This window comes from Rhododendron vialii, chromosome 3a, assembly GCF_030253575.1.
Source record: "Rhododendron vialii isolate Sample 1 chromosome 3a, ASM3025357v1".
Taxonomy (NCBI): Eukaryota; Viridiplantae; Streptophyta; class Magnoliopsida; order Ericales; family Ericaceae; genus Rhododendron; species Rhododendron vialii.
Genome location: NC_080559.1, coordinates 31605670 through 31708009, shown reverse-complemented (window position 1 = coordinate 31708009; position 102340 = coordinate 31605670). Strand labels below are relative to the sequence as shown.

The 102340-nt window shown below is 39.4% G+C and overlaps 9 protein-coding genes, 1 long non-coding RNA gene and 3 pseudogenes across 17 annotated transcripts; 9 read left to right on the top strand and 4 right to left on the bottom strand.

The window, feature by feature from the left end:
* The first annotated feature begins 5256 nt into the window (after positions 1–5256).
* LOC131319989 (cytochrome P450 89A2-like) lies at positions 5257–8383 on the top strand. Its single transcript, XM_058350497.1, has 2 exons — positions 5257–6016; positions 7239–8383. The coding sequence occupies exons 1-2, from the start codon at positions 5314–5316 to the stop codon at positions 8147–8149; spliced, it is 1614 nt and encodes a 537-aa protein (XP_058206480.1). The 5' UTR covers positions 5257–5313; the 3' UTR covers positions 8150–8383.
* A 1692-nt stretch (positions 8384–10075) lies between these two features.
* Positions 10076–13263, top strand: LOC131319990 (cytochrome P450 89A2-like). Its single transcript, XM_058350498.1, has 2 exons — positions 10076–10859; positions 12076–13263. The coding sequence occupies exons 1-2, from the start codon at positions 10157–10159 to the stop codon at positions 12984–12986; spliced, it is 1614 nt and encodes a 537-aa protein (XP_058206481.1). The 5' UTR covers positions 10076–10156; the 3' UTR covers positions 12987–13263.
* A 1985-nt stretch (positions 13264–15248) lies between these two features.
* Positions 15249–18854, top strand: LOC131319991 (cytochrome P450 89A2-like). The gene is made up of 2 exons (XM_058350499.1): positions 15249–16068; positions 17741–18854. The coding sequence occupies exons 1-2, from the start codon at positions 15378–15380 to the stop codon at positions 18649–18651; spliced, it is 1602 nt and encodes a 533-aa protein (XP_058206482.1). The 5' UTR covers positions 15249–15377; the 3' UTR covers positions 18652–18854.
* Positions 18475–19866, bottom strand: LOC131319992 (uncharacterized). The gene is made up of 2 exons (XR_009198087.1): positions 18957–19866; positions 18475–18908 (listed from the first exon to the last, which is right to left on the bottom strand). It is a non-coding gene; the product is annotated as an uncharacterized LOC131319992 (long non-coding RNA).
* Positions 19867–19918: 52 nt separating this feature from the next.
* Positions 19919–22717, top strand: LOC131321345 (cytochrome P450 89A2-like; annotated as a pseudogene).
* Positions 22718–24724: 2007 nt separating this feature from the next.
* On the top strand, positions 24725–27761 carry LOC131321344 (cytochrome P450 89A2-like; annotated as a pseudogene).
* Positions 27762–29741: 1980 nt separating this feature from the next.
* LOC131319988 (cytochrome P450 89A2-like) lies at positions 29742–32584 on the top strand (annotated as a pseudogene).
* Positions 32585–33472: 888 nt separating this feature from the next.
* Positions 33473–36897, top strand: LOC131319987 (SWI/SNF chromatin-remodeling complex subunit SNF5). Its single transcript, XM_058350496.1, has 2 exons — positions 33473–34100; positions 36121–36897. The coding sequence occupies exons 1-2, from the start codon at positions 33568–33570 to the stop codon at positions 36743–36745; spliced, it is 1158 nt and encodes a 385-aa protein (XP_058206479.1). The 5' UTR covers positions 33473–33567; the 3' UTR covers positions 36746–36897.
* A 1193-nt stretch (positions 36898–38090) lies between these two features.
* Positions 38091–55197, bottom strand: LOC131319985 (alanine--tRNA ligase). Its single transcript, XM_058350492.1, has 23 exons — positions 54815–55197; positions 53443–53681; positions 52719–52859; positions 51745–51891; positions 51403–51555; positions 50321–50450; positions 49625–49721; positions 49317–49437; positions 48705–48764; positions 48219–48269; positions 48044–48139; positions 43558–43659; positions 42643–42765; positions 41551–41694; positions 41381–41452; positions 41212–41287; positions 41002–41144; positions 40772–40880; positions 40506–40693; positions 39412–39501; positions 39129–39311; positions 38849–39019; positions 38091–38384 (listed from the first exon to the last, which is right to left on the bottom strand). The coding sequence occupies exons 1-23, from the start codon at positions 55122–55124 to the stop codon at positions 38301–38303; spliced, it is 3030 nt and encodes a 1009-aa protein (XP_058206475.1). The 5' UTR covers positions 55125–55197; the 3' UTR covers positions 38091–38300.
* A 4414-nt stretch (positions 55198–59611) lies between these two features.
* LOC131319986 (origin of replication complex subunit 3) lies at positions 59612–71927 on the bottom strand. Of its 2 annotated transcripts, none has more exons than XM_058350493.1 (17): positions 71663–71927; positions 71344–71583; positions 70090–70264; positions 69720–69889; positions 69500–69630; positions 68594–68867; positions 68387–68461; positions 67769–67845; positions 67565–67655; positions 66489–66691; positions 65427–65496; positions 64299–64384; positions 62855–62974; positions 62570–62645; positions 61931–62058; positions 60627–60803; positions 59612–60020 (listed from the first exon to the last, which is right to left on the bottom strand). In XM_058350493.1, the coding sequence occupies exons 1-17, from the start codon at positions 71723–71725 to the stop codon at positions 59915–59917; spliced, it is 2262 nt and encodes a 753-aa protein (XP_058206476.1). In that variant the 5' UTR covers positions 71726–71927; the 3' UTR covers positions 59612–59914. The 2 variants fall into 2 exon arrangements, with proteins under 2 accessions (XP_058206476.1, XP_058206477.1); XM_058350494.1 differs by having other exon boundaries at positions 62855–62944; positions 71663–71926.
* Positions 71928–73770: 1843 nt separating this feature from the next.
* On the top strand, positions 73771–89341 carry LOC131319982 (GPCR-type G protein 1). 3 transcript variants are annotated; one of them, XM_058350489.1, is made up of 15 exons: positions 73773–74095; positions 75381–75481; positions 75570–75677; positions 76059–76179; positions 81979–82108; positions 83379–83457; positions 84762–84850; positions 85411–85503; positions 86059–86085; positions 86246–86332; positions 86664–86735; positions 87762–87892; positions 88410–88587; positions 88675–88835; positions 88932–89341. In XM_058350489.1, the coding sequence occupies exons 1-13, from the start codon at positions 73881–73883 to the stop codon at positions 88561–88563; spliced, it is 1407 nt and encodes a 468-aa protein (XP_058206472.1). In that variant the 5' UTR covers positions 73773–73880; the 3' UTR covers positions 88564–88587; positions 88675–88835; positions 88932–89341. The 3 variants fall into 3 exon arrangements, with proteins under 3 accessions (XP_058206473.1, XP_058206472.1, XP_058206471.1); XM_058350488.1 differs by having other exon boundaries at positions 73774–74095; positions 88793–88835; XM_058350490.1 differs by having other exon boundaries at positions 73771–74095; positions 86835–88587; positions 88793–88835.
* Positions 78278–80280, bottom strand: LOC131319984 (uncharacterized). Its single transcript, XM_058350491.1, has 2 exons — positions 78911–80280; positions 78278–78596 (listed from the first exon to the last, which is right to left on the bottom strand). Exon 1 carries the CDS (start codon positions 80028–80030, stop codon positions 79188–79190), a length of 843 nt encoding a protein of 280 aa, XP_058206474.1. The 5' UTR covers positions 80031–80280; the 3' UTR covers positions 78278–78596; positions 78911–79187.
* Positions 89342–91595: 2254 nt separating the features above from the next.
* On the top strand, positions 91596–100794 carry LOC131319981 (uncharacterized). 5 transcript variants are annotated; one of them, XM_058350484.1, is made up of 11 exons: positions 91596–92121; positions 92558–92635; positions 93975–94730; positions 94891–94976; positions 95091–95596; positions 95733–96248; positions 96374–97148; positions 97276–97506; positions 97652–97776; positions 98566–98981; positions 99738–100794. In XM_058350484.1, the coding sequence occupies exons 1-11, from the start codon at positions 92101–92103 to the stop codon at positions 100686–100688; spliced, it is 4461 nt and encodes a 1486-aa protein (XP_058206467.1). In that variant the 5' UTR covers positions 91596–92100; the 3' UTR covers positions 100689–100794. The 5 variants fall into 5 exon arrangements, with proteins under 5 accessions (XP_058206467.1, XP_058206466.1, XP_058206468.1 ...); XM_058350483.1 differs by having other exon boundaries at positions 91596–92175; XM_058350485.1 differs by having other exon boundaries at positions 91596–92179.
* The last annotated feature ends 1546 nt before the right edge of the window (positions 100795–102340 follow it).

Sequence of the window (102340 nt, the reverse complement as noted above, 5' to 3'; positions counted from 1 at the left end):
AATTTAAAAAGTAAAATTTCTGATCGGATTGATAACGGATTTAATCTGATCCGAATCCGTATTTTGGATTACCGGATTCAGATTATCGAATGGACGTTATCGGATTCAGATTATCCGATGTATGTTATCGGATTCAGATTATCCGATGAATGTTATCGGATTCAAATTAACGGATTTAATCCCAATTATATACTATATACGTGTGGGTTGGGCTTGGGTTATTAATTGATTGGTGGACATGGATGAGTTATTGAGTTTGGGTTCTGTTTGCCACCTCTACTTATCAGCCTTACTAGTGTCCGCCACCGCCCTTCTACTCCCCAACACAACTGACGAATCGATCACCCTATTACAATCCTAAAGTCTCACATCGTCTAAGCATGAACTTGGCCTATTGTATATAAGCTCTTGGACATCCTTCCTTATAAGTCGATTTTCAAGAATAAGTTTTATTCATGAGTTTGTATCATACTCTTGCCTCACCCTTGTCTGCCACCCTCTTCCTTTCGGATTGACGTCATTTGCATTGACGGAGTCAGAAAATTCCGACGAGAGAGAGGGCCAAATTCAGAAAGAGAATTTTTCTTAAGACAATTTTTGAAAATTAAATTTGGCTCTTTTCATGATTAAGAGTAAATTTGTCCTATATATTTTAACTATGCATGATGTTCTCTATATTTTCTTCTAAGAATGTCACAAAATAATTAAAAATGCTATGTATGTTTTTGGTGGAACCGGGCCCTCCTCCGATCTCAGAATAATATCAAAATCATTTATTTTCTTTTCTCTTGAAATCACTCTATCTAAAGGAGTTGTTGCTGCCACCCTCTTTCTCTCTACCACAACCGATAATCACCCCGCCTCGCCCTTGTTTGCCACCCTCTTTCTCTCGTTCTGACGCCCCGCGCGACCTGTGTACAAGGCGAGATAACACGAGCATCTTATAATTCTTAAGCCTTTCCTCCACTCTCCTCTATCAATTCACCGGCCGCTAGTCCCATACGCCGCCTGTGGCATACTTCATGCATGCATGTTAATCCGTATTGGACTTGTTTTTTTTTTAATCCGCCGTGTTGGACTTGTTAACCAACGATTAAGGTTACCAAAGTAGAGTTTCAATCTTCAATTGGCCTTGCATTCAAGTCTCATTGGCCATGTTCGTTTCCAAATTTTACTTTGTTTTCCAATCATTACTCTATATATTTCTTCAATCATTATCTCTTGTATCTTGATAAGAAGTGAAAAATGAAAAAAAAACCAATTGTTCCCACGCACAGGTGTTCGATCGGGCTATTGTTGTCTAATGAATTATAGAGGGAAAAAAACATTTAAAAAAAATAGAGGGAAAAAAACTGAAGGGAGGGCGGTAGAAAGTAAAGGATATTTTTGTCTCATTAAACAAGTTTTTCACTTTGCCCAATATTACAATTACTGTCACTATTTTCTATACTAGTGGGATTAGTTGGCTTCATTTATAAAGCCCTAACAAGTGCCTTAACATGTGCCTTAGGGGCACATATTAACAAAACTCTTTCTTCAATTATTAATTTCATTTCTCTCTCTATCTCTCTCCACTCATTACCCATCTCTCCAATTATTATCCCATTTCTCTCTCCATCTACTACCAAAACTAAAACACCTAAAGTTACCAAACAAACATGGCCAATTGTCTTTATTAGTAGTTCCTCATTTCCAATTCTTTTCTGTATCATTATTTACTTCCCTATGTACAAGATATGTTTTGGGTTGTCGCAGTGCTTAATTGACTTACCTCGGCGGGACTTATAACGACTCCAAGGTCGCAGAGTTGATTCCCTGTGACAACGGTTTGGCCTTGGGCCACCTCACCTAGCTCGATCACACAAACGTGTGGAAAGGGTTGGAGATTAGTCTAGTTCATAGGAAGTCGGGACACTAAGAGTTTGCTTCCATCTAATGTCTCAAGTTTGAAACTTCCAAAGTGTTATCAACTCCGTTGGAGCCAGTTCGTACAGAGTTTTGCAGTAAAATTGAGTTCTCAGAATTAGTTGAGGTGCGCTGGCCCAGATAGCCTGAATTGTAAAAAAAAAATGGAGGCGTTCCGCACCATTTAAGCCTAAACTTGTTCATGTGTATATGTGCTCTTAGATGGATAGATTTTTTACTTAGTGTTGAAGAGCTCACGAAGTCGTCCATCTAAAGCTGCGTTCTCTTGAACTTAACATAAACTTAATTTAAATTTAAGAGTTTTGTCTTTATTTAAATTTTTTTCGCATTTGTAGTTTTGCGCCAAACTTTTGTGGGTTATTGATTCGAGGAGAGGAGAGGAGTCGGAAAAGTAAAAAAAAAAAATTACTTTTACACAAATATTTTGAGAAATAATCACTTTTTAGTTTAAAATGTCACCTTTTTTTTTTGTTGCTAAAATGTGGTTATTTATCAAAATAGTTGAGTAAAAGTAAATTTTTTTTTTTCAAATCCTTTCATCGAGACGAATTAATAACCTCCAAAAAAAATTGGCGCAAAAGTAACAAAAGGAAAAAAAATTCAAATAAGGACACAACTTTCAAATTTAAGTTAAATTTACGTTAAATTCAAGAGGACGCAGCCTAAGTTTTGAGAAAAGTCAAAGCACGGTTTAATTTGTTAATCACCTTATGGACTTTCTTTTAAAGTAGGGGGAATATTTCGTAAGCCCTGACATGATCAAGTTCAAGGCAAGATTGACCCAACAAAAAATAGTGAGTAATTGGATGGATCAAGAAATTCATTAATAGTGTTTATGTTCCATGGCCTATGATTCGTTTTCTTAAATTTTTTTTTTTTAGAAACAACAAGAAACTCAAGAGATATCGGTCAGAAGGTTAGTAAGTTAATAGACGTCAAGTTTCAAACTCGAGATCTTGGTAAACCGCGAACAAACACCTACCAAATGGCTCAGCAAGCTTGCAAGTTCTTTCGTTCTATTATTTATTTTGGGAAACTTTTCATGGTGATTTAGTGATTATTTTAATTTTATGCATGATCCTTCAGAAGAAAGATAGATGGTTGTGTCCTCTATAAACAAAGATGTGTTATTAGCTAGGAGCTTATTTGACAGCCTTGGTTTTAGGGCATATATCCACATCGGCCTCAACAAATTTTGGGTTATACTATCCCTCAAAAGTCATCTTTTTTTTCTTTTTTTGCTTTTTTTAAACTTTAGCTACTTATTTTTCTACTCTCACTATACCAGACTCTCTATTGCTTTAGAGTACTGCTATCAATACCAATAGCTTTGAAGGTGTATACATGGAAAATATGGTGTTTAGATCAAGCACCTTATACACATTAGATGCCGTTGATTCCTGCGTCGGCCCCCTCGGTTTTTTTTTATAGAATTTTTGGACGGCTCGGATCGGCCCGTCCGGTGGCTGGAGACGGTCCGGTGCGGCCGGTCGGTACGTTTTCCCTAAAAAGCTGTCGGTACCTATATCATTTTCGATTGCTTTAATTTAGAAATATTTCATTTTCTTGTTTCTATCTCTTTTCTCCCTCTTCTGAATCTTCTTCTTGGCGGTGGGTGAATTCTTCAGCGCATGCAGGCTAGCCCGCCGGTGGATGTTTTTGCAAGCTGGCTAATTCCCTCTTGTGAATTCTTGATGGTGATTTAAGGCCTTTATCCTGAATATATTATTATAATTTCTTGGGGGCTAGCTAGGTTTTGAAGACTTGATATTCACTTCAGTAATCCAGAAAAATCAGAAAGGATTGAATGGAAAAGATCGATTTAAGGCTTCTTTTATCCAGATTTTTCTAGGCTTTTGTATAGTTTAATTGACGTATATTTTGCTAGCTGGACCTACTCTCGGCTAGAATCTCTCTTTCATGTGGGCCCCGCTGTATGTTCCTTTTTCATTTTGAGGTTTCTTGTTGCATTCTTTTACCCAAAATAATTCACCTTCTACCATTATTTATAGCTGCAACGTCACAGCACACCTTATCGACAAATTGCTTGATATTTAATTCATTTCACGACTCTACATATGTAGGAGGTCAAATGTAAAATGAATGGTCGGAATTTACCAAAATGGGTCTGGCAAGGGCTCTTTCGGAGTGAATAATTTTGGTGAATAGTCTTATAAATACCACAATCTATCTATATTATAAAATAGAGCAGTTTCTGTCTACTCATATAAACCCAACACCATCAACAACTGTCGAATCATATTTTGAATAGTTTATATCCGTCCGTTCGAGAGTATACTTTTTAATATAAACCTCCTAATCTTATGACTGGTAAATTCTCTCAATTGATTAGTTTTAAGTTTTTTCCTTAAAAATCTTTTATAGTTTAACTCAAATCAATTATTGATTTTCCTCTAAAGTTGATTTCTGTATATTCAATTCAATATTTTTTAGCTACATGTGAAAATCAACCTAAAAGAAAACAATTTAAAAGCAAATATTGAATTGAATATAAGGAAATCAACTTTAGAGGGAAATCAATTAATAAGTTGATTTAAATTCAAAAAGATAATCAAGCCTTTTGAGGAAAAAACTTAAAAGCAATCAATTGAAAGAATTTATCAGTCATAAAGTTAGGAGATTTATATGATGAATATTATAAAATAGAGTAGTTTTTGTCTACTCATATAAATCCAACCCCATCAACAACTGTCGTATCAAATTTTGAATAGTTTATATCCGTCCGTTCGAGAGTATACTTCCTAATATAAACCTTCTAATCTTATGACTAGTAAATTCTCTCAATTGATTAGTTTAAAGTTTTTTCCTTAAAAGGCTTGATTATCTTTTATAGTTTAACTCAAATCAATTATTGATTTTCCTCTAAAGTTGATTTTCGTACATTCAATTCATTATTTTTTAGCTACATGTGGAAATCAACCTAAAAGAAAACAATTTAAAAGCAAATATTGAATTGAATATAAGGAAATCAACTTTAGAGGGAAATCAATTAATGAGTTGATTCAAATTCAAAAAGATAATCAAGCCTTTTGAGGAAAAAACTTAAAAGTAATCAATTGAAAGAATTTATCAGTCATAAGGTTAGGAGATTTATATTATGAAGTATATTCTCGAATGGATAGATATAATCCCTTGAAAATTCGATCCAACGGTTGTAGAGGGTGTTGGGTTTCTAAATTAGAAAATAGCGATGAGAGATCAAAAACAAAAAAAAATTGAGATCAAAAACTTTTTGTGTTCAAAACGCATTGTTTCGTGTCTTTAAATACGGGCAATCCTTGGTAATATAAAAGGATAAAAGAGTTTTGTATGTAACCCACTAATTAACCATATCTATTTGCCTCAGAGAGAGAGAGAGAGAGAGATATGGAGACCTGGTTCATCATCATCATCTCCCTGTGCATCTCAGCTCTCATCAAACCCATCTTCAACCTAGTCTTCCCTCCTCCCACTTCCAACCACAAGGTCAAGAAGAAGAACCTCCCCCCCGGACCCACCACCATCCCACTTATCGGCAACTTCATATTCCTCCGGAGAAATTTTTCCGAATTCGAATCCGCCATCCGTTCCTTCCGCGCCAAACACGGCCCCATCATCACCCTCCGGGTTGGTTCCCGCCCGGCCATCTTCATCGGAACCCCTGCCATGGCCCACCAAGCCCTCGTCCAGAACGGCGCCGTCTTCTCCGACCGGCCCGAGGCCCTCGCCACGGTAAAAGTCATCAGCAGCAACCAGCACAGCATCAACTCGGCCGGGTACGGCCCCACGTGGCGTCTCCTCCGCCGCAACCTGACGTCGGAGATCCTCCACCCCTCCCGCGTCAAGTCCTACTCCGCCGCCCGCCAGTGGGTTTTGGAAATCTTGTTCGAACGCCTCGTCGGGTCGCAGTCGGCGGCTGAGGGGTTTCGGCTGGTGGATCATTTCCAGTACGCCATGTTTTGCCTTTTGGTGTTGATGTGTTTTGGGGACAAGTTGGATGAGAAGCAAATCAGGGACGTTGAGAGGGTTCAGCGCCAGATGCTAGTGAATTCTAGTCGGTTCGACATTCTCAACGTTTGGCCCATGCTAGGTACGTATGTCGTATGTGTACGTATGTCCTATGTGTTCTCTAAACGAACCGAATATTCTCTACTCTCTAGCAATTATCCTGGACAGTCATCGGACTTATCTCTCTACTCTCTAGTAATTATCTATCCCGGACAGTCATCGGACCTATCTCTCTACTCTCTAGTAATTATCCCGGACAGTTGCCTAACTTCTTATTAGTGTGCTTTACATAAAATTTCATTATCAGTACAAGTCACCCTTCTCTAGATATTAGAGCTGAGTTAACACCCCAATGGCTTTAAAATCAGTCAGACAAGGCCCTAAATTGCCTTTTTATTTGTGAAGTTCACTGCCCTTCAATGTCCTTCTATTGCACGTTGGTTGATTATTGCACGTTGGTTGATTATGCATGGCACGCTTCGAGAATAACATTGCATCCGAATGAACACGATTGGGTTGTCATTATGTGGGATATATTCGTCCAGAAAAAAACGTGCTTACATGCATGCGTAAATAGTTTACCTCTGTCCATCGCGTTGGGATTCCGAAAAATTGGACCATGAAAATGGGAATAAATGCCCCATTTACCTCTGAATCGCAATTCCCCCAAACTCCTTAAATGCTCATAATTAACCTTGGTCTCTTGAGGACCACAATTAAGGTCTCGTTCGGTTAAATAAGCTAATTGACTTATTTTTTTGTTCCTATTCAATTTTTTTTTCATATTTGTTAATTTTTTAGAAATTATTGCATCGTCATAATGAGAGGAATCTAAAAAGTAAAAAATTACAATCGAAATTCAATTTTTTTTGAATAAAGATGAAAAAATTAACTTATTTTCAAAAAAATATAGGTTTCAATCGTAATTTTGCTCCAAAATGATTGTACTGCATTGACCTGGCAAGACTATCTAGTAAAAACAGTAAAGATGAGATCAGCCATGCTAGGGGTTCCAATTATTTTCCACTACCCCAGATTGTGATATCTATGGGGTCCAATTCAAAGGATCGTTACTGTAAAAGACTCTCTTTGAAGAAAATAGATACACTCGTGAATTGGCCACATATCTGGTTTTTTTTTTGGGTGTTTTGCTTTTGGAAGCGAGGATAGAGAAGGAAAGTAAAAACATTTAATCAGCCATGTTAAACTATAGGGTGTTAATACACATTTCATAGTATAGAAGACCTTATTGTTTTACTATATATGTCAACACACTATTTGGGCTGCTGCTTTTTTTTTTCCAGGTAAGATAGTGTTTCACAATCGTTGGAAGGAACTCTTACAGCTACGTCAAAGTCAAGAAGATGTCTTAATCCCTCTTATCAGATCCCGAAGGGAAGTTGTTAAACGACGACAACAGGGGAAAACGGAATCTGACAAAGAGAGTGTGGTGGCATATGTGGACACCTTGTTGGATCTGGAGCTTCCGGACGAAAAGAGAAAGCTCGACGAGAAGGAGATGGTGACCCTTTGCAGTGAGTTCCTCGACGCAGGCACCGATACAACCTTCACCGCATTGCAATGGATCATGGCCAATTTGGTCAAGTACCCTCATGTTCAAACCAAGGTGTACGAAGAAATCCATGGCATTGTGGGCCCATCGCCCCAACTCGGAGAGAAGAACAAGAACATGGTAATGATTAAGGAGGAGGATTTACAGAGAATGCCGTACTTAAAATCTGTGGTTTTGGAAGGTCTTAGGCGTCACCCACCCGGGCACCTAGTCTTGCCCCACGCGGTGACCAAGGACGTAGAATTTGAGGGCTACTTGGTGCCCAAGGGTGCCATCGTCAACTTCATGGTGGCGGACATCGGATGGGACCCAAATGTGTGGGATGAACCTATGGAGTTCAAGCCTGAGAGGTTCTTTACTAATACTATTAGCGGCGGCAATGGGGTACCGGATTTGTTCGATATAACAGGAAGCAAGGAGATCAAAATGATGCCGTTTGGTGTAGGAAGGAGAATTTGTCCAGCAGCTGGGATGGCTATACTTCACTTGGAGTTTTTCATTGCGAATTTGGTTTGGTATTTTGAATGGACCGCTGTGGAAGGTGACACTGTTGATCTATCGGAGAAGCAGGAGTTTACTATCGTGATGAAATATCCACTGCGGGCCCACATCTCCCCTAGAGGGTTGTCCGCGACTCAGTAAAAATGTGTTATTAACAAATGGCTCAGCTTGCAAGTCTTCTTTAGTTTTCTTATTTATTTTGGGAAACTATTCATGGTGATTATTTTAATTTTATGCATTGATCCTTCGGAAGAAAGATAGATGGTCGTGTCCTCTATAAACAAAGATGTGTTATTAGCTAGGGAGCTTGTTAGCCTTGGTTTTAGAGCATTCGCATCAGCCTCAATAAATTTTTGGTTAAATTATCCCTCAAAAGTCATCTCTCTTTTTTTTTCCTTTTTTTTTTTTTTTTTTATAACTTTAGCTACTTATTTTTCTACTCTCACTATACCAGACTCTCTATTGCTTTAATATAGAAATATTTCATTTTCTTGTTTCTATCTCTTTTCTCCCTCTTATGAATCTTCTTCTTCGCGGTGGGTGAATTCTTCAGCGCAGGCTGGCCCGCCAGTGGATGTTTTTGCAAGCTAATTCCCTCTTGTGAATTCTTGATGGTGATTTAAGGCTTTTATCCTGAATATACTGTATATTATAATTTCTTGGGCTAGGTTTTGAAGACTTGTTCACTTCAGTAAGCCAGAAAAATCAGATACGATGAATGGACAAGACCGATTTAAGGCTTTTATCAAGATTTTTCTAGGCTTTTGTATGGTTTCGTTTTTCAAATAATTGATGTATATTTTGCTAGCTGGACCTACTCTCAGCTAGAATCTCTCTTTCACGTGGGCCTCGTTGTACGTTTCCTGGATGACTATCAAAACAAACAAATCCAATGGGATCGTTTCCTTTTCATTTGTGTTTGGAAAGGTCCATAGGCGCGACCGTTGACCGTCTGACTATTCAATGGGCATGCGACACATATACTCAATTTTGCGGGGTTGACGGTTTGATCGACGAACCCTAGCTCACTACGTGGCGCCTCAGTATCGCGACACGTGGCCCCTTGCATAGATCCACGCGCTACCCATCGCTCCGCAGCACCCATATGAAGGTCGCGAGCCCAAATTTCTCCTTTAAGGGGAGAACTATATTTATTCAGGTGGATGTTTGGCGCGGTTCTAATCTAAAGGAAACAATAACGCGGTTTAACCAAGATGCACAAAGAACTTGCCTAGACTCATATGTCTGCTCCGGCCTTTAGGCAGGACCCGAGGGGCCCCTTGAGACTTGGCAGCAGTATTGGCGCGACCGAATAGGTCACGATATTGCTCTACGGGAATGAAGGGAATCTAGTGGCTTGGTGGCTATAAAAGAAGAAGAGGATCTCCACGAATAAGAGAATACGCTTACCGTCATACTCGCGATCATCACGAGAGTAGCGACACCTCGGCGGTCAGGGGATACAGAAGGGACACGTATCATTTTATCAGCGCGTCACTTGGTGCCCGAGCATTAGCTTGTGTGATCTATAAATATGAAAGTATCTTCATTGAATCCCAGAGAGATTGAGCACATTGTGAACATTCCCTAGAGAGAGAAAGTTGGTGAGCACTGATTTTAAAAGAGGTCTTATCCTTTGTCAGGAGCTCTATTATCTTTCCTCCTTAGAATTTCTCGGTTAGAGTCTCCACTGCCTAATCCCTCTTTATTCACCCGTGCTCTCTTCATCACCCTTCTAGATCATTCCTTTCATCCTTTTCCATTGACTATTCCAACCTCTCCGAAACATCTATTCTCTAAGGGTATTTGTCCTTTCAAAAATCGGACCTATCATACAATTTGGAGTTTTCTTATTGCATTCTTTTATCCCAAAATAATTCACTTTCTACCATTAATTATAGCCGGTCACGTCTCATTACGCCTTATTGACAAATTGCTTGATATTTAATTCATTCGCGACTCTACATATGTAAAATGAACGGTCGAAATTTATCAAAATGGGTCTGGCAAGGGCCCTTTCGGAGTGAATAATTTTGGTGAATAGTCTTTATAAATACCACAATGATTAAAACATAACAGGATATACTTTAAAAAGAGTTTTGTATGTAACCCACCAACCATATCTATTTGCCAGAGAGAAAGAGAGATATGGAGACCTGGTTCATCATCATCATCTCCCTGTGCATCTCAGCTCTCATCAAACCCATCTTCAACTTAGTCTTCCCTCCTCCCACTTCCAACCACAAGGTCAAGAAGAAGAACCTCCCTCCTGGACCCACCACCATCCCACTTATCGGAAACTTCATATTCCTCCGGAGAAATTTCTCCGAATTCGAATCCGCCATCCGTTCCTTCCGGGCCAAACACGGCCCCATCATCACCCTCCGTGTCGGTTCCCGCCCGGCCATCTTCATCGGCACCCCTGCCCTGGCCCACCAAGCCCTCGTCCAGAACGGCGCCGTCTTCTCCGACCGGCCCAGGGCCCTCGCCACGGGAAAAGTCATCAGCAGCAACCAGCACAGCATCAGCTCGGCCGGGTACGGCCCCACGTGGCGTCTCCTCCGCCGCAACCTGATGTCGGAGATTCTCCACCCCTCCCGCGTCAAGTCCTACTCCGCCGCCCGCCAGTGGGTTTTGGAAATCTTGTTCGAACGCCTCGTCGGGTCGCGGTCGGCGGCGGAGGGGGTTCAGCTGGTGGATCATTTCCAGTACGCCATGTTTTGCCTTTTGGTGTTGATGTGTTTTGGGGACAAGTTGGGTGAGAAGCAAATCAGGGACGTTGAGAGGGTTCAGCGCCAGATGCTAGTGAATTTTAGTCGGTTCGACATTCTCAACATTTGGCCCATGCTAGGTACTCTCTAGTAATTATCCCGACAGCAGCGAGCTAAGATTATGACCATCGAAGCCGGCTTAACAGGCATATTTTTTATCAGAACATATATAACATATATATACTTATCATATCATAAGAGTTTTATGTTTTTCAGTATATCATATTTCTACATTTAAATGACTCTAGCCTATTGACGTTAAAGTATACTAATTATTATATTTTTTCTTTAAGCTATTTCATCCGTTATGTGCTCAGGAGTCGGGGCACATAGCTCCGCCCTTGCCGGACAATTACCGGACTTATCTCTCTCCTTTCCCGTAACTATACCGGACAGTTGCCGGACTTCTCACTAGCGTGCTTTACATAAAAATTCATTATCAGTACGAGTCACCCTTCTCTAAATATTAATTAGAGCTGAAGTTAACACCGCAATGGCTTTAAAATCAGTCAGACAAAGCCCTAAATTGCTTTTTTATTTGTGAAGTTCACTGTCCTTCAATGTTCTTCTAATGCACAATATTGCACAGGGTGATCATTATATATGGCACGCTTTGACAATTACATTGCACCCAAATGAGGATGACTGGATTGTCATAATGAGGGGTATATTTGTCCGCAAAACATGTTCTTACATGTATGCGTAAATAATTTTCAATTCCTCCGTCCATCACATTAGGATTAATCCGAAAAATTGGAACATGAAAATGGGAGTAAATGCCCCATTTACCACTGAATCGCAATTCCCCCAAGAAAATACTGCTTAAATGCTCATAACCTTGGTCTCTTGAGGACCACAATTAACCTGGTAAGACTCTCTCGTAAGAAAATGTAGGGTTGGCCTGATCTGTTGCCTTCCTAACTAGGCCTAGCTAATTTCCTCTAGAATGATTGTACTGCAATTGACCTGGTAAGACTCACTAGTAAAAACAGTAGAGATCGATAGATCAGCCATGCTAGGGGTTCCAATTATTTTCCACTACCCCAAATTGTGATATCTATGTGGTCCAATTCAAAGGATCCTTAGTGTAAAAGAAGACTAGTCTCTTCGAAGAAATTAAGTAGATACTCGTGAATTGGCCACATATTTGGATTTTTTTGTGTTTTGTAGATCAGCCATGTTAGTACTATAGAGTGTCGATACACATTAATTTCATACAGTATTTCAGTACGTTTGGACTTGATGGTTTTAATTTACATATGTCAACACACTATTCAAGCTACTGCTTTTTTTCAGGTAAGATAGTGTTTCATAATCGTTGGAAGGAACTCTTACAGCTACGTCAGAGTCAAGAAGATGTCTTAATCCCTCTTATCAGATCCCGAAGGGAAGTTGTTAAACGACGACAACAGGAGAAAACGGAATCTTACAAAGAGAGTGTGGTGGCATATGTGGACACCTTGTTGGATCTGGAGCTTCCGGATGAAAAGAGAAAGCTCAACGAGAAGGAGATGGTGAGCCTTTGTGGCGAGTTCCTCGATGGAGGCACCGATACAACCTCCACCGCATTGCAATGGATCATGGCCAATTTGGTCAAGTACCCTCATGTTCAAACCAAGGTGTACGAAGAAATCCATGGCATTGTGGGCCCATCGCCGCAACTCAGAGAGAAGAATGAGAACATGGTAATGATTAAGGAGGAGGATTTACAGAGAATGCCGTACTTAAAATCTGTGGTTTTGGAAGGTCTTAGGCGCCACCCACCGGGGCACTTTGTCTTGCCCCACACGGTGACCAATGACGTAGAATTGGATGGTTACCTGGTGCCCAAGGGTGCGATGATCAACTTCATGGTGGCGGACATCGGGTTGGACCCAAAGGTGTGGGATGAACCTATGGAGTTCAAGCCTGAGAGGTTCTTTACTAATACTATTAGCGGTGGCGATGGGGCACCAGATTTGTTCGATATAACAGGAAGAAGGGAGATCAAAATGATGCCGTTTGGGGCAGGAAGGAGAATTTGTCCAGCAGCTGGGATGGCTATGCTTCACTTGGAGTTTTTTCTAGCGAATTTGGTTTGGTATTTTGAATGGACCGCTGTGGAAAGAGATACCGTTGATCTATCGGAGAAGCAGGAGTTCACTGTCATGATGAAATATCCACTGCGGGCCCACATCTCCCCTAGATGGTTGTCTCAAACTCTGTAAAAATGATTATTGGGTATCTAACTATAATAGTGTGCAAATAGATCATTAATGTACGTTGAAATTGGAATGTTGCTAGATATGTTTGAATTGAAGGCAAAGTCAAGCATTCAGGATTGGGCATTTTAGCAGTACTAGATTGCGGACGCTCTGTTATCCTGCTATTTTGTCTTGACGATCCAGTGTATCCATGTATGTGTATATGCTTTCATGTGTAATATTGTCAGAAGGTGATACTGTTGATCTATCGGAGAAGCAGGAATTTATTATCGTGATGAAATATCCACTGCAGGCCTACATCCTCGCTCTTTTTTCCAGAAGTGTTTATTTTTTCTGCATTGCTTCCATTGAGCTTGTGCCTTTCCCTGTTCTATGCTGGTTTTGCGCCTCTACTTCATATTTTGAATTACCCGAGATTGGCTATATCACTTGTAAGTCGTCTCCTGACGTGATCTTATCGCTAGCAGCACGGAATAAAATCTTAGGACACTAAAAAAATAAATTAAACAAACAAAATGAGACGAAAAGAATCGGTTATAAGCTTGGTCAGTCTACAAATAATAGAATTAACAATACCACATGAAGACATGAAGCGCCATGTAAAAAAATGAATAACGTACTAAAGCTCTGTTCACACTTCATGTATTCATTTGATAAAAAATTTATGACAAAGTTGAAACTAATAATTTAACCTGTCTACTATTCGTATTTGATCCGTTCATATTCAACTCATAACTTATTTTAACCTGTTCAAACCCGCCCATTTGCCACCTTATATATAAGTAATACAAAATATCTGCAAAATATATCTTTTGGGGAAAAAACTACTGTACTACTACTAGATACTCCTTCCGTTCCGATTTATTTGTTCATTTTCACTATTTGGGACTTCCTACAAAATTGTATATATACTTCAATTTATAATATTTTTTACATGTAATATAGATCTTGGTTGATATAGTATCTTAATTAGATCTAATATAAGATGTTTTCGAAATTATGTAAATAAAACATTACAAATTATGAGATATAAACAATTTTTTAAAAGACGCGTACGTCAAAATTGGACAAACAAATTGAGATGGAAGGAGTTCTAGAAGTTTTTTTTTTTTTTTTTTTGACAAGTAGGGAGTACTAGAAGTTTAAGACACGACTTTCTTGCATATTGTTATTCCTTTCACGACAACTGGAAATTGTCTCAGGTGGGGCATCAGTTTAGAAAAAAATGTTTTTTTTTGTTTTTTTGTTTCGGTTCTTAAAAATCGATTAGCGGGTCAGATATTAGTGCTAAAATGACGGCCCAGGACGTGTTTTGATAATTAATACCGGCCAAGGATAAGCTAAGAACATTTGTCAATACTGAAAATGTCCTTGTCGGGTATTAATTATCAAAACACGTCCTTGGCCGTCATTTTCCCAAAAGAAAAGGGGGTTCGATCCCCACCATCCTGAAAATTTTTGTGTCTCTGTACTGAGAGATTTTCAGACCGTTGAATTGTAAGGAGTATAATTTTTTTTATATTTCAAAATCAACGGCCGAAAAATCTCTCAGCATATAGCCACATGAATTTTCGCCCGTGAAGATCCCGCTTTAAAAGAAAAAGAGGCAGATAGAACTTGAACCTCACCCAAAGTACTGAGAGCCCAGAACCGCCTCTCTCGGCTTGCACTCGATTTTGACTGAGAAAAAAAAAAATGAGGCGAAGTATAAAAATAATGAAAGAAACAATCACCCCGTTTACTAAAATTATAGGAGCAGGTTTCAAGATTATCGGCATAAAAAATTAAAATAAGTTACAAAACTATTTATAAATTGTTTAAAAAGTACACCCTACTTGTTTGAATAAGCTGTAAATAATAACTTTTTATAAACTTACTGTTTTTGAAACTTGAGTAAAACTAAATTGTCCTGTTTCGCTAAAATTTTTATTTTTTAAGTATGTTTATTTTTTTGCTTTACGAGACAAGTCATTCTCTCACAATAAATCACTTTTAATTCAAAAAATATTTATTTTTCTTAGCGGAACGGAAATTATTCACTTTAAAACTTTTTTATCCATTGATGTTTTAACAACTTAAAATAAGAAAAAATAGCTTCAAATGTGAAATTAAAAAATTCAACATTTTTAGGTCAAATAAGCTACAGAAAAAAAACTTAATACTAATTGATTATTCATAATTGTTACTCTATTTAGCTTATTTTAAGCAAATAAATTATTAGATTATAAGTGATAGGATTTGTCAATTGATTTGTTTGGATATACTACTAGGATTTGTCAATTGTCATTCGCACTTTCCTCTACACTTTCTGCTCTTTTCTTTTCCCTCAAGTTCCAGATTTCCGAGACCCATCATATATACCCCCAGGTCTTTCAGAGAGAGAGAGAGAGAGAAATGGAGACCTGGTTCATCATCGTCATCTCCCTGTGCATCGCAGCTCTCATCAAACCCGTCCTCAGCCTAATCCACTCTCCTCCCCACCACAGAAACAAACTCCCCCCTGGACCCACCACCATCCCACTGATCACCAACCTCCTCTTCCTCCGCAAATCATTCACCGAATTCGAATCCGCCCTCCGCTCCTACCGGGAGAAGTACGGCCCCATCATCACCATCAGCCTCGGGTTCCGCCCCGGCATCCTCATCTCCAGCCCCGCCCTGGCCCACCAGGCCCTCGTCCAGAACGGCGCCGTCTTCTCCGACCGCCCCGCGCCCCCCGCCACGCTCAAGATCATCAGCAGCAACCAGCACAACATCAGCTCCGCCGGGTACGGCCCCACGTGGCGCCTCCTCCGCCGCAACCTGACGTCGGAGATCCTCCACCCCTCCCGCGTCAAGTCCTACTCCGGCGCCCGCCGGTGGGTTCTGGCGATTCTGTTCGAACGCCTCGCCGGGGAGTCACGGTCCGCGGCGGAGGGGGTTCGGTTGGTGGATCACTTCCAGTACGCCATGTTTTGCCTCTTGGTGTTGATGTGTTTTGGGGACAGGTTAGATGAGAAGCAAATCAGGGCCGTTGAGAGGGTTCAGCGCGAATTGCTTGTGAGTTCTAGGCGGTTCCAGATTCTCAACGTTTGGCCCATGCTAGGTATGTGTTCTTTACAGAGTCTAATCTTCTGTACGAAGAAGTGTCTGTACCTTCCTTCCTTTCCGGTCTCTTCTCGGAAAAGTCTTTTGTGCAATCTTGCGGTTGACATTACACTATCTTATTAGTACGATAAACTCATTATCAGAACGAGGTCTATTGAGAATTTGTTTTTTAGTACGAGTCTCTTGAGAAATTATTAGTTGTCCTAAACATTCATTGAGGGTGATCCCTTCTCTAACTTTTGCGGTAACTGTTAATAGAAAAAGGCTGTTGATAGGTGTTCCCAATATTGTTGGAGCTGAAGTTAAATTGTTGTTGAAACAGAAAGTCTACAGTTACCGATCGGGAAATCCCGATCGGAATCCCTACGTCCTGCGGGCACTCTCCGGCCACCAGATGGCCGATCCGATCCATCCAATAATTCTAAAAAAAAAAAATCGAGTGGGCACTTGCGAGAATAAATGGCATCCGACGTGTGTAAGTGGTCGATCCATGCACTCCTTTTTTGGCCGATCCAAACACAAAAATGGAGTGCTTGGATCGGCCACTTACACACGTCGGATGCCGTTTATTCTCAAGCGTGCCCATTCGGTTTTTTTTTATAGAATTATTGGACGGATCGGATCGGCCGTCCGGTGGCTGGAGTATGCCCAGCGGGGCGTCGAGATTCCGATCACGATTTCCCGATCGGTAACTGTAGACTTACTCTCATATTGAAATCTGTTCTAGTTGGCTCAACTTTAATTGTCACCTAATGCGCGTGACGATCTCGAAAGGCGATTTATAATTATTGGTGCCCAACATGGAGAGAGAACAGTTATCCATGCCCAATATGGAGCCGTCCATTGTGTTTTTGGACGGCTCGAATTTGGAGAGAAAAATGAGAGAGAAAGTGTTGGGATGAAGGAGAGAGAGGGTTTCAATCCGAGCCATCCAAAAGTGTATTGGACGGCCTAATTGTGCCGAACGGATACCACGTGAGATATACCCATCCGACACCGAAAAATTTCTCCTGCAATTGGGGATGCTCAAGGTCAGAGGTTGAACGATTAAATAAATATTCAGTCCGTGATAGAAAGGGCTGGCTTTGAGTCTGTCAAACCTTTGTGGCTTTAATGGCCCATTTAAATGCCAATTGTCCCCGGAAATTCAAATGCCCAAATTGATTTTAAATCAATCAGACTAGGCTCTAAATTGCTTTTTATAATATTTTTTAGGTCGAATTCACTGCCCTTAAAGTTCCTTTTGCGGCACAAACGAAATATAGCTTAAATGCTCATAAAATTGGTCTCTTAAGGACCACCATTAAGTTCCTGCAACTTGATTGAAACCCCCCCTAAAAAATGTAGGGTTGGCCTGATCTGTTGCGTTCCTGGGCCTAACTTCCTCTAGAATGCTCATTCTGCAGTGGCCTGGCAAGAAGTGTTCCAATTGTTTTCCACTACCCCGATTGTGATATCCATTTTCTTCTCTTTGAGAAAATAGGTACTCGTAACTTTGTCGCATAAGATCAGCCCTATGGACAGGACAATAGTTAAGAAGTAATGAATGCCAGAATGTTTACGGTTTTAATGCATATATCATACAATATTTCAGTACATTTTGGCATCTCAGCACACTATTTGGGCTTCAATCAGGGTCTTATTGGCTTTGGCTGCTGTTTTTTTTCCAGGTAAGATAGTGTTTCGCAATCGTTGGAGGGAATTCTTACAGCTGCGTAAGAGTCAAGAAGATGTATTGGTCCCTCTTATCAGATCCCGAGTAGAAGTTGTTAAACAGCGAAAAGAGGGAAAAGTGGAACCCGACAAAGAGAGTGTGGTGGCATACGTGGACACCTTGGTGGATTTGGAGCTTCCCGACGAGAAGAGAAAGCTCAATGAGGGGGAGATGGTGGGCCTCTGCAGTGAGTTTCTCAACGCAGGCACCGATACGACCTCCACTGCATTGCAATGGATCATGGCCAATTTGGTCAAGTACCCTCATGTTCAAACCAAGCTGTACGAAGAGCTATATGGCACTATGGGCCCATCACCCCAACTCGGAGAGGAGAACGAGAACATGGTAATGATTAAGGAGGATGATTTACAAAGAATGTTGTACTTAAAATCCGTGGTTTTGGAAGGTCTTAGGCGTCACCCACCCGGGCACCTAGTCTTGCCCCACACGGTGACCAAGGACGTAGAATTTGAGGGCTACTTGGTGCCCAAGGGTGCCATGATCAACTTCATGGTGGCGGATATCGGGTGGGACCCAAATGTGTGGGATGAACCTATGGAGTTCAAGCCTGAGAGGTTCTTTACTAATACAACTGACGGCGGCAGTGGAGCGCCAGATTTGTTTGATGTAACGGGAAGTAGGGAGATCAAAATGATGCCGTTTGGTGCAGGAAGGAGAATTTGTCCAGCAGCTGGGATGGCTATGCTTCACTTGGAGTTTTTCGTTGCGAATTTGGTTTGGTATTTTGAATGGACAGCTGTTGAAGGGGATACCGTTGATCTATCGGAGAAGCAGGAGTTCACTACCGTGATGAAATATCCACTGCGGGCCCGCATCTCCCCAAGAGGACTTTCTCAAAATCAATAAACAAGATTAGTGGGAATCTACCTACAATATTCACGAACAGAACATTATATGTTGTAATTGGAATGTTGCAAGGATTTAGCATTTTAGTTGTCGTATACTAGATTGTGGTTGCGCATTTTTCCTGTTTATTTTGACTTGAGGATGTTTTGTGTCCATGTATATGTTTATATGCTTTCGTGTTACAAGTGTTTATTTTGCTTGCCTCTCTGCTTCGGTTGAGTTGCTGCTTCCATTTCCTATGCTGTTCGCATTTCCTGCTTCGGTTGAGTTTCCACTTCCAATTACTATGCTGTTTGCGCCTCCACTTCATACTAATTCGTACGACCCGAGACTGGCTATATCACTCGTAAGTCGTCTCCTGACATTGTCAGTAACAGTAGGACGGCAAGATCAACGGTGCTCGAAAGTGCTGCCGTTTTAGGCTTAAATAATGCACACCATTTTTTGGCTTGTATTCGTTGTTTGGTTGGCCCTGCTACGCCAAAACCCTCGTTATTTAGTGCAAGCAGTTAGTTTTATTGCAAGCAGTTAGTTACTAGCTCTCTCCACCACAACACCTCTACTTTTGGCCTTTTGCTTCTTTTTCTATTTGAATTTGCTGGAGTGTTCTTATATATCAGGTCAAAATTTTATCACCGATAAGTTAAAAACAGATTCACGAAAAACGAAAATGATTCTTGTATGCCTAGTTTTGTCTTTCCAAAAAGCTAAATTTACAAATTGAGATACTCATTTCGTCCCAAAAGATTGTAAGTCATCTCTCAAAGTTTTTAAATGACAAAACCCCAAGGATGGTCCGGAGGTCAAGACCTGAGATTTAGGATTTACTATCTCCCAAGATATCAGGTTCAAAATTCATCAAGTGCTATCAATTCATTTGGTCATGCTTATTGGTTTCCAAATGGGGCTCAAACAGTGGGGCCTTGGGGATCTCTTTTAACTCCCAAAACGGCAGAGCATTCTGAAGCACCGTTGATCCTGCCGTCCCTAGGTCGCTAACGGCACCGGCTAAGCATCTTTATTTTAAAAGAATTCAACTTTGGCAGTCCATCGTTGTATGGCTGATAAACAGAAACAGTATGTTTTTGGAGGATATCAAATAGATTTTCCAACAATGCTAGTAGTATTTCATTTAAGGTATGACGTTTGAACAATCAAATGTTTGTACAATATCATGATTGTTGACTTTGAAGATTGATGTGGTAAAATATTTGCATGATACTATATTCTAGGAGAGAGAGAAAGAGAGATCATGAGAGAGAGAGAGATGGAAACCTGGTTCATCATAATCCTCATCTCCCTGTGCATCTCAGCTGTAATCAAAACCATCGTCTTCAACATTTCCCACCAAAAGAAACTCCCCCCCGGACCCATGACCGTTCCGGTAATCGGCAACTTATCTTTTTTTGGGTAAAACCGGCAACTTATTTTGGCTCCTCCGCACACCATTCTCCGAATACCCTTCCGCCTTCCGTTCCCTCCGGGCGAAACACGGCCCCATCTTCACCCTCTGTGTCGGGTCCCGCCCGGCCATCTTCATCGGCACCCCCACCCTGGCCCACCAAGCCCTCGTCCAAAACAAAGCCGTCTTCGCCGACCGACCCAAGGCCCTCGCCCGCCGGCAAGATCACCACCAGCAACCAGCACAGTATCGGCTCCGCCCCCTACGGACCCACCTGGCGCCTCCTCCGCTGCAACCTGACCTCGGAGATCCTCCACCCCTCCCGCGTCAAATCCTACTCCGCGGCCCGCCAGTGGGTTCTAACAATCCTGTTCAACCGCCTCCTCGGGGAGTCCCGGTCCGCCGCCGAGGGGGTCAGGGTGGTGGATCATTTCCAGTACGCCATGTTCTGCCTTTTGGTATTGATGTGCTTTGGGGACAAGTTAGAAGAGAAGCAAATCAGGGAAGTTGAGAGGGTTCGGCGCCAAATGCAAGGGAGCGCTAGACGGTTCGACGTACTCGATTTTTTTCCCATGCTAGGTAAGTGGTCCGCTTCTTTTCTAAAAGAAGCGAATCTTATCGCATAATTGTTTGAACAGTTGTTGTTAGGAGTGAGAAAAAATTCGTTAAACCTCTAAACCAATCGAGTACATCAAACCGCGAACAGTTGTTTTAGTAATATGATTTGGTCATAGTTTAAAAAAATCTAGAAACCGCGTTATATGGTTTAGTTTGTGAATTCACATTCATGATTATGGTTCCAAATTGATTCGAACCGTATAATACACACATATGCAAATTTTTACACACAGTATTCAAGGTTTGAGTACTTGCACCTAATTGGTTGTGTCTAAGCATTTTTTTTCCAGGTAAAACATTGTTTCGCAATCGTTGGCAGGAGCTTATACAACTGAACCAGAGTAAAGAAGATGTCATGATCCCTCTCATCAGATCCCGCAGGGACAACGTTAAACGACGACAGCAAAAAACCGAACCTAGAAAGGAGCGTGTGGTGGCATACATGGACATGCTTAGGAGTGGCAACGGGGCGGGGTGGGGCGGGTTTTTGCATACCCCGACCTTGACTTGAAAATCATTACCCACCCCCGGCCCCGCCCCGACCCCGACCGGGTTTTTTGGGGTACCTCCGTCCCCGCCCCAATCGGGGAACGGGTTTACCCGCCCCGCCCCGTCCCATAAAAATTAAAAAAATTAAAATATAAGTAAAAAATTAAAAAAATGCAAAATAAAAATAAAAAATTTGAAATTATTTATGTTTCTTTTGGTATCGCGATTTTATCTAAACTTTTAATTGCAATCAGTATTTTAGAAACTTCATTCCATTTCTTTATGTGTAGGATTTATTATAAATATTTGAAGAAAACTTTTAAAAAAATCCACTAAACACCAATACATATCAATTTTTATTTCTTTTTTAAATTTGATTAGACTATTTGACAGTAAAGAGATATTGTTTTTTGGATTAATGCTAAAAAAATTAAAGGACATGTATATAAGTATATATACATATACAAATAAATACATATACATATATATATACATATACATATATAAATACATATACATATATATATACATATACATATATATATACATATACATATATATATACATATACATATATATATATATATATATATATATATACATATAATAGACACACACCCGCGCGAGCTCGCCGGGTCGGGTAGTTTCGGGTGGGTAGTTTCGGGGCGGGTTCGGGGCGGGATACTTTCACCCGAACCCGGGTGGGTTTGGGAAATTTTACCTCAACCCCGACCCGACACCGGAAAATGGAGTGAAAACCCCGCCCTGTTCGGGGCGGGGCGGGTACGTTTGCCATTCCTATCACACGCTGGTGGATCTGGAGCTTCCGAAAGAGAAGAGAAATTAAGCTCAACGAGAAAGAGATGGTGAGCCTTTGCAGTGAGTTTCTCAACGGAGGAACCGATACGACCTCCATTGCATTGCAATGGATCATGGCCAATTTGGTCAAGTACCCTCATGTTCAAACCAAGCTGTACGAAGAGATCAATGGCATTGTGAGCCCATTGCCCCAACTCAGAGAGAAGAACGAGAAAGAAATGGTAATTTTAAAAGAGGAGGATTTACAAAGGATGCCGTACTTAAAATCTGTGGTTTTAGAAGGCCTTAGGCGCCACCCACCTTCGCACTTCGTTCTGCCCCACACAGTGACCAAGGACGTCGAATTGGGGGGTTACCTAGTTCCCAAGGATGCTCTAGTCAATTTCTTGGTGGCGGACATTGGGTGCGACCCAAAGGTGTGGGACGAACCTTTGGTGTTCAAACCTGAGAGGTTCTTTATTAATACTAGTAGCGGCAACGGTGAGGCAATAGATTTATTTGATATAACGGGAAGTAGGGAGATCAAAATGATGCCGTTTGGGGCAGGAAGGAGGATTTGTACGGCAACTGGCTGGGCTTTGCTTCACTTGGAGCTTTTCGTGGCAAATTTGGTTTGGTATTTTGAATGGAAGATCGTAGGAGGGAAAATACTATTGATCTATCGGAGAAGCAGGAGTTTATTACCGTCATAAAATATTTCGGGCCCACATCTCCCCTAGAAGGCTTCTTGAAAAATAATATTCTCCTCTTTTATGTAGTTCCCAAAGGTGGAACTTGGATTTTGTTGAAAGAGGTGCCGAATTTTAAAATTAAACATGTGAGAAATACTAAAAGAGTGTCCCCGGAAGATAATAAACAGTATTACTATTCAAGGTTTGCATTGCAAATGTATAAATATGAATGACATAGTAACTTTCGTTAAAAGAAATGACATAGTAACTGTATTTAATATTTAATATATATATATATATATATATATATATATATATATATCGGGACAGTTCCGGAGACCCTTAAAAAAACTCCCCAAGTTTCCGATCGAATTTTGATGATCCGAGCCGCTCAATGTAATCAGAACATGATTTTAAGAGTGCTTATTAGAAATCAGTCAAAAAAATGACCGGAAAGGGTTTCATCCGAATAGTTTTTTATTGAACTTTATTGAACGGTTTAATAAAAAATTGCTCAAATCAAGCCCTTTCCGGTTAGTTTTTGCTAGTTTCTTGAGGACACCTTTAAAATCACGTTCTGAACACATTGAGCGGCTCGGATCATCAAAATTTGATCAGAAACTATAAGATTAAAATTTGGAAGATTTTTTTAAGGGTCTCCGGAACCGCTATATATATATATATATATATATATATATATATATATATATATATATATATATATATATATATATATATATATATATATATATATATATATATATATATATATATATGCTAACACTATTAAGGGATATTTTCGCTAAGCTAAAAATTAGGCCCCGTTGCAGAACACGTTCTTAAAAAATAAGTACTTATTTCATATTTTCAAACTAAAATATAATGTAAATAAAAAATAATTTTTTTATTTTTTTTGCACCGTATAAAAGATCTTGATAAGATCTATCAAACAAAATTCATATTGTTAGAAAAATTATTTGCCTAAACACATTATTTTTGAACTTGAAATTGCCTTCTTAAAAAATAAATACTTATTTTTAGTTTCGGAACGGAGCCTTAGTGTAAACTACTTCATGTAATATTTTATAGTCAAACTGTTTTCACTAAAGTCTAACTTTAACAATGATATAGTCTTCTCCACTTATAATAACCAAACTAATTGCCCTCCTTTAGTTACAATATACACTCTAATTTCCCAATTTGTTTATCTATATGTGCGATTTTAAATTATTTGGAGGACCAATGACTACTACAATTTTGACTTTTCAAGAATAGGTCTCTCTTTTCTTTTTCAGATTGAAGGAGAGAGCTCAATCCCCCACCTTTCCTCCATTCGGAATCCCCAGTTCTTCTTCGGTTGATTGACATGACTTCAGTTTAGGCATTTTAGGCCAATCAATAAGCCAACCCCGAATCTCATTCGTTCAGCTAGTCCTTTTCATTACCTCAACGCTCTGGTCCGCCGATGTTGTTGATTTGGTGACCTATAGCCGTCCTATATTCTTTTAGTACAGAAAAGAAAATGATTGGAAACTTAAATTAATATATAAGCCAACTTCAAATTGAATAAATATTTTAGGATATGTAAAAATCAAAAGCTAAGCAAACCAATTGAAACAGATGGAGTTCGATTCAAAAAAATTAATATATAAGTTAATTTTTTCTTTTTTATTTAAAAAATATATAATTTCGATAGCAATTCTTTACTTTTTAGATTCCTGTCGTTATGACGAAGCAATAATTTTAAAAAAAAAATCGACGAAAAACTAACGAATGACCAAAAAATTGAATAAAGAAAAAAAAATGCCAAACTAGACACTATTTTCAATACTTGAGTTTTCCTTTGCTAAACAAAAAAGTCAAAGTACGTTTAGTTAGTTAAAATCAAGTGTTATCTTGTGAGCTCAGCTAGTAGTAATATTTTGTTTAGAAGTCACTATCCTCTTTCGTAAAACAATGACATGCATGATCTATCTATGAACCACCGAAACATCCTAAGCAAATGCAAAGAAACGAAGTTGAGAGAAGCATACCTACGTGCCACAGAGAATTAAGCAGAGAGAGAGAGAGAGAGATGGAAACCTGGTTGATCATCATAGTCCTCATCTCCCTGTGCATCTCAGCTATGATCAAAACCATGTTCAACATAATCCTCCCTCTCTCCACTTCTGGCCACCAAAAGAAACTCCCGCCGGGACCCCCCACCGTTCCAATTATCGGCAACTTACTATGGCTCCGCACACCATTCTCCGAATTCCCATCAACCCTTCGTTCCCTCCGGACCAAATACGGCCCCATCTTCACTCTCTGGGTCGGGTCTCGTCCGGCCATCTTCATCGGGAACCCCACCTTGGCCTACCGAGCCCTCGTCCAGAACGGCGCCATCTTCGCGGACCGACCCGAGGCCCTCGCCGCTGGAAAAATCATCAGCAACCACCGGCACAACATCAGCTGGACCGGATACGGCCCCACGTGGCGCCTCCTCCGCCGGAACCTGACAGCTGAGATCCTCCACCCCTCCCGCGCCAGATCCTACTCCCCCGCCCGCCAGTGGGCCCTGGCAATCCTCTTTAACCGCCTTGTTTCGGAGCCCCACTCGGCCTCGGAGGGGGTTAGGGTGGTGGATCATTTTCAGCACGCTGTGTTTTGCCTTTTGGTATATATGTGTTTCGGGGACAACTTAGATGAGGAGCAAATCAGGGAAGTTGAGAGGGTTCAGCGCCAATTGCTAGTGAGCGTAAGACGGTTCGACGTGCTCAACTTTTTTCCCATGCTTGGTAAGTGTTTCGCTTCTTCTCTAAAAGAAACGGATCTTATCACGTAACTGCTGAATAGTTGTTGCAGGCGCCGTCGCCTGCCCCCTTCCGTCCCCCTCTCCCCCTTTCTTTTTTCCCTCCCCCTCTCCCTTTCTGTCTTTGAGTCTATCTTCCCTTACCTTTCTTGCTCCATCTCCGGTCCGGCTTCTCGTTCACCTGCTTTGTCTTTTTTCCGTCGGGTTCTCTCTTGGGTGGATCCGGTTTTAATTTGGGCTTAACGGCAAGGTGGATCTCGGCGACTGGCATGGCAGGACACGGAATTGTTTCCACTATCTCAGATTGTCATATCAAAGGAGAGATCAGGTGGGGAAGCGGGGGGCTGCTGTTCCCATTTATGGGCTCACTCCGGTCTCGTTCTGATGATCGGAATCGTTCACTTTGTAGAGCTTGTCGAGTAGAACAATTATGCAAAAAATCAGCTTAATTGGATATCATTAAGTGCCTGATCGAAACCTTTTTATTTTAAAAAGAATGGATCCGAAACACTGGATCAAATCCACGGTAACCCATGGACCGAGAGTTATATAAGCTCTGATCAGGCATTTAATGATATCCAATTAAGCTAATTTTTTGCATAATAGTTCTACTTGATGAGCTCTACAAAGTGAACGATTTCGATTATCAGAGCGAGACTGGAGTGGCCCCATAAATGGGCACAACAGCCCTCCGCGTCCGATCAGGTGGGGGTTTCAAGTCTTGAAATTGGAACTCAAAGGCTTGTTAGTTGAAGAAAGAGAATAAATTCTTTACATCGTCGGTGTAAACATTTATTTTTTTCAAATTAATTATATTGCGCCACGTCGTCATATTTTTATTAATTAGGACCACTGTTTTGACACGGATCGTAATGCAATTAATTTAAAAGAAATAAATATTTACACCGACAGTGTAAAAAATTTATTCTATTGAAGAAAACAGAGGAGAGAGAAAGTATTATTCTCATACTATTTGGAACGGATTCTTCTGTTTTGCTTTTGGAAGTGAGGATAGAGAAGCCATCAGGCTAATAATAGACTGGACAACAGTAACAAACCACATGATGCCGAAGTATTTACATTTCGTATAAGAGATTGACTTAGGGCGGCTACGTGGATAGGATATTCACAGAGTCGCACAATCACATCCGTTCGTTTTGACAATTAATGATTGAGATTAAACTATTACCGGTAATAAATATCTTTTAACGGTAATAATTTATTTTTAATATAAACCGTCCAAAACACATTTAGACGCACGAAATTTAGCTCATTAAATCTTATTTATAAAGACTCCGTAAATAAGATTTTCCGTCATAACATTTTCACATACTTCTGTATACATTTTACTTACGCACAGTGTTTAAGTTTTTAACTAGGATCTTATTGGTTGTGGATGCATTTTTTTTAGGTAAAATATTGTTTCGCGATCGTTGGCAGGAGCTCATGCAACTGCAACAGAGTAAAGAAGATGTATTGATCCCTCTTATCAGATCACGAATGGAAGTCGTTAAACAACGAAGGGAGGAAATCGAACTTGGAAGAGAGTATGTGGTGGCATACGCGGACACATTGGTGAATCTGAAGCTGCCGGAAGGCGAGAGAAAGCTCAACGAGAAGGAGATGGTGAGCCTTTGCAGCGAGTTCCTCGGCGCAGGCACCGATACGACCACCACTGCTTTGCAATGGATCATGGCCAATTTGGTCAAGTACCCTCGTGTTCAAACCAAGTTATATGAAGAAATCCATGGCATTGTGGGCCCATCGCCCCAACTCGAAGGGAAGAACGAGAAAGAAGTCATGGTAATGATAAAGGAGGAGGATTTAGGAAGGATGTACTACTTAAAATCTGTGGTCTTAGAAGGCCTTAGGCGCCACCCACCTTCACACGTATTGTTGAACCACGCGGTGACCAAGGACGTCGAATTGGAGGCCCAAGGGTGCTATGGTCAATTTCTTGGTGGCGGACATTGGATGCGACCCAAATGTGTGGGACGAACCTATGGAGTTCAAGCCTGAGAGATTCTTTATTAATAGTACTACTAATAGTGGCGATAGTGCGACAGAAGATTTGTTTGATATAACAGGAAGAAGGGAGATCAAAATGATGCCTTTTGGGACAGGGAGGAGGATTTGTCCAGCAGCTCGCTTGGGGTTGCTTCACTTGGAGTTTTTCGTGGCAAATTTGGTTTGGTATTTTGAATGGAGTGCTGTAAAAGGGGATACGGTTGATCTATTGGGGATCAAACACGAGTTTATTACTGTTATGAAGCATCCATTGCGAGCCCACGTATCCCCTGGAGGGCTTCGTCAAAACTAGTCAACTCTAATTCTAAGATGGAACGAATTTAATCACAATGCTCATTTTCCTTATTATTTTTTTTGTAGGGTACGGCAAGTGGGCTTGTGTTTATTTTTACTAATTCTTGATGGTGTATTTGTATTAGGGCTGTTACTCGAAACCGGAAAATCGATCAAAATCGGAAAAACTGGATCGGATCGAATTTTTTAAACCGGTTGAATAATTTCGATCCGGTTCCGGTTTATAAAATAAACCGAAAAAATAATTTCGATCCGGTTTATGTGTTTTAAAAACCGGTTGAAACCGGACCGGTTATATATATGTATAAATATACATATATATATATATATATCACAAATTATCAAGTGAGGGATCCCTCACTTTGTTAAAATGCGGGACTTTCATTTCCCGATCAAATTTTGAAAATCCGAACCGTTCAATGTGTGCAGAACGTGATTTTAAGAGTCCCCGCAAGAAATCAGCAAAAAAAATGACCGGGAAGGGCTTCATCCGAGCAGTTTTTTTTGAACCGTTCAATGAAAACTACTCGGATGAAGCCCTTCCCGGTCATTTTTTTTGCTGATTTCTCGCGGGGACCCTTAAAATCACGTTCTGATCACTTTGAGCGGCTCGGATCATCGAAATTCAATCGGGAAGGAAAGCCCCGCATTTAAAAAAAATAAGGGATCCCTCACCGGAACCTGACTGATATATATATATATATATATAAACATAGGGGAGGGGTTGAATTATGGGTTTTTGGTTGATATTTTGTGGTGTATATTGGTCTAATAAATATATTTATTATATAAAAACTATTTTTATGGTCTTAATTATGTTTTTACGGGTTTTTTTTTTATGTATTGAGCTCAAAATTGATCATTTTTGTTGGGTCCAAAAAAAAGGGTTGAATTATAGATTTTTAGTTGATATTTTATGGGTTGAATTGTGAATTTTTTGATGTGTTGGGCCAAAAATATGGCTCATGAATGAAAACCGGATAAACCGGTCGAAACCGGACCGGTTTATCTCAACCGGTTCCGGTTTCTAAAAATCTCAAACCGGATAACCGGTTTCGACCGAAAAATACACCCAAACCGGTCGAAACCGGACCGGTATCACCCCTAATTTGTATATTCGCGTATAATTTATACGTACACTAAGAACTCATGTAGATATACTGTTACGGTTTATTATCTTTTTTGGTCTTTTTCGTTGTTTTATATGATTTTTTTTATTTTATACTTTGGGTCTAAGATTTTATAATTTCCGGATTCTTCTCATGTAGATAAGAAATATGATTTGAAGTTTATACCCCAATCTCGTAAGAATCAAGAGGAAACAATCAAAAACGCCAGCGCGAAAAAATTCGTAATAAAATTGTCCAAACTCGTTGTTAATGATAATAATAAAATGTACAGGATGACTCTGTGATCATTGAGCGAAATATTAAAGTAGTACTCCTAGTATTTGTTTTTTGATCTCTGGTTATACTCATTATCAGTGTAATAAACTCATTCTTCAACTTCTTCTTTTTTGTAATGCAAGATATTCCGGGTCAGCTAGGGCGCACCTCGAACTAATCCCTACAGTCTCTCCCACGGCGTTTCATTCGCTTACGCGTGGGGATGAGGTGACCCCAAAAGTTGTTGACAAGAAAAACCGAACCGACCTTAAGATGAAGTAAACACTTAAGTTCCAAACCAAAACCACTTTGTTCGAAGGAGAAAACAAAAACAACATTAGTATAGTAACCTGGTTTGTGGATCCCTCTGTCTCTTTGGCCTATACACTCCTTTATTTTGCCTTTTTTTCTACAAGGCTAGCACCTACTACTAAAGCATCATCCGATTATTTTATCGTTAAGATACAATTCGGGAACATCATGTCGTGTCATGTCTTGTTCGTGTCGTGTCGTGTCGTGTCATGATTTCATGTCTTATAAATACCAGTCACTTATACTTTACCAGAGGTAAACACACACATGCATACATACAAATGGAGACTTCGTTCATTGTACTCATCTCCCTGTGCATCTCAGCTCTCGTAAAACTCATCTTCAACCTTGTCTTCTCTCCTCCCACTTCCCACCGCAAGAAGAACCTCCCACCGGGACCCACCAACGTTCCAGTAATCGGCGACTTACTATGGCTCTTAAAATCGTACTCCGAATTCGAATCCGTCCTTCGTTCCCTCCGCCCCAAATACGGCCCCATCATCACCCTCCGGATCGGGTCTCGCCCGGTCATCATCATCGGGTCACACTCCCTCGCCCACAAAGCACTCGTCCTAAACGGCGACTTCTTCTCCGACCGACCCAGGTCCTTCGCTGCCAGCGAGACCGAGACGAACAACCAGCAAAAAATCAGCTCCGCCTCCTACGGCCCCAGGTGGCGGTAGAACTATGTTTCAAATGAGAATAAATTTTACACGGACCCTCCGTGTATACGGGAGGGTCCGCCGAACCAATTACATGAAGACAGCTCAGCTTTTGCAGCTTTTAGTAAAGACAAACGGCAATTTTTTTTTTATTTAGAATCATATGGAACAGAAATTTGAGTCATAAAGACAAAATTTAACTATGACACTTTAAAATAATATGATCAGAATAACAAAATTTTTGCACCGGTTCAAACGGATTGAAAATTGAAACATTTAACTTTTTAACCATATTTTTAAATAAATAAATAATCTAAAAAATTATACACTCTAATTTTTAATCCGTTTGAATTGGTACGAAAATCTTATTATAAGAGCCCTAAAGATAAAATTAATTATGTTTCTTTAGAATAATATGATCAAATTTTCACACCAATTCAAACGGATTAAAAATTAGAGTGCATAATTTTTTAGATTATTTATTTATTTAAAAATATGGTTAAAAAGTTAAGTGTTTCAATTTTCAATCCGTTTGAACCGGTGCAAAGATCTTGTTATTCTGATCATATTATTCTAAAGTGTCATAGTTAAATTTTGTCTTTATGACTCTTATAATCAAGTTTCTGTTCAATAGGATCCTAAATGAAAAAAAAATTGCCGTTTGTCTTTACTCAAAGCTGCAAAAGCTGAGCTGTCTTCATGTAATTGGTTCGGCGGACCCTCCCGTATACACGGAGGGTCCGTGTAAAATTTATTCTCGTTTCAAATATACTTACGTTTTAGCACAACAATTTTTTTTCCAAGTCTCATAATACGTAGATCATATTGAAATGATCATTTTATTTTAGTTAAAATGTTCTGACAGGTGGCGCCTCCTCCGCCGCAACCTCACATCGGAGATCCTCCACCCCTCCCGCGTCAAAACTTACTCCGCCGCCCGCCAGTGAATCCTCGGAATCCTAATCGACCGCCTCATTGGGTAGTCCTGGTCCGCGGCGGAGGAGGGGGTTAGGGCGGTGGATCATTTTCACTACGCTATGTTTAGCCTCTTGGTGTTCATATGTTTTGGAGAGAGGTTGGATGAAAAGCAAATCAAGGAAGTTGAGAGGGTTCAGCGCCAAGTGCTACGGAGATTGAGTCGGCTTATTTTTCTCAACTTCTGGCCTATGCTTAAGTAAAGTGTTTGGCATGTTCAAAACTCGGAATGGAAGTGGCTGCAGTGCACTCGCCGTACTATACCGTGTAGTGTAGTGAGGGGTGCACTACAGCACCCTCAGGTCCTCAAAACTCACCTCAACCTCAAAACCTTTTTCTGAACTCTCTTTTTTTTTTTTTTTGTATCGATGTTTTGGTATTTTTGGACCATCGAAACGACGTAGAAATAAGATTTTAACATAGTTGAATGGCCAGCCAGATAATTATGGTTGTGGCTGGCAATTTTTCAGATAAGATTGTGTTTCGCAATCACAATAAGGAGCTCATACAACTGCGCCAGAAGCAAAAGGATTTATTGATCCCCTTCATAAGATCCCGGGTGGAAGCTATTAAAAGACGACGACGACAAGGCAGAAGGGAAGAAAAAGAAGAGAGTGTCGTGGCATACGTGGACAGTTTGTTGGACCTGGAGCTTCCGGATGAGAAGAGAAAATTGAACGAGAATGGGATAGTGAGCCTCTGCAGCGAGTTTCTCAATACAGGCACAGATACGACCGCCACCGCTCTGGAATGGATTATGGCCAATTTGGTCAAGTACCCTCATGTTCAAACCAAGCTATATGAAGAGATTAATGGGGTTGTGGGGCGACCGCCCCGGCCCCAACTTACAGAGAATAATGAGAAAGCATACATGATAGTAATTAAGGAGAAGGATTTACAATCAATGTCCTACTTAAAATCTGTGGTTTTGGAAGGTCTTAGGTGCCACCCGCCAACGCACTTCTTAATGCCTCACTCGGTGACCGAGGACGTGGAATTGGAGATAACCCTAGTGCCCAAGGATATACTATGGTCAATGTCATGGTGGCGGACATTGGGTGGGACCCAAAGGCGTGGGACGAACCCATGAAGTTCAAGCCTGAGAGATTCTTTACTAAAACAATCGGCGGCGGCGGCAATGGTGGTGAGGCGGCTGCTATGTTTGATATAACAGGAAGTAGAGAGATCAAAATGATGTCATTCGGGGTAGGGAGGAGGATTTGTCCGGCACTGGGGTTGGCTTTGCTTCACTTGGAGTTTTTCGTTGTGAATTTGGTTTGGTATTTTGAATGGACGAGTGTGGAAGGAGATATCGTTGATTTATCGGAGAAGAAGGAGTTTAATACTGTAATGAAGTATCCATTGCGGGCCAGCATATCTCCTAGAGAGCTTCCTCAAAACATGTAGACGACCAAACATCAACAAATTTGTGGAATTTTTACGAGTTCTTTATCTCATATTACAAGCTGGGGTTTGTGGGGGTGTTTAGGAGCTGATGTATGTTGTATATGATCAGAATAGTTATGATTATGTTGAAATGTTTGGGCATATGTGCATAATTGATTTTCTAACAAACAAAATACTACTAGTATTTTGCTTATTCTTCAAATGTAGTAGTTTGGTTTTTATTTTACTACCTTCCTGGAAGGTGCTCTTGTTGCTCTGTGCAATTTGGTAAGGAGTCGTGTAATTTAATCCTCGTGTCCAAGGAAAAACACGGTAGAGGGATTATGAATTTTATACGAGAGTTTTGTGACTAAAGAATAACTACTTCAGTTCTAAGGATTGTTTGGTATGCAAAACGAGAACTTAGATATAATAATTCTTGTAAATAAAAGTTCAAGTTTTTTCTGTTAAATTGTCGAATATCAATGTACGATGAGTTCTTTCAATCTATAGAAAAAAAGAAGTCCGGAATTTTTAATAAAATTACATTATTATTAAGTTTTCAATTTTGTGAATCGGACAATTTTTTTGAAATAGGCAGTGTAACACACAAATCTGAACATACGAAACTCGATTCGACTCGTTTAACACACTAGGCCAGGCCTAATAAGCTCCCCGCGAAGCCGTGACTTTACGAGCTCCACAAGAAGACAACTTTGGCCCCGTTTTCACTAACAAAAAACACCAAAAACTTAACGTATTTTACTACGGAGTATCTCGATTTCACTTACAAAAAAGTTTCAGCATTTTACCATCTCATTTTTACTAACAAAAACTGTTTTTATTATAGTAGTTCTACTTAAAAACCTATCAACAATTTATTCATTAGTAGAAACAATTTGACATTTCTCAATAATTTATTCCCTAATGAAAACATCTCATAACTTCTCAACTATAAATAAAAATTTACAAATTTTTCACGACACACATTTGTTGTCTCACGTTCACAGTAACATTTCGCAATTCGCATACATGTAGAGGAGAGAGAGAGAGAGAGGGAGAGACATTTCAAGGGGGGAGAGAGATGGAAGAAGCCAAAGCCGCACAACAGCAACTCATGCTGCAACAACAGCAACAGCAGCGTCAACAACAACAGCAGCAGCAGCAGCAGCAGCGTCAACAACAGCACCAGCAGCAGCTCCTCTTTCAACAATTCCAACAACAACAGCAGAAACAGCAGCAGCAGCAGCAGCATCTTCAACAGCAGCAATCGGCAATCACTCGCTTCCCTTCCAACATCGACGCCCACCTCAGGCCTCCCGGCCTTCAGCACCGCTCGCTCAACCCCCAACAACAACAATCCCCCAATCTGAACCCTAACCCTAGCCCTAATTCTATTCAGCAGAATCAAAACCCTAACTCGAATCCACATCAGCAGCAGTCGCAGCAGCAGCAGCAGCTAGGGAAGGAAATTCGGCCACAGCCCACATCAGCGAATCGAGCCGCGGCAGCAGCGGCGAATGGGTACGGGCCCCAGATGGCGTACAAGGATGCGTACCAGGTCTGTCATCCAGATTTCAAACGCCCTTTCTCTTCCCTTGAAGACGCCTGCGAAAGGTTTCCCCCCTCTCTTCACGTCATCTAATTTCTCATTTTGTTTAACGCTTCTTCCGATATTTTGTGAAGTTTTGTACATGTGAGCATGTGTAGAAGTAACAACCGCTTTGATTGTGAGAAAGGGTGTGAGAAGAAAGGGGAGCCCTTTCTCACCAAAGCTTGCCATTTTGGTGAGAATGGGGAGGAACCAATCAAAATTATTACTTTTTACCCAATCCAAATGAGTGATTTTGCAAGAAACTCTAATCCTTTATTTTCTTTTCATTTCAAATTCCTCAATCCAAAGGGGCTGTAAGCATGTGTGCGCTTGTGAAATTTTTAGATCATATTTTCGTAGAGCTAAAATGAAAGAGTGATTCCCTATATCAGTTTGATGCATCAGCTTGTTACATTCACAACGTCTGATGGATATTATTGTTATAGAGCTATTAGGGAGTGTTTGGTTGATTGGAATGGAATGGACTGGTGACTGGTCATTCCCTTGGAATGTAAATTTGTATGTCTGGTTCCCTATCAAAATGACATTATGTCACTACAAATGGAATCATCATTTTGCAATTTGGGTGAATGACCTTTCCATTGGGAGTGAAGAATGGAAACTGTTCCAGTGAATCAAACATTATTCTTTACTCTCCTTCTTTCTGCCGATTAGGTGTCAATTCTGCTTTATCATTCCATCTATCTTGCTACTTTGATGGGCCCTCACCTTCTTCAGTTCAGAGCCTACTGCTACTCGATATATGCCATGGCCTACAGATGTTAACAAGATTGGTCCCCAAACCATAGTTTGTTTAAAAGTCATGTGAATAAAAGACTGGTGGAACGGGGTTCAAGGTCTTGTACCGTTTGGTGGTTTAGACCGTTGCGCTGGTAGGTTTGCTCAAATCACCTTCAAACCTGTAGCATGAGTCTGTGTAGAAACCTGGGTATTGTTTATAAATGCTGTTCAATTAAATTCAAACAGCATTAGAGTTTGGTATGAATTTATGCGGATTAAAGCGGCGGATGAATTTCTCTTCCACAAACTTGACATCATTGATGTGTCTTCACCCTTGAAGTCTAAGAGTGCATTTAAAGTGATACATTGGAAGTCTCTGTCTTGTGTGTAATATCGCATTTTGGGTCCCATTATGCTGAACAATTATCTATTCTTTGGTTTGAATTCCTCTAATTCTACTTCATCATGTTACGATTTTCTTTGTATCGTTATTTAGATTGTCTTCAGTTGTGTGGCAAGAAATAGATTTGAAACAAGTGAACTGTTGCTTGCCAATAGGTTCAGGTGTTCTCCCAGATTTCTATAACAAGGACCCTTTTTTTGACGGATAGATGTCATGTTGCTTTGATTTACTTCCATTTTTCGTCGTGAAGTATGTTGGAAAATGTGCCTAAACCAGGGGGTTCAAACCATGTCCATGCTGAATATACATCACGAACTTCACTAAACATGTTTCTGCAGAACATTCAATTTCCTCCAAAAGTCTACAAAAGAATCAATAAGAAAGGGAAAGAATCCCTTAATAACGAGTAAAGGGGCATGAGGAGTCTGCCCTTTGTAGGTTTAGATGTCTATCATCCACTGCTATATTGATTCTATGCCTACATTTTGTCTATTGAAACTGGCTTTAGTTCAGGCAGCTGGATCACTAAGATAGCACTGCTTGTCCTCGCCAGGCTTCAAGCAATCAAGCTTCAAGCCAAGACACTTGGGGATATACCAAGTAGAATATCCCAAGTAGCAAGAGAGTTTCATTGATGAGCAAGCCCAGCTCCACATAACATCATAGTTCTCAGCTTTCACAGAGCTCTTCTTAAAATGGTCTCTGTATAGTATTGCAGGTAGTGTGACTGAATGCAAATTACTTGATTCCTGCTTGAACCACTCTCCAGTAATTTATGAATGACAAAGTTGGAAGTGAAATATCTTGCTTGTAGGTAGGATATTGTGCAATTTTAGTAGGGACTTCAACTTAATTTTCAGACTTTCCAATTTGTTTTTTGGTCACTTAAACTTCTGCAGGTTACTACCATATCACGTGGTGGCTGATTATGAAGCTGAAGAGGACGACAGGATCCTCGATTCTGACACGACAGGTCAGATGTTATCTCGCTCGCAGCAATGGGACCACAACATTGCTGCCAAAGTGGCAGAGTTTACTGCCACCTTTGAGAAACAAGCTCTAGCCTTCAATATCATATCGCGCAAACGATCTGTTGGGGAATTCAGGTCAGAGGAGAGGTTGATGATCGAGCAGGCTCTGCTACAAGAAGAGAGAAAAGCCATGTTTGAACTGAGGGCAGAAATGGAAAAAGCTGGTCGAGAGGCTCACGAGGCCAAGTTGCGGATGGCCGCCATGGTTAAGGCGGAGCAAACTCGTGCTGCCGAGTCACATATGGCTCGTGCACCGATACGAGCAAGTGCTCTTGGGTCCCACGGAAGTGGCGATCTTGGGATAGGTGATGAGATGCTGGGTGAAGATGAAGAGGGAGATAATCCGGATGTAAATGAGTGGGGAAGCAATGCTCAGAGAGAGGAGAGAGAACCGTCTGAAGATTTCTTGAATGATGAAGAGACTGAGAATGGAGAAACAAGCATGCAACACGAGTGGCGTGATGTGGGAGAGTTTGATTTGAACACCAGATAAATAAACTTTGCTGCTGAGTATTTGTGGGTGGGAGTTGATCTTTGTTAGTCTGCAGGAAGGTGGTTTATTTTAGGTATGAAGGATGTACTTGGATTTGAATTAAAATGGATGCGTTTGTTATGCTTATTTAAGTTGATCCGTTTAGGGCAAAATGTATATGCGTGGCACAGTATGGGTTGCTCTGATACCAAGTTGTCACACTCCACACCGGACTAACACTCTAATGAGCCCTATCTAACTCGAGGGCGCAACATCAACCACCAACCCATTCGTATAATCAATCTATCCCTAATTACCCCCTTTCTTCTTCTCCATGGCGCTCGCTCTCTTGGAAGGTATATCCAATGTGGACATTTACACAAAATTCTATTTTTTTGTTTTATCAGGCCACAAGGGAATTAATACAGTGTATGCAAATGCATATGTCTCCATACACTAAATCGTTTCATCCAATCACAACATTTCACATATAACATGATAGGACACGTCATTAAGATACGTTAACTAACCCGAAACATAATCTAATTTTAAGCGAAATCAAAAATTGAGGTGTTACACCATCCCCCACTTATGATTCAATTTGGGTTATTGTAGATCGATTGATGAAAATAGCTCATTTCCTGCCTATCAAGACTACGTACTCTACAGATAAGTATGCACAAATTTATATTAGTGGAATTGTTAGATTGCATGGAGCGCCTATGCCTATTTTTAGTGACAGAGAGATCCGAAGTTTACTTGTATTTTTTGCCTTCCGCACAGACTTGGAGAATGGAAACTCCAAAAACTATTTCGAAATGGACAGAAAACTTTGCATGAAATTACTTCAAACATATCATGAAAGGAACAGAAATTGGCAGCAAATACAAAAATTTGGCCTCTTTCAACGTAAATGTTTTTGGTATATTTTCGATTGTTTGGGTATACACAACTTACAGATTAAATATCCGGGAAGTCATTATCTGAGACGGACCATGTCATTCTTTGAGATGGGTCCGAGGCAGCCCGACAGGTGCTATGACTGCAAAACAGACCCAAACCCAGGGCCTTGTCATTTAATCGAAACCACTTATTTTGAGAGATCGGACATTCTGAAAGGATTTCGTGTTGAACTATGGCTTTACGGGCAGATTTTCTTTTGGCAGGACCAAAACCGAAATGGGTTCCTGTTTTCGGGTTCACATCAAGTACACCTGGTAGAGGCAAAGCTAATATTCACTCAGTAAGGCTAGTCTTTACAAAGTCACAACTTCTATAGAACAGGCGAATACGAATTAACAGCACAAACTAAAGCATATCAACATTTGACAACTATCAAGGCCAAAGAGAACGAAAATAAAAATCGTTAGCACAAAAAAATAAAATCAACTTTAACCGCTTCAATTTCGTAGTACAATGTCGTGTGGCTAATAAAGAAGGAAGTATTTTTATCCCATCAAATGGACTTTCTATAGTGTTTCCTTTGATATATTTCGTTAGACTAATCAACTGTTGGGAATGTAGTCAACCATTCCACGCCATGCTTCCGCCAGAGTACACTAGAAAATACTTAAAGCTATTTTTTGTCAGAGCTCAATTTCATGGCCGCGAACGATTTCGCCACCTCCATCGCATTGTCCAAGTTCGATGTATCGGTTCCCTGATATCACATTCAAAGAATTATTTGCACCATCAATTTAGGATAATTTGTAGGGCGAAAAACGTAAATGAAAGACAGATGAAGCAACTTGCATATGAGAAATTGAGCATTCATCTTATCAAAAAAATTGAGCATTTATTCCTTGTGTTACACAGCTAACATTATTGTCACTGTTAAGGCAGAGAAAGTGATCGCATGATAGAACAATGTTAATCTCCAGCAGAGACAAGATCATTTTTGCTCAGGGACAAAAAAAAATTGAAAATTTTAGAAACTTATCCCTTTAATCTTGTTAGTAGATGTGATTAACAAACTGCAGCACCTAGTTTCTTGATAACTAGTTTGGCTTGCCTTACGAACTAAACTGGAAAAACTTGGGAAGAAATGGAATACTCTTAGGATTTTAATGGATGATAAATTTCACTATAGAGTTGGATCAACTTGGATTAGTAAAAGTAGCCAACCTGGCCTTGAGCAACACCGCCTTTTCCTCCTCCACCCTTTCCTTTTAGAGGCTTTAAAGCTTCCACCAGCCACTCCAATACCTTGATTTGTTTACATTTCTCCGGTACCCCTGCGCAGACCAAAGCTTTGTTTGCAGTTTCATCAATGCTGAAAACCATGACTGGGATCCCCTGCCATCCACGATTCCACATAACCAGTAAGGCAAACTTCATACAGACATACAAGGGATCCAGAAAACATCAATTAATATTACTATCTGGCATGGCCAGAAGAAAAAACCTTCTCATCCTTGACTTTGACAACTGCTTCACGAATTGCATTAGTGTCTGGGCCAACATCAACGCGTAATATACAGAAAGGTTTCCCATCGCGAGCAGTAATTTCTGCTGTCTCAATTGCAGCCTGAACAGCTTTCTGCTTATTCTCCTCCTCAATCTCCTTTTTTGCTTTTATCACTTGTTTCTAGTAACAGAAAGCAATTTACAACCAACTTCATACAGATAAATATAAGCAAGCAGCATATGTGACTGAAATATGGCAATCTCTTGGTCATCTTAGATACCTGAAGCACTGATATTTTGTCCTTAAGATCGGCTTTCTTGGCTGATGGAATAGCTGCAGATTCCACGCGACCATTCAAAGAACTCACTTTCTGGGAAGAGTAAAGGAAAATCAGAAAAACAATAAGGGAAGCAGAATCATCTTCTCAATTAGATATAACAAACCACATCCTGGAGGGAGAAAACAAAGAACCCCACCAAAAAAAAAGAGAACTCCTGTGCTGCTTGATAAAGAATCTGAATTGTCAAAAAGATGAGGATGATGCTTGAACATAAAGTAAGGATTCTGAAATTGCATAAAATTCTGACAGGCATGGAATTTCATTTAGTTCAGGAGCCATTCCCGAAGTTCATTTAGTTTGGCCTCGTTCAGCCACATCATATGAAATACTCCAAGTATAAACAACAATAGCACATAGTAGCACGTAGTGAAGTATCATCTCCTTCACATATCCAGTTTCCCCCAGTAAACATGGGGAAACTGTGAAGTAACAGCACTAAAAACCAATTCCAGTTTGTGTCGGATAAATTAATTCTTGAGAAAGAATAAACACAAATTGTGTCAACTCACTCTTAAGGTTCTTTAGAAATGTAATTAATATATAACAGGAACACACACAAGAATCTGACACAAATCCAAACCAGTAACACGTGAGTTGCACATATTGACATCGCTTAGAAGAAAACTTTAAACTGAACAACCATTTCAATGCAATTCCCACTCAAAATATTCACCACCCATTAAATAGTTACTGCAAATTGAAGCTGAAATATCCTCACCATGACAAACATGATATAATCCAAACAAATATGTAGGATGCTGCTGGACATAATATTCCTCCATCTTCAAATACCCCGGCTTAAAAGAGGATTAAAAATTGAAAAGGTAGGGTAGTATGTAAAGGGGGAGAACCAAGATAGAAATAAAATAACTCAACCTTGATTAAGCATGAAAACAGTTCCCCTTTCAAGCACTACCCTCACTTAAGTAAGAAGAGAACATGACTCAGCCAGGGTCACGCAATAATGACATCTACCCAGCTAATTAAGCGGTTCAGTTATTGAAAGCTTAATTTGCACAGTGACAACTGACCACCTGTTCCAGTAGGATTCCCTCTGCTTTTGAGGTCTCATTTACATCCTGCTCAAGTGATGATGCCAGTTCCATGGCCCTAAAAGCAAAATCTGTTGTAACAGCAGTTACTCTACGAATTCCTTTCGCAATTCCCTCTTCCGACAAAAGAGCAAACGCCTTAGCCTCTCGTGTATTTGAAATATGGGTCCCTGGACATATCAACACATTTAACCTCAATGTTTAATGGAAACCATCCAAAATAAGAGGGAACACAAGCAGAAAACTACCTCCACAAAGCTCAGCGGAAACTGATAACCACTCTTCATTTTCTGGATCAGCAAGAAGATCTTCCACTTTTCGCCCAATTGACACAACCCTCACTGGGTCTGGATAGACCTATATTACGAAGATAAATAACATATTGAAGGCGGCTGGAAAATGACCAACTATAGCTCCGCAGATTGAGCTTATGGCTGACTGGACTGCAAAGAAAGATGAAGAAACTGGAATAACTTACTTCTCCAAATACAGCTCGTAAACCATTAATACGCTTAGCATCAGTCAGCGTGGCCTCCTTTGCAAATACGTCCAGTTCAGCCTCGATTTGCTCATTCACAATCGACTCAATTTTTCTCAACTCATCAGGTTTCACAGGCTTGCCTGTTTCAAATTGCAAAGGCTCAGTAATAATTTCGTGAAAATAAATAAATTCAATCATAAAACTTACCATGAGAAAAATCAAATCTCAATTTCTCAGGAAGAACAATAGATCCCTTCTGGTCAACATGGTTTCCAAGTACTTCCTGCAGTCACCTTAAAAAGCAGTAAGTGAACAGCAAAACAGTTTAGAAAGCATCAGTAACAGAAGCTCAGAGCAATAAAACGTTCGTTGTTACCCTGAGTGCAAAATTCAACATGTGCGTACAGGTATGGTTAGGAGCAACAAGCTTACGTCTATTATAATCAACCTGCTCAAGCAATAAAATTACGGTTATAAACAGATACAAAGCAAGTCCTAGTTTGCATCCCGGTAAGCATACAAAGCCCGATGATGAAGAGAAGTTACCTTACATATCACTTTATCACCCACAGAGAACTTCCCTGTTTCCCAAGCAAAAGAACCAATGTGAACAACAAAGCCTCCATAACTTTGTACATCGCTAACTTGAAATGATCCAAACGGGCCTTCAATTGATCCAGTATCAAAAATCTATGAACCCAAAGAAATACGTAAGACACAATCCTATTCCGATGGGATAAAAGATGAATTCCTTATGACGATTAAAAATATTAAATATGCAAACTGTCAGAGAGAACTAGGACAACCAGCAAACAAGAGTTGGGAACCCTCCCTGTCAGGTATCTTGGTGTACATCTCATATCCACAAAACTTTAAGTTAGTGATTCTTCTTTTATTAATTTTGTTTCTACCAGAATTCAAGAGTTGGGTTGCTAGAACTTTTCACACGCTGGAAGAATTTGAATTGTTCAAGCTATTGCTCTCCTCTTAGGCATGTCGTAATGACCAAATCTGTATCTCATCAAATTCAGCAGCTTCCCAGGGATTTTCTCTGGACAGGATTCATCCAAAATAATGTTATTTACCTCCAAATACGTTTGGCATGCTTCTCCAAATACGTTTGGCATGCTTCGAGCACTCATCATCTGGGTTCCTAAAAGTATTCCTAGAAACAATTCCATATTATCGATGGCTATCCCTGTGAAGTTGACCGCCAGGGATAAGTGCTTGCTTTCTGCTCAAGCTGATACCATATCTCTTGGCTTTGTTGTGTTTCTCCACTTATTCATACATGACACCAGGAATCTCTTAGGCTTCAGAAAAAATTAGAGGCAAAAAACTTCCACGATTAGTATGTAAGCTTGGGCAGCTATGGTGATTCAAAGATTTGCTGGTTTATTGCTTGACCAGATGAAGTCAAAGTTACAGGTTACAAGATTAGATCCTTCAACCTTCTCTCAAATTGGTTACTGCATTGAAATAAAATTTCACGACATTTTCCCTAGTTCTTCCTTCACTTCTTTTGTTAGTGGAAGCTATAACATTTATTGAAAATAAATGGTGGAATCGAAGCTCAATCAATACTGCAAAAAAGCTTATTGTGTAGTCAAACTACTTACTTAGTAGAGTGCATCATACCTGACCACCTTGCTCAGCATAAAAGCTAGTAGTTTCCAAAATAACACCAATTTCATCACGACCAACAACACTTTCCAAGAATTCCCTTCCTGTGTAAATAGCTTTTATCACACTTTCATGATCCTGAAATTATTGTTTTAAGGTTAAAAACAAATAGGAAATAATGAAAGTCAAACAAAAATAACAAGAAGGCTACAAGTGAGATTGTTTGGAAATTAAAGTAAAAGTTACTTCAACTATTTGAAGTCCAAGCACTGAATGCACCGTGGGTTCATGAAAAAAGCCAAACTAAGGTATACTCTAGATGGACCTATTGAGGGGATCAAAGAAGCATTTTGAAGAGAACCAAGGTAGGTCGCATAACTCATGGTAATTGGAAATCAAGTCAAACAACATGGCTTCAGTTTCACTGAGATAAAAACAAATATTTGCTCCTTTCATCAGGTGAAACAGCAGAGTTTTCCCCTTGGCCAACCAAAACGTCCAAGAGTGCAGAAAAATCCAACATGTTTTTATGATAATGTAAAACCAAGCCATGTTCTTGTTTCACTTTAAAGCCCATTGTATGTTATTGAGGTCTCAATCTACCACGAAATGTAACAAAACTACATAATGGAATACTAGTTCAACTTCAATACACCTTCACTACAAGCGGATTCTTTGTCATCAGTTTCATGAAATGTCCTTATATTTACAAAGAAAAAGGACAAAACAAGACTACACATATTATAGCGTGCACACTTGAAAACTACCCCCACCATAGTTGGTCTCTTCTGTAACTTCAAGTATAAGCTCATCCCTGTAAACTTGAAAGCTTCTGACAAACACTAATATTTTTAAGCAGCCGAAAGAAAAAGCTCATTGACACTAATGATAACAATATCAAATTATACCGGCAAATGACATGTAAACTACCTGAAACAACGTAAACTTGAAGCTGTCGTTTGTTGCCAAAATCTCTCTTTTGTGTAATGCCGAGGTAGCATCGGCATCCAGGAGAATAGTACCACCAGCTTGCTGCCAAGCAAATATTTCAGTACATACAATAGAATGGAAATAGCAACGACAGCATTTCTCATAATTTTGATCATTATTAGGGATGGCAATCTCGGCCACCCAGTTTGAACCCACCCCGTTCCCCGCCCCGAAAATCCCCGAACTTCGGGGATTCGTTTGGGGATTGGGTAGGGTATGGGGAATTTTTTTTTAAAAATTCGGGGATCGGGTAGGAGTCGGCGATAGGTTTGTCCCCGCCCCGAACCCTACCCGTCCCCGTTCCCCGTTCGTTACCCGCCCCGTCCCGTCCCCGAATCCCCGAAATATATATATTTATATATAAAAATAAATAAATATATACTATATTATATATACCCTTCAGTAGAATTTTTTTTTAGGGTTCTCATTCTTTTCCATTCATTTCCGCCGCACCAGTGCACCACTCAGTCCACTCTTCTCTTATCTTCAGTCTTTTCCTCTCCTGACTCCTGAGACCTCACAAGTCACAACAAGTCAACGACTCCTCCTCTTCTGTCTCTCCTCTTTCCTCAACGACGACTCCTCTGTCTCTCCCGTCTCCTCAACGACGACGATGAGGTAAATTTCTGTTTCTCCTCTTTCCCTCTCTCTCTCTCTCTCTCTCTCTCTCTCTCTCTCTCTCTCTCTCTCTCTCTCTCTCATCACTTCTTCGTCTTCACAAAAACCAAATCCCGATCCAAATCCTAGTTTCTATTCCTTCTGTAAAAGCCTTATTAATTTCGCGCAGCCAAATCCCTTAACATCACAGATCCCTGATTTCCAAGCAATTCCAGCGCTGGGGAGCCCTAAAAATTCGTTATTTGAGAGCTCTGGAAGACGGGGTTCGTTTTAACAACTTTCACTGTTTCTAGGGTTTCAAAGGTAAGACCTTTTATTCTTCAGCAAAGAAAGATCGTATTGGCAGTATATATAATATAGTATATATTATATAGGTTTCGTATATAATATAACTGGAATGGTTTAATGTGCTATGTATATTCATATAGCTGGAATGGTTTAATGAGATATGATTTTGAGTTTGATTTAAATACGAGTATTGGCAGTAACTTGGATAACATTAGTTTCAGTTTGTTTGCGTTCGTGCAAAATGGATATGAGATCCCTTGGCGCAAGATCCCCACGCTCATCAAGGTAATCTCTCTCTGTCTCTCTAATGTGCTATGTATATTCATATGGCTTGTGATTTTTTCTTTTTAATGGCTCTTATAGAATGTAAATTTTTTTTTTGAACAAGCAGTTTGCCGACTCGGGATGGTCGCTCTGTGTCAACTTAAGTGTCAACTCAAGTTGAATCGAATGAAATATCAGAATCACAAATGAACTCAAATCCCCCTATATGTGATGATGTAACCAAGGAGTACACTTCTGAAGGTGATGAAATTGTGGACACAAGTTCTTTAAGGAGTGATGTATGGTCGCATTTTCAGAAGATAAAACTTAAGTTAACGGGTGAGCCAAAAGCTAGGTGCTTGTATTGTAAAAAGAAGTTCTCTACGTTGCCTAAGAGTGGGACAACACATTTGAAAGATCATAGAGACTCTTGTCCCCGAAAAAAAATGGTTAATAGAAAACAAAAAATTTTAACACCTAGTCTTATAATGGGGGAGGGAAAAAAAGTCAACCTTCAAACTTATAGCTTCGACCCAGAATTTGCTAGGAAACAACTAGCTTATATGATCGTAATGCATGAATACCCTCTACGCATGGTGGAACATGTTTGGTTTAGGAAATTTTGCCATGCTCTTCAACCGGCCTTTAAAGTTGTTTCTCGAAATACAATGAAAAGCGATATTTTCAAGATATATGATGTTGAAAGGGGGAGGACAATGAGGCTTATGGAAAGGAATACAAGTAAAATTTCCTTGACTACCGATATGTGGACATCTAGCAATAAAAAAAGAGGGTTTATGGTGATCACGGCACATTTCATTGACGATTCTTGGAAATTACATAGCCGCATTCTAAGGTGAATTTTTAATTCTTAATGTTAATGTTTCAATTATATGCTAGTTTTTTAGCCTTATTATTGTTCACTGAGTGTAACAAGTGTTTTATGTAGGTTTGTTTATGTCCCATGTCCTCACACAGCGGAAGTATTGTGTGAGATGTTGATGGAGACATTTTTGGAGTGGAAATTGATAGGAAATTGTCTACTTTGACAGTAGACAATTGTACTACCAATAATGCAATGATTAATATTTTGTTGGACAAATTTGGAGGTGATCATATTTGGTTTAAGGGTTTCTTCCATGTACGATGTGCTGCCCATATTCTTAACTTGATTGTGAAGGACGGTTTAGATGTTATTAAATCGTCGATTGAAAAGGTTAGAGATAGTGTTGCATATTGGACAGCAAGTCCAAAGAGAGGAGAAATTTGAAGATGCAACGCGTCAATTGGGAATTACATATGATAGAAAGTTGTCTCTTGATTGTCCTACAAGGTGGAACTCCACCTTTTTGATGCTTCAAAATGCCATAGAATATAAGAGCGTTTTTGGTCGATTAAAACTCAAGGATTCCCAATATAAATGTTGCCCAAATGATGATGATTGGGAGTTGGCTCAAGATATATGTGAGAGGTTGGAAATATTCTACAAGGTCACTTTGTTGTTTAGTGGAACTAGTTATCCTACTTCCAATCTATTTTTTTCAGATGTGTGTGATATTAAAGTTACATTGTCTGAGTGGGCTATTTGTGGGATTGATCATGTGGAGGAAATGGCCAACAACATGATTGAGAAATATGACAAGTATTGGGATAATACACATGGATTTTTGGGAGTTGTTGTGGTGTTGGACCCAAGGTTCAAGATGTCCCTGATTGGTTTCTACTATAAACAAATATATGGGGAGGTGCTTGGTACAGAGATGGCAGAGGACATTCGGGCACGTTGTTATGACTTGCTTACATTGTACCAAGGAAAAGCCAACAAGAATCGTGGTGAATCGACAACTTCAACTTCAAGCCTCTCAACCAACTCAAGCAAGCCTCCCACTACCTCTTTCAAGTGTATAAGTCGCCTATCTCAATATGATTCCTATAGAGACAACTTGAAGAAAGCTAAGACTATACATGTGAAGTCTGAATTGGAATATTATTTGGAGGAGGAAGAGTTACCGAGACGTGAGGGTGAGGACTTTGATATATTGGCATGGTGGAAATCTAATGGCTTAAAGTACCCTACTTTGCAAGCTATAGCTAGGGATGTGTTGGCTGTCCCGGTGTCCACTGTTGCATCAGAGTCCGCTTTTAGCACTAGTGGTAGAGTGGTGTCTTCGAGTAGAAATAGACTTCACCCTAAGACTTTGGAAGCATTGATGTGTACTCAAAGTTGGCTGAAGGCCTTCGAGGATGGAGGTAATTTTGTAATTAATCTCTTATTTTCACACATATTTTTGTCTTTGCTAATATGGTATATAACAATTATTGGGTTTAATTATGTCTAATTTTTCTTCAAAGTAGAGGTTCCAACTATCAATGATGAGGATATGGACGTTGATGATTGTATTTCCGGTGTAACATTTGTTGATGATTGATCGAGTAAGAGTTCTTTTAATTTATAATCATCTTAATTGAAGATATTTATTAGAGAATAGAAAGTGATGATACATTTCTGTTTTACAGGTTGCACTACTTTGGTCCTTGGAATTGGGAAGGATCAGGGATGCTTTGGATGATGTGTTTTTTGTCCATGACTGTTTTTTGGTCCATGACTGTTTTGGTTGCACTACTTTGGTCCATGACTGTTTTTTGTTTGGAACTGTGGAATTGTGCACTGTTTATTTATTTGCTTAATGTTTGCTCCGGTTATGAGCTGTTTAGAACTATGGAACTATGAAATTAGTGCTGGAATTAACTTAGAGCTGGAAAAACAGTGCTGCAGATTAACTTATGTGCTGGAATTAGTTATTATGTGCTGAAAATTGATAGTACGTGCTGAAACAGTGAATAACAGGTGCTGAAACAGTGAATAACAGGTGCTGTTATGTGTTGAAAATTGGTAGTATATGCTGAAATTGTGAAATACAGGTGCCCGAATTCCGAATCCCCGTTTTGGATCCCCGTTCCCCGTTTGGATCGGGGATGGAGGAAAAAAACAAATCCCCATTGGGGATCGGGTTGGGGATGGGGACGGGGTAGGGGGTAATGGGTAGGGGGTGGAGGTAGTACCCCCCGTCCCCATTGCCATCCGTAATCATTATATCAGATATTATGCACTTCTAGTGCTTTATTTTCGTCTTGCAGACACTTCTCTTCCTTTTTCCCGTTTTTCTCTTGTACAACTAGCACATAATAAAATGTGTATAACAAACACATCCAGATACGATGCCCAAAACAATAGAAACAAGACGAAAACTGCTACCTTATTCTGAGCATTCCTTGATCTTTCCCTAGCTTCATTCATAGCAATGTCAAAACCCTCAATGTCAACTACCAAGCCTCTCTCTTCTGCCATCAACTGGTTGACAAAAGGGCATTAGGAGCCAATTCGATTGGGATAAAATGAGAAAATAATAACTCAATAGAACTCCATGCACCTGAGTCAGATCTAATGGGAAGCCATATGTGTCCCACAGGACAAAAGCATCCTGCAACAAAAATGGATCAGTATATCACACATATTTTAATCCCTAATTAAACGTGCTGGAAGGATATGTATGTTAAACAGCAGAAACTGGCAATAAGCTTTTTAATAAATAAACGAATGAGAACACAAAGGCAAGGCTTTTTATGTATCAGACTCTCACAGAAAGAGTGTGAGCTTCAAAAACGTTATATAAACCTCTCAGTATCCTTTTTCATGGTAAACACAAAAATGGAAATTTGTTATTGTACTTGAACTGAGGCTTGTAAAGCTGTTTTTAACTTAACATGCTTGACTCCAAAACTGGTTTTCCAATTATAAGATTTTAAATATTAATTTCCCCTTTCCCTGTGGGACAAGTTTCAATATTATTGTTTGATGACAAGTTTAATATATGCTATAAATGAGTTAAAACACAAAGTCCAAAACTTATACTTGCCTGGCCACTTAATATCTTCCCTTGAACATCTTGAGCAGCGCGCTTGAATTTCTCAATTCCCTGAAAAAAAGTGAAAGGTCATCCAGTGTGTTATTGAGAAACCCTATATGAGCACGGACTTCTGACTAATATAAAGAACAAAGAATCTCTAAGAGGCAGAAAGAGAACAAAACAAAACATATTTGAATGTCTAAATAAAAGCAACTACTTGATCTATGGTATGGTTGCACATTAGCCACGACATGAACACAGACAAGGCTCCTATCACCACAAAATGAGCTGGCTTTCATCTAAGCCAAATTTCTCAGTAAAACAGAATCATGTTCAGCCATGTACTCCCCACAAAAAAAAAAAAGCCAGGGATTCCATGGAAAAAGCAAGAGAATGAAGAGACACTAAACAAAAGTCGGAACCCATTCCAAAAATTTGCTCAAGTCATGAGAGATAAATTTAGAACCCAGAATCTCGGTGGTAAGTGGTCCACAAAATCTAAAGGCTCAGCGAACATCACACGTGGCACAGATTGGAATGGTTGAGAATACCCATCTTCCAGATCCACATATAACATAAAACTTAAAAGCCTAAAACGGTGCGGACAGAGCTCAAGCTTACGTTAAGCAATGTCTTGCCAAAACTTGCTTCTTCATCTGCAATAATGTCCCTGATATGCACTTCATGTTGTCTCAGCTCCGGGAATACATCACCCATGACTTCCACCAAAACCTTTACAAGCCTGGTTTCCACACAAATAAAACAATCAGTATGAACAAATCTAAACTTAATCAATGCATAAAAATAGAAATAACATGCATAAACTTAACCATAAAATGGCAGCATAAATAATAAAACTATAATCAAATCGTAATGCAAATCCAGAACTGATACAAAGACAAAAGTTCAGCCAAGTTTATCATTTCTACCCGTTGAAGAATCCAGGTTGAGCCTTTAGGACTTCAGTTCCATAACGTACAGCTCGCCGAAGAATACGCCTGAGGACATATTCACGCCCCTCATTGCCTGCACAGCTGGTGAGACTACCATCAGTTCTGCTTAAAACATATTCGCATAAAAATTTGACAACAGCAACGAATAATATAACTCCAAGTAAACAAACACACCACCCACAAAAAAAGCCACACAAAACCCACACCATCCTTACTGCCAAAACATCATGAAACTCCGCAAGGCGTTAACATGAAAATCCCCACATGCAACAAGAGTAGGCTGGTAAAAGAGGGTGAAAAAAAACATTCTCAAAAGCTTAAGACAGGCAGCATAGATTGTACACAATGCATATATCATAATGCATACACCATGCAATGAGTTAGTACTAACAACATAAATCCCAACTCTTGCAATCCAAAACCACAACCAAAACTTGAAACGCAACGAAAGAGCAACAACAAATTTTCCAAAACCACCAATCGCAAAACAAAGGAGAGAGATGAGGGCAAACTTGTATCAGCAATTCAAGTTGTCACTCTAACAACAGTTCAAGTAGGATTCCACTCTTCACAAAACAACCAAGGTAAGGCAATCACATCATCACAAGCATAATCAAACAATAAAAAGCGCGCACACACAAAAAAAAGATGTAAAACTTTTTTCCACTCCACCTGGACAAGAACCATCAGCAATGGCAAATGAAAGAGTTCTAATGTGGTCGGCAACAACCCTGTATGCCATGTCAACTTTGTCTACGTCATCTGGTCCAACTTTGCCAGAATACGGTCGAGCTCCGGTTGCCTATAACAAGATAACATTGACTGCGGTTTAAAATAGTTAAGTTGCAAAGCATGAAAATGGACAAACGAGTGGGAAAGGCCCACCACAATATTTGTACACATATCAATTAGAAAAAACACTGAAAGCAAACCAACCTAGAAGCCTTAAAAGGACTTTTTAGAAGATTTTTCAAATAACAAAGACTTAAAACAGAGGAGATAATAATATCAGAGGGTTAATGTCCTTGATTACAAACTTTTTTGCATGTGTTGGGAAGTTAGCATGCTTGATGATGGTAAACCACATCATATTCTAGTGAGTGCTTTCAAACAAACGAGAATTGATCATAACATAATTCCACAATTCACTTGAGGCACGTATTGTGAAAGCAAGCCATAGTACTACATTCAACGGCGTTACCCAGCAAAAGCAGTAAAAAACTGAATCCATGGAATGAGAAACATCCCCAATCAATTGACTGGCAGCCAATATATAACGGTGAAACTACCAATGGCTAGTCTTCCACAAAATCCCAAGACTACTATGATGCCCATCAACCCTAAGTTTCAGCTTTAACCTCTTTCCAAGCAAGGACATTTATAACCTACTGCAGATATCTTCCTCTAAGCATAGTATCGCATTTGTAAAGGTCAGCGGGAGGGAAGGTTGTGTACCAAGCAACCACTTATCAAAGCACGTAGATGTAAGAGAGAAGATACATGTTTCAACAACAAAAGTGAAAGATATACTTACAAGACACAAAGCAAAGTACCAGAAAAAAACAACTAGATCATCCACCACGTCAAAATGCGGTCGCCACTAAAGATTGTGCAGATAATCGTACGTCTCAAAAGTCCATCTTGTTTTCCCTACACCTTAATCTACTACGATAATATTTACGAGAAACAGTATGCCCAAAATAATATGCGACTATATTCCGTCATAGAAAGATGCTATCACGTCATCATCTTACTTGTTGGATGGCATCAAAGATGGGCATGAACACATCTGTATCATAATTGCTCATCTTATTCTGGAGAATGGAAGTTAATCTTTCAAACCCCATTCCAGTATCAACGTGTTTGGCAGGAAGAGGTTTTAGTGAACCGTCTCCTTCCCTATTAAACTGCAAAAGAGAAATGAAAGCAACGGTAACTTGACGTTGTGCACAATAAACATCCAATATTCATCACAAAACATCTGCCTGAGCTTTAAATCAGAATATTGACACTTAATTGCATTTAAGTGCACGTGTTAAATCCAGGACAACCAATGTCCTAAACAAAAAGCATAAATGGGAGTGCGCGAGCTGTACCTGAATAAACACGAGGTTCCATATTTCAATGCACGTAGGATCGTCATTGTTAACCAAAGATGCAACGTCACGATTCCCAATTCTATCAAAATGTATTTCAGTGCAGGGTCCACAAGGACCAGTATCACCCATCTCCCAAAAGTTGTCCTACTCGAAGTTACACAAGTGAAGACCAATAAATATAACTTGTATCAGATGAACAAAACATTTGTACAAAGAAGAAAAAGAGAAACAAAGATGAATACAAACATCACACTGCATGACAAAATCATATTGAAATGCGGCATGGGACCATAGTAGGTGCATCTGGATTTAACATATCGGACAGGCATATCAACACCACAAATAGTAGCTAACTATATTTCTTGCAGCAAAAGAGAACACAAATATAACTACTGAAGAGATATTTGTATATGATATTCAGCATTAGTATCATTTTCCGTAGTTGTAACTTGGTATGAGTTCAGTATCCAGAGTCCATCTTTGGTAGCAAACATGTCGCTAATATTAGTACCAACATATTATTGCCACACATTGCAAACATCCGATAAATGTTTTGGATACCAGTCAATTTTTTCCCACAAGTATTAGGAACATATAAACTACAAAAAAGATGCAGGGGGAATGCCCCCAATGTACAAAGCAGCAACAGAAGAAACACAAAAGAAGGCCCCACCCAAAAAGCATTCTCATTCATCTCGAAAGACTAAATAAAAGGCCAGGAAGGCAGGAACTTATCAAGTCTAGGCTTCACTATCCCCCTCCTCCCACTGAACTGACCATGAAAAATAGCAAAAGAATGTTTAGCAGATAAAGACAACTCTTCAAGTTGTTAACCCATACAACACTACTGTTTTCAAGTGGATCGCACCAAAGCTATGGGACGGGTAATCATGCGGAGGAAAGAAACTAAAAACTGATGAAGATACATATGAGTAGAGAGCTTAGAACCTATAAAGTGATCAGGAACATACCTTACAACCAAAAGGCAATACTCGTCCCGGTGGCAGAAATTTGAGCCATATATCCCTAGCTTCATTATCAGCAACAAGGCCAGACTTCTCATCACCACCAAAATAGGTTGCATATATGCGATCAGTAGGTAGTCCATACACCTGCTCGACATAAAAAATAAAAATGAAAGATAAATCATAATCAATATGGTAGTCTGACAGACATAAAGAAATGTAATAGTGATAGTATCGCACCATGAGCCTAGAACACTAAATTCTGCACAGTTTGATGTTGGCCTAAAATAAAGAAGTCCGGTGCAAAATGAGTTCCAAAAGTCAGTCACAATGACAGAAGTTAGTGAATGCAATATTAGCGAATCAGCAATCTACCATCACTAATCTATTGTCAACCCTATCCTATGTTCATGATAGTACCATTAAACAAGCCCTGTAGCCCCAGAGCCATGATTCAAAGACGACGCTAGCAATTTGCACCTTAATCCATATACTCCTATAGTCTAACAAAACGCAACAAACAATCAGCATTCTTATCAACTGGAACATAGTATCACCAAATGAAGTCTCCCAATGGTTCGGTCTGATTAGCAAGTTAAAACAAATGAAAATTTGTTGTCTTGCAAGCATTGGACTAGAATGAAAAACTTGCAACACCTGGCAGACGGGTGCAATAGCATGTTCCTGAACAAGTAAAAAAATTGGAAGAGGAGAGTGAGGGGGAATATGCCTTGGTGAGAAGCTCCCAAGCCCATTCAATTGCTTCTTTTTTAAAATAATCCCCAAACGACCAATTTCCCAGCATCTCAAAGAATGTGTGATGGTAGGTGTCTTTTCCAACATCATCAAGATCATTGTGTTTCCCCCCAGCTCTGATGCACTTTTGGGTGTTGCAAGCACGAGTGAGCTTGCCCATGGGGTTGTTTGGATCAACAGCCCCTAAGAAGATAGGCTTGAACTGATTCATACCTGTCACAAACTATGTATCAGAATATGCGCTGAACGATATCAAATATACATAAGAAAGTGCTAATGAAGGACAAGCAAAAACTAATAAGCGTACACACCAGTTTTCAACAAAAAGTGGAAATGCAACTCCAAAAACTATGGAGAATTCATTGTCACTTAATTTCAAACAGAGCACATTTCGCTTAAACCTGGATACACCATTAGGGTCTGTTTAAATAGACGAATATTTTGAATGAAGGTGGTTTTAAGTTAAACTATAACACGAATGCAAAAGGTTTAGTTATATAACTTATATATGGCCCGCGAAACTAGAGAGGAAGATGGTTAGAAGTAGAATAGATGTACTTTATTGGTGTTGTTTTATGAAGTTCTTTAGACATGAACAATTTCAAATCACACCTAGTGAGTAAATTTTTTTGCAAACCATCATGATAGAGCTCTCAAACTCAATACATCATCTTGTTGTTTGTTGGGGACCTTCACTCCCCGGTATTAGAAATGTGTTCCAAGGGGCTATCAACTCTTGTGGGGCCCCTCACTAGTAACTAACTGGGCCCCCATTAGTGGATGGTGGGAATCATGGGATTGGTCCACCAATGACTAGATTAGTCGAGGTGCACGTAAGCTTACCCGGAAATCCTGGGTTAAAAAAGAAACAACACGCAGCTCAAATGGTACCTTATGAACCCTCCATTAGTCTTATTCTAATAGTGGCTTAAGAGCGCAGTTGGATCCACAAAGGAAATTGCTAGGATGTTCCCTTTACCGTCTCAGAATAAGGGGTGGAAACGAGCCGAGCTTTGTAGTGTTTGGCTCGTTCTAAATCTCGGTTGTAAACGACCAGAGCCTAAACAAACTAGCCGAGCTTTTGAGTGTTGAGCTCGGCTCGAGTACTAAACAAGCGACGAGGAGCTCGGTTCATTTGCAGCCCTACCTGGAATACAACCCCCGGGCATGGGGAATGTCCGCCAAAATTCCCACGTAAACTAGAGTGAGGTGAAGCCCGATATACGATAAATCACTACACAGATAATTCCAAACAGAAAACTGGATACTGTGATGTTCTTTTCTTTTTCTTTTTCTTTTCAAAAATCGGATTGTTGAAATAACAGGAAAAAACTAGCGGATCGAACCAGCGTTGGCAAAGAGAAGCGTGGGGTCATTGTGAGGAACGACGGGGCTCGATTTCCAGTTCACGTGCTGCTTCCCTTCGAAGAAACTGATGTAGGTATCCCTGACCCTGTTCGCCGGCCATTCCACCCCCGCCGAACCCATGAGGGAACACCGCCGGAGCTGTGGAGTCGTAAGTATCAGCCGCGACGCCGCCGCAGCCGCAGTTAGGGCAGAAGGAGGAGGAGGAGACGGTGGAAGAGTGTAAGCAGCCGCTCTGGATATAGCGGACCGGCACCACCACCCGCTGTTGTTGAAAACCCTCGCGCACATAAAATGTTGTTATTTATAGAGCATCAGCGGGAAGGGCAAAAATAAAGTGCTGGGCGGCAAATTCACGCATGCTCCCGGCCGTTTACTTTTGTTTGTGGGGGTATTTATTCTATCTTTACTACTTACTACTATTTCCTTTACTTTTGGGTAAATTTCAAAGAAACCCCTTTAGGTTTTTCCTTAGGTGAAAGTACACGGGAACTTCATCAACTACCACTTCTTTTTACAGAGATCTTCTAGCGTTTAAAATCGTTCATATAGACTCCCTCAACTATATGAAATAAAAAAATTGGCTAACTCTGTTAGCGGAATGAGGGAAAATGACAATTTTACCTCTAAAAAAATCTGCCACACTGATCCCGTAATCTATAAAAATTGTCCACCATGACACTTTCATCTTAACGGCCTTTTTGACAGAAGAATGTTGATTGGTTAATGGTTGTAATTGAAGGGGTCTCTGTAAAAAAAAAAGTGATAATTTAGGGGCTCTTTGTTTACTTTCACCTTTTCCTTATTAACAACGGATATTTCATTAGAAATGTTTATAAATCTCATGTAGTTTCAATGTTCATCTCATTGACGCCCGACCAATGTTCGACCAAATAAGTAATGGAATTATCCAAGAGCGACTTGTAGGATAAAATCGCCTTTTTGATAACAAAATAAATAGTAAAGGGAATTGACTTTCACAATTTTTTGATATTCATTTCTTTTTTTGTCTTATAGCAAAAAAAACATACACTTTCAATACTATAATAAAAATAATAATAATAAGTGGATATCAAAGCAAAAGTGTGAAAATCACTCCCCATGGTAAAAAGTTCTCAATTCTCAATTTCTTCTGGACCCCAAAATATCAAAATTTCCATTTTTTATCAAAACAATTATTTCCACGAGTAAAAACGAAGGGCTATAAATAAATCTTACCATTCTATCAAAACAACAGTTATAAGGGAAGAAAATTTTCATTTTAAATTGAAAATAAGTAAGAATTGATAATTTTTAGATGTAAGTAAATTTTGACTTATTTAATCACGTGTTTGGACAGATAATTACCAATTCAAGTGTCGATGAAACGCACATACAAATCACGAGAGTTGGTTGTCATTTCTCATACGAGAAGGGAATATCTCTCATTAAGCAAAACCTCAGGTGTGTCATTGAAATTTTCCCATTCTTTTAATTCTCTCCGTTGTTATCGCATATTCGCATTCCTTTGACATTTTCTTTTTGACTGTTGAAAATTATTCAACGACTTTGAGACACTGTTACATGGTACTCCAAACTCTTCATCCACTACACATTTATGTAGTCCTTATCATAAAAGTGCGTGGAGTAGAGAAGAGCTTGGGGCACCATGGTGTCCCAAGCGGGAGAGAGGATTCCGTCCAATTTAGATTCCAACCAGTCCGGTCCAGTTTTGGACCATTTGTTCGGAACCGTTCATTTTTAAAGCTTGTCAAGAACATTGACTGTGCTGAAAATCAAATATTGTTTGGTATGATTTCGAAATGCATTAAGTTTGTAAGGACAAAAAATGTGCAACACTAGGTTGCAACCCATTTGACACAATTATTTGAAGATCAATGCATTTCAATATTATATCAAACAATATCCGATCAAAGTGATTTCTTGGTGTGGTCAATATTTCAGATGAGCTCTAACAAGTAAACGATTCCGATCATTGTTGTGGACTTGTGTCCCATCCCTATCTTGGGAGCATGGAGTAATTACTCGTCATGACCCTACATTACCCACTCGGGGGGTTGGGCGAGTAAGGAAAAAGATGGCTTCATTTTCGGCTTTAATAAAGATGAGATGAAATTTACTTCACTTTGTTCAGGCCAGCTAAAAAAAAAAATTGTTTATCACACCTTAATCAACGTTTTGCTCGATTATTTTTCTTCAATTGGGAATCATGCTCATTAAATTTTAGTGTATATATATATATATGGTTTGTCTCCGTTAGAAATTCGTTTAAAATGACCTTATTGTTTTCTCAAATAAAACAAGCATTAATGCAAGCTTGGCTTGATCATAATTCACAACTTTACATTACATTCTATTGAAAAAACAAATTACCTGAATTTGTTAATCGACCTATATACCAACTACGGTTAATCAGTTGCAACGCCACAGCTGTTAGGGCAAAAGAAAGAGGATAAACTGTTTTGAATATAGTCGACCAACACCACCACCGACTCTTGTTGAAATCCTCATGCACGCAAACATAAGGTTTTTATTTATGGGAGAGGAGGAAAGAGTGATGGCAGCAAATGTATATATATTTCCCTTGTCCGTTTACTTTAAGGGCATTTGTTCTCCATTTTTACCTTTCCCTATTTATTTATTTTGGGTATTCTCTCCGTTATTTTTTTATTTTCTTTGACTGCATCTTCTTTTTTGTTTGATCACCTCTTTGACTATGTCTACCATGACTTTAGTCTTCAGTGTAAAATCCTCTGTAGAGCTCCACTTGTCAAAATTGAAATCATAGCACTCTCCAACCTTACCTTCAAATGAAGTCGACCAATTTGCTTCAAAATTGGCATCTAAGTGTCATCAAACATAAAAGTTTGACATCATAGCACTCTCCAATTATTTTTCTTCCAACGATATTTTTTTTCCTTTTCCTTCCTTTAAACTCGTTTAAAATTAGTTTTTTTATGTAAATGAAACAAACATGAGGACATTTCTTCAATGTCCTTAATGTCCTAAACTTACACTCCATAGCAAACGTGATATTTACTGCTCATCTTAGAAACCAACTAAAGATCAATTGGTAGTACATTTTTTAAGCCAGTCCACTCAACTTGTTTTGGTAGCACTTGGCAGTAAAAAAATAACAAAAGGAAACAAAAAAGTTGGTTGGGAAAGGAAATATTAGTGCCAACTTCTATTTTATTTTGACCTACTCCACTAACCGCAAACTAATCTAGTACGACCTAGCACATTTTTGGATGACCAAGGACTGGCCTGCAGTTTGGATCGTATGCTAATCGAGCCCAACATTTTACTTTATTACTCTTTACGCCAAAAACAAATTCTTCAGTTTAGTGCCCTTGAATCGCTAGTTTAGAAGAGATTGGTGAGTAAAATCCCCGTGTTGAACGCAACGCTTAACCTGTTTTGACAAATCGAGTGCCAGAGTATTGAATGGCACTGTATGGCAGTGGATCTCCCCTGCGACAGGACTAAGGCATTCGTAGTTTGACCAACCCGTAGTTTGCCAGCCTAGACAGAAGGGCTTTGAAAGGTAAGGCGCCGGCTCCCTTCTTACTGACAGCACGGCTTCGTGCCGCACCGCAATAAGATAAAAGAAAAGAACAGGAGAAGCAAACAAAAACGCAGCCAGCCAGAAGTCTTTGCCCAACCCGGGTACAACAGGGTCCCCGAATTCATTGACAAGGGAGTTGTTTACAGTAATCTGCAAGGTAGAAATGCCTACAGTGTAAATTAGTATAAAATAAATATTCAGTGATGAAATCTCGATGAAGCTTACACTACACCCTGTAGTGCATTATCGCAACTCAGGAACTCCCTGTCCCGTTCCAACAAATCTTGATAAGGACTTCAACCGTTCAGCGGAGTAATTATTTATTACTAGTACTAATTTGTTTGGCAATGGGAAAAGCTAGAAGAGCATGACCCATTCCTTGAAGACCAAACATGGTCCATGTACAACCAAGCTGGGGGCATGCCCCGGACTCGGATCCTCTATCTGAGAGTTCCTGTCCGAGTCCTCTGTCCCACACCTCAACGGGGGACACGTGTCCCCCCCCCCCACAAACCAAACCAAATCAAAACATCACGCCACACCCAATCCCTCCCCCCCTCCTCCTCCAAGAACTCTTCGTCCCGGACCTCATGTTCTTCCTCCGCTACCTCCCCTTCGCCGCCAAGATCGAAACCCTATCCCCCGACTGCTGCTTCACCGTCGCCTCCTCCCCTCCCAACAACTCCTCCAAGGCCTTCGTCGGCGGCATCGAGATCACCCACCCCGACCTCTTTGACGGCATCGTCATCGTCGAACGAACCACGTTGCTCTCCTTCCTCCCACGTTACGAGTTTCCATTTCCACGTCGTTCTGAATAGATTACTGATGGCAAGCGGTCTGGATTGTTTGCTGGCCGGGACAGTGTTGCCGATGCTGAATCTAGGGCAGGAACTGGTGGTTACTACCTGCGGCGGCGGCGGAGGTCCGTTTGGGGGGCTGGTGAGGATTGAGATTCTAAGAAGACAAGGGGGAGGGATTGGGTGTGGCGTGATGTTTTGGTTTGGTTTGGTTTGGGGTGAGGGGGACTCATGTCACCCATTGAGGTGTGGGACAGAGGACTCGGACAGAGGATCCGAGTCCGCATACCCCAGGCCAAAAGGCACAGCAAGCAACGCATTAGCCACCCAGCTAGAGCAGCAAACAAACAAAGGAAAGCATTAATTAACCCACCTAGCATCAACTAAAACAGAGGAGAGCTCAACAAATGAACTACAGCGAGGGAATAAAACTAGACAACACAAAGCTTAAAAAAGCTCAAGAATTCCCAGTTATAATATTCCTATCAATTACAGTTGCCCGTTCACAGAGGAGCTCACCGTTCTTCAAGCGCTGTTGCCCTGATAATCTGATATCATTTACAATGCAAACAATGATTACAGGAGGATCCATAGCTTCATGAGTGAAAATCCTTCAAATTCATCTTGGACTGAGACTAATCAAGTATTTGCTCAGAAAATCAAGATCCCAGTCACATAATAGGATGAGAGTATCAAACCTGTTCGAGCCCAGCATGTCAGAGACCAAAGGCCACTCTCTGAACATAATCAGGCCGTCTTTTGCTAGGCATCCGAAGCAGCCCTGTAATCTGGAGCTCCGTAACGGCCCTGCAGAACTTTGCTCTATACAAAATGAGGTCAAGGATTTCCAGAGATCCATTGGGCACATTCACACAGTAGCGTTACACGATTGCTGTCAAAGACGTAAATTTCAAACCAGGATTCTACCAAAATGACCCGATGTGTCAACTACAACGGCTATGAGTGACATGAAACGTGGTATTGAGGACCTACACTTATACTCATGTCATAATGTCAATATTTGACTTTTGAAACAAGGTTAAAAAAAAATTGGAAACTCTAATCAATATTATCTGTCTGCAAGGTGCATGCATGTGACCCAGTGGTAGCAGCACTGAGATCATCAACCATTTAAGTGATAGGCTCAAAATACCTAAAATTGGAGGGAAATATACCGCACTAGTTTTAGCAAGAAACCCCTTAAAAGCGAGTCTAAACTCAACTAGAGGTAAACTCACTACCATAGTAACGGAACAAAGAGCAGCTCACAGACTTCAGCAACTTTGTTTAGAACTCAATTATCTACATGCAAGTACGGCAATCCTTCAATCGCAACGTGCTATGTAAATCGAAATGCTTAATGGGTCAAATTGACCAGATCAACATTGACAAGCAGAAAATGCTATGAAATGAGAAGCAAGAGGATACTGAACAGTTGCTTCACCCTTGTTTTGAGATTCTTTAGCTTCCTTTCTTTTCTTTGGTGATGGTGAATGCTTCAACCGGTGCTTCCCCTTGATTCTTGGAGGAAGTACAGTTGCTTTGAAAGATTGGTACCAGTCATGGAGATTAATAAGGTCACCATACTCTTGAGTCAACATGTACCTGCAAAAACAAATGGTGCCGGGACTCGACTTTCAAGCAATACTTCAAACTTCCTTTATCAAGTTGAAACATAGAAATCGACCTCCTAATTACACACAACTGGTGCGACAACTAGTGAAGTGTATATTAATCCATTTATTATAATATAAGAATCAGGTGCCACTATTAGTACTGGATTCAAAACAAAATTTCCTGCTACAACAGTTGGAACAGCACCTGACAACACAATGCCGGAATTGAACTGATTTAGTTTGGTAAATACGGAATTCACACGTTTCCCTCGGGGTGAATGTCATGATTTAATTAGGGATAATGGTAACGATGCAGTACGTAATAGAGAATAATTAAGATTTACATACGGACTGAGAACATATTTGTTTTAAAAATTACTGATAAACAATACATTGACTTGCAAGAATTGGGCAATGTGGAATATGGCCCAAGTTCACTCTTGGGCAACATTGAGTCCAAAATTCTTGAACCAAACTTTAGCCAAACTCAGCCTTTCATCAGGGCAGATGATATTAGATGGGAGGAAGACATTGCTGCAAAAAAACTCCAGTTGCTAAAACACGGAGAGAGGCATAGAAGATCCAAGTTGAATGTTAGCCTGTACAATTGTAAATCCTACTCAGAAACTCTCTTTTTTCCTTAAGGAATCATGCCACACAACGTACTTGGACCATCCACTTAACAAAACTGTGTTAGGCAGAATACATGTTTGGTGCTTGTCTGACACTTCCCTGCCCATTTGTTTGGAACAAGAATAGAATCCATCATTATTCATCTAAGAAAAATACAATCGTTCTACTATGCAAAATAGGTCAATAAATAGCAGGTCTCTCAAACAGTTAATCTCAAATATATTTCGCAAATTTTAACGTTCTCAAATACATTGTCAAACTCTTAACATCAAACCCTGTACATACTTAACATTCTCAAAACTCAAAAGAGACAATGTAAGTTTGTAACTCATTATTTGTAACCCTTTTCCAATACGTAATAATCCATCGAAAATGGAATACACCCACTTGACAGACAACCACCTTCTAAAATTCCTAGGATAGTCGCAGCCATTTTCAACTAAACTACGAACTTCCAATTACAGCAACAAGTTTAGTACTTACATAATTGAAGTGTCAAGCATGGATGGAAATGGTATATTGCCATTCTTGCTGCAGCAACTGCACTTGAGAAATTTGTGGAACTCCAAAAGATCAACTTGGATTGTTCTCCTTGGGTCTCCCATCAAAGCCTAGTGTAGCAAAATGAGAGTGATGTTGTAAAATTAGGGGATGGGGGGGAAAGCCAAAATATAACGCTCATGTATTAACACCCAAGTCCAAACTCCAAAGTAGTATGCAGTTTCTTCTAAAGGAATATAGAAATGCAGGCTTAACCTTATCTACGGGTAATACAAATACAAGAACTACGTGAAGAAAACGTCTTAACATGGATGTTCTAATATGGTGAGTCAAACTTCCAACCATGTCTTGTTCTAAACTTCACAAAAATCAATTTTATCCACTAGCCGGGTGCCTTCAGACAAAAAATCAAAGTCACATTAATACATAATCAACAGAACCTATCAACACATTGTAAATAGGCAGGATAACAATGAAGCCTACTATTGACTTGCGTAGAGTCCTATATTAGCGCTATCTTAACGACTAGTTACTGAACAGTTTCTATTAATTCCCATTTTCTTGCAGCAAATAGGAAAGCTCCAATAAGTACGCTGGTTAAAGTAATCTCAGAATACTTACTGATTGAAGTTTGTCAACATTCTTAAAGCAGATGATTTCATGGTAAGGTATGCACTCAATGGGCTGCATATATTTCCTGTTTAGTAACCAAAGATTCAAGAGTTAAAAAGCATTTGAACAGGACAATAGAATGGGCAGAAATGAAAAAATCTCAACCAAGGAACATAAATGGTTAAAGAGTGAAGTTCATATGAAGGACAGAGACTATTGTTGGCACTATAGGTGTATGCAAATGTTAAATGGAAAAGAAAGAAGGATATGAATACAAGACAAAGGTTCCCTTACTCAACCATGAAATCAATTAGTGCTGCAGCTTTCTCATTTACAGCTTTTCCATCCTTGTAAACATTAAAGTTGCTTCGAGTTTTCTGACTCCTGTTAAATGAACCGAAGTCAATTACGTTTCTGCCAAAGTATTAGAGACACATCATGTAAGCATACAAATATAACAATAATCTGTGAAGCAAAGTCCCACATCGCTTGGGTACCAAAGAAATAATATGAATAATATAAGAGTGAGGGCACCTTCACTTCAAAAGCTAGCTTTTGGGTTGAGTTCTACCCAAGACAATATAACATGGTATCAGAGCCGGGTATGCCAAGGATGGGTAGGATGTGTGTCCCTGGCCTACACGCGGCACGCTGGGCATGAGGGAGGGTGCGAAGCGAAGTCCCACATTGCTTGGGTACCAAAGTAATATGAAGAATATAAGCGTGAGGGCACCCTCACTTCAAAAACTAGCTTTTGGGGTTGAGTTCTACCCAAGACCGTGTAACACAATCAAGTGCAAGATAAGAAAAAAAAGTTCAAGGGAATTAAAGATGTAAGTCTAAAGCACGAGACAAATAGTTACACCATGCGTGACCACCCTATCCAGCATTGCTAATTGTCAATTTAAACTTGTTTGTTAACATATAATTTGAGATATAGTTTCTGGGCTATGTTGTTTAGGGCCACTTTGTTTGGGATAATAAGCCGACCCTACTTCGTGGAGGGCACCGTGGCAGTGTGGAAAAGGAGTAGAGGCTCCCGAGGGTATAGGCCCTGAGCCTGTGGCCAACCAGGGGACGTTACTAGGCCTTGTGGGCAGTAGGGAGCGAAAACCTTAAAAAATTTAAGAGGGGTAGATTGTTACAATCCTCTTGCCATGTTGGTGGGATGCGAAAAGGGCAAATAACATATCTAGTACCCTCAACTTGCTACTAAATAACTTCTTATCATAGCAGCGATTTATTCCGATCAAAACCTTACCCTTAAAAAAGATAAATCATCTACGGGCCACAGGAGGAGGCAATCAAATAGCTTTGCACTGATACGTCAGCATCAGTGCAGAACACCGGTGTCATCAGCGACTTGCGATCGCCCCCTCTGGTTTGCCTCCCTAATAGTAGAGGTGTGGTCAATTTTGCATAAAAAATTTAAAGCCATCTGGTATGGTTTTCCACTGTCCGTATGATTTTGAGAACTTTGGGCGCCGTTTTTAGATCTGGCTAATGGGCTTGTTTTTGTTGGATTTGACGGCCTTACCCAATATAGAGGTTCTACAAGCCAATTAAGTATTTTGGGAAATTAAAAAAATTAAGATTTTTCTACTATAGGCTCACCATTGTTATCACTTGTGTTTCATATTTACCCTCGCTGTTGAGAGATGTAGCTCTCTTTTCAATGGAGCAAAACTTCAATGTATTTATGTAAGAAAGAACAAAAGCACAGAAAAATGAAACTTACTTGGATATGTCTGTCAATTCTCGCTTCAAAGCCTTTCCATCCTCAAATTTCACAATTGACTGCAGCTCCCTCACTTTCTCGTGGATCTGAGACAAGCACATTGTCCAAAATATGTAAAAATTCTTTGGTACTTATTGTCCAAAATAGTTATATCTCCTCAGCAACTGTTATACTCAAAAGGTGAAAATTGGACGGTAAGCCCAGTCATTCAATCGCTTACTAATTAGACATCGCTGTGATTCTGGAAATAGGAAGACAGAAAATTAATGTTTCCATTTTTTATGGCACAGGCTATATAAGCTTTTTGCATTAAGCAATATTTTCATAGTAGGTACATATAAATAACCAGATATAGAAACAAATGAACTCTATCACACACCAGAAGTTTGTCTCAGTGGAGACTCGTAAGTGTTAGATAGCTTGATATACATTATTGGGTTCAAGTCTCTCTGTTTGTATTTGTTCCCTATTTGCATTCTGCTTCTCCCTTTCGCATTCTGTTTTGCTTTATTTATGAAAATTTGCATATCCACGTGAAAGACAGGGTTGCACGTGAGGGAGGGTGTTAGATAGCTTGATGTTCATTATTTGGCCCATTTCCTAACAGCTTAAGCTATTGGGACTATTGGTAACTTAACAGTCACAAACTCCTTTTTAATTTTTCCGAGTGAGTTATTTTCCAACAAATTCTTGCGCGGTTTTCTTGTGGTAATGCATTCCTTCAAAGCAGCTAAGTTGGTTCTATATAGCTAAGCATCCAATTCACGAGTTCATAGAGCTTACAATCTGTAGAGAACAACAGCAGTGTATAAGCATGAAATCAAACATCGAAGGCATGCCCAAACATTCAATAGAAATTCTTATTTCATTAATAAAATTAATGTACCCTGATAGGTCCTCACTTTGAATTCAGGCAAGAAAAAAGTATGGACATTGCACCCATGTTTGTCTCACACGGATGGGTTGCAAGAAGCATGAGGGATGTATAATGGATCACCAGATATAACTAAAAAACTTGAGATTAAGTATTTTGGGGCATTTTGTTAGACTCCAACAAGTTGTTGGGTGAGTAAAGTGTGAATCATTACAGACATTATGCAAACATAAACAAGATCAGCTGAGGCGTACCTCAATTATGCCCTTCGTATGCTTTTCCCATCTGTTGAGCAACTGATTTAGGGACACTAATGGTAGATCCCTGATTAAACTAAGTTTTAGTAGTCTGATAATAGCACGGAAACAAAAGCAACTAATTTCATTCACAGGTTAAAAGGTTTTCGTATCATCTAACAAATGAGAAGGCTTCAGAAAGTCCTGAACCATCTAATATTTCACTGTAAACAATCATATGGCAGATCATGCTCATATATTTTGCTTTTAATGCCAGATGATTGTGAAGACAAATTTTAAGCAACTCCTCGAAACAGCGCATATATATGGCGGCCCATGGGCTTGAGTTTAGCCATGTTTGTTCAACACTGTTGTTGGTTTTGAAGCTATAGTTTAGTACATTTTAGCTCTATCCTCCAGGGGTTTAATTTAGACTCCAGTCATTACTCCTCCCGCCCCAATTAAAGTATCTTGACTTTCATTTTCGGCTGCCAAAATTAAGTGCACTTATTTCCGAGTGCAATTTTGTTCACCCTCCTTAAAAGAGGGTGAACATTACCCTCTTTCCTATAGGTTGAAATGATGTGGATCCCACTACAAAGTGATGTCATGCTTACCATGCAATACACTTCTTGGTAAGCATGACATCACTTTGTGGTGGGATCCACACCATTTCAACCAATAAGATGGAGGGTAATGTTCACCCTCTTAAGTGGAGGGTGAACAAAACTCAACTCCTTATTTCCTATGAAGTTTCTCTTCCAACATATATTTTTCTGTATGGAACATTGTAAAGTTCCAAAATATATATCCAGGATATGCAAGTAAAAGCATTTACGGTTTTACTTTCCCAAAATAACCTAAAGAAGTGAAAATAATGTGTTCAACTCCTCCCAAGTCGCCGTGCCACCTGCACATGGTTCTCAATGGGTCCTGGACCTCTTAGCTTTGCCCAGTCTCTGGGTGTGGTAGCGCTAACAGCCATTGACCTGGGGTTACCCCTGAAGGGATTCATCATCATAAAAAAAAAATTCCTTTTATATAAAGATATATTAATCAAAATCCATTTCCATTACGCACCTGACCTTGCGGACGACCTGAGAGATAAAAACATGGTTTTGCAATGGTCCATGCACATGATGGTCACTTGAAGACATTACAACTGCTGCTTCTGGTCCCAAGTGATGATCAGAAGCCCTCGAGTGGTGTAGCTCTGGATCAAGTGTCTCACAGTACAAGTCCAACAAGGTAATTTCATGGCTTTTTCCAGCTTCAAACAGGCACTGCAACAAAAGTAATCTGTCAACAAAAAGAAACGATATCGCATCAAATGTTCCTCAATTATCTGTACAAGCATGAATTTCCTTCCTTCAAAAAAAATCTGTACAAGCATATCTGCCCAGGGGGGAGGCGTAGTGGAATCAATAAACTGCAACCGTGAGTGAACATCAGTAATAACCAAACAATAGGATCTTGAAGTTTTAGAACAACTTACGATACAAAGTACAAACAATGGGATAAGTACGTTTCATATAGTAACAACCAGAACGAATATATATAAAGCAACACTTTTAACACATTAAACAAATGGCCTGTAGCTTCAACCAAAAATGTGGAAATTCGAAGCTACAAATAAAAAATAAAAAATAAAGAAGTAAAAAAAGTTACTGCGCTCAAGTTCCAGCAACACCAATTGGTAAAATAAAAAGAGAACATGCCAACAAGGCCAGATGTAGTACTAGTTGCGCTAGTAGGTGAGAGTAGGTGCCTCCCTTTGGTGCTTTTGATGTACTTTTACTCATAACAAAAGGCACAGGTTTGAGTACTGAAGCAGCCGCAGCCAGAAGAGTACACTTGATAGGGATTTGAGGCAAACACTTCGCTTCGCTAAAGCTAATTACAATTAGTGTTAAGACAACACATACATAGACAACTGAAACCCTTTTTAGTCCCTTTAGTATTGTAGTCCTAAAATCAAAATGAAACATGAAGTACACAAGTAGTAGTTATAAAATGAAATAATGCATTACACGAAGGTAGTAGATATCATTTGGGGGGGAACCAAACCACAAGATTTGGTTAAGCACAAGTATTTATGTTTAGACCACAAAGAATATGAAGATGACAGATGAAGAAGAATGAGTTTAAGGCCTCACCAGAACCACAGAACTCCAAAAATTCTGCAATCTCTTCAAGTCAGCCAAACCTTGAGCAAAAATTTCTTCATTTGGTTCAGCAAGTTCATTCCTTGTTACCAATGTGCACACAAACTCAGAATCTCATTGTTTGCCAAAGGGAAACATCTGTATCACCAGAAATAAAAAGAAAAAATTGCAACATTATTAAAAATTTACGTGTACCTCCTGCAAGATGGAAGACTAAACAGTTGCTTTAACACTGTTTCTGGCAATGATACAGGTCTTTCACTGCTTAAATCCTGCAACAGTCAAGAATCACTAAAAAGTAAAGCACATTATATGAATTTGGAAGTCTCAAAAACGGCAAGCACGAGTTGTTTTTGTACATTTGTATTGTACTGATATTATATGAAATTGGCAGCAGCATGCAACTCAAAAAATTGTGAATCATGAAAACAATTGTATAATTTTGGTATGTATCCCATGACATATAGGATAATACTTCAATATCCATATGGTAAGCAAAGAGAACGTATGCATGCTAACCAATGCTACTTTCTTGAAATCATATAGAGATCAACGGAAGGGTTGTACTGCATTCTCCTTTCGTGAAGAGTCCATAACCACCACAACTGTGAGTCGAATGATGCAAAAATTACACACTTGAGGTGTGAAAATGACCATTTTCATGGTTCAAGATAGCAAGTGAAAAGAGAAAAAATGAAGAAAAATAAGCAGTCATGACTTCAAAAGGATCTTGTGAAGTATAACATAATTAAATAGCATGCCTGGAAAAGAAAAAATACTTAAACATCTTATCATAGGTGAAGAAACTTCAACCTGACTATCTTTGTGAAATAGGCCCCAGAGTATGAAGCTTAGAGGTTCCATGGAAAAATGCTGGACAATTGCTATCTGGAAGCACTTGTGATTGCATTACATTAGCAAGCTTTTCAAAACTATAACTTGACAAGCACATGAAAGAATCTGCAACCATTATCAAGACGCGGGAAATAGCAATAAATCTACATTGGACTGAACACCTACCTTCAAAGCTCTGACAAATGAGGTCAAAGTTCCATCCTGCCTTAAAAAATAGTTTCTCAAAAATACTGCCACCTTGTGGCCAACACTGAATCCAGAACAACGTTTCACAAGGACGGCCTCGATGATTGCATCCATTCTCTCAGCTGGAGATCCCAAAATGAACTTATGACAGGACAGGCACTGAAGAGCATGTGAAGGAAGTATGTTTCTCAGGGCATCAACCGAGGTAGCAACTCCAAATATCAAGATGATTGGAATCTTAACCACCCATTCACTGTTTGTATCATAGATTCATAGGAATTAGCATTTTAGGCTTAAGTAGCATGAAATATACAGGACTAACTATTCTTAGATCACCAATCCTCCTAAAGCTTACATTGTTATTCAATTGGTCCAACAGTGAATATCAAGCTATCTAACAACCATATCATATCCAACTGATCCTACAGTTTTTTTTTTGTTTTTTTATCTGAGCTTATCCTACACCTTTTTTTTTTATCTGAACTGATCCTACACTCATTACACCATATAAGGAAGTGAAACAGAAAACACTAGGTCATCTGCTTAGCTTTGTGGATGTGTATTAAACTAACCTATGGGTGATGGATATATCATAAGGTCTCTTGCAACTAAAACATGACTGAATCCCTCACAGAACGAGGATTTTTATGTGTATCTTGAAAAAGTTATCCTTGACACCAATTTCCCTCAGATTTTAGCTCTAACATGTTTACAGAAGTTAGGAAACAGGTTAATTCCTGGAAAGGCATGGTAGCATAAACAAGGCCAACAAAACTTGTAATACTTAAGGAAGCTCTTAATATTTTTCCTGCTAGAGTCAAGGGTTAAAGAGATATACTGGGAGCCAACTAATGCTTAGCTGGCAGTTAGAGCAAGCTACAATACCTCAACATGAGAATGAAGTCAGTCAAGACAGACCCACAGCATCTCTCCAAATCATCTATAATTACAACAACTGGGTTATCATAGTCCCCTTGGTCAATGTACCACAATGCTAAGACGGACATATCAGCCACCTGCACTAAAAACATGGAACAAACTCGAGTATCTGAAGTTTCAAGATAATCAAGTTCAATTGCTGTAAAAAAGTATTGGCATAACATACATCCAAGCTAGTCTTTACAAACAGCCTCAATAAACCTCTAAGACACCCATCTATCCCATTTTTGGCCGAGAAGTCAAATGATGAAAGGTTAGCCACGTGGCATCCACGAGATTTCAAATGTAGACCAAGGTCCTCAAACGTCAAGAGATCATCAACCAATTCCATATTCTCTGCAAATTACAAGACAAATAAGAATTCAAGGTTAAACATACATCAAGGTAGGGTACATATGTGAAAGATTATGAATAAGTCTGAAATTAAGTTCAAAAGTTGCAAAAAAACTGTCGCAATGAGGTCCACTTTATCTTCGCTGTACGGATCTACTAGCTTAACCATAATGAGCAAACAAAAACTATTAAAAGAAACTTACTGGTGAAGACCAGGCCTGTGTAAAGTTGTTTAGATATAGGATTAGTGACAATGGGATAAGGTCGAGTAGCTTTAGCACGATCAAGCATTCCATTTGATCGAATTTCGTTGAATGAACTTTGAACCCAGCAATGTACGTCATTGAATGCATCAGCATTAATATTCCTCAAAACATCCTGAGATTACACAAATAAAACCTCTATTCTTAAGAAATTGGATGAAAGCCATTTGGAGATATGGAACATACTCTCTCTCCACATATGTTGAACTTGAAGATATAAATAATAAAGTTACTCCTCTCTCTAACAGCTTAAGCTTTTAGATGAGTTGGGGGTGAACAATCTATTATGTTATTAGAGCAGGCAATCTCACAGCCTACAAGAGGGCTAAACACGCGTACAAGAGGGCTAACCGCGTGTCCCAATAACCGCATGGGCTGGTTCCGCGTAGGCAGGAACCGCATATGCTCAATGAACTGGTTGTATCCTTCATTTGCTCTTAGCCTTAGTTATTACTCTTTGACTTCGAGAATAGCTAAGCCAATCCAACTGCATTTCTCTACCCCCACCCACCCCCCCCTCTCTTCTTTCTCTCTTTTTTTAGTAGAAATTGTAAGAAGATTGATCATAAGAAATGGAAGTATCAAGATGAAACGTACGTTTTTAGGGGGAAAAAGCAATCAAATGACGAAAACATAGTAAGACCATGTTCCTTCTCAAATCTTAAGCACAAGTATCCTCTGAATATGAGACCAAACAAAGCCTACATTTGTGGGAGCGAGATCCCGCCCCTATTAGTGAAGCATTAGGCCTTACATTTGATTGCTAAAAAATAAAAAAACATAAAGTAAATACACCATGCCGCATATACAAAAATGGTGACTGCAGGTCAAAAGGTGGATAATATGTCCTTGAGGAAATCCCCATAGGGGCTAGAGATGAAGGTCCCGTTCATTGATACACACGCAGTTTTAGCATATGCGGTTCTAGCCTACGCGGGACCAGCCCATGCTGTTATTGAGACACGTGGTTAGCCCTCTTGTACACGTGAATAAAATATTTCCACGTGTTTAGTCCTCTCCCTCTTGTACACGTGAATAAAATATTTCCACGTGTTTAGTCCTCTCGTGGAAGAGAGCTTGGCTACACGTGAGGATGCATGTCCAAGATAAAAATAATAAAGTTACTCATCCTTCCAACAGCTTAAGCTTTTAGATGAGTTGGTGGTTAATCTAATAGCACAGCTAGGGACTTGCCTTAATTGTGGACTCAATTTTGGACCAGGCGTGATTGAAAGCATCTGTTCGCAACTGATGATCGTGGTTGTCATCGTTGTCTCCTCCATCAAACTCGGCCTCCGATCCCTCCGAACTCTTAGGCCGCGGTGGTGTTAAATCAATTCTTCTCCTGGTCCTAGTTTTGCTTCCGGTTCTTACCCCTCCTGTTGATTTCCTCTCCGCATTACAGTGCGACGCTTTGTGGAGAACGAAGAAAGGCTGCAATATGGTCAGTCCTTTATGCTGTCAACATGAAACCAAATCTTGCAACGTGAAACAATAGGAAATCAAATTGTACCTGGAGGTTACGTTCTGCTTTTTCCGGTGTTGCGGGCGAATCAGAGGCTCCAGAGGGCGCCATCTGAAGCTCAATGGGCTGAAAATTAGGGTTCCGATACTCTGATAGAAATCTGCCCCCTACACGCCTCGATTTTCTCTCTGCTTCTCCACTATTTGGCGGGAAAATACAACGTGGCGATCGGGATTTATTTACAGCGAGGGTAAACAACACTAACCTCCCTGATGTTTCGAATAATTACATAGACTTCCCTGTGGTTTCTCAAATGAGACCAGCTTTACCGAATTTTTTTTAATAATGCCGCGGGGTGTCCACGGGCCGGGTTGGTGGGTAATTTAAATGGGAAAAAAACAAGGGAAAATGACAGTCCAGGATATGTTTTGATAATTAATATCTGTCAAGTATATGCTAAGAACATTTGTTAATGCTGAAAATGTCCTTGGCGGGTATTAATTATTAAAATACGTCATTGGCCGTCATTTTTTCAAAAAAAACAACCCGTATTTGGCGGTTGGCAAAATTTTAATCCTCTGCCTATCCGTGGCCTTTTAAAACCAACGGGTTGATAAGTTTTTTTTTAAACTGTTTGGATTCAGCGAGTTAGGTGCTTAGACGGGTTGAAAAGAACTTCATTGCTGAAGCCTTTTTATAAACTTTTTTTTACAACTTGTTCAATATTAACTCGTAAAAATCAAACTATTGTTTAGGCTTTGCCTTAATATCAAGACAAGATTGCGAGATGAAATGATGTGGGCATGGTGGGGTTAATATGGGAAGAATGGGTGGTTGTTATAAACAAATCACAACAGCGTACGACAGGATATTGATCTTACTAGTCAAAAATGTTTTGGATAGTCTGGATTTGAAATAAACTATTCCGCGGGAGAGTTAAAAGTCCAAACCATTAATTATCGAGACAGACAGTCAGATGGGCGCAGCTATGCGCTACTGTGATTGCTCACATCACCCCTCCCCCTACTTCTGTTACTAGGATAGGGTTGATTTATTTATTTTAATGAGTACGCGGGGTTAATAAAGTGTGATAATGTACAAGAAATGTGTTTGCATAGTGAATTAGTCAGAAACTGTGAGTAATATAAAGTGTAAACATTTACCCCTAATGCAAGTAGTTGTCCATGTCAGATCAATATTTGTTATGGAACTCCTCAACTGTCGAAGGGCAAGAAGGCCATGTCAGATCAATATTTGTTATGGAACTCCTCAACTGTCGAAGGGCAAGAAGGAATGAGATGGGAGAGAGAAGGGGAGAGAGAAAGAATCGGTTAATGTCAAATAAAAGAGAGGAAATAGAAAGAGCCCGATGCAATAGAGAGACAACAGAGGAGAGAGAATGGATTAGTGGATTATACACTCACTTTTATACTACTTTTTCCGTCCTTATTTAATGGTTTCTGATTCTATTCTAATCAAATTTTGGTTTTATTTGAAAACCCTAATTTTTCTAAATGCCTAGACTGTTGGGGTTTCCTAAATTTTGTGGCTAGCTATTGTAAAAATAGTCATTTTTACTGGGCAAAATGACTAAAGACTGCTTGACATGCTTTCAGTAGGATTGTGTATTTTAGCAACATAATTCAAGAATCCCTTAGCCCAAGGATTAGTCCGGTTAATTGGTGAATTTGTTTTCCACATTATTAAGGTCAGACCGTTAGAAATAAATTTCTTGAAAATCTCTGGTTCCGGTGTAAATTTTCTGACTTTGATCGAACCAGTAACAAACGAGTCAATTTGCATAAGCTGGCCGAACATATCTTACCATATAAAAGGGGAAGGAAAAAAAAAAAAAAAACCTCGATCTTATTGACCAAACGGGAAAACAGAAACAACGGAAATGATACTCATACAACCGTTGTGTGTTGTGTAACTAATTCTGACCGTTCAGATGTGTTTGGACGCTCTAGATTTTAAAAAAAACTCTTCCAATGAAAAGTTTAACTCTTCAAAGGAAAAGTTTGAACGAATCTTAACCATTTATTACTACAATGGACGGATGAAGATTGATTGTGTTTGATATTTTGCACAACCGTTGTGTATGTAGCATCTTTGGGGAAAAATTATAAATGTACTTGCGTTTGGGTACCGCATCAGAATCGATCCACCGAAATACAGTGATTAGAACTTGAAAAGACAGATCATCATTGTCGTCGTCGGAAGGAGATACAGAGAGAAAGCCCGAGAGGAGAAGAGGGGGGGAACCATGGGTTGGGGACGTGCGATCTACGAGGGAGTGGTGGTGGTGGGGTCGCTCTCGCTTCTGGGCTGGGCTGGGCTGTGGTTCTTGAACCGTAGGCTCTACAAAGAGTACGAGGAGAAGAGGGCACTCGTTCAGATCATCTTCAGCGTCGTCTTCGCCTTCTCCTGCAACCTCCTCCAGCTCGTCTTGTTCGAGATCATCCCCATTCTCTCCAAAGAGTTCTCTCTCTCTCTCTCTCTCTCTCTCTCTCTCTCTCCTGTTTTTGTTGTTGTTGTTGTTGTGTCTATTCCGTTTGAAACCCCACAACCCCCCACCCCCCCCCCCCCAAAAAAAAAAAAAACTGAATGCTGTTGTGTTGTGGCAAAATTGATCCTAAAGTTAGCTATGGTATTTTTTTTTATAACCGGATGTACGGGCCAGCTTGCACGCTCCTCGACTAGCTCTGGGCGCTGAAGGTAACGATTGGGTATAACTACTGTGGCTCCAAGATTTGGAATATTTGGCTTGGGCGCACCTGGACTAGCTAGGGTTTATTTTTACTCCCAGTCCCAAAAAGTTGGACACTTTCACTATTCCAGTACTATGGAAAAACAGCCTATATCTTTTAATCTGTAATATATTTATTAGTAATATGGATTTTGTTTGGTAGATTTCAATTAGTTCTATCAAATAAAGTTTTGCAAAACCATAAAACATTAGGAATAGAAAATAGAAAGATATAGGCAATATAAAAAAGGCACACAATCACGAAAGTGTAACATTATGGGACGGAGGGAGTACTGTTTTGCTTCCCTTTCTTTGGTCTTGGATTTGGCAAATTAGACTCTGTCATTGTATCCGCATCGCGCACCTCCTCTTCCCGTCTGTCAATCTTCGTTGAACTTTATTAGTATTATTACTAGTTTATAGGTTAACTTTTTGCCTACTGAAAGAAAGTTGTAGACTTTTAGTAATAATGAATGTTACGGTGAGGAAATGAGTTAAGATTATGTAGTTTTTGGCATCGTAGGCAAGACTACTTTCTTGTGATGATACTGCTCGGTGCTTTGTCCCCAATAAACCACAAGGCCACAAGCTAAATAAGGTCACAAACACAGTATGGAAGAAGTTGTCTATGCATTGTGGTTCCATAGTCGACAAAAGCGTAATTGTTGAGGACTTCATACTAGGGTAACATTGAACTTGTCATATTGAGAGTAATACATGAAAACTATGTATATAATGTCTTTATTTAATCATTCAACACAAGCAATTGGGAATGTGTAGAAAGATTGCCCATCTTCGTATAAGAGTGTTGGAGGTGATAGTTAGCTTATACAGGGTATGTTTTGGCAATCTTCATGGTTGAGGTTTGCTGAATTATTGCGGACTGAATTGTAGGATAACTATAAGAGTGGTTAGTGTGAATGTTACTTCATTTATATGTCGAGGTATATGGATTGATAAGCCTGCTTTATGCATTTTATGCTGATCTGATGGCATCGTATTCCTTGTTGGCTGTAGGGCTAGATGGGTGAACTGGAAGGTGGATCTATTCTGTTTGATTCTGTTACTAGTCTTCATGTTGCCTTATTATCACTGTTACTTGATGCTTTGCAACAATGGTAAGTTGCATGCTCAGGCTATTCCTCGTTCCTTCTATTTATGGTTGAAGATTTATTTTATTCATCTAACCTCTATATTTCACGTCAGGTGTGAGAAAGGAACGGGCTGCACTTGGTGCTATCTTATTCTTGTTGGCATTTCTATATGGTTTTTGGCGCATGGGCATTCATTTTCCAATGCCTTCACCGGATAAAGGTTTGAATCTACTTTTTTGCTAGACTCGGGCCATGCCAAAGAGATGAATGTGTATCTATGTCTACATATATCTCGGTGCAAACAAAGAAAAGGCCCTCTTCCTCCTTGCATTTTTATAGCTTCTATCCCAAAATGCTATACTCCCAAGGGATTCAATTATCAAACAATTTACAAGTTGACTTATAGGTTTTCAATCCCTCTACAATCTTATGCCTGGTCTTGCACCTTGTTTTTCTTGGCAAGTCCAATTTGTTCTTCTGCCCGAGTTTTGTGTAGCTACCTGTTTTTTCTATGTTTTTTCCCCCTTGAGTTCTACTTCACTTGAGCGATTGGTTCAAGGTTAATAACTTTAGTCTTCTCTATCGACGTTTCACTTTTCAGGTTTTTTCACAATGCCTCAATTGGTTAGTAGAATTGGTGTCATTGGCGTGACTGTCATGGCCGTCTTATCTGGTTTTGGTGCTGTGAATCTTCCGTACAGTTATCTATCTCTCTTCATTAGGTAAGAACAAAATGCAACTTGGGTGCACAAGAGTTGATTAGTTTCTTTTCCTTTGGTTTCTATACTTATGCTTCACTTGCGATCCCCTTTCATAGCGTTGAGAACCTTCAATAAGGCAAAATAAAACAAAGAAGTTATTGTTGAAGTCATTATGTGTAATTTTCACATTGTTTTATAGACCCTTAAATTGATTGCAAATCGGTGGGAAATAGCAAAACTCAAATTTATTGGCTCGATTAGTTAATATAAACTATACAGGCCATTTGATTCGTGCGGATTTGAGGATAAATCCATGTTGTGTGGGAACTGAGAACATATATCAAAGTATGACGCAATCTGCGCTCTTCCATTATTGGCAGGGGAGGCAATAGGTACTCTCCTTTTTAATATACTTTCGTTTGTTTGAGGATGCCTGCCTTTCTATCATGGTTGTTGTTCAATTTTAGGGTAATCATAATAGGGAGAAAACCCATTAGAGTTAATTTCATTCAACGTAGAAAATATATATACAAGCTGTATAATAATTGCACTACGGTCCTAGATACTTAAACTAATTACATGATAAGACATATAATTACACTAGATACAAATAGATCCATCATCTAACACTCCCCCTCAAGTTGGTGCGAAGATATCAATCAAGCCCAACTTGAACACAATAGGATGAAAACTCTTGCTACCCAGCCCTTTTGTGAATATATCAGCTAACTGATCTTCAGATCTCACAAACGGCATACATATCAAACCCTCGTTCAATTTTTCCTTGATGAAGTGTCGATCAATCTCTATGTGCTTCGTTCTGTCATGCTGAACGGGATTATGAGCAATGTTAATGGCAGCTTTATTGTCGCAGTAAAGTTTCATCGGAACACTATCAGCAAACCCCAAATCAAGTAACAAAGTTTGGAGCCACAAGAGCTCACAAACACCATTAGCCATAGCTCTATATTCAGCTTCTGCGCTAGACCTAGCGACTACCGATTGCTTCTTACTTCGCCAGGTAATCAGATTACCCCCAAGGAAAGTGCAATAGCCAGAAGTAGAACGCCTATCATCCACAGAACCAGCCCAGTCAGCATCAGTGAATGCCTCCAATCGCAAATGGCCATGATTAGAGAACAAAATTCCTTTTCCTGGAGCTGATTTTAGATACCTCAAAATACGATAAACTGCATCTAGATGTGAAGTACGAGGATCATGCATAAACTGACTAACAACACCTACTGCATAAGTAATATCTGGTCGAGTGTGGGCCAAGTATATTAGTCGACCCACAAGTCGCTGATACCTCTCTTTATCAGTACGCTCCCCCACATCTCCACTAAGATGATGATTCGCCTCAATAGGAGAATTTGTAGGTCTACAGCCCAACATGCCTGTCTCTTCCAAAAAATCAAGTATATACTTGCGTTGGGAAATAAAGATACCTCTATCAGACTCTTTTTTTTTTTTTTTTTTTTTTAATCAAAGCTAGAATTTCGGAGGCTTTTCCCCTTTGTCTGTGCCATAGTTGCACTTTCTTTCATTGTGGTCCGTGTGTTCCGGATCCTTTGTTTACCTCTCCACGTGCGAGTCAGGGGTCGCACGTGCGGGGGAGTGTTGGGATTTGTCCCACATTGGTTAATTATCTCCTCCAATACTAGTATATAAGCCTGGGCGGCCTCTCCACTCTTTGCCAATTGGTTTGGAGTTGGATGCTTTAACATGGTATCAAAGCTAGAATATTTGGGAACATTCATAGTGAACAAAAGAGATCGAGCGACCTCAGCAAGATGACGATTTTTACGCTCAGCGACTCCATTTTGTTGCGGAGTGTCAACGCAAGTCGTCTGAAAAATAATACCATTATCATCTAGATATGTCCGAAAAATCTTATCAATATACTCAGTCCCATTATCACTCCGAAGAATTTTAATATGTGTATCAAATTGAGTGCACACCATCTTATGAAAAGATTTGAAGCAGGAAAATACTTCATTTTTTGACTGGAGTAAGTACACCCATGTGGCACGAGAATAACAATCAATAAAAGTAACAAACCATCGATAGCCCTTTAAAGAAGTAACAGGAGAAGGACCCCAAACATCAGAATGGATAACCATAAATGGAGAATCACTTCGTTTATTAATAGGTGCATAAAAAGAGCGTTTATGTTTTCCAAACTCACAGGCTTCACAAAAAAACTGATCCCTAGGACAATGTTTAACTAAAGTAGGAAAAAGTTTCTCTAATATCCCAAAAGAGGGATGACCCAATCTACGGTGCCACCGATGTAACAAAGAAAGAGTGGAACTCATATCTGCCCGTAGAGCTTGTCCACATGATAAAGATGGCTGAGATGGATGAGGTGCATGCTCCAGATAATAGATACCACCATGTGCTTTACCACTGCCAATCACCTTCCCCGTTTCCAGTTCCTGAAAGATACAGTGAGTAGGAAAAAATGTCACAGAACAGTTTGCAGAATGTGTAAAACTACTAACTGAAAGAAGGTTAGTGGCAAAGTTTGGAATATGGAGGACTGAAGAGAGAGAGATAGAGGGAGAATAGCGAACGGAACCTTTCTCTGAAATAGCAGAGAACGATCCATCGGCAATTCGAACCTTATCCTTACCAGAACAAGTGGAATAAGAATCAAAAACAGAGGAACAACCTGTCATATGATCTGAAGCACCAGAATCGATAATCCAAGGAATACCAGAGGAGGCAGTAAATGCACTAGCTGGAATACCTGAATGAGCAAAATAGGATGCAGTAGGAGCTGCTGTGGAAGTAGGAGCTATAGTAGAGGAAGAATCAGCCTGAGCCATAAGACGCCTGAGAGCTTGCATCTCCCTCTGAGAGAAACCGCCAACAGAATCAGAAGGTGACTGAACTCCTGTATTGAACCCAGAATCAGACAAGGTAGCAAACTCTGAAACATGTGCCTGAGCCTGAGAACGCCCGGGACCACGACCTCGACCTCCACGTCCACTGCCTCGCCCACGAGAAGGACGGCCATGTAACTTTCAACAGAAATCCTTGGTATGTCCAGTGTTGTGGCAATAATCACACTGGAGTGACATACGGTCTATGATCCCACTGGTAGTACCAGACTGAGACTTTCCACTGCCAGACCCAAACTGTCCCTGCGGAATAGCAACCAATGCAGAACGATCAGAAGTAGGAGCTTGTAACATAGCACCCCTTCTGCTCTCCTCCTGTTGAACAATGGCATAGGCCTCGCCCAAAGATGGAAACGGAACACGACCCAACACCTGCACTCTAATTGGATCATACTCCACATCAAGACCAGCAAGAAAGTCATACACACGCTCTTTCTCTATTCTTTTTAACCAAGCACCAGCATCAACGGAACAGACTGCTTGAAACCCCTGATAATAATCAAATTCTTGCCAGGCCCCACTAAGATCAGCAAAGTAAACAGCAACAGATCGATTGTGTTGATCCATAGTACGAAGTCGCTTTCGCAACTCAAAACACTGAGCATCATTGCCCTGCTGAGAATAAGTCTGTGTGGCAATAGTCCAAATCTGATATGGAGTGTTAAGAAGCAAGAAAGGACTACGAATATCAGCCTTCATAGAATTAAACAACCAAGTCATGGCTAAAGATCGACGAGACTTAAACGTCTTGAGTTCAACATCAGTAGTAGGCTCAGTAACAGGGCCTTCAATGAACTCAGACATCCCTTTAGCTTCAATGGCTAATGTAAAAGTACGAGACCAAAGTAAATAATTTGTGCCATCCAGTTTGATGGGACAAATATCTAGTGGAGAGTTATCCAGAGTCCCTACACGACTCAACTCATCCTTGCCACTAGCGGAAGCCTGTTTTTTCTCTTCTGACATCTTGAAAGCAGAACAATAATGCCAAATAAACAATAAACAATGTTCCCAGCAACTTTAGAACTCCAAAAAATAATAAATAAAGGTTCCAAAAACCCTAGAACCTCCAAAAAAAAAATCAACTGAATACCTTCGGATCTGACTGAAACAGTGTTGAAAAAGAAAAAAAATAGATTTGATCGGCGAGAACAGATCTGATCGACGGTGACGGCAAACCCCGACTGATAGAAGAACTATTCACAAAGCACTGTTCACGCGATCATTGTTCACGCAATCACTGTTCACGATCACTGTTCACGCGCACTGTTCGCGATAACTGTTCACGATCACTATTCACGCACTGTTCACGCGGCACTGTTCACGATCACTGTTCACCCGAAAGTACTGTTCACGCAGCGACGAGAAGAACGTCGTAGATCGCCAGGTTCTATCGCTTTGATACCATGTTAAAGCATCCAACTCCAAACCAATTGGCAAAGAGTGGAGAGGCCGCCCAGGCTTATATACTAGTATTGGAGGAGATAATTAACCAATGTGGGACAAATCCCAACACTCCCCGCACGTGCGACCCCTGACTCGCACGTGGAGAGGTAAACAAAGGATCCGGAACACACGGACCACAATGAAAGAAAGTGCAACTATGGCACAGACAAAGGGGAAAAGCCTCCGAAATTCTAGCTCTGATACCATGTTCAATTTTAGGGTAATCATAATAGGGAGAAAACCCATTAGAGTTAATTTCATTCAACGTAGAAAATATATATACAAGCTGTATAATAATTGCACTACGGTCCTAGATACTTAAACTAATTACATGATAAGACATATAATTACACTAGATACAAATAGATCCATCATCTAACAGTTGTCTATCTGGGAAATGCGATATTTTAAAGAAAGAGTACACATGTTACAATTTGCATTGTAAAAACATTTGCACCCTTCTAATCTTTTGGTGTTTCAAATTGCACAATCATTTATCAAGCCAACATTGGAATGGTGAACAAGAATAGATGATCCAATGACTCCTCATTTATCCTACACATGATACACCGCCGAGGACAAAGATTGAAATTAGGTCTTTTATTTTCTGAAATTGTCATTGGTCATGTGCCTCTTTTGTGCCAAAGTCCACATGGAAATGTTAACTTCAAGAGGCACCACCTCGTTGTAGATCACTTATGAGAAAGAAAAAGGAGATACATTTGGATCACCAATAAGTCTGTTAACAAAAGACTTGCATGAAAATCTGGAAGAGTAAAGAGACCGCACTCGCATTAGATATCATATGAATTCTTCTAAGACGATGCTTATTTACATATGAATTCTTCTAAGACACCTTAGAGAGGTCATATGACTCAACTGACAGGTATGCATGCTTTTTCCCTTTATTCTATTCAAAAGCGATAGTAGAAAAGGATGATATTATCGCTTAAAAGAAGCATTGTGTTTGAATAGTAGAAAAGGAAAAAGCATGCATATCTGTCAGTTGAGTCATATGACCTCTTTAAGACGTCTTAGAAGAATTCATATGATAAATAAGCATTGTCTTAGAAGAATTCATAAAGTGTTTGAACCTCTCTAAGACGTGAATAAGCAAATCTTGCTAAAAATTTCAACATCATCGAAATTGGGCTGTTACATTTGACTAGTTGAGTCATTACAATTTTGACAATATTAATATAGTGTATAAACTTAAGAATTTTTCTATTAGGGTCAGTTTGCTGATATGACTTGTGAGTCACGTGACTATTTACTTCACAGTAAAGAAACGTAGCTATCTATTCTACAAAATGCCTCGAGATCATTGTTTCAGTTTAGTGACCATTTGGTTTAGCTTGTGATTGGATAACTTGTCACACCTTTCCTGAGTTGATGCCTAGTATTGTGTGCATTTTGATATTTCCTGACCCTAATTTATTTTTTATATTTTCTTATCTCAATATCGAAGAGAAATTGAAGAAACAGAGATTAAGGCCCTGGAAAGACAACTGATGCAGTCAATTGAAACATGTGTTGCCAAGAAAAAGAAAATCATTCTTTCTCAAATGGAGATGGAGCGAATCCAAGGATCAGAAGAGGTTAACTTATCTCATTATGTCAAATCATTTTGTGAAAGTAGTTTGTTTGGTTCAAATGTTCTATGTGATACATGTTCAAACTTCATTGTTGTTGGTCCATGTTCTGTCGTTTATTGGTGAAATTCTGATATTGAAATTGCATTCATTGCTTGGTTTCTACTTTTTAATTTGCCTGCATTGTTGGCATTTGGTTTTTGTCGTCGTTTATTTTGTAGTGCTTTTAAATGGACATGAAACTGAGATTTTATTATCTCAAGGATTTGCATGATAGTTGGTCTTTCTTTTAGAATAAAATGCATTTCCTTATTTAAATATATTTGGAGTGTTAAAAATTGGGAACTATCAATGGCCTATTATTTCTCCATAGATATTCCATTTGGTGCCCCATGGCGTGATATAATGGTTTTCGTTGGTCCAACCAGTGAATTGATTCAAGGTTCTGATTATTATCAGTTTGTCACTGAAGAAATGTATCTTTGAGTAGCCTATCAATGAGCATCTCACCTTATACATTGTTTTGGTAATAAAAAAAGGCATCTAACTAATGGCTTCTCCTTTATTTGTTGCAAGTAATGTTTTGTGTGAGTCTACTGTTAACGGCCACTTTCCTTGTACTTTGTCCATAACCACATAGTTGAATAATGTGACACCTCCTCTCACTTTGCTCTAAACGAGTCAGTTTTCTCGGTACCTAATCATAACAAGCAACTAATGCTTATAATACTATTAGAAAATAGAAATCCCATCTATTGTTTTATGCAATATACATATTGGTTTTGCAACCAAGTATTTATGAAAAATTTGCAACTGACTCCTCTGAAGTCGGAACAATAAGTAACCTGGTATGGAAAAGCTACAGTTGATGCTCGTGATATGCTGGAACTAGTTTTTTCTGTCAATGGGTCTATTGTATGGGTATATGATACATATTGGTATAAATTGGGAATAGCTCGATGAAAACGTTTATAATTTCTGTTTCCTAGTGGAGTAAATGCAATCTAGTGATGCATATGCTTATATGTTTGATAAATCTAATTACTAGTCTAGTTGGTGAAATAAAACATGCTCTAAGGCCACTCATATTCGCAAATTTCAAGATTTTGTTCTTTTGCTTTAGAGTGTTTGTATGCCAACATCTGTTAGTAACCCGAACCTTTATACTTGCATAGCTAATGTTTGTTTAAAGTCCATTACGGCAAAGCTCTACAACAAGATGGCCAATTTGAATCTTATTCTGCGGTTGTGCCTGACTGACAGTTTTATGTTGCAGAAGTTAAAAGCTAGGTCTTTCCTAAAGCGAATCGTTGGCACAGTTGTGCGATCTGTACAAGATGACCAAAAGGAGCAAGGTTTGTATCTCTTTTACTCGTAACTATGTTTTGAATATCATGACTTCTTCCTTCTACTTTTCTACTTCATGGAATATCTGTTTCACCAGTTTGTCTTTCATTTTCCAAGAGAGTTTCAATTTGCATGCATTTCTTTTTGTTTCGTTTTTTAATTTTCTGATTCAGTTTTCTGCTTTCTTTGTTGGTCTAAACTTTAATTTGTGATAAGTTACACAATCACCTCCTCCGAGCTTACCGATCAATAAAACAAAATCCCTTTTGTTCTAGGAAATACTTCACATCACTGAGGTTTGTATCTGCCTATCAGTTAGACCCCCTCCATTAGTCAACCATTAATTTACTCATCAGTTTAGTTTCTCAGAACACCCATTTGCCCTTGTGTAATAAGGCGCAGGGCAAATTCCATTTTGCTAGCCCATGGTTTGCCATTGGGCGGGTGGCCTCTCTGACATTTAGAAATATGCAGGCCTTTGGGACCAAAGTGCATGGCTACCACCTTCACTTTACATGTAAAATGACCCAAGTGACCTCACCATGTTCTTTTTCTTACCTTTCTCTCTGTGCAAAAAACACAATATTTTGTTAAAGCATATTTAATTTAGCTAGACCACAGCATGTGCTTTGGTCAATGGGGTAAGAAGCAAGATGGCTGCATCATTTTAAATGCAAAGACCCAATATGTTGTATGCCATGGCAAGTGGGGGCAGGAATGGGAGGGAGCCATGGCTCCCCCAAGTTTTGAGAAATTGCGAAATACCCTACATAAATTTTGGTGTTTAGCACTTTGGCCCTACAAGTTCTTAATAATATTCCATACCTCTCTAATTGGTGAATAACCTTACGTTGACCATCCAAACTCTTTAATTTTTGTATGCAACCCCCCTTCATGGAAATTCCTGAGTCTGCTGATGGCAAGCAATAAGTAACTCAAGACCTGAGTAATCTTTGAGTCTGTTAACTGATGATTGTATTACTGGAATTTTTTCTGTATGAAGAAACAGCAGATTTTTGCTAACATTTAAGGGATGTAGGAGTAATTCCGTGCCACCTGTTCTTTATTCACGTAGATGTAATTTCAATCATAAATTTCTTCCACACACTTCTTTGTGAGTCTTTCTATTGGACTTTTTTAAGGGGTGTTTTGTTTCTTTAGATCTTTCGGAGATAATTCTTTTGTGTTTTATTTTTGCTTCAATATGCTTAGTTCTTATTCCCTTGAGTGTAATTCAATTTTAGTTTTGTGTTTTATATTCTTTTCCCTGCCATTTATATCTATTGAGATATTTCCTTCTTGCACTCCTAAGATATTAAAAGCATGGAAGCAGAGGTACAAGCTTTAGAAGAGCTTTCAAAGCAGCTATTCTTGGAAATCTACGAGCTTCGCCAAGCCAAGGTTTACTTCTAAGATGTAGTCTTGTTTTTGCAGCTTATATTTTGTATATATCTTTGGTCTCATATTGGTTTACTTTAAGGATTTTGATATTCGCGCTCCACTTTTTACTGATGGCGCTCCACTTTGTTCATGAAGTTACTAGTAACTTCACGTTAAAAGTGGAGCGCCATCAGTAAAAAGTGGAGCGCGAAAATTAGTATCCTTACTTTAATAGTGATACATTGGTAGTTTAAGAATTATGGTTCATAGTATTATACATTGTACAACTAACATGACTTTGTTAAACTCACAAGTTGCTCTTCTCACGCAAGCATACCAATGAGAGAACTAGTATGCTACTAGATAGGGCTTTTGTTCAACTGCAACATAACTACATAATTTTATGATTGAGTTGTCTTGTGTTTGCTATCTTTTCTTTGTCTTTTGCAAAATCAGCTTTCTTGCCTGTATTGCTGGTTAATTTTTAGTGCCGCGCCGCCCCCCCCCCCCCCCCCCCCCCCCCCCCCCCTCCCTCTCTCTGTTGAAGAAACCAGTATTCGATTTGATTCATCCTTTTTCAGGAAGCTGCTGCTTATTCAAGGACCTGGAGGGGTCACCTGCAGAATCTACTGGGTTATGCCTGTTCTGTCTATTGTGTTTACAAAATGATAAGGGTAAGGGAAAGGTTTTTTGATCAAGGATTAGTTCATATCATTGCATTTGCATTATTTTATATCCGTGTTTTCTTGTGTATACATGAATGCATGCACTTCTAGTTGCAGCTTTAATTCAAGCCACGAGGTAGATGTTAGTTTGAAGTTAGGTTTGGCTGTGATCTAAAATATCTAAGAAACACAGACGTTGACATGACATGACATGACAAGTAAACCTGACCCGGCATTTTTCAAATAAAAAAAAGAGATAAAAATAGGGAGACTGAGATGTTGAAAACACGTTGGACATAAAAGGTTACATTTTGAAGGCAATGCTGTGATTTCATGTGACAAACAGAAAATGTTCCTATATCCTACCATCACAACTGCTCCTTTCATTTCTACATAAAGCGGGGGTGCTACTAAAGTATCTTATCATGTCTCTCAGATCCTTTACTCTTATTTTCAATGAAAACAAATTACCTCTTTTATTGGAATTCTTCTGTCTATTTCCCTTGTTTTGATCTTTTGTATATGTGATGTGAAGTATTGAGATTCAACCTTTTTTTTTTGCAGTCTCTGCAGAGTGTTGTCTTTAAGGAGGTACTATGTTTTTCTCCTTCAATGATTCATTTTTCGGAATGGATCATTTTCAAAATTTTAAGTTCAAAATGTAATCTGAAATGGGAACATATATTCTTGTTCTTTGCACTATCATATCAAATGTTGTAAGCTATAAATACTGAGTGCTTGTTTTTGACAGGCTGGTTCAGTTGATCCTGTGACAAAGATGATTAGCATATTCTTACAGTTCTTTGACATTGGTGTTAATGCTGCATTATTATCGCAGGTTAGTTTTTGCTTATTTTCTGTAGTTATTAGATCATTCACCATGCTTCAGATTCTGCCATACTCCTTTTTTTTTTGGATAAGCTACTTGCTTGTAGCTTATGTGGTTATTAGTTTACCTCTTAGTTGTAAAATATTCAGAACATAACCAACACACCTGATTGGACAAATTGGCAAGCCCTAGTTAGTATGTGGCCGTAGGTGCTTGAGCTCCCTAGGAAAATTGAACCGAAGCATGTAGTATTCGTGTATTGCCCACTGCCTGGCTGATATCATCTTGTTGTCTGCATTTGTTTGATGTTTCTATTTGTTTTTGCTGTTTCTGTGTGCAGTATATATCCCTCTTATTCATTGGAATCTTGGTGGTTATATCAGTGCGAGGATTCCTGTCGAATCTAATGAAGGTAATTATTTCTTCAGTAGGTTTTGGATTGGATTGCATGGGACAAGTGTACTTTAGAACTGTATTATGATACCACCATATTGCACTTGATTGCTGATAGATACTGAAAAGAGTGTGGACTACCTTGGAGGAGGTCGAGTAGCATTGTCAATCCTTATTTCCGGGCACCGGCATAGCATTGCCTTTTCTCTACCACTGGGTTAGCAAATATACTTGGCTTCTATGTGCTTTTAGAGAAGACCGACACATTTCAGGTTTTTCGTTGCTAGTGAAATCTAGAACCTAGACTTGGAGTGATATAACTTGGGGGTCAATGGAGGCTAATGCATTATTTCCAGGTGTCAAAGATGAAAGAGTCTTGTGGTTGGAGGCCACAATCAGGGAACTCCCTTTTGCTTGGCTTGACTATATAAGGGCAGCTCCAGTTCCGGTACTGTTGGTAGTAGTGCCATGTATCAGTTTTGGAAGCATTGAATGAACCAGAGATAGAGTTTATTAATGCAGTCACCTCAAGCTGCTAGCGACCACCCCCAGGCAACCATTCCGGCTTACCTCCACCATCCATCGACCAACTCTCTCCTGCCAGAAACCTTTCCAGCTACCCCGGCACTTGTTTTCAAAGCAAGTTTTTGGAGCTTGTTTGCGCGAAACATGTTTATTTGTTGTTTCTTTAACTTGCTAAACAAAAAATACCTTGGTGACTTCCATTGCTCCCTAAACCTATAGAATGTTGATTTGACCAATCATTTCCCCCCTTATGGTGCAGCCCTACCTATGTGACATGGACTTGTGTACATGGGTAGATATAGCTGGGTTTGGTGTTCTGTTTAGAGATTTTAGTGAACAATGAACATCATTTTTAACAAGTAATTAGGTGATTGACGTGTTTGTTTCCCCATGACTCTAGGAATGGTCTTAACCAAATATTCATTCAAAATAAGCCATGTTTAGTGAACACCATGTTAAATTTGACTATGTTGATTTGTAAGATTTTCCTGCCTAACCTGCAGCTATTGGATGTGTGCAGTTTTTCTTTGCAGTTTCTAGAGTTGGGAGCGGATCATCAAGCAATGTTGTTCTTCTTCTCTCTGAAATTATGGGAATGTATTTTCTGTCTTCTATTCTTTTAATCAGGAAAAGCCTAGCAACTGAATACAGGTATGTGTAAATCTTTCAGGATCCTGAAGTTGACCCGTCTCGGAAGAGGAATAGATAGTATTTTTTGTTTAGGTTCCAAAATTTGATGACTTAAATTGTTTAGATAACTCTGGTATCTTATAGTAGTAGTTTCCAAAATCCACATTCCACAAGACCTATACACTTGATACAGGAAACCATCATATACTTTTCAGCTTTTTTCATTGTATTAGTCATTGGTAAGTTGATTGAATGGAAAGGTAAAATACAGATACTAGGTTGGAGGCACCATTATATGGATATTATCAACATGACTGCATGTGATTGTACTCTAGAAATTTTTTGAAGATGCTTTTTTTACTGGATATAATGGTCTGATTTTGATTCCCTTATCTGCTTCCCGCATTCCCATTGAGTGCATTTAGAAGATGATTGCTTCTGAACTTGTCAGTATACTGGTCGTCAGTTTATCCGGTTAGCTTGCAAAACGTGGAACTACTAATTTGGTATTGGTTGTCTGAACGGTTTTCCCCGGCAGGATAATTATAACAGATGTTTTGGGTGGTGACATTCAGTTTGATTTTTACCACCGGTGGTTCGACGCAATATTCGTTGCCAGTGCTTTCCTCTCTCTACTTTTGCTTTCTGCACATTATACATCTCGCCAAGCTGACAAACATCCGATTGATTAGCACATCCCTGTGTATTTATTTTTGGTAAGTATTATTGTGGTTCATAACTCGGTGACTACTTAGATTTTGTATCATTATTTCCTGAATGGATAATTGGATATACTGAAACAGATACCGTAGGAAGGCTTTTCTGTGAGATGATCTGATTTTGAATTTTTAAGTTGTCATTTTAACAACTCGGTGCTTGATCGTCGAAATTGTTTATGTTATCTTACTGGAATGTGAACAGGAAGCACACTTGGCTTGTAGATATCAATTCAATGCGAAGGAAGGTGCGGCTCTCTCTCTCTCTCTCTCTCTCTCTCTCTCTCAATTTCTGCATAACTTTATATGATTCATCTACTGAATGGAACTGCAACTGGCTGCAGGTCTATTGAGACTTCCCTGGTATGTGAACAAGAACCTAGTTAGCTCCCCTGAAGCAATGTTTGCATCTCTAATCAGAAGTTTGGAAACATCGATGGGGTTCGATAGCACATACTTCGGAGGGGGGTGAATTTTTGTATCGACTTTACACATGGTTTTGTAACTCACACGCGTATACTTCACTGGCGTCCAATGTTTTTGGGTGCATCTATACTACATGATGTATCAAAGATTCAAATGGCTTCTAATTGATTGTAAAATTTGAAAATGTAACATTATCAGGACCCTAGGAGTCCCTCAGTTGCATGGGTAGATATTGTTACTTCTGTGTCTATTGTTGCCGCATTGTTTTTTGATGGTATTGGCAGTTTAGCACTTCTATTATCCAGTAATAGTATCTCTTTTCTCTTGATGTCGTGTGGATATGCTGGATTTTTGGAGGGATTTTTTTAACCCGTTGGAAAATGATCTTCTCCAGCAGCCAGGTTTTTTGGTCTCCCGATTGTTTGCAAATTTCTGTTTAGGGTTTCTAGGGTAAGGCGGACCTAATGCTTGCTATTCGGTGGAATCATAGATACATGAGATTGGTCTCTCGGAGATTAGTCTGGCCTCGGAGATTAGTCTAGCCAAGTGTAAACTGATTTAGACATTTGAGCAATTAAAAAAATTACGATTCTAAAAGATGGGGATACCTGAAAAAGTAGAAGGTACGACAAACATTTTGGCATATGCAAAATCGTTCTAATTTCCCATCGTATCAACCTATCCGTATAGTAAATAAATGGCATATCCTTCGTCTATAATAAATTGAATTGATTAAATTAAGCCTAGAATCAACTTCACAAAAAAGGTGTAAAATGCCTTGTAAAGTTTATACGAACAAGCAAACACGCATTTCCTGTTTGAGGTCAAACTGAGGAAAAAAGGATAATTTCGTGCTCTTGAAGCAATTATCTAGAGCATTTAATAATATACTCCGTATATCCTAGAGTATTAGGTTGGGGAGATACATTTTACCCAAAGCATATGTGGCCAGTGTTCTAAAATAACGAATTAATCGGTAATTAATTGCTAGCGAGGTTTATTCAATTAAGTTTGGCTAACGATTAATCGTCGATTACTAATTAATATGCACCGATTAATCGCTCGAAGGTGGCCGATCGCCCGACTAGCGCCTAACGACTTTTAGAACATTGCATGTAGCTGGGCCGAAAGATTATTAAGTACCCTTGGGCCTTGGGGACGAGGTGGTGTTTTAAGTCTCTTCCCACCACACATCATGGAGTCCTCACATTTAATCTCGGATGCCTAAAAAATGTTGAAGGGAGGACTAGGGCATCGATCGCAGGGTCAATGCATAATTTTCCGGCTGGGGCCTATTAGGATCAGCTGATATTCCTCCACAGCTTATTAAACATTCCAAAATCGCAAAGCAAATGCTTAAAAATAAAAACCTTAAAAAAATCACGCATCAACTTATTTGCTGAAGTCGCAAGTTATCTCAAGTGATTGGAAATTTTATTTTAAGGCTATGAAAGTATTGGGTTCAACTTACATCAATAGTCCTTTACTTTCCTTTACTTTTTTTAATTTTGAATAGAGTTAAAATTCTTTCCATATGCTGTGGAAACCTTTGGTTTTCCACCACAACTCATTACGAGCTCCATCAAGCATTTTTTGTTATAATCTGAATCGTTCATCTTATAGAGTTAGGTCAAACATCCATACGTACATTAAAATTCGAATTTCGATTTAGGAAATGGACAGTCATAAACAGTTTAACTTTAAAATCTATGACCGTCCATTTTGTAAACCAAAATAATTCAAGTTTTGATATACCTAGCGATATCCAATCAAGTTGATTTTTTTCATATACATACCACTGTACGTGTTCTACAAGATGAAGGATTCAAATTGTAACAAAAAATATCTTGTAGGGCCCACATGTGATGGTGAAAATTGGAAACCCCTTGGTTTCCACCTATGACAGATTGAATATTCCTTGCATTCAAACAAACAAGAATTTTGGTCAATCGTTTCCCTTTCCATAGTTGTAGAATAACATAACTATACAAAAAATGCACATATATTTTGAGGAGATGATTTTCACCCTCTTTTTCCTTTTATTAATTTGCACTTTTTTGTGTTTAAAATTATCAAATCGTCATTCATATTAATCATTTTATTATTATTTTTTGAACAACAATTTTTTTATTAATTTTTAAAATTGTTACAAAGATTAAAGGAATAAGGATTGGCGGCATCATATCGCTGAACAAAACTAAGAACAATCCTATATCCAAGAATCGAGGCTGAAATTGAGATTAATAATAAGTCAATCAAAGAAACACCTATTGGAACAAATCCATACACTCCCTTTTGGTATAACCCACATTACCTTGTCTTATTATGATGTGTATATTTTCATTTATATATTCTTTTACACTTTAAAGGACAACATTTTAAATTACGTTACAAGGAAAAAAAGAAAAGAAAAAGGGAGCGATGTTATTAAAAAAAAAGAACGTAAAAATTATCATCCTTAAAGAGTAGTATAAAATACGGATAATAAAGCTAGGATAATTTAATAGTAGTTTCAGGTGAATAATGAAAAAAAATTGCCCGATAATAAAAAGGGGTGAGGAAATAATTTCTCATAGTATTTGTGATGTTACTCCCAATATTATTTTCGTTTTCGTGAGGGGGAAATTAATTGCACTGCGTTTCTACGGGGGGAGGAGAGGGAGAGAAAGAGAGAGAAGCAAGAAAATAAGGAGAGAATATAAAAAAAAACTAGAGAGAGAGAGAGAGAGAGAGAGAGAGAGAGAGAGAGAGATTTTAAAGTTAACCGAGTCGATAAGAAGATTTTGTGCAGATTCCTCGGCATTTTTCCACAGAGTACTACTCTCTTGTTATTAATCATCGGGATTTACCAAATTTAATAATTTCAGATTGTAGACACAAGGAGCACGAGAGTGTGTGTGTGTGTGTGTGTGTGTGAGAGAGAGAGAGAGAGAGAGAGAGAGAGAGAGAGAGAGAGGCGATTTGGGTTTCCGTTTGCAGGTCTTGAATCAGGTATATCCTATACATACATATATATATATCGACACATAAAGGCAATTGAAAACGAAAAGTTGATGTTCTATCTCGATCGCGTTGGTCTCGGCGCCGATGGCATCGGATAAGCGCAAGGTACGAACCCTCGAGGACTTGTACGCTGTGACTCGCTCGATTTCGCAACCGGAGGCATGTAATTTATCTTGCCCTAATTCACTTTCGTATACGATTCTTTTGTTGTATTAATTTGCTGTTTTCATACTTTTCTAATCAATTTACTGAACCATCGCATGATTTCTCTAGTAATTATTCCATCGATTTGTACTCAATCCGAGCAAAAGGCCTTAATCGGTTTTCAATTGATAGTTCAATTGCTCTTTTGAAGTTTAGGTTTTTTAATAGTCTTAAGCGTGCAGCCGTGCGCCTCGCGCTCTCTCTCTCTGGAATTTAATTGTTAGAGAGAGACGCAGATTTTGTTTTCTGTCGGATGCGTTTAGAATGATTTCTTTTAGTCGGTTAACGTTTCCGAATGCGGTAAATTGACGTCCTTTGGTTTCTGTGTGTGTTCTAGATCACACCAGTCTTGAGTGGCAGATATCAGATGCAAGGGCCAGTGGACGAAACAGACTGTGACATTCAGGCTAATATGGTGAGATAACGCGGTGAGAATGTTTCAGTTATTCTGGTCTTGTACTATGCTCTTATCTCGAGGTTTGTGGTTTGCATCTTGATTGCAAATCGATTTATACTACTTACCTGTGGCACGCAAAATATAATTACTAGCTTTGAATTGGTTATAAGTTACAACCAAGGTTTGGAATCCTGTACCTTTCCGGCCGGTGCGTGCGGGTATTGACTAAATCCGGTACCTACACCTCTAATTCCATTCCGGCTCAAGTACTGGTTGGTATCAAGTACTGGACATGTACTAGACTGCGTCTAAATTTATTTTGTTCAACCGATCAATACCGGACAGTACCGATCAAATACCGGACAGTATCGGTCAATACCGGATTACTTTTAAATTAATTTTATTTTTAATAAATACATATATTATACTAAATTCTTTAATGTGAAAAAATAACACTAGTAGCGATAAATCCGAGACCGTATTGGTATCTCACCGGTATCGATATGTACCATATTAGTAGGGAAACTGGTACTCTAGCTTGTATGGTATTCAGAACCTTTGGTTACAACATTATTTGTAGTTTTTTAAAAGTACTGATTCTTATGGACTGTTCTCGAGTGTGTTGTACTTCTTGACGTGTTATAGTTATTCATTAAGCTTGTCATGTTCTGTTCTGCGCAGTCCATGTGTGATGTTTTTTTCTGTATTTTCTCATCGCTGTTGTTTTTCCTCCGGACTTCACGACCAGATTCTGCTTATTTGGACATGCAATAATCTACTTGTGGTTTTAAAGCAATTGTAGAGATAGGTTCAATTTTATTATGTTGTGTTGAATGGGAGGGCCTATATTTACTTTTGAAGGACAGGGGCTTGTGAATCCAAAGTTCTTATGAGGTAGGTGGTTGTGGAGGCAATGCAAGTTATAGGAAGCTCTAGAAAAAGCAAATTCATAAAAGCGGCAATGTATTTCTTATTGGCATGACACGTATTCATGTTTCTTGTTTTATGTCTATTCGGGCTAGGTTTCAAGCTGGCTTGTTTTCTGCATAATTTTAGCGCAAAGTTCATTTACACCTTTGTGGTTTACTCCACTTGCGGATCACCCCTGAATTTGAATTATAACCACATACGTCCTTGTGGTTTGCGGGCTAAACTTCTCCACAAACTCAAAATTTTCACGACTTTAGTAGCATTCATGAGGACCATGACTTCATTGATTATTGGTCAATTACTCTTCAAATCTCCTTGATGATCACTGTTCCTTTTGGTAGGAAAGAGTATCACACATGTGATATGGAAACTCATTGTCCTTTTTTACTACATGTATTCACTTGCTTGATTTCTGCTGTTATTTCAGGTCTTGTCTCGAGATGAAAAGGAGTCAAATAGGCATTGTAAGAGTAGGAAAGTCCTCATGAGAGCAGAATCTGGGACGTGTAACATGTGTTCTGCTCCTTGCTCATCTTGCTTGCATGCTAATCGAGCTCTCATGGGGTCAAAGGCAGATGAGTTCTCTGATGAATCAAGTGAAGGAAATGCTGGCAGTCAGTATTCTGTTAATGATGTAGTACCTGTTAAGCGCACTCCATATCGCAGTGGTCAGAATAGTGCTAGTGAAACAAGTAACTTGTTTAGTGTCAATTCAAATCAGGATTCTCTCTCTGAAAATGCTGAGAGTAAAGCTTGTTTGAGGACTGGTGATGTTGAGATGCATCAAAATTTGTTATCTGGTGTTACTGGTGGGGATAACCAGCTCCTTTTAAAACCACAATACAATGCTGGTAATAGGACCCTTACAAAAAAGTTTGGGGACCAAGAAGTCTTAGAAAGCCATGGAGAGAGCATTTCTTGTGTAAGCAGTGTTAATGATGCGAAAGTTTTGGCCAGTCATGATAATAGAACCGTGATTGGTGAATCTCATTCATGTAAGAATATGATGGACTTGGAAGCAGAAACAGACAAGGTTAGTGGTGGATTGCCAACTGATGCTGTGAATTCTCCAGGGCAAATTGAAGAAATTAAGGTGGTCAAGGAGTCACATGGATTACCTGGCCTGAAGGAAAATTCCAAGTCTGTTGATGATAGTGATGAATCCGATATTGAAGAGCAAGATGTAAGTATTGACATTATATCTCTCGTAAAATCCATCATCTCTGCGGGGCTATCTCCTTACATTCCATGCATCTTTCAGGCAGCATGTCGTTGTTTGGTTTCTGCAGTCATTGGTTTGGGATGTATTCCCTTCCTGAAATTTTTTTACCATGTGGAAACAGGTAAAAGTTTGCGATATCTGTGGAGATGCAGGTCGAGAGGATTTACTTGCCATATGTACAAGGTGCAGTGATGGTGCAGAGCACACGTAAGCCTAGGATTTTTATGTTAATGTCTTCTATGGAATATTTACCTTCCAATTTTATGCAGATTAACATTTCGCGTTCTAGCTATTCTTAATATTTTTATTGTTGTCACATAGCTATTGCATGCGGGAAACGATGGAGAAAGTACCAGAGGGTGATTGGTTGTGTGAAGAATGTAAGTTTGATGAAGAAATAAAAGACCCGAAGCAGGATACAACTGTGACAGTAGATGGGTATGACAAAAATCAATCTTCTGGGCAAGCGACACCTGTGGAAAAGCCGCTGGAAATAGACCATACAAAGATAAAAAAGACATTAACAGATTCAGATGTAGAGGGAAATAGACCATATAAAGATATTCTGAGTGGAAAAGCCGCCGGTAAAAGACATGCAGATAACACTGAAGTTGCTGCAACAGTGAAAAGGCAGGCTCTTGAGACAACTGTGGGTTTGCCAAAGGCATCCAGTCCCAGCAGAATAGCAGCACTTTCTCGTGATTTTTCATTCTCAAACCTTGATAAAGGAAAAGTGAAATCTGCACACCAATTGTCTTCTGGCACCAGTAGTGATAATTCCAAAGCTGCGTTTTCTCCTAAAGGTCCACGAGGGCAGACATCTCAAGGTATTGTTTGTCATACTTGATTCTTCTTTTTAATAATTTATTTTCTTTATACTTGGCAGTAGCTCTACCTTATTTATTTTGATGGCTATCTTGACTTGGCTTATATCTTTAGGAGTAATCCCCGTTCCTTTTGCAGGTACTTTATTGAAGTCTAATTCATTCCATTCTACAAATGCACCGACAGTGAAACTTGATGATGAAGTTGTTCTTCAAAAGCAGAAATCAGCTAGGGAATCCACTTCCATTGATATTAAGGAGGGACCTGTCAGATCGATAGGCAAATCGATGTCATTTAAATCCGTAAACCCAGGTCGTTTAAACCCTTCAGAGTCAAAAGTTAAGATGTTATCCCCTAAATTTTCTCATGGCCATGATGTAAAAGGATCAAAACAAGCAAAAGAGAGGAACTTACTGGAAAGGAAGAATTCATTCAAAACAGAGCGGTCAATGGTGGGTTCAGTGACGGGCAATGCTACTGTCTCTACGTTGAGAGGTGATAAAAAAGTAGCACCTTACGGTGAAAGTTACTCACTTACTTCTGTAAGCAACAACCATGAACCGAAGGGTGTGCAATCTGACAGAAAATTAAGTACATTATCAAAGTCAAACAGTCTTGTAACTCGAAGAGGTTCAGAAATGCCAGTTCCTTTAGGTATTATATTATCGGTATTTTTATCTTCTGTCTACACTTAATAAATATTTGTTTTTCTTGGTATCTTTTTTACCTTTAGGCTATATTGGTCTATTGAAGTTTCTGATTCTATCCATCTGGATTAGGTGAAACTAAGGGGCAGTCATCGTCTCATGGTGTAGTCGGAGCTTCATCGAGCAATGGGATAAGCAGCACATGTAATCCCTCGTCAAGTACTTTTACAGCTGAGAGACCATTTTGTAGCACGAATGAAAGTCTTCCAGATGTGTTACCTCGGCCTACGGAATCAACAAATCTTGGTGAGAGAATGAAGGAGAGTTCTATAAATCACTCCAGGACAAATATTGTAGCTGGTGGAAGAAGTGCTCCCTGCCAAAAGTCTAAAGAAATTGGTTCCTCCAATGTTGAAAATTCTCAGCCACTTCTCGGTGATGCATCTGCTTCAAGAAGTTTAAAAGATGTGGATAAAGGTAATAAATTGAAAGCGGCAATTGAGGCAGCTATGCTTAAAAAGCCTGGAATATACAGAAAGAATAAGATTCCCGACCAGTCTGATGAGCTGTCCATGTCAACCACAAGCTTAAATTGTGGAACACGTCCTCAAGATCATCAATCGACTTCAATTAACTCAAGGAACAATTTTTCTGCGGAAGAGGTGCGTGAAAGGCAAGCACAACCGCGTAATTCTGCTGCCGAATCTTGTGAACAGACAACTGCTAACAATATGAAGCATTTATCTTCACTTCCGTCTGAAGCGGCTACTTTGAAAATTGGAGATCTTAATCTCATGGAGCCTTCCGATAGAAAGCTTTTCATGAGGGACTCGCCAAGTAACGATATTCCAGTTGTCTCTGTACTATTGAAGATGTCAGTCATACCAGAACATGAATACATTTGGCAGTATGATCCTCCTTTTTTTTACCTGATGTCTTGTCTTAGCTGAAGTCATTTTATTGTTTCCTTAGTTTTTTTGGACAAATGCGATCTTGAAAATGTCTCCTTGTGAGCTTATGTTGTTTGCATGCAGAGGGGGCTTTGAGGTTCAGAAGAGTGGGAAACGCCCAGAGTTACGTGATGGGATTCAAGCACATTTATCAACTTTTGCATCACCAAAAGTTCCTGAAGTGGTGAATATGTTCCCTCCCAAAATTCTCTTGCATGAAGTACCTCGCTTGAGTACGTGGCCTCTGCAGTTTCAGGAAATTGGTGTTAAAGAAGATAACATTGCTCTCTATTTTTTTGCCAAGGATCTCGACAGGTAACATTTATGTGGAGCTTTTCATTTATAGCAACCACTATCCAGAATAATCTTTGTTGTTGATGAAATTGTGATTTCCAATCTTAGTATGCATGTTTTATTTTATCTTTTGGTTTTGATATTTATTTTTGTTCTGTTCACACAGCTATGAGAAAAGCTACAAGAGTTTACTGGATACGATGATGAGAAGTGATCTTGCTCTGAAGGGAAGTTTTGATGGTGTTGAACTTCTAATATTCCCCTCCAACCATCTTCCTGAGAAATCCCAGCGTAAGATATTCATCTCTCATATATGCACTGCCTGTGTACATGTGTTGGCCACAAATTTACCGTATTTAGTTAGAAGAGGGGATTGCTTTCTTCAGCCTTGCAGTGTAAAATGTAACAAATGATGTGGACATATTCATGCATTGGGCGCTTTCTCCATTTCAAGCGTGCCTTTAAGCACACAACCCAAAAAAAAAAGTGCTGGTATTCAGCTCAATAAAGCAGCAATTCAGCAATCTTGTGTTTGCCATGGTTTTTTTTTTTGTCATTCGTTAAACCTAATCTACTCTATCTTAGGGGACTTGGGGAGGGGGATGGGTGCTTACGAGAATCGAACCCTGCCCATGTGCATGGGAGTATAAGGGAGACACCAACTGCACTCTACTCCACTTGCTGTTTGCCATGGTTTAGTGCGTTTATATCTTCAATGTTTAGGGGTCTTTGTATGGTTAATATACTGATGTTTTGGTGGCTTTATAGCTTCAAAGTTGCAGAAAGCTGATGCCACGTAATTATTCCTCGCATTTACATTGTTATTATAAAATGACTGAATGTACCTTTTGTAAAATAATAAAAAAAACGTAACGTCTTTCTGAAAGATTTTTAGCCTTATGCTATTATTATTGTGGAAATACATTCAAAACTTTGTGCTACTTGTGCCTCATGTTCTGGGTGTTGCAGCTTGCCCTAAGGATAGAGGAAAGTAACTATGCTTTTATGAGGATATGTGGAGTATTCTACTTCGAATGTGAAATGTTCTGATGTCCAACTTTTGTTACCCGTTATTGACAGGTTGGAATACGTTGTACTTCCTATGGGGTGTTTTTAGAGGAAAGAAGGCACATTGCTTGCAAGACTTATCAGCTTCTCCAAAGAAGTATTCTACTGCCAGATATCCCCCCACCACTACGATCTCTTTGCCCGAGAGCCAATGCCCTTTAGATAGGGATCTACCTACATGCCCCAAAGCTTGCAATCTTGCTCTCGCATCCAGGTGTCCTGGTCCTGCCTTAATGGAATCACCCGTTTTATCAGCTCAAACCACGAAGGTGGGTTTTGACATAAATGCATCTTCCCTTGACCTAAAGGATCAACACACACAAGTTAATGCTGGGCAGGACTATAGATTTGATGCTGCATCCTTGCCTAGGATACAAAGTACCAATGCAGTCTCATTCCAAGAGACAAGACTTACCAGTACTCCCCTGGTAATGAAATTCTTCTCCAACTCTCTCTGTCTCTTGATTTTCGTGCTATCAATTTCTTGATTATTTTACATCTTCGTACTGTGGATAAGCTCGTTTGTGACTAATCAACATCCTGTGATTGTGCTCTTAAACCATGATGACAATTGGAACTGCATGCAGATTTTATTGTTTTCTGAATATTGAACTTGTGGGCTTTCTGAATTGAATGTCCTATGGGTTGAAAATATTCTGGTTTGGGGTAAAATCTGGTTGACGCTGGCTCCTAGTTCCTGCAACCAGGTTGTTATTGTCATTTGGCACCTGACTTGGATTTGTATGCAATTTCTTCTTCTTCATTTTCTTTTTTATTTTATTTTCCTGGTTGCTAACTAGAAAAGTTATCTTCAACGAATTTAACTCTGTTTTGATTTGGTTGAAGTACATAAACGTTTGTATTTTCATTGGAAACTGGACCAATCACTATTGAATCTCTTCATTCTCGAGTTTCGTTTGATTAGCTCTTTCTGGAGCTGTATCTTGGCCAACGCTGATGTGTCCTGTCTCGCAGCCTCAATCCACATTCTTATTGCCTTTAGTCTTTCCTTTTGACGCTTTGAACTCGGATTCGATCACTTTTTATAATATGGCATTATTGGGTGTGCATCATAAATAGCCTGTCTTTAGGTGGTTTACCTAATTTAATCCTTCATTGGAACTGTTTCCAATCATTGCATGGATGCTTTGGATTTCTAATTGTCTTTCTTGGTGTTGCTGTAGGAAGACAATGTTGATGCCGAATCCAAACTGGATATAAAACCTCAACTGTCTGTTCAAGCTGCTGGAACCATTAGTGGGTTGAAGAAAATTGACAAGATACCTATGTATCTTGGTAATGTCACTGATCATCAACAGGTTTCATTTAGTACTTCCGAGATACATGGTAGAGACGACAGCAGTGAAAATCAGGTGAAGTATGAGAGGACATTGAAGGAAGAAGAAGGATCTCTGGACACTAAATCTGTGCAGTGGAGACACCAGACAATAAGCAATTGGACCATGAAGGAGAACAACAATTCACAGTACAATCATGGGAAACGCCTTCATGAAGATTCCACATGGAATAATGTAAATAATGAGTTGCTTGATGGAGGATTTGCAAGTAAGAAACAGAAAACTGATTGCAGTAGGTTGTCTGTGCATGATAGGTCTCGTGACATTAACCCTTTGAGAGGAGATAGTTTTGGTTCAACACATGATGTGGGTACCAGTTTTGCAATCAAGGAGGAGATTGGCAAAGGAGCTTGCGTTGAAACAGAAGTCTCTAGGAACAATATTGGAAGTGCCGGAAGGTACTTGTTTCCTTTTGGTCCACGGGGTCCTGTGAAGGATTTTAACTCTGGTGTTAAATCCTTCCAGGATGATATCCGGATTCCTGAACCAAATCTCGAGCTTGCATTAGGGGCAGATATGAAACCATCAAAACAAGGGATGATGCTGCCATTTTCACTGGGGAAAGTGAACCTGAATGATGACCACCAAGAGAAGGCTGCAACCAAAGAAGAGGAGGAGGAGGACGACTCTGCCTCTCTTTCACTTTCGCTTGCATTTCCGTTTCTTGATAAGGTAAAAGGAACAGGGAAACCTGTCTCCACACCACAGCAGGTGCTTCCTGATAGGCAACATGTTAACACTTCACTGCTCCTCTTTGAGGGCTTATCGGAAAAGTAGGTACTGTGTTGTATACTTGCGTACCAGAGATTCTGTGACTGGATCATGCTCAATGATCTTTTCCCATGGATTTTATAGGAGGTCCAAATCCCATGTGTCTATAGCCCATACAGGATTTACAAACTTTATCCTCTTTTTGCTTCTTTTTTTTTAATTTTTTGGGGTTTGGGGGGGCGGGTGGGGCGGTGTGGGGAGAAGAGGAAGTAGGTTAAGGCTTTTTGTATATATAGAGAATCAAAGCCGGAACGTTTTTCAATCCCCTGAGGGATTTGCAGACATTGGTGTGTTCGTAGTAGGATTTCGTTTCTCTTTGATGCTCTATTTCTCATGATTTCCGGTTCACAGGCCAAGGAGAGGTGATGCGTTATCATTCAAAAGAATTCGTTCTCATTTTCTGGTGTTCTGCTCCTACTCCGCTACTTGAGCCGAAATGCAGTGAAAAATCCACTGTTGGTCGACAATGCCCCCTTGAGTTAGTCCATCTCGCTCGTGTTTACCAATGGTTCTGGGAAAAGAAAACCATGGGTCTTGCTTAGACCTCTGCTGGTTGGACAAACTTCTTTAGCATTGTTGAAAGTTAGCAAGAGAAGACCTTTTTCTGAGGAAAAAAATACAAACGAAGGAATTTGGGGAGCCTGCTAAGGGACAGCATGTGTGTTAATCCATTTGGGCCGTCAAATTTCGGCAATTCGGGAGGGAGCCTGCTGACCCCCGGGTTCAGAAAGAAGACTGGAAAAAGTTCTCCATTGCATGGCGAAACACCTTGCCTAAGTCAGGCGAATCAGCAAAATCTTCATACGACCGTTAATGCTCTCGGTCTCTGTTAGTATTTTTCATTAAAAAAACCTCTGTTATTTTTCATTAAAAAAAAGGATTAATAAAAATTAAACTGGAGGAGCAACAATGTGAAAAGATACTAGAAGTATATTATACTCCCTCCGTCCTTAAATAAGTGTTTGGCACGCAAAATTAGACTTTACAAAACATGCATATTTTTTATTAAAAAATTTATTTTTTTTCACAATCTAATACTATAATTCATTGCTATCTATTGATTTGTAAAAAAAAATTGATTTTTTTAACGAATCAAATGCATCTTTTTGAAGGTCTAATTTTGCGTGCCGAACACTTATTTAGGGACGGATGGAGTAACCAGCTAAGTTTTGATAGAGACATTACCGAAATGGGATTAAACTTGTGCAGATTTTTTTCGATCGGCAAAATTTGTGGAGATGATCTTGAGTTTCCTCTTCTGGTACCCTCCACTTTTTTGTTTTTGTTGTCCACTAAAACAACATTTTTATATGTAGTAAAGTCACGGGTTCATCTAGCTTGTTGTTATACGTCTAGTGCACATTTGAGGATAGTAATATCAGAAAAACTTACTCTGGAGGGTTCCGTAAATAAATTTCTACATAGGTTAATTGCGCGCGTTCAAAAATATATTGGACCGTTCGGATTTAAAAAGTAATAATCTGGAAAAGAGTTAAACACTTCCTCAAAAAAATTCTTTTAAGATCCGAACCGTTGATTGCCGAAACGGACAGACGAGATTCAACACCTCCATAAATAACTTTTTCATGGCTCATCTGTTAACTTATTCTAGTACACTATGATAAAATAGCATGAATTCTTTTAAATTACTTGTGATA

What these genes read in the sequence shown, in the direction of transcription:
- LOC131319982 (XM_058350489.1), top strand. Translation starts at nt 73,881, where the DNA reads ATGGGTTGGGGACGTGCGATCTACGAGGGAGTGGTGGTGGTGGGGTCG. An exon ending in TATCTATCTCTCTTCATTAG is followed by an intron (nt 76,180 to 81,978) that starts GTAAGAACAAAA and finishes TCAATATCGAAG; the next exon opens with AGAAATTGAAGAAACAGAGA. An exon ending in ACGAGCTTCGCCAAGCCAAG is followed by an intron (nt 84,851 to 85,410) that starts GTTTACTTCTAA and finishes ATCCTTTTTCAG; the next exon opens with GAAGCTGCTGCTTATTCAAG.
- LOC131319991 (XM_058350499.1), top strand. Translation starts at nt 15,378, where the DNA reads ATGGAGACCTGGTTCATCATCGTCATCTCCCTGTGCATCGCAGCTCTC. An exon ending in CAACGTTTGGCCCATGCTAG is followed by an intron (nt 16,069 to 17,740) that starts GTATGTGTTCTT and finishes TTTTTTTTCCAG; the next exon opens with GTAAGATAGTGTTTCGCAAT.
- LOC131319990 (XM_058350498.1), top strand. Translation starts at nt 10,157, where the DNA reads ATGGAGACCTGGTTCATCATCATCATCTCCCTGTGCATCTCAGCTCTC. An exon ending in CAACATTTGGCCCATGCTAG is followed by an intron (nt 10,860 to 12,075) that starts GTACTCTCTAGT and finishes GCTTTTTTTCAG; the next exon opens with GTAAGATAGTGTTTCATAAT.
- LOC131319986 (XM_058350493.1), bottom strand. Translation starts at nt 71,725, where the DNA reads ATGGCGCCCTCTGGAGCCTCTGATTCGCCCGCAACACCGGAAAAAGCA. An exon ending in CATTTGTCAGAGCTTTGAAG is followed by an intron (nt 68,462 to 68,593) that starts GTAGGTGTTCAG and finishes AAGTGCTTCCAG; the next exon opens with ATAGCAATTGTCCAGCATTT. An exon ending in GAATTGACAGACATATCCAA is followed by an intron (nt 62,975 to 64,298) that starts GTAAGTTTCATT and finishes ATACTTTGGCAG; the next exon opens with AAACGTAATTGACTTCGGTT.
- LOC131319984 (XM_058350491.1), bottom strand. Translation starts at nt 80,030, where the DNA reads ATGTCAGAAGAGAAAAAACAGGCTTCCGCTAGTGGCAAGGATGAGTTG.
- LOC131319985 (XM_058350492.1), bottom strand. Translation starts at nt 55,124, where the DNA reads ATGTGCGCGAGGGTTTTCAACAACAGCGGGTGGTGGTGCCGGTCCGCT. An exon ending in GGAACCTCGTGTTTATTCAG is followed by an intron (nt 51,556 to 51,744) that starts GTACAGCTCGCG and finishes TCTCTTTTGCAG; the next exon opens with TTTAATAGGGAAGGAGACGG. An exon ending in GAGATTTGATTTTTCTCATG is followed by an intron (nt 41,145 to 41,211) that starts GTAAGTTTTATG and finishes AATTTGAAACAG; the next exon opens with GCAAGCCTGTGAAACCTGAT.
- LOC131319981 (XM_058350483.1), top strand. Translation starts at nt 92,101, where the DNA reads ATGGCATCGGATAAGCGCAAGGTACGAACCCTCGAGGACTTGTACGCT. An exon ending in TTTGCCAAGGATCTCGACAG is followed by an intron (nt 97,507 to 97,651) that starts GTAACATTTATG and finishes CTGTTCACACAG; the next exon opens with CTATGAGAAAAGCTACAAGA. An exon ending in TCTTCCTGAGAAATCCCAGC is followed by an intron (nt 97,777 to 98,565) that starts GTAAGATATTCA and finishes CGTTATTGACAG; the next exon opens with GTTGGAATACGTTGTACTTC.
- LOC131319987 (XM_058350496.1), top strand. Translation starts at nt 33,568, where the DNA reads ATGGAAGAAGCCAAAGCCGCACAACAGCAACTCATGCTGCAACAACAG. An exon ending in CTTGAAGACGCCTGCGAAAG is followed by an intron (nt 34,101 to 36,120) that starts GTTTCCCCCCTC and finishes AAACTTCTGCAG; the next exon opens with GTTACTACCATATCACGTGG.
- LOC131319989 (XM_058350497.1), top strand. Translation starts at nt 5,314, where the DNA reads ATGGAGACCTGGTTCATCATCATCATCTCCCTGTGCATCTCAGCTCTC. An exon ending in CAACGTTTGGCCCATGCTAG is followed by an intron (nt 6,017 to 7,238) that starts GTACGTATGTCG and finishes TTTTTTTTCCAG; the next exon opens with GTAAGATAGTGTTTCACAAT.